The sequence below is a fragment of the Hyla sarda genome, chromosome 12 (genome assembly GCF_029499605.1).
Source record: "Hyla sarda isolate aHylSar1 chromosome 12, aHylSar1.hap1, whole genome shotgun sequence".
Lineage (NCBI taxonomy): Eukaryota > Metazoa > Chordata > Amphibia > Anura > Hylidae > Hyla > Hyla sarda.
The window spans coordinates 32,714,017-32,858,195 of NC_079200.1; the positions used below are offsets into that span (position 1 = coordinate 32,714,017).

Genomic DNA, 144,179 nt, shown 5'->3' on the forward strand with positions numbered 1-144,179 from the left:
ATTGGTCATCGTGGGCCAATTGAATGGCCCCCAAGGTCTCCCGATCTGACCCCCTTAGACTTTTATCTTTGGGGTCATCTGAAGGCAATTGTCTATGCTGTGAAGATACGAGATGTGCAGCACCTGAAACTACGGATACTGGAAGCCTGTGCTAGCATTTCTCCTGCGGTGTATATAGTAGTATATAGCAGTGTATACGGATACTGGAAGCCTGTGCTAGCATTTCTCCTGCGGTGTATATAGTAGTATATAGCAGTGTATACGGATACCGGAAGCCTGTGCTAGCATTTCTCCTGTGGTGTATATAGTAGTATATAGCAGTGTATACGGATACTGGAAGCCTGTGCTAGCATTTCTCCTGCGGTGTATATAGTAGTATATAGCAGTGTATACGGATACTGGAAGCCTGTGCTAGCATTTCTCCTGCGGTGCATATAGTAGTATATAGCAGTGTATGCGGATACTGGAAGCCTGTGCTAGTACTTCTCCTGCGGTGTATATAGTAGTATATAGCAGTGTATACGGATACTGGAAGCCTGTGCTAGCATTTCTCCTGCGGTGTATATAGTAGTATATAGCAGTGTATACGGATACTGGAAGCCTGTGCTAGCATTTCTCCTGCGGTGTATATAGTAGTATATAGCAGTGTATACGGATACTGGAAGCCTGTGCTAGCATTTCTCCTGCGGTGTATATAGTAGTATATAGCAGTGTATACGGATACTGGAAGCCTGTGCTAGCATTTCTCCTGCGGTGTATATAGTAGTATATAGCAGTGTATATGGATACTGGAAGCCTGTGCTAGCATTTCTCCTGCGGTGTATATAGTAGTATATAGCAGTGTATATGGATACTGGAAGCCTGTGCTAGCATTTCTCCTGCGGTGTATATAGTAGTATATAGCAGTGTATACGGATACTGGAAGCCTGTGCTAGCATTTCTCCTGCGGTGTATATAGTAGTATATAGAGAAGAGGGTTGCATTGACAATCCAACACAATGGGCAGCACATCGAACACATTTTATAAGTGGTCAGAAACTTGTAAATAACTCATGAAAGAATAAAGTTATGTTAACCAAGCACATCATTGTTTTTCTTGTGAAATTCCCATTAGGTTTGATGTGTCACATGACCCTCTTCCTATTGAAAAAACAAAAGTTGGATTTCCAAATGGCCGACTTCAAAATGGCCGCCATGGTCACCACTCATCTTGAAAAGTTCCCCCCTCACATTTACTAATGTGCCACAAACAGGAAGTTAATATCACCAACCATTCCCACTTTATTAAGGTGTATCCATAGAAATGGCTTGATTGATCTAGATTTGATCTAGATTTCTGTTTGTTTCAATTTCAAGAAGTCTCATAGACTTTCATTGTAATTCTGTATAACTCTCTCTCTCTCACCTTAGGTACCTGAAGTGGCCAGAGTGGAGATAAAGGGTGGGTAACACTGATGTAACCTGACAGAGATATATGGGATAAACAGCTGCAAATCTGCTGCTTAGGAACCTAGCAACAGGGACCTGGTGGGACCATTGGTCCCAGGCGGCACTTTTCAAGGGCGGAACTTTGCTCTCCCCTCCCCCCTTTTTTTTTCTTCTGTGCCACCTAGGTCCATGGTTGGGCCAGCCCTGCCGCTGCACCACTGCTGCTCACTGTTTAAAAGTGGCCACAGTCCGGGTTGCTTAATGGCGCATAGGCCACCTTAGCACAGTGAGCCTGCAGCCAGCCGGCCTGGGTCTGACGAGGGACGTCACACAAGTGACGTTCCTCCGCAGACTGGCGCAGGAAGACGTCAGTGATGTCACAAGTTAGTCCCCGCCGGAGAGAAGAAGCGCTGCGCAGGCAGCCATGTGAGTGTGTCTGTCTGTGTCTGTCTGTGTGTGTATCTGTCTGCGTGTGTGTGGGTGTCTGTGTGATGGGGGGGGGACTATGCTACATAATGTGGAGAATCTATGCTACCTAATGTGGGGAAACTGCTACCTAATGTGGCCAAACTACGCTACCTAATGTGGCCAAACTATGCTACCTAATGTGCCCAAACTATGCTACCTAATGTGGGGAAACTGCTACCTAATGTGGCCAAACTATGCTACCTAATATGGCCAAACTATGCTGCCTACCTAATGTGGGGGAACTGCTGCCTACCTAATGCTTTTTTTTTCTTTTGGGGGGGCAGCATTTCACTCGTGGACCCAGGCAGCACAATGTTTTGGTAGCTGTAATGGCGGATAGATTGATTGTTAGGCCCTTTTCACACCAAAATGGGAAATCTGGAGTATACCGAAAATATAGCCATAGATCCTCAGTCATCTAACCAAAGCCAAAAGAGTGCCACCTTGGCCTTTTTTGGCTTTCATCAGTTGGTTTCCACGTAATTGCTGGATGGAATAGCACAAACCCTCGTGGAGACCCTAAAGGTATACAGGGCGCCAGACACTGCAAAAATGCAATGTAAAAGAGCCTTTTCTATACAGAACTACAAAACGGTAGAAATGGTTTATCACCTCATAGAAGATGACAGCTGGGGGAGGATAATGCTCTTTTCAGACTATAATAACATGACATGATAAAGAAATATAAATGCAAGTTAACTCGAGACGTGACCTTATATATACTGTTATAAAGTGTCGCTGAGATTATTTCATGTGTTGCTTGGTGCGTAGTACCATTTATTATGTGTTGAAGGCTGGCGGCATTTAAACTTTGCATAGTGTATAGGTATCTGTTCACACTCTGCATTGGTTCTAATGTATGTGGGTTTGTTTGTTTAGTTTTTTCTTTACCTGTTTTTGTAACATATATACAAATAAATAAATAAATAAATAAAAAACAAAATAATTATAGCTACAGCATGACAAAATAAAAGAATCCCTTACTCTTATCTGACCTCCATATAGATATGTACGGAAGTATATACAGTATAGTATACAGTTCCATAGAATATTTTTTTTTTCTTCCTATTACGTAGAGGAAATCCCAAGGAAGAAGAAATGAAGGAATTTAAAGGGCTATTCCGGCTTTATACACCTTTTCCCCTATCTAACACCTTATCTTTATTCTGTAGGTCCATAGGGTTAAAATGATACCCTACTTATATAGGTTTGATTTTGTCGTACTTCTGGAGGCCTTTTCAAAAATAAAAAAAAGCGATCTGATTGATTGCTATGGGCAACTGGTCGACTTTTCCTCTGCACAGGTTTTGATTAATCTCCCCCAATATCACTGATATATATATATATATATATATACATACATTTTTTAATACTGTCATTGAGATATAAATAATGAAATAATTAATATTATTGTTGTTGCAGGGTCATGTACCCTTGTTTCTACACATGCACTGATCCACGGCTTGATAAATCCCAGGTGCCAGGTTGTTGTGGCGCCTAGGTTTTTGTCAGTCTTTTCCAAAGGGTGTCCATCGTTTAAAAAACAAAAAACTTACCTGACGCCTTTCCCGCACTGATCTCCCGTTCTGCCTCCGGTTGATGCTACATTGTTACCTGAGGAGCAGACGTCAGGTGACCACCGCAGCCAATCAGCGGCTACAGTGGTCACGCTCCGTACTCAGGAGTACGGAACGTGACACCAAGGCTGCTAATTGGCTGTGGCAGTCACGTGACATCTGCAGCTCATTAAGCACTGGAGTGTGACAGGAGGCAGAACAGGAGATCAGTGTGAGGGGGACTCTAAATATCCTGACACATGAGGATAATGAGGGGGACTCTAATGATCCTGACACATGAGGGGGAGTCTAATGATCCTGACACATGAGGGGGAGTCTAATGATCCTGACACATGAGGGGGAGTCTAATGATCCAGACACATGATGGTGATGAGGTGGACACTAATGATCCAGACACATGAGGATGATGAGGGGACACAAATGACTGTGACAAAGGTTGAAATGAGGGGACACTAATGACTGTGACACAGAGGGAGATGAGGGGACACTAATGACTGTGACACAGAGGGAGATGAGGGGACACAAATGACTGACACCGGGGGAGATGAGGGGACACTAATGACTGTGACATGGGGGAGATGAGGGGACACTAATGACTGTGACACAGAGGGAGATGAGGGGACACTAATGACTGTGACACAGAGGGAAATGAAGGGACACTAATGACTGAAACCGGGGGAGATTAGGGGACACTGATGACTGTGACACAGTGGGAGATAAGGGGACACTAATGACTGTGACACAGAGGGAGATGGGGACACTAATGACTGTAACACAAGGGGAGATGAGGGGACACTAATGACTGTAACATGGGGGAGATGAGGGGACACTAATGACTGTGACCCAGAGGGAGATGAGGGGACACTAATGACTGTGACACAGAGGGAGATAAGGAGACACTAATGACTGTCACACCGGGGGAGATGAGGGGACACTAATGACTGTGACATGGGGGAGATGAGGGGACACTAATGACTGTGACACAAGGGAGATGAGGGGACTCTAATGACTGACACAGGGGGGCATACGACACTAATGACTGTGATACAGAGGGAGATGGGGGACACTAATGACTGTGACACAAGGGGAGATGAGGGGACACTAATGACTGTAACATGGGGGAGATGACGGGACACTAATGACTGTGACCCAGAGGGAGATGAGGGGACACTAATGACTGTGACACAGAGGAAGATGAGGGGACACTAATGACTGTGACACAGAGTGAGATGAGGGGACACTAATGACTGTGACACAGAGGGAGATGAGGGGACACTAATGACTGTGACACCGGGGGAGATGAGGGGACACTAATGACTGTGACATGGGGGAGATGAGGGGACACTAATGACTGTGACATGGGGGAGGTGAGGGGACACTAATGACTGACACAGAAGGAGATGAAGGGACAATAATGACTGTGACACAGAGGGAGATGAGGGGACACTAATTACTGACACCGGGGGAAATGAGGGGACACTAATGACTGACACCGGGGGAGATGAGGGGACACCAATGACTGTGACACAGAGGGAAATAAAGGGACACTAATGACTGAAACCGGGGGAGATTAGGGGACACTAATGACTGTGACACGGGGAGATAAGGGGACACTAATGACTGTGACACAGAGGGAGATGAGGGGACACTTATGACTGTGACAAAGAGGGAGATGAAGGGACAATAATGACTGTGACACAGAGGGAGATGAGGGGACACTAATGACTGTGACACAAGGGAGATGAAGGGACTCTAATGACTGACACAGGGGGAGATGAGGGGACATTAATGACTGACACCAGGGGGCATACGATACTATTGACTGTGATACAGAGGGAGATGAGGGGACATTGATGACTGTGACACAGGGGGAGAGGGGACATTAATGACTGTGACACAGAGGGAGATGAGGGGACACTAATGACTGATCATATAACGAGCAGTATCCTTCTCCTAACTTCTTTTGCTGGCTTCTAGATTTATAACAAATTTGTCAAGCCCTGGACTCATCAGTGTTGCCTGGAAATGGTAAGAAACTCAGGCTCTGTCCATACAACAGGACCTTGATGGACTAACGCTTCCATGGGGCACTATTGGTATATTTGGGACATCTGATCTGACAAAGTGTCATGGCTTCTGTTAAACAGAGACTGTACACAAAAGCTTCATGTAATTGTATATATAGAACGCAAAAAACTCTGACATCACCTGCACTGAGCCACAAATTGTGAAGATCTGATCAGGGGCATTTGTGGCTGTATAGATATTATTCAGTATTATTATATGGCATCTCTTTATAAAGGCTGCAGTCACACTAAGTATTCCTATAGGTGTACCGATACATGATTGCTCCCTGGGCTACTGAATGTCCTAAATAGCATTTAGGTCTGTCTCCTATTAGGCCTCTCTGTGCCCCATATATATCTGTAGATCCCTCTCTGTGCCCCATATATATTTGTAGATCCCTCTGTGCCCCATATATATTTGTAGATCCCTCACTGTGCCCCATATATATTTGTAAATCCCTCACTGTGCCCCATATATATTTGTAAACCCCTCTCTGTGCCCCATATATATTTGTAAATCCCTCTCTGTGCCCCATATATATTTGTAGATCCCTCTGTGCCCCATATATATTTGTAGATCCCTCTGTGCCCCATATATATTTGTAAATCCCTCTCTGTGCCCCATATATATTTGTAAATCCCTCTCTGTGCCCCATATATATTTGTAGATCCCTCTGTGCCCCATATATATTTGTAGATCCCTCTGTGCCCCATATATATTTGTAAATCCCTCCCTGTGCCCCATATATATTTGTAGATCCCTCTGTGCCCCATATATATTTGTAAATCCCTCTCTGTGCCCCATATATATTTGTAGATCCCTCTCTGTGCCCCATATATATGTAGATCCCTCTATGCCCCATATATATTTGTAGATCCCTCTGTGCCCAGAGGCGTAGCGTGGGGAGTGCAGGGGGGGCCGGCCGCACCGGGCGCAACATCTGGGGGGGCACGCTCTCCGGTATAGGAATACTTCTTTTTATGTGCCCAGGCCGGCTCCCGTGTGTGGCTGCAGGCGGGGGCCGGCAAGAGCATATAAAAACTAATACTGCACACTAAAAACCAGGGGGCCTCCAGCTGTTGTGAAACTACAAGTCCCTGCATGCCCGGACCGGCAAAGGCTGTCCGAGCATGCTGGGAGTTGTAGTTTCACAACAGCCCCCTGGTTTTTAGTATACAGTATTAGGTTTTATATGCTCTGGTCGGCCCCCGCCTGCAGCCACACACGGGAGCCGACCCGGGCACATAAAAAGAAGTATTCCTATACCGGACATCCCTGTGTGCCGAAAAATCTTTTCGGGACATAAGGATGTCCCCCGGTCACTCACCATTCCCCGGCCAGCGCACGTCCTCCTTCGGTCCTTCGCTTCTCCGCCTCTATGGTTGACGTCCCGTGCGTACAACCATAGAGACGCAGGAGGACCGCAGGATCATCGCAGGAGGACGCGCGCTGGCCGGGGCCTGGTAAGTGACCACGTCATCTTCTTCAGTGTTCCGGTCACCGCTCCCCCGGTCCCGGCACCTACTGCTATGGTCCATAGGCCATAGCAGTAGATGTGACCCCGGGCGGGAGGAGCGGTGACCGGATCACTGTGGGGGCAGCAGTACAGACATACAGCCTCCAGCCGTACACTGTATATGGCTGGAAGCTGTATGTCTGTGGGGTGGGGGGAAGCTGCCTACTATTGTGGGGGAACTGCTGACCTAGTGTGGGGGGAGCTGCCTACAAATGTGGGGGGAGCTGCCTAATATTGTGGGGGGAGCTGCCTAATATTGTGGGGGGAGCTGCCTAATATTGTGGGGGGAAGCTGCCTAATATTGTGGGGGAACTGCCTACTATTGTGGGGAACCTGCCTACTATTGTGGGGGAAATGCTGACCTAATGTGGGGGAGCTGCCTACTATTGTGGGCTAAAATCCACAGGTTAGGGGGCGCAAATAACTTGCCTTGCCCCGGGTGCTGACAACCCACGCTACGCCACTGTCCGTGCCCCCTGAGGAAGCTCAACGGAGCGAAACATATGTAGGGGTATTGCATGTTTATTTGGTAAGACTCATCATATATTTGTGTATTATTTACGGTGTGTCTATTTCCCTTTCTGCCTATGTACTCCCATTGTTAGGATTGTTACAGGTTACATGGTAGAATATAGGGTGTGATACCTTCCTTGTTCATAATTTTTTACTGGCCTACCTTTTTGCATGTATTCCGTGATCTATTTCCTGTGAGTGTCATTTTAATACAATTTATACTGTGTGTACTTCAATAAAGTTGGTTTATATTTTCATTATAATTTTGGAGTGTTTCCCTATTTCTTTGGAGTATATGGTGCTAGTTGGGACACTGTTTTCTACTACCCTGATGGACGGTTCTAGTCCTCAGGAGGATTTATTTGGACCCCATATATATTTGTAAACCCCCTCTCTGTGCCCCCATATATATTTGTAGATCCCTCTCTCTGTGCCCCATATATTATATATGTAGATCCCTCTGTGTCCCATATATTTGTGTAGATCCCTCTCTGTGCCCCATATATATATATATATATATATATATATATATATATATGTAGATCCCTCTGTGCCCCGTATATATTTGTAGATTCCTCTCTGTGCCCCATATATATATTTGTAGATCCCTCTGTGCCCCATATATATCTGTAGATCCCTCTGTGCCCCATATATATCTGTAGACCCCTCTGTGCCCCATATATATTTGTAGACCCCTCTGTGCCCCATATATATTTGTAGACCCCTCTCTGTGCCCCATATATATACACACATATATATATAGACCCCTCTCTGTGCCCCATATATATTTGTAAACCCCTCTCTGTGCCCCCATATATATTTGTAGATCCCTCTGTGCCCTCATTTATAATTATAGACTCCTCTGTGACCAATATATTTATTGGCTGCTATCTCTATGGAATCAGGATATATAGTAGTTATACCCTCCATTCCAGCCCTATCTGTATACTGCTGCTATATCTATAGTATTAGAATATATAGTAGTTCTACCCTCCCCCCTCCAACTCTATCTGTATACTGCTGTTATCTCTATGGAATCAGGATTTATAGTAGTTATACACCTCCTCTCTCAGCTCTATCTGTATACTGCTGTTATCTCTATGGAATCAGGATTCATAGTAGTTATACACCTCCTCTCTCAGCTCTATCTGTATACTGCTGCTATCTCTATAGAACCAGGGTATATAGTACTTATACACGTCTCCTGCGGCTCCATCGGTATACTGCTGCTATCTCTATGGAATCAGGATTTATAGTAGTTATACTCCTCCCCTCCCAGATCTATCTGTATACTGCTGTTATCTCTTTGGAAGCATTTCCCAGCCAATTTGCCTCCAGCTGTTGCAAAACTACAACTCTCAGAATGCCCGGACAGCCTCAAGCTCTCCGGGAATGCTGAGAGTTGTAGTTTTGCAACAGCTGGAGGCACCCTGGTTGGGAAACCCTAATTCAGGGCATTCGCACTGCACCCATGTGTGTCTTTAGCTTGCCCTCTCACCCCATCATCTTTCTCATTGATTTCGGATCTGTCCTGCTACTTTCCTTTACCAATAATCAATATCAATAATCATCTATTTAGCAGCGTCCTTCATGTTATCTGATGCTTTATATTCCCTCTGTGACCTCTCTTGACTATTTGCAGAATTCCTGTGTGTTACCGATATGATCCCTAATCACATAGGGGGAGATTTATCAAAACCTGTGCAGAGGAAAAGTTCCTGAGTTGCCCATAGCAACCAATCAGATCACTGCTTTCATTTTGCAGAGGCCTTTTGCAAAAATGAAAGAAGAAATGTGATTGGTTGCTATGGGCAACTGCTCAGCTTTTTCTCTGCACTGGTTTTGATAAATCTCCCCCATAATGTTCATATGTGTTCATAAGGGAACATGTGACACTAGAAACATATAATATACCAGGTGATTTATTATGACTTTTAATTATCTTTTTTTTGTACAATTAATATTACTGATCAGCATCGCCTATACGTGTCCTTTACCATATATCAGGAGCGGTGACGGAGAATAGGGGAGATTTATCAACACCTGTCTAGAGGTAAAGTTGCTGAGTTGCCCATAGCAACCAATCAGATCGCTGCTTTCATTTTATAGAGTCCTTTTCAAAAATGAAAGTAGCGATCTGATTGGTTGCTATGGGCAACTCGGCAACTTTTCCTCTGCAGAGGTTTTGATAAATCTCCCACAAGAAGAGATCATGAATCGATTGTTGTTTTTCCTTCTTTTAGATTCTCGTCCCAAACCTGTGGTTCTCCAGCTGTTGCAAGACTACATTTCCCATCATGCCCTGACAGCTGAAGGCTGTCCGGGCATGATGGGAGTTGTAGTCTTGCAACAGCTGGAGAAACGCAGGTTGGAGAATAGTGTCTCAGAGAATGCACCTGAACGCTTGTGTTATGCTGGGAGTTGTAGTTTTGCAGCAGCTGGGGTGTCACAGATTGGAGAATAGTGTTTAAAGCGTACCCGTCAGATCCAACAAATTATTATTATTTTTTTATATATCACTCAATACCTAATCCTGACCATGTACATCTAATTATTATGTGTCTAGCACCTTTATTTATTATTTATTACACTTTTAATTTAGCTCACTAGTCTGAATTCCTCTCAAAGGGAGGGGGCGTGGCCTCACCGTGCAGGTCTCCGCCCCCTCCCTCAGTATACTGTCTGCTCACATCTCCCCTAGCATTAGCAAAACTACAACTCCCAGCTTGTCCAAAGATGTCCAAAAATGCAGAAAAACACCAAAGATGAGTGAATAAAAAAAAAGTGCCAAATAGGTTTGGGGCTTTATAAACCACTATTGCAGTGTTTCCCAACCAGGGTGCCTCCAGCTGTTACAAAACTACAACTCCCAGCATGCCTGGACAGCCGAAGGTTGTCCAGGCATGCTGGGAGTTGTAGCTTGGCAACAGCTGGAGGCACCATGGTTGGGAAACACTGCACTATTGACTTTTAGCTAACATCTGGCTATGGTATTTATTTATTAAATTTTTCATAAAAAAAAAAAACCAAAAACGCCATGTGGCATTTATGCTCTTTTGGGGAGTTTTTGAAAAAAAAAAAAAAAAGTGGAAACTTAGCCTTATAGCGGCGGTCTCCAAACTGTGGTCCTACGGATGTTGCGAGACTACATCTCCCATCATGCCCTGACAGCCTTTGGCTGGGAGTTGTAGTCTTGCAACAGCTAGAGAGCCTATGTAGGGTGCATTGAAAATACGGTCTATTATACGCTACATTTGGGCTCGTTAACACGGACGGATCCGCAGCGTATTTTACGCCGATGATGGACCCCACAGTGCTGCATCCATCTGTGCCTGCTCATAGCGGCAATCCCCTGTGATGTGCTAGTCGCCATGCGCATGCGCAGTATACTCGCACACATCGCGGCCGCTCCCCCTGCTCCCTGAGCTAGGCCGAGAGCAGCCCCGATGTGTACGAGTATACTGCACATGCGCACTGCAATTAGCACATCACAACGGATTGCCGCTATGAGCAGGCACAGATGGATTCAGCACTGTAGGGTCCATCGGCGGCGGACCTGCAGCGTAAAATACGCGTCGGATCCGTCCGTGTGGTCAAGGCCTCTACGTGTTATCTGTGCCAAGGATTGAGTGTATTCTATCACTCCGCCTGATGAAGGGTCCGGTATGGACCAGAAACGCATTGCTTGTGTATATGCTTAATAAATCAGTTTTAAAGGAATATACCAGATTTTCTAGTCTTTCACTGTCCAGAAACGGCCAAGTTTTCCACTTTCTTCAATTGTTTCGAACTGGGACAGCGAGACTGCTACCAGAAGACCATGTCTGCGGGTCTGGAACTTTTGAATATGCAAGATTAGGTGTTGTGCTCTGAGCACAACCCGACTTGGTGAGTGTATCTCTATTTACCACTCTTATCACTCCTAAAATGACCTTCACTAGGGGCGCAAATTCCCCTTTTTTTGTGTTTTTTTTATTTTGTGGCCTTATAAGATCAAGGCTATTATAATATACAGATGTTAAATTATAACATTGATATGATGGGGGGCAATTACATATGAAAACTTGTGTATTATATTAGCCCTCTTTTATTTTTATATTCCATTTTTAACAATGGGTAAGAAAAGAAAATACTTCTACAATATTTTTTTTTTGTACGTGAAGGTATGCCACTTAGAATAACACTTTTAAAGAAAAGAAAAACAAGAACAGTCCGACTCATTATCTTATCAATATAGAATATACACATCACATCATATTTGATACATGAGGGATTATATTTCAAGTTATAACATTGATAAGATGAAGGGCAATTAAAGGTTGTTCTTTTCTGTCTAAGTGCTCTCTGATAACACGTGTCTCGGGAACCGCTCAGTTTAGAAGAGGGTTGCTATGGGGATTTGCTTCTAAACTGGGCGGTTCCCGAGACACGTGTCATCAGAGAGGACTTAGACAGAAAAGAACAACTCAACTTCAGAAGCTCATAAGTACTGAAAGGATTAAGATTTTTTTAATAGAAGTCATTTACAAATCTGTTTAACTTTCTGGAGCCAGTTGATATTTAAAAAAAAAAAATTTCCCTGGATAATCCCTTTAAATATGTTACATAATCCCTCCTCGGGTATCAAATGTGATGTGATCTCTTATATATATATATATATGGCATGGGCTGGTTCACATTACATTTGTACTATTTGTCGAGTGTATATGTTGGATGAAAATTGCATTGAAACCTCTGACGTACCTATAGACTTTGGTTGGTGAGACATGGTGCAGAAGTGCATGCCATCCGTTTGACTACACTTTTCCTTGTTAATGTTGGTATATATATGTATATATATATATATATGTGTGTATATATATATATATATAAATATATATATATATATATATATATATATATATATATATATAGCCAGAAAGGCAAAAACATGTGGTTCCATATGTTAAAGGGGTACTGCGCCCCTAGACATCTTATCCCCTATTCAAAGGATAGGGGATAAGATGTCAGATCGCCGGGGTCCCGCTTCTGGGGACCCCGGGGATCGCTGCTGCAGCACCGCGCTATCATTACTGCGCAGAGCGAGATCGCTCTGCACGTAATGACGGGCAATACAGGGGCCGGAGCATCGTTACGTCACGGCTCCGCCCCTCGTGACGTCACGGCCCGCCCCCATCAATACAAGTCTATGGGAAGGGGGCGTGGCAGTCGTCACGCCCCCTGCCATAGACTTGCATTAAGGGGACAGGCCGTGATGTCATGATGGGCGGAGCCATGACGTCACGCTGCTCCGTCCTCTGTATCGCCCGTCATTACGCACAGAGCGAACTCGCTCTGCGCAGTAATGATAGCGGGGTGCCGCAGCAGCGATCCCCGGGGTCCCCAGAAGCGGGACCCCGGCGATCTGACATCTTATCCCCTATCCTTTGGATAGGGGATAAGATGCCAGGGCCGGAGTACCCCTTTAAACAAATCTGCTATTTGTTTTCGGACATTGAATTCTTCAACTTTAAGAAAATTATTATCACTTTGTTTTTAGGTTATGTTAACGTGTAAATGTCTAAAAAGTTAGGCATGTGCATAAAGTAATGTGCATTATAAAAGTGATGCGGCCCCAGCCTTACAAGATGGAGGAGTAATGTGATAAAATACATTGGTGGTATACACAAGACTTATACAGTATTAACTCATCTTATAAGGATCTTGCACAGGTTGTAAAGATATGTTACATCCTTATCTTGTATAATACGGGAAGTGATTTCAGAACATATACCATGGAAGATATCACTGATTTTATCACATAACTTCTAGAGCAGGGATTTCCAGCTTGTGGCTCTTCAACTGTTGCAGAACTACAACTCCCAGCATGCTCAAATAGCCACCAGGAGTTGTAGTTTTGCAACTGCTGGAGAGCCACAAGTTGAAAGCCACTGATCTAGAGCAGCGGTCTTCAACCTGCGGACCTCCAGATGTTGCAAAACTACAACTCCCAGCATGCCCGGACAGCCGTTGGCTGTCCGGGCATGCTGGGAGTTGTAGTTTTGCAACATCTGGAGGTCCGCAGGTTGGAGACCACTGATCTAGAGTATATATATGATGCTTCAACTTTATGATATACCTGTTATCTCTGTATGTCTTCTAATGGCCTTGGTTGTACAGGCATGCTGGGAGTTGTAGTTTTGCAACATCTGGAGGTCCGCAGGTTGAAGACCACTGATCTAGAGTATATATCTGATGCTACAGCTGTGTGATATACCTGTTATCTTATGTCTTCTAACAGTGGTGTCTGTACTGTGCACCTTGGCTGTCTGGTCATGCTGGGAGTTGTAGTTTTGCAACATCTGGAGGCCCACAGTTTGGAGACCACTGTCTTTTTACATGATTCTTCACCATCTATCTGTCATGTATGTCCCCAGCGAGGCTTTCACTATATTTCACTATCCTTTACACCAGTGTGTCTCCAGCTGTTGCAAAACTACAACTCCCAGCATTGCCCTTGGCTGTTATCTCCGCATGCCTTATAACAGTGGTGTCCGAACTGTGGACCTTGGCTGTCCGGTCATGCTGGGAGTTGTAGTTTTGCAACATCTGGAGGCCCACAGTCTGGAGCCCACTGTCTTATTATGTGATCCTTCACCATCTATATGTTGTTTATGTCCCACAGCGAGGCTTGCACTATATTACACTATCCTTTACACCAGTGTTTTCCAAACAGTGTGTCTCCAGCTGTTGCAGAACTACAATTCCCAGCACACCAGGACAGCCCTTGGCTGTTATCTCTACATGCATTTTAACAGTGGTGTCCGAACTCTGGACCTTGGCTGTCCGGGAATGCTGGGAGTTGCAGTTTTGCAACAGTTTGGAGACCACTGTCTTTTTACATGATCCTCCACCATCATGGCTTGCACTATATTACACTATCCTGTTTTCCTAACAGTGTGCCTCCAGCTGTTCCACAACTACAAATCCCATCATGCCCGGACAGCCTTTGGCTGTCCGGGCGTGATGGGATTTGTAGTTTTGCAACAGCTGGAGGCACACTGTTTGGAACACACTGCTTTATACTTACATGACCTCTACACTGAGTTCTAGACTCAGCTTGTGCCTCTTTACATGGCAGCAGTGGGTGAGAAGCTGGCAGTGCCCACCTTGATTTCATAGACTTTGAGTTTCCTGCGCAGGGTGGCATTCTCCCTCTCCAGGGTACTGAGCCGCTCCTTGATGTCACCATATGCGGTTATTAAAGCAAAGTGTGAAGCGGAGCACATGTCCCCGGACTGGTCAGTGTTGGGACTGTCCACCCAGTCGTCGTCCTCCTCCTCCTCGTCCTCTTGCGCCAATGTCTCCTGGGCAATGATGCTGATGTCATCACCGAACACTGAGTCCATGTCCAGGTGCAGTGGGAGAAGCCAAGCGGCGCGGAGCCCTCTGCACTCGGCGTCCTGTGAGGACGGCAGCGTTACTCTGGACGGGTCCCACACACAAGGGGCGTCCACTGTCGCAGGAAGTTATGGACGCCGCCGTCCGGTGTCTTGGGCACAGCAGATGAGGAGTAGTCACGGCAACTTGTGGGCACGCATTGGGCAGCACGCCATATCCTAGAAAGATCTGCAGAATAGCCAAAAGGGGTCAACTCCTCTATGGTGCCTTATTGCACATGTAAAATCCGGGGGGCCTGATGTGGACTGGAAAAGAGACATGGAAGGATGTGGAGCAAATGAGGAGCTGAACACTGCATGTCGTACATTGCCCACTAGCAGCGATGCCCAGGAAGGTGCCCTGTCTGGCCGTGCTGGTCCATCCGGCTTGTTATGATCAGGTCTGTCTGGTATTGTCCTGCTGTATCACCATGCTCCCTCCTCCTCTTCCCAGAGACCTCCTCTTCTCCTCTCCATTCAGGCTGCATACCCCGTGACACAATGACATCAGTTCCTCTGAATCACAGGCTCCGGGATCCTGGAAGACACAGATCTCCTCACATCCCAGAGATGCTGACACCATATACATCCCATATACATCCCATATCCAGCCCATATACAGCCCATATACATCCCAGAGATGCTGACACCATATACATCTCATATACAGCCCATATACATCCCATATCCAGCCCATATACAGCCCATATACAGCCCATATACAACTCATATACATCCCATATACAGCTCATATACATCCCATATACAGCCTATATACAGCCCATATCCAGCCCATATACAACTCATATAAATCCCATATAGAGCCCATATACATTCGATATACATCTCATACTTCCCAAATACATCCCATATACATCCCATATAGAGCCCACATACATTCCATATAGAGCCCATATACATCCCATATACAGCCCATATACATCTCATACATCCCATATACATCTCATACATCCCATATACATCCCATATACAGTCCATATACAGTCCATATACAGCCCACATACATACCATATGCATCCCATATACATCTCATATATATACCATATACATCCCATATACATCTCATATACAGCCCATCTACATCCCGACTACATTGTGGTCTATGATGCTGAACAGAGCATCAGTGCCCAAAACAGATGTGTTGTCAGGGCACAGATTTATACTGATAGAGCTCTACTATATCCAGTGTATATACTATATACAGAACATGTGGGATGTCATCTATCTATCTCCTATCTATTTCATATCTATCTATCTCATATCTATCTATCTATCTATCTAATATCTCTCATACAACCAAAGGATAAATTGGCCAGCGCTATTGATCCAAACTATTGTGAAAACCTGGCTTGCAGGTGCAAGCGGCTGGGCTAAATATACAGCAACAGGAGAATACAGCAGCACACTGCTAGCACAAAGATATAGATGAAACATTAGTATATAGATAAAACATGAGTATATAGAAAGAACATGAAAAGCTATACAGCTGTAATGCAATAAATGAAGATATGAAACTATGAAAATATGAGGTACTTAGCTTGCAAATTTGGTGCCAAATAGCGTGGACCGTCCCACCACAGTAAGGTGACCTCATTCTGGGACGGACCCTACACTGTGTATATGCCTCTGTGTGAATAGCACAGCAGGCTGCTGTATTCTCCTGTTGCTGTAATATCTCTCATATCTATCTATCTATCTCATATATATATATATATATATATATATATATATATCTAATATCTCTCATATCTATCTAATATATCTCATATCTATCTTACATAGTTACATAGTTAGTACGGTCGAAAAAAGACATATTTCCATCAAGTTCAACCAGGGAATTAAGGGGTAGGGGTGTGGCGCGATATTGGGGAAGGGATGGGATTTTATATTTCTTCATAAGCATTAATGTTATTTTGTTCCAGGAATGTATCTAATCCTGTTTTAAAGCTGTTAATTGTTCCTGCTGTGACCAGTTCCTGAGGTAGACCGTTCCATAAATTCACAGTCCTCACGGTAAAGAAGGCGTGTCGCCCCTTTAGACTAAACCTTTTCTTCTCCAGACGGAGGGAGTGCCCCCTCGTCCTTTGGGGGGGTTTAACCTGGAACAGTTTTTCTCCATATTTTTTGTATGGGCCATTAATATACTTATATACGTTTATCATATCCCCCCTTAAACGTCTCTTCTCAAGACTAAACAATTGTAACTCCTTTAATCGCTCCTCATAGCTAAGATGTTCCATGCCCCATATTAGTTTAGTCGCGCGTCTCTGCACCCTTTCCAACTCCGCAGTGTCCCTTTTATGGACAGGTGCCCAAAACTGAACAGCATATTCCAGGTGAGGCCGTACCAATGCTTTATAAAGGGGGAGTATTATGTCCCTGTCCCTTGAGTCCATGCCTCTTTTGATACATGACAATATCCTGCTGGCTTTGGAAGCAGCAGCCTGACATTGCATGCTATTCTGTAGTCTGTGATCTACAAGTACACCCAGATCCTTCTCTACCAGTGACTCTGCCAGTTTAATCCCCCCTAAGACATACGATGCTGCAGGTTATTAGTACCCAGATGCATAACTTTACATTTATCCACATTGAACCTCATTTGCCAAGTGGATGCCCAGACATTTAGTCTATCCAAGTCATCTTGTAACTTATGCACATCCTCTATAGACTGTACCGTGCTACAAAGCTTGGTGTCATCTGCAAAGATAGAAACAGAGCTGTTAATACCATCCTCTATATCATTGATAAATAAATTAAACAACAGCGGGCCCAGTACTGAACCTTGGGGTACACCACTAATAACCGGGGACCAATCAGAGTACGAATCATTGACCATCCCTCTCTGGGTACGATCCATGAGTCAGTGTTCAATCCAGTTACAAATGAAAATTTCCAAACCCAAAGACCTTAACTTACCTGTCAGACGTCTATGAGGGACAGTATCAAACGCTTTGGAAAAATCCAGAAACACTATATCCACAGCCATTCCTCTATATACACAACCCCCCCTCTATATACACAGCCCCCCCTCTATATACACAGCCCCCCTCTATATCCACAGCCATTCCTCTGTCAAGGCTTCTACTCACCTCTTCATAAAAGCAAATTAGATTGGTTTGACAACTTCTATCCTTAGTAAACCCATGCTGGCTATCACTTATAATACTATTATCCCCTATGTATTCCTGTATGTAATCCCTTATAAGTCCTTCAAACAATTTACCCACAATGCACGTTAGACTTACCGGTCTATAGTTTCCTGGGGAAGACCTAGAGCCCTTTTTGAAGATTGGCACCACATTCGCCTTGCGCCAGTCCCTTGGCACAATACCTGACACCAGAGAATCTCTAAATATCATGAACAAGGGTACAGATATTACTGAACTTACCTCTCTAAGAACTCTTGGGTGTAGTCCATCCGGCCCTGGGGATTTGCTTACATTTATATCACTTAACTTACCTTGTACCATCTCTACATTAAGCCAGTTCAGTACATTACATGATGTGTTATCAGCACTGACCTGTACATGATGTGTTACCAGCACTGACCTGGCCAATGTCAGCTCCTTTTTCCATACAGAACTAAAGAACCCATTCAGTAGCTCCGCCTTCTCTTGATCGCCTGTGACAACCTCCCCATTATCATTATTAAGGGGTCCTACATGCTCTGTCCTTGGTTTTTTTGCATTTATATATCTAAAAAAATATTTAGGATTAGTTTTGTTTTCTTTGGCCACCTGTCTCTGGTTTTGAATTTTTGCCGTTTTAATAAAATTTTTACAGATTTTATCAAGCTCTTTGTACTGTTTAAATGTTATCGCTGACCCAACAGTTTTGTATTTTTTGAAGGCTATTTTTTTTGTTGTTCATTGCTCTTTTAACATCATTTGTCAGTCATGTAGGATTTAGTTTTAATCATTTATATTTGTTCCCCTTTGGTATATACCGTATATACTCGAGTATAAGCCGAGTTTTTCAGCACGATTTTTCGTGCTGAAAACACCCCCCTCGGCTTATACTCGAGTGAACTCTCGACCCGCAGTGGTCTTCAACTTGCGGACCTCCAGAGATTTCAAAACTACAACTCCCAGCAAGCCCGGGCAGCCATCGGCTGTCCGGGTTTGCTGGGAGTTGTAGTTTTGAAACCTCCGGAGGTCCGCAGGTTGAAGACCACTGCGGCCTTCGACATCATCCAGCCCCCTCTCACCCCCCTTTAGTTCTGTACAGTACTCACCTCCGCTCGGCGCTGGTCCTGTGCTGCAGGACTGTCCGGAGAGGAGGTCGTCCGGTGGGATAGTGGTTCCGGGCTGCTATCTTCACCGGGGAGGCCTCTTCTAAGCGCTTCGGGCCCGGCCCCAGAATAGTCACGTTGCCTTGACAACGACGCAGAGGTACGTTCATTACCAACGTACTTCTGCGTCATTGTCAAGGCAACGCCTCTATTCCGGGCCGGAAGCGCGGAGAAGAGGCGCCCCCAGTGAAGATAGCAGCCCGGAACCACTATCCCACCGGACGACCTACTCACCGGACAGTCCTGCAGCACCGGACCAGCGCCGAGCGGAGGTGAGTACTGTACAGAACTAAAGGGGGTGAGAGGGGGCTGGATGATGTCGAAGGCCGCAGTGGTCTTCAACCTGCGGACCTCCGGAGGTTTCAAAACTACAACTCCCAGCAAGCCCGGACAGCCGGGTGGCTGCCCGGGCTTGCTGGGAGTTGTAGTTTTGAAATCTCTGGAGGTCCGCAGGTAGAAGACCACTGAGGGCGGATGATGAGAAGAGGATGATGAAGGGGGGGGGGGGGATGATGAAGGGGGGTGGGGATGATGACAAGGGGATGATGAAGGGGGTGTGTGGGATGATGACAAGAGGATGATGAAGGGGGGGTGTGGGATGATGACAAGAGGATGATGAAGGGGGGGTGTGGGATGATGAAGGGGGGGGGATGATGACAAGGGGATGATGAAGGGGGGGTGTGGGATGATTACAAGGGGATGATGAAGGGAGGTGGGGATGATGACAAGGGGATGATGAAGGGGGGTGGGGATGATGACAAGGGGATGATGAAGGGGGGATGTGTGGGATGATGACAGGTGATGATGATGAGGGTCTGGATGATGACAGGCGGTGATGATGATGAGGATGTTAATGACGGGTCTGGATGATGACAGGGGGGATGATGTATTTCCCACCCTAGGCTTATACTCGAGTCAATAACTTTTCCTGGGATTTTGGGTTGAAATTAGGGGTCTCGGCTTATACTCGGGTCGGCTTATACTCGAGTATATACGATATTTAGCTGTATAGTTATTTAGAGTTGATTTAAAGATGTCCCATTTACCTTCTGTATCAATATTTGACAACACCTCCCCCCAGTCTATGTCCTGTAGTGCAGCCCTCAGCCCAGGGAAGTTTGCCTTTTTAAAGTTATATGTTTTTGCCTTCCCCGCCTGTCTTTGTTTTCTACATTTTAAGTCAAAAGTAACTATATTGTGGTCGCTATTACCAAGGTTTTCCCTCACAGTTACATTACCAACCAGCTCTGCGTTGTTGGAAATGATCAGATCCAACAAGGCATCACTTCTTGTTGGGTCCTTCACAAACTGGCCCATAAAATTATCCTGCAATAAATTTAGGAATTGTCGCCCCTTTGTAGTTTTAGCCAACCCCGGACCCCAATCTATATCTGGATAGTTAAAATCTCCCATTATTACCACTGTACCTGCCCGGGCGGCCCTCTCTATTTGTTTATGAAGCCGAACTTCTATCTCTTCAGTGATATTAGGGGGTCTGTAGATTACCCCAAATATTATTTTTTCTGTATTTCCCTCCTTTTGTAATTCTACCCACAGTGATTCCACCTCCTCAGAATCATCACACACTATGGCATCGTTCACACTGACTTTCATACCACTTCTTACATACAGACAGACTCCACCACCTTTTCTGTTCATTCTATCCTTGCGAAACAATGTAAACCCCTGCAGATTGACAGCCCAGTCATGCGAGGAGTCCAGCCATGTCTCAGTGACCCCAACTATATCAATATGTTCCTCCAGTATCAAGGCCTCAAGCTCCCCCATTTTATTTGCTAGGCTTCTGGCATTTGTGAACATACACTTTTTCATTTCCATCCTTTATGTTATTGGGGTTAATGGGATTCAAGGGTGTAAGTTTTATTTTCCTATGAAGCCTATTCCTATTAACTATTCTAACCCCTCCCTCCGCTCCACCCCCAGGTACATTTATAATTCCCACCTCTCTATCTACACTATCTTCCCCCTCTTTGCTGTGGGTTCCCTCGCCCCAAGTCCCTAGTTTAAACACTCCTCCACCCTTCTAGCCATCTTCTCCCCAAGCAAAGCTGCACCCTCCCCATTGAGGTGCAGCCCGTCCCTACGGTAGAGCCGGTAACCGACAGTGAAGTTGGCCCAGTTCTCCATGAACCCAAACCCTTCCTTCCTACACCAGCTTCTGAGCCACTTGTTTACCTCCCTAATCTCCCGCTGCCTCTCTGGTGCGGCTCGTGGTACTGGTAGTATTTCAGAAAATACTACCTTGGAGGTCCTTGCCTTAAGCTTGCGGCCTAAGTCCCTGAAATCATTTTTAAGGACACTCCACCTACCTCTTACTTTGTCATTGGTGCCAATATGTACCATGAGTGCTGGGTCCTCTCCAGCCCCGCCCAGCAACCTGTCAAGCCGATCCGCGATGTGCCGAACTCGTGCGCCAGGCAGACAACACACTGTTCGGCGATCCCGGTCTTTGTGACAGATTGCCCTGTCTGTCCCCCTAATAATTGAGTCCCCCACCACTAGTACCTGTCTGGCCTGCCCTGTACTCCTCCCTCCCTCCTTACTGGAGCAGACACCCCCCTGGCGGTCAGAGGTGGTATCCTGCTGCAGTACTGCTAGCTCTGAAATGGCATCCCCTTCATCTGCCAAGCGGGCAAACTTGTTGGGGTGTGCCAGATCAGGACTAGCCTCCCTGACACTTTTTCCCCTACCCCTCTTTCTAACTGTAACCCAGCTAACTGCCTGACTGTCCTGCAACTCCGTCCCACTGTCCTCCCCCACCTCTATTCCCGAGAGTACCTGCTCAGTGAGCACGAGACTCCTCTCCATGTTGTTAATGCTTCTCATTGTTGCCAGTCGCCCCTCTAGATGCAGGATCTGGGCTTCTAAATGAGCAACTCGCACACATCTCGCACAACAATATGCACCCTCAAACTGTTGTTCAAGGATAAACTGTTGTATCTCATATATATCTATCTCATAATATGTATTCATCTATTTATATAACTATCTATGTAGATATTTTGTACAAAACACAAATCTTTCCCCAGCCCCCCCCCCCCCCCAATCTGATTGGTTGCTATGGGCAACTCAGCAACTTTTCTTCTGGACAGGTTTTGATAGATCTCCCCTAATAGTTTAGTCCTCATAAACTTTACTGGAATGCAAAACACTGGAGCATATTCTGTGCACTGTGACAGCAGGGAATGCTGGGAGATTTCATCCCTAAAGTCAGAAGAACAAAAAATGCAGTCCTGGTATAGAATACAAGCTGCAAAGTATATAAGTAAGAATATACACAATACATAAGTACTGTAAATAAGTAATACAAGTTTCTTGGTTTTTATGCAGAATTATTTGAAGAGAATCTGACACCCTGACACCCAGCTTTACAAAGAGGGGTCACTTACCTAAATTCGTTGTTTGGTTGCCCAGTACGGGAGATGTTGCCCCGTACCCTTGCTGTCCTGTCAGGCAGCCTCCTTCAGTGTCCCCAGGGCCCCTTGCACCTGTTTCCACCCTGTACATATGTTCTGCAGTATATTGTATTATAAAATGTGTTGTATCTTTAAGAGTTATGTCATGTGATTGTTACCCAGGAGGTACCAGTGACCAGGTGATCCCAAGAGTGACCTATGGGCTCCCTGCTAGTCTCCCCTATATAAGTCCTGGGTCGAGCTTCTCTCTCTTCTCTCTTAGCTCTTGCTTCCTGCTGAGGTCCAGTGCAGTCCTGTCTAGTCTGTGTGTCCAGAGTGTTGTAGACCTCAAAGTCAAGTCCTGCAGCCACCATCAATTCAAGTAAGATACAGTCACAGCTTTATGAGCCAAGTCAAGTCAGTCCCTGTCATCTGTCAAGTCAGCGTGGTCTGCATTCAATTGTCCAGTCCTTCTACAAGTCCCAGCAAGCCCTTAAGGTCTCTGTGTCACCGGTCACCTCTTTGGGTCGTGGCTGAACTGTATAGACTTTACCAACTGTCTATCCTCAGTAAAGCTACTGTTGTCCGAGTCTTTATTGCCCCCCGTGCATTGTAGAGGGGTTGAGGGCACAAAGAATGGAAAGATATGGGCCGAAGCTGCTGCCATATGAGGTGCAACAAGCACAGCAGCAGGACACAAAAGAATTGGAGGCCCTGTACATTAGGAAGCTAGAGAGGGAGAGCCACCCCTGGAACGTCGCAGAGCAACGGTCATAAAATTTGACAGAGTGCGGGGGTTTGGCACCCTCATGGAGTGTCATCATGGTGGGACCATCTTGGTTAATTGTCGGGCAGTGCAGAGAGACTATCTCCCCCCCCCCCCCCCCCCATCATTGCATTCTCTAGAGAGCGGGGAGGTCGTGGAGTATACTCCTCTACAGAGCTTGAGAGGAGAGTGGGCGGCTGCGGTGACCTGTCCGAAGAATCCAACCCAGATTCCGTTTTCCTACTTCCCATTGGACAACTGGGACGCCAATCCCTCTGGGCTGCTGCCACCCAAAGTCAGAGGTGCTGTCCAGGAGGAGGAGGTCTACATGCCCAAAGTACCTGTCATGGCACCAAAGTATCTACCCCAGTCTTCTGTGAATGTGCCAGGCCTACTCCTGTGGTCGAGGAGGCTTGGCCTAACCAGCGGACACCAACTGAAGTGCCTCGGCCTACTCCCACAGAGGAGGTTTGGCCGGCCCAACAGGCACCAACTGCTGCTCCCCCAGTGGCGCAAGCTGCTGCAGTGCAAATGGTGGTAACCATCAGCCCCACCATTACAAAATCCACGTTGTCCCGGATGAACTGGAACACCCGAGTGAGTCCATTAGAGGAGGCACAGTCCCGTGGACCCGGTTACATGTCCCTGCCTTGGAAGCAGTTCGACCAGTGAGGCTGGGATGGCAAGTTCCCAAGTTAACCCCTTAAGGACTCAGGGTTTTTCCGTTTTTGCACTTTCGTTTTTTCCTCCTTACCTTTTAAAAATCATAACCCTTTCAATTTTCCACCTAAAAATCCATATTATGGCTTATTTTTTGCGTCGCCAATTCTACTTTGCAGTGACATTAGTCATTTTACCCAAAAATGCACGACGAAACGGAAAAAAAAATCATTGTGCGACAAAATCGAAAAAAAAACGCCATTTTGTAACTTTTGGGGGCTTTCGTTTCTACGCAGTGCATATTTCGGTAAAAATTACACCTTATCATTATTCTGTAGGTCCATACGGTTAAAATGATACCCTACTTATATAGGTTTGATTTTGTCGCACTTCTGGAAAAAATCATAACTACATGCAGGAAAATTTATACGTTTAAAAATGTCATCTTCTGACCCCTATAACTTTTTTATTTTTCCACGTACAGGACGGTATGAGGACTCATTTTTTGCGCCGTGATCTGAAGTTTTTATCGGTATGATTTTTGTTTTGATCGGACTTTTTGATCACTTTTTTTTCATTTTTTAATGATATAAAAAGTGACCAAAATACGCTTTTTTGGACTTTGGAATTTTTTTGCGCGTACGCCATTGACCGTACGGCTTAATTAATGATATATTTTTATAGTTCGGACATTTACGCACGCGGCGATACCACATATGTTTATTTTTTTTACACTGTTTTATTTTTTTTATGGGAAAAGGGGGGTGATTCAAACTTTTATTAGGGAAGGGGTTAAATGACCTTTATTAACACTTTTTTTTTACATTTTTTTTGCAGTGTTATAGGTCCCATAGGGACCTATAACACTGCACACACTGATCTCTAATGCTGATCACTGGCGTGCATTAACACGCCTGTGATCAGCATTATCGGCGCTTGACTGCTCCTGCCTGTATCTCAGGCACGGAGCAGTCATTCGTCGATCGGACACCGAGGAGGCAGGTAAGAGCCCTCCCGGTGTCCGATCAGCTGTTCGGGACGCCGCGATTTCACCGCGGCGGTCCCGAACAGCCCGACTGAGCAGCCGGGTCACTTTCACTTTCACTTTAGAAGCGGCGGTCAGCTTTGACCGCCGCTTCTAAAGGGTTAATACCGCACATCGCCGCGATCGGCGATGTGTGGTATTAGCCGCGGGTCCCGGCCGTTGATTAGCGCCGGGACCGACGCGATATGATGCGGGATCGCGGCGCGATCCCGCTTCATATCGCGGGAGCCGGCGCAGGACGTAAATATACGTCCTGCATCGTTAAGGGGTTAAAGGAGTCTACCTGTGATAATTCTACTGTATATCACTAACTTTCCTTGTGAAGTACTTTTGTTCTCCATAGGTTATGCAACGTTTAAGAAGAAGTGCCTGACGAACTTGTCAAGAAGTTTATTTGTAACCATTTGCGTAAGTGTATGTGCCCGGCTTTTAGTCATGATTCCTTTCTAAGAACTCCCAATGTACCAGGACTGTGGAGCGGTACAATGAAAATATGTATATACCGTTAGAGTAATATATTTTTGCTCATTCTTTTTGCGCAAGTAAATACTTATGCTGGTGTACTATAATGGTTATTGTGTATTGTAATAAAATGTATATAATGTGTTTGTACAAAATGTCAAGGTGTACAATGTCTGTTGTTCATTGGAATTTATATAGGAGGTATCCTGACCCGGTCAGTAAAAGCGTAGCCACTACCTCAATGCAAGGACAAATCCCCACAAGGTGCAAAGATTAGCTCACAATATAGTGTACACATTTATGTACCACACATAGTCAGTTCATATGTAAACACTTAAGTTAGGACTGTAACATTACTTGTAGTCCCAGTCCACCAATGTCCAATGTATATATATCTTTCTAACATTTTTCTGTCCTCGTGTACAGGGTACTCTATTGGCCAGAGGGTTCCCCTGACACTAAAAGTAAGATATGTGTAGCGGCAGAGTATATTATGCAGAGGTAAAATGGTTATATAGTATCACACTACTTGTTGAGTTCTGGGGAGAAGTGTTAAGAACCGAAGGGGCCCCAGCAGCCAAAGCATTGGGTAGATAGCCTCCGACAGCCCAATCTGCAAACTTGTGTGTATTATGGTCTAAAATGTGTTCCTAGAGCAGTTACAAAGCTCGTTAATCCCACGTTTACCAAACCAAAGAGCATGTATGGACAGGGCAACATGGACTAATTTCTACCTTGTTCTATATCCAGATCTGTGAAGGACATTTTGCATAATGCCCCAGAAACTGTCATTAGGCCCCAGTGGCCACTTCAGTCCTCCGCCCTACAGGACTGGGCGTCGAGGATGACTGTATTTAAGAGGGGGAGTTTGTGGTAGCCCAGTTTGGGAGATGTTACCCCGTACCCTTGCTGCCTTGTCATACAGCCTCCTCCAGTGTCCTCAGGGCCCCTTGCACCTGTTTCCCCCCTGTACCTGCAGTGTATTGTATTATAAAATGTGTTGTATCTTTAACCTCTTGAGGACCAAGGGCGTATGAGTATGTCCTTGGTCCCGCTCCCGTGATATAACGCGGGGTCCCACAGTGACCCCACATCATATCACGGCGGGCCCGGCATCATAGTGAAGCGGTGCCGCGCGCTATTAACCCTTTAGCAGCGCGCTCAAAGCTGAGCCACGCAGCTAAAAGTGAACAGTGAGCTGTTCGGGACAGCCGTGGCGAAATCGCGCCATCCCGAACAGCTTACAGGACAGCCGGAGGGTCCCTACCTGCCTCCTCGCTGTCCGATCGCGGAATGACTGCTCAGTGCCTGAAATCCAGGCATGAGCAGTCAAGCGGCAGAATCATCGATCACTGGTTTCCTATGAGAAACCAGTGATCAATGTGAAAGATCAGTGTGTGCAGTGTTATAGGTCCCTATGGGATAACAATGATCAGTGTGTGCAGTGTTATAGGTCCCTATGGGAACTATAACACTGCAAAAAAAATTTTTTTTTAAAGTGAATAAAGATCATTTAACTCCTCCCCTATTAAAAGTTTGAATCACCCCCCCCCCCCCCCCTTTTCCCATAAAAAAAAAACACAGTGTAAATAAAAATAAAAATAAACATATATGGTATTGCCGTGTGCGGAAATGTCCGAATTATAAAAATATATAATTAATTAAGCCGCACGGTCAATGGCGTACGCGCAAAAAAATTCCAAAGTCCAAAATAGTGCATTTTTGGTCACTTTTTATATCATGAAAAAATTATCAAAAAAATGACCAATAAGTCCTATCAATGCAAAAATGGTACCGTTAAAAACTTCAGATCACGGCGCAAAAAATTAGCCCTCATACCGCCCCATACGCGAAAAAATAAAAAAATTATAGGGGTCAGAAGATGACAATTTTAAACGTATTCATTTTCCTGCATGAAGCTATGATTTTTTCCAGAAGTACGACAAAATCAAACCTATATAAGTAGGGTATCATATTAATTGTATGAACCTACAGAATAAAGATAAGGTGTCATTCTTACCGAAAAATGTACTATGTAGAAACGGAAGCCCCTAAAAGTTACAAAACGGCATTTTTTTTTTCCAATTTTGTCTCACAATGATTTTTTTTTCTGTTTCACCGTAGATTTTTGGGCAAAATGACTGACATCATTACAAAGTAGAATTGGTGGCGCAAAAAATAAGCAATCATATGGATTTTTAGGTGCAAAATTAAAAGAGTTATGATTTTTTAAAGGCAAGGAGCAAAAAACGAAAGTGCAAAAACGGAAAACCCCCCGGTCCTTAAGGGGTTAAGATTTATGTCATGTGATTGATACCCAGCAGGTATGAGTGCCCAGGTGATCCCAAGAGAGACCTATAGTCTCCCCCATATAAGCCCTGGGTGGAGCTAGCTTCTCTCTTCTCTCTTGCTGCCTGCTGAGCTCCAAAAGTCCAGTCCTGCAGCCACCATCAATTCAAGTAAGCTAAAGTCACAGCTTTATGTGTCAAGTCAAGTCAGTCCCTGTCGTCTGTCAAGTCAGCGTGGTCTGCATTCAATTGTCCAGTCCTACTACAAGTCCCAGCAAGCACTTAAGGTCTCTGTGTCACAGGTCACCTCCTTGGGCCCTGGCTGAACTGTATAGACTTTACCAACTGTCAGTAAAGCTACTAGAGATGTCGCAAATTGTTCGCCGGCGAACACTTCCCGGCAAACTTAGCATGGTCGCGTTCGCATCGCCGGGCGAACATATGAGAGGGTCGATTCGCCCCTATACTTTAACATTGCGGTAAACTCTGACCCTGTGAGTCAGAGTCAGCAGACACATTACAGCCAATCAGCAGCAGTCCTTCCCTTCCAGACCCTCCTACCTCCTGCACGGACGCCATTTTACCTTCATTCGGCATGCTGCAGGCTTAGAAAGTGGAGGGACAGAGAAGCTGCTCATGCTGTAATAGGGAAAGCGATAGCTAGGTTGCTGCTAGGTGGTGTATTCAGGGTCCACTTTACTCCGAAAGCACTAGTCTAACAGCTGCTTTGAGGACAGCACCCAAAAAAGCCCTTTTTAGGGCTCAAATATCAGTCCATGTGTCTTGCAACTGCTGGAGGCACCCTGGTTGGGAGGGAACCTCTGGTTAAAAGGGGTACTCCAGTGTAAAACTTAATTTCCTTCAAGCAACTAACTACAGTATTAAAAGGGCTATAAGTTCAGTCCGTGTGTCTTGCAACTGCTGGAGGCACCCTGGTTAGGGACCTCTGCTTAAAAGGGGAACTCCGCTGGCAACCTTTTTTGCTCATTGTCACACTAGTGCAATTCACATTTGGTGTGACAGTTGTTCAAATAAAAAAAAATAAAAAACCTTTTTTGACTGTGAAATAAAACCAGTGCTGCCTAAAGGGGGCATCTAACTATGTGCTGCTTAATATGGGGGAATCTATGTGCTGCCTAAAAGGGGCGATCTAAATATGTGCTGCCTAAAGGGGGCTCTATGTGCTGCCTAAAGGGAGGCTCTAACTATGTGCTGCCTAATATGGGGGAATCTATGTGCTGCCTAAAGGGGGGCTCTATGTGCTGCATAAAGGGGGGCTCTAACTATGTGCTGCCTAACATGGGGGAATCTATGTGCTGCCTAAAGGGGGATCTAACTATGTGATGCCTAAAAGGGGGATCTAACTATGTGCTGCCTAATATGGGGGAATCTATGTGCTGCCTAAAGGGGGGATCTAACTATGTGATGCCTAAAGGGGGGCTCTATGTGCTGCCTAAAGGGGGCTAAAGCACGTTATTCCAAAGAATTTAGGAATAATAGGTGATTTATGCCCTTTATGGATTAAAACCAGACTTTGCATCAACTATGTAATTTTCCATGGGAGTTTTGCCATGGATCCCCCTCCTGCACGCCACAGTCCAGGTATTAGTCCCCTTGAAACAACTTTTAAATCACTATTGTGGCCAGAAAGAGTCCCTGTGGGTTTTAAAATTCGCCTACCCATTGAAGTCAATAGCGGTTCGCCCAGTTCGCGAAAGTTCGCCGTCTGAAAATGTTATGTTCGCGACATCACTAAAAGCTACTGTTGTCCGTAACTTGGCATTACAGTCTTTATTGTCCCCGTGCCTAGCCCAGGATCCAGCGGTATACCTTCGGGTGGTTTTAGGCTAAACCATGCCCTGGCGTCATGAATACAAGGGGTTAATGCCTATGGTAACTTCTGCCCTCATCACAACCCGCTACCACAGTTGCGTATATGCAGAGTTCTGGTACTGTAATCTTCCTGCTGTACTGCTATCCAGTGCGCAATGGTGGCAGGGAGGCGGCTCACCCAGCTCCCCTGCCTCCTCCATATTTTCCACCTGCCCTTCATTAATATGCTAATGAATGTCACGGGTATACTCAACCGATTTAGGTAAGTGACCCCTCTTTGTAAAGCTGTTCACCCGCACTATAACCCAGTACATTGAGATTAGTGTCGCTGAACAGGTTGTCAGATTCTCTTTAATATGTAAATTGTAAGATTATGACAGAAAATATGATTTTTAACCCAGTGATTTCCAACTCAAGGCTGTCCAGATGTGTAAAACTATAACTCCCAGCATGTCCTGACATATGAAGTAAACATATGTTCTAACGAACCTAGTGGACTGAAACCTTGTTGCTCTCCAGCTGTTGCAAAACTACAACTCCCAGCATGTCCTAGCATATGGAGTAAACCTGTGCTAGAACCTAGTGGCTCTCCAGCTGAAGAATACCTACAACTCTCAGCATGCCCTAACACAGTGTTTTCCAAACAGTATATCTCAAGCTGTTGCAAAACTACAACTCCCAGCATGCCCGGACAGCCGACAGCTGTCCGGGCATGCTGGGAGTTGTAGTTTTGCAACAGCTAGAGCCACACTGCCCTAATAGCTAAAGGCTGTTGCACAACTACAGGGCTGGCTCTGCCTATAGGCAAAATAGGCAGCCGCCTAGAGTGCCCTCTTGATGGGGGCGCCAGTCTACCTGCCGCAAGGAAGTTAGATAACCAGCATCGGAATCACTCACTCCAGCAGCATGAGGAGGAGGTTTGTTACAGTGTGTCACTCCAGTAGTAAGCTAATTACATGAGGAGGGGGCTTGTTCCAGTGTGTTACCCCAGTAGTAAGGTGGGGCGTGTCAAAGGGCAGTATCAAGGGGCAGCAAAATCAGCTTTTGCCTCGGGTGGCGAAAATCCTTGCACCAGCCCTGCACAACTACATCACACAGCATGCTGGGAGTTTTAGTTGTGCAACAGCTGGAGTCACAGGTTGGAGATCATTACTATATCCTATGCGGGATGATACTGACATGAAGATGGGGACACCAGGCAAACTCTATGCACACGTTGCCCTGTTTAGATTAGAAACCGATACTCCGTGCTGCAAGGCGACAGGTTTAACAGCAGAGCCGCTGTACTGCCCATAAATCACTTTCGCTGTCATAATATTGCTTAAAATCAATAGGAGCATAAAAACAGTTCTAGTATCTGTCCGTATGCAGAATACTAATAAGGGGAAGGGAGAAAGTATGATTTATGTGCAGTCGGAGGAGTAAATCAAATGGAATACCACGCGCGACTTTGATGTGTCCTTCTTTACCTTTTACACCTATTACTTTACAATTGGTCCCCAGGCTGCCTAATAACATAATAAAAGCTATTACTCACCTTCCTCCGCTCCCTCATAGTCTGCTCTCCTCCGCACTGTAATGTGTAGCGTCTACAGCCAGAGGGAACTGACAGTGCCACTAGCCAATCACTCGCTGAGGTAGGACACCGCTGCGGGTAGCGCTTGGCTAAGCTTGGTTGTGAGCGAGGGAGGCGGGGCATCCAGATAGTAGCTCCCTTGTAGCTCTGATGAGGACGATTGTAAAATAATAAATTCCACCGGACAACCTTTATGCTTATACATGTTACTCACTAGGTCATGCACATACTTTACATGTCTTTTTTATGAGTCTAGCATCTGTGTTTGGCTCAAAAATCCCTCTGTTTTGCTGCTCACTCATTATGACATCCAGGAAAGGGTGTATCCGAGGCAAGCACTTTAGCCACCCTCACTCACCATGCATTCACTTCCTCCATGAGTCTGCTGTGCTGTACTGGGTCTCTTCATCCAATCACTGCAGGCTGATCTCTAACCCCCTCCTCTCTGTTTTCATGCTGCAGTCTGATAGGACAGGAGTGAGCACAGAGGAGTACAAGTCCTATGCTCACTAAATGGACTTTGTCCCAGCCTTTGCTTTAGCTGAGACAAAGATGATGCTGCAGCCAGACAGGATTATATTCTGGATGGTACGGGGACCCCTAGTGGTCTTTTTTTTTTAATATATAATTCATAATTTCAATAAAAAGGATATAACCTTTCTAATATAGTTCCTAAAAATGTTTTAATGTTTTGCCAAGATGTACAACATATAGAAAGTTTTTTTATTCTGACAGTGTCCATTTAAAGGTGTACTCCGCCCCTAGACATCTTATCCCCTATCCAAAGCATAGGGGATTAGACATCTGATTGCAGGGGTCCCGCGCGATCTCTCCTGCAGAACCCCTGTTTCTCAGCTGCACAGAGCGAGGATCACTCTGTGGCTGATGACGGGCAATGCAGGGGATGGAGTATCGTGATGACACGGCCCCGTCCCCTCAATGCAAGTCTATGGGAGGGGGCAATCCTTGCTCTGTGCAGCTGAGAAACGGGGGTGCTGCAGGAGAGAGCGTGGGGGTCCCCAGTGGCAGAACCCCCGCAATCAGACATCTTATTTCCTATCCTTTGGAAAGGGGATAAGATGTCTAGGGGTGGAGTACCCCTTTAAGGATGCGTAGACAGTAGATAGAAGTTGGTTAAACAACAGTTGGGCAATTTTTCATCTATTTTGGCTATTAAAGTCGTACAGAGTGGTGATACGTGTTCAATGAGGCTGCATTCACATCTCGTTTTTGCAATACGGTTCCCATATCCGGTTCAGTGAAAAAACCATATGGAACCGTATTGCAAACCGTATGTATAGATATATCATAGAAAACCGTACGCCAACCGTAGCATCCGATTGTGTACATTTTGCATCATTTACGGTTTTATCAGTTTTTTTCCCGTCTCCAAAACCGTAGTCTACTACGGTTTTATGTCCGGGTTAAAAAACGGATACAACCCGTATACTTTTTTTTTTTTTTTTTAAATGGTGGTCTATAGGAACTGTATGTGCGTACGGTTCCATCCGGATTGCACAATACGGTTTAGCAGTTTGCACATGCGCAGTGCACGCCTAAAGTTCTTCCCACAAATAGAACAAGAACTTTAAGGACAAACATAAAACGGTATCAGTTTTTTTTTTTTTTAAACGTATTAAATCGTATGCAACCGGACATCCGTTTTCAAACCATATACGGTTTAAAAGAGGTCTACACGGTTGTACACGGTTCGGTCCGGTTTTGAGACATACGTTTCTGTTTTGTTTTTACAAAGAACCTGATACGGGAACCTTATTGCAAAAACGAGATGTGAGTGCAGCCTGACCCAGGGCGAAGAACCAATGGTGATACGTGTTCAATGACACAGGGCGAAGAACCAATGATTTTTCTGGTATTATACTTTGTCAAAAGATCTTTCCAGAATGAAAGTTCCTCTGTCTATTGGCCAATCATTTCATACAATGGAGGGCAGAGGATCAAACAGGAAGCTGGAGATCACCCTGTGGAAGGAGCCAGGTAAGATGTGTGAACAACAGGTTACTTTATTAATGTACAGAACATGCAACGCGTTTCAAGACCAACCCAGACTTTTCATCAGGCGTGATAACAACTAGCCTTTGATACAATTTATACAGAATACAATCAAAACGTCACAAACGGAAATGACGTACAATAAAACAATCAAAACATAGTAAAAAGCGATGGTATCCAACTCATTAATAACATATAAAACACAACTCCGACTCTATACGTGACTAAAATGCGTTTTTTTTTTCCAATCATTTAATTTAACCCTTCAGGCCATAAAGAGTTTAAATTAAAAATCCAGAAAGATTCTCGGTCAATAAGTTTCTGATATCTATTATGGATCCCTTCCGGAATGGATTCAATTATGTATACTGATACACACTCCGGATCACTAGCATGGATCATAGTAATTTCTCTACAGGGGAGATTTACTTCTTTAAAGGGATTCTCCACAGCCCTGCATTCCGGGGCTCCGCTCACAGCGTCCAGAAGTTTATTACTCCGAATGCTGTGTGCGGGCTTCCGTGTTTGAGCCCGCCCCCTCAACGAAAGTTGTTATCACGCCTGATGAAAAGACTGGATTGGTCTTGAAACGCGTTGCATGTTCTGTACATTAATAAAGTAACCTGTTCACACATCTTACCTGGACTTACCTGGCTCCTTAGACAGTGCGATCTCCAGCTTCCATCTTCCTGTTTGAACCTCTGCCCTCCATTGTCTTCACGCTTGTGAGTCAGCGCGGGAAGCCGCTGCAGTCAAATCTTTTCTTACACACGCGCCTCCTCAGCACAACACGAACAGGTGAGCGAGCACTTTACCAGTCTTCTGCCCACCCTGTTATGCCTATGATTCCACACAGGGAGCGCTCCGTGTTTGTTTGTCTTAATAATTTCATACAGGCAGTCACCGCTTGGCTTATACAAATTGTTCGTGTATGGGCACCTTTACTCATAGACATTTAAAGGGGTACTCCGGCGCTGAGACATCTTATCCCCTATCCAAAGGATAGGGGATAAGATGCCTGATCGCGGGGGAACCCCGTGATCTTGCACGCAGCACACTAGTTAAAATCAGTCCCCGAAGCATGTTCGCTCCGGGTCTGATTACCAGCGACCACGGGGCAGGCGGTGTGAGACGTCACGCCCCCTCCCATAGGCTTGCATTGAAGGGCAGAAGCGTGACATCACACGCCACCTGCCCCGGTAATCAGACCCGGAGCGAACACGCTCCGGGGACTGATTTTAACTGGGGTGCTGCGTGCAAGATCACGGGGGTCCTCAGCGGCAGGACCCCCGCGATCAGGCATCTTATCCCCTATCCTTTGGATAGGGGAAAAGATGTCTAAGCGCCGGAGTACCCCTTTAAGAGCCAAGGTACATGCTCTCAAGTCCATCACAAGGATGCGGTCCATCAGCAGAACTTATCCCAAAGGGGAGCGGCCCCCCAATAAACTAAACCCTTCACCTCTGACTTTGCAAGAGTTTAGCTGTACCTGCCTATTTTGGCAAGACTATAAATTGGATGTATTTAGGGGCCTCCCGACTCTCCCTTCCCAGATGATGTTGAGAAGTATCAGACATGTTGGATTTTCACTGCCCAACCCTTTCTCTTTGAGGCCATTTTCAGACGGCAGAATTTTCACAATTCCCCACATTTTTTGGTACGCAAAGAATGCTGAACGAAATTGAAAAATTACAGCAGAAAGTCATTGAAACATTGGATTTCGCTGAAATTCAAAGCTCCATCGACTTCAATGGAATTCCACAAAACGTTTATGTGTTTGGGAGCTGGGATCGGAAAAGAAAGCTGTTGGCCAAACAAACGTTAATCTGACAGCTAACTCATATGTATGGGTACCATAAAGAAGCATTCCAGGATTTTTATTTTGCTTATATAGTGAAGTGTAGGCTTATGCATATGCAATTTTTTTTTTTAAATAAACCCCAGAAAGAAAATATTTTTTTGCTTTCACCGTACATTTTATGGTAAAATGAAAGCTATTATTTAAAAAGTACAGGGTGGGCCATTTATATGGATACAGCTTAATAAAATGGGAATGGTTGGTGATATTAACTTCCTGTTTGTGGCACATTGGTATATGTGAGGGGGGAAACTTTTCAACATGGGTGGTGACCATGACCATGGCGACCATTTTGAAGTCAGCCATTTTGAATCCAACTTTTGTTTTTTCAATAGGAAGAGGGTCATGTGACACATCAAACTTATTGGGAATTTCACAAGAAAAACAATGATGTGCTTGGTTTTAAGGTAACTTTATTCTTTCATGAGTTCACCGCAGGAGAAATGCTAGCACAGGCTTCCAGTATCCGTATATATACTGCTATATACTACTATATACACCGCAGGAGAAATGCTAGCACAGGCTTCCAGTATCCATATACTGCTATATACACCGCAGGAGAAATGCTAGTACAGGCTTCCAGTATCCGTATACACTGCTATATACTACTATATACACCGCAGGAGAAATGCTAGCACAGGCTTCCAGTATCCGTATACACTGCTATATACTACTATATACACCGCAGGAGAAATGCTAGCACAGGCTTCCAGTATCCGTATACACTGCTATATACACCGCAGGAGAAATGCTAGTACAGGCTTCCAGTATCCATATGCACTGCTATATACACCGCAGGAGAAATGCAAGTACAGGCTTCCAGTATCCAGAGTTTCAGGTGCTGCACATCTCATATCTTCACAGCATAGACAATTGCCTTCAGATGACCCCAAAGATAAAAGTCTAAGGGGGTCAGATCGGGAGACCTTGGGGGCCATTCAACTGGCCCACGACGATCAATCCACTTGATGCGTTTCCCTCTTTATGCACTGAAGCTGGCATGCTCCCTGAGTTTTTCCAGCAAGATGGTGCACCACCACATTATGGGTGTCAGTAGAGATGAGCGAACTTACAGTAAATTCGATTCGTCACGAACTTCTTGGCTCGGCAGTTGATGACTTATCCTGCATAAATTAGTTCAGCCTTCAGGTGCTCCGGAAAAGGTGGATACATTCCTAGGAAAGAGTCTCCTAGGACTGTATCCACCTTTTCCAGCCCATGGGAGCACCTGAAAGCTGAACTAATTTATGCAGGAAAAGTCATCAACTGCCGAGGCGTGAAGTTCGTGACGAATCGAATTTACTGTAAGTTCGCTCATCTCTAGGTGTCAGGTCCGAGCATTCCTAGATGAAGTTTCCTGGAAAGTGGATTGGTCATCGTGGGCCAGTTGAATGGCCCCCAAGGTCTCCCGATCTGACCCCCTTAGACTTTTATCTTTGGGGTCATCTGAAGGCAATTGTCTATGCTGTGAAGATACGAGATGTGCAGCACCTGAAACTACGGATACTGGAAGCCTGTGCTATCATTTCTCCTGTGGTGTATATAGTAGTATATAGCAGTGTATACGGATACTGGAAGCCTGTGCTAGCATTTCTCTTGCGGTGTATATAGTAGTATATAGCAGTGTATACGGATACTGGAAGCCTTTGCTAGCATTTCTCCTGCAGTGTATATAGTAGTATATAGCAGTGTATACGGATACTGGAAGCCTGTGCTAGCATTTCTCCTGCGGTGTATATAGTAGTATATAGCAGTGTATACGGATACTGGAAGCCTGTGCTAGCATTTCTCTTGCGGTGTATATAGTAGTATATAGCAGTGTATACGGATACTGGAAGCCTTTGCTAGCATTTCTCCTGCAGTGTATATAGTAGTATATAGCAGTGTATACGGATACTGGAAGCCTGTGCTAGCATTTCTCCTGCGGTGTATATAGTAGTATATAGCAGTGTATACGGATACTGGAAGCCTGTGCTAGCATTTCTCCTGCGGTGTATATAGTAATATATAGCAGTGTATACGAATGCTGGAAGCCTGTGCTAGCATTTCTCCTGCGGTGTATATAGTTGTATATAGCAGTGTATACGGATCCTGGAAGCCTGTGCTAGCATTTCTCCTGCGGTGTATATAGCAGTGTATACGGATACTGGAAGCCTGTGCTAGCATTTCTCCTGCGGTGTATATAGTAGTATATAGCAGTATATAGAGAAGAGGGTTGCATTGACAATCCAACACAATGGGCAGCACATTGAACACATTTTATAAGTGGTCGGAAACTTGTAAATAACTCATGAAAGAATAAAGTTACATTAAAACCAAGCACATCATTGTTTTTCTTGTGAAATTCCCAATAAGTTTGATGTGTCACATGACCCTCTTCCTATTGAAAAAAACAAGTTGGATTCAAAATGGCCAACTTAAAAATGGCCACCATGGTCACCAGCCATGTTGAAAAGTTTCCCCCCTCACATATACTAATGTGCCACAAACAGGAAGTTAATATCACCAACCATTCCCATTTTATTAAGGGGTATCCATATAAATGGCCCACCCAGTATAATTGATCGTGAAAAAATAATAAGAATAAGCCCTTACATTGCTTTGTAGATGGAAAACATCATGCAGCCTGCATCACAGAAGCCCCACGCGGCCGGGCAAGGAGCAGAGTGTTCCCTTACTCCGGGCCACGGCTATTCATTTGTATCAGTGTCTTAGAGACAACTTTACAAATGAATGAGGGGAGAACCGGTGGGCAGTCCGGATGACTGGCAGCTGCGGACCAGATCGGGACCACGGTCCGCCAGTTCAGTACTGCTGCACTAGACAATTGGGGAGATATAGTATCATTCAAACCCCTCTCTAACTCAGGACTACTGGAAGTACTACTGTAATGTCTGTAAAGACTGGCTGCTAATATCATCCCAGAAGAGAGAAAAACTTGTTGGGTCGTAGACAGCGATTCTCAAATGCTTGTTGTGGATTGTTAGGACAGGTATATATGGGAAAACATTTGAATTTCTATAAAATTCTCTGTATTTTGGCAAGAATTTATATTGGACACAACAGACACTTTGTGGTATTCTCTTCCTGGTACTCTATTTCACATAAATGACTCCACCCCTCACTTATATACAGTATCTCCCATAATTGAGTCCACCCCTCACATTATATACAGTATCTCCCATAAGTGACTCCACCCCTAACATTATATATACAGTATCTCCCATAAGTGAGTCCACCCCTCACATTATATATACAGTATATCCCATAAGTGAGTCCACCCCTCACATTATATATACAGTATCTCCCATAAGTGAGTCCACCCCTCACATTATATATACAGTATCTCCCATAAGTGACTCCACCCCTCACATTATATATACAGTATATCCCATAAGTGACTCCACCCCTCACATTATATATACAGTATATCCCATAAGTGAGTCCACCCCTCAGATTATATACAGTATCTCCCATAAGTGACTCCACCCCTCACATTATATATACAGTATCTCCCATAAGTGACTCCACCACTCACATTATATATACAGTATCTCCCATAAGTGAGTCCACCCCTCACATTATATATACAGTATCTCCCATAAGTGACTCCACCCCTCACATTATATATACAGTATCTCCTATAAGCGAGTCCACCCCTCAGATTATATACAGTATCTCCCATGAGCGAGTCCACCCCTCACATTATATATACAGTATCTCCCATAAGCGAGTCCACCCCTCACATTATATATACAGTATCTCCCATAAGTGACTCCACCACTCACATTATATATACAGTATCTCCCATAAGTGAGTCCACCCCTCACATTATATATACAGTATCTCCCATAAGTGACTCCACCCCTCACATTATATATACAGTATCTCCCATAAGTGACTCCACCCCTCACATTATATACAGTATATCCCATAAGTGACTCCACCACTCACATTATATATACAGTATCTCCCATAAGTGAGTCCACCCCTCACATTACCGTATATACTCGAGTATAAGCCGAGTTTTTCAGCACGATTTTTCGTGCTGAAAACACCCCCCTCGGCTTATACTCGAGTGAACTCCCCCACCCGCAGTGGTCTTCAACCTGCGGACTTCCAGAGGTTTCAAAACTACAACTCCCAGCAAGCCAGGGCAGCCATCGGCTGTCCGGGCTTGCTGGGAGTTGTAGTTTTGAAACCTCCGGAGGTCCGCAGGTTGAAGACCACTGCGGCCTTCAACATCATCCAGCCCCCTCTCACCCCCTTTAGTTCTGAGTACTCACCTCCGCTCGGCGCTGGTCCGGTCCTGCAGGGCTGTCCGGTAAGGAGGTGGTCCGGTGAGGAGGTGGTCCGGGCTGCTATCTTCACCGGGGAGGCCTCTTCTAAGCGCTTCGGGCCCGGCCTCAGAATAGTCACGTTGCCTTGACAACGACGCAGATGCGTCGTTGTCAAGGCAACGGCTCTATTCCGGGCCGGAAGCGCGGAGAAGAGGCGCCCCCGGTGAAGATAGCAGCCCGGACCACCTCCTCACCGGACCACCTCCTCACCGGACAGCCCTGCAGGACCGGACCAGCGCCGAGCGGAGGTGAGTACTCAGAACTAAAGGGGGTGAGAGGGGGCTGGATGATGTTGAAGGCCGCAGTGGTCTTCAACCTGCGGACCTCCGGAGGTTTCAAAACTACAACTCCCAGCAAGCCCGGACAGCCGATGGCTGCCCGGGCTTGCTGGGAGTTGTAGTTTTGAAACCTCTGGAGGTCCGCATGTTGAAGGCCGCAGTGGTTTTCAACCTGCGGACCTCCGGAGGTTTCAAAACTACAACTCCCAGCAAGCCCGGACAGCCGATGGCTGCCCGGGCTTGCTTGGAGTTGTAGTTTTGAAACCTCTGGAGGTCCGCAGGTTGAAGACCACTGAGGGCGAATGATGAGAAGAGGATGATGAAGGGGGGGGGGGGTGTGGGGATGATGAAGGGGGGTGGGGATGATTACAAGGGGATGATGAAGGGGGGATGTGTGGGATGATAAGGGGATGTGTGGGATGATGACAAGGGGATGATGAAGGGGGGATGTGTGGGATGATAAGGGGATGTGTGGGATGATGACAAGGGGATGATGAAGGGGGGATGTGTGGGATAAGGGGATGTGTGGGATGATGACAAGGGGATGATGAAGGGGGGATGTGTGGGATAAGGGGATGTGTGGGATGATGACAAGGGGATGATGAAGGGGGGATGTGTGGGATGATGACAAGGGGATGATGAAGGGGGGATGTGTGGGATGATAAGGGGATGTGTGGGATGATGACAAGGGGATGATGAGGATGTTAATGACGGGTCTGGATGATGACAGGGGGGGATGAGGTATTTCCCACCCTAGGCTTATACTCGAGTCAATAACTTTTCCTGGGATTTTGGGTTGAAATTAGGGGTCTCGGCTTATACTCGGGTCGGCTTATACTCGAGTATATACGGTATATATCTATTATTGCTCTAAAGATGGCCTAGGCTATAAGAAAATTGCCAAGACCCTGAAACTGAGCAAGACCATACAGCGGTTTCACAGGACAGGATCCATTCAGAAGATGCCATTGTCATTCAAAAAAGCTGAATGCACATGCTCAGCGTCATATCCAGAGGTTGACTTTGGGAAATAGACATACAAGAGCTGCCAGCATTGCTGAAGAGGTAGGGTTCAGCCTCTCAGTACTTCTGCATGGCTGTCATCCCAGAAGGAAGCCTCTTCTAAAGACGATGCACATTAAAGCCTGGAAACAGTTTGCTGAAGACAAGCAGACTAAGGACATAGATTACTGGAACCATGTACTGTGTCCAATGATCCCAAGAGAAAGTTATTTGGTTCAGTTAATGTCAAGCATGTGTAGTGACAACCAGGTGAGAACAAAGACAAGTGTGTCCTACCTACAGTCAAGCATGGTGGTGGAGTGTCATGGTCTGGGGCTGTATGAGGGCTGCTGGTACTGGAAGCTAAAGATCATTGAGGGAACCATGAATGCCAACATGTGACATACTGAAGGAGAACATGATCCCTTCTGAGACTGGGCCACAGGGCAGTTTGCCAACAAGTTGCAGACCCCAAAAACACATCCTAGACAACTACAGACTTAGTAAAGAAGCTGGACTGGCCAAGCATCTGTGGAGTATCCAAACAGAAGGTGGGAGAACGCAAGTTCTACATCCACCAGCTCCGTAAAGTCGTCATGTGAAAGAGGACTCTAGTGACAACCTGTGAAATTCTGGTGATCTCCACGCCCAAGAGGCTTAAATGTGCACTGTCCGATATAAAAACTTTTTATATGTTGTACATCCTGGCAAAACAATAGTTTCCCTTACGTCCTAACCAGCAGCACAAGTGGGGTGTTCTACCCCTGTGAAGCTGGCAGGACGGTGGAATTTTTAATTCCGCCCAAGCAATTTAAATTAATTAGCCCCCCCCATAAAAGGCCTCCTCCCCTAGGCCATCTCGCTTTTTTTCTGTCCTGTGTAAGGACAGCAGGACGGTGCAGGCTCCTTTGGAGCCTGCCTGGATGTCTCCCCTGTATTTTGGGGAGATATTTTTGGGGCGCAGTACCTTTTCCAACTGCCCCCTGTTTTTTCTCTTTATATTATCTGGGCCTCCGGCCTGGTTTATCTTAAAACAATTTGTTTTGACTATTTTATGTTGCTAGAGGGATCCGGTGATCCCTCATAGCATTAGGGATGCCGCCGCAGGTTTTTTCTTACCCGCCCGGCGTCCCACATGTCTCGGCGCTTTGCGCTGCCTTTAAAGTTTATATTTAGGTGAAAATTCAGGCGTGAGCCCTTTCCTACTTAGGGAAGGGCTCAGTGGATAATTTTTATTAAAATTCCCTTCCGGGTGTTTCAGCCTATTGCAGGCTGGTCTTTCTCTAAGGGGGCGGGGCTTCCGGGGCCCCTTCCCATATAAAGACAGCTGAGACCTTCATTCAGTCTCTGCTGCCATCATAGCTAGTCCTATTTACAAGCCTAGCATTAGTGGTTAGAGCTCCTATCTGCATTATAGGTATCTCTCCCTCTCTATTTGGCGTTAGGGCGATAATAATTTTATTTATTATCCCTAACTTATTTTCTTTTCTTTCCAGAGTCATGTCTACTCCTTCCTCTAGTGACCCACACTCTGGTGGTCGTAAGGCTAGCGCCAAAAAACGCCATCTAACTTGCGCCAATTGCGGCACTCCGCTTCCGGATGCTTACGAATATAACAGGTGTCCCGGTTGCCGTCCACCCTCTAATCCAGCTGAACCTACTGTCCAGGACATGTTCATCTGGATGAAGGAGTTTATGGGAAATTCCATATCTGAAATTAAGAGTGCTCTTGTTCCCAAAAGAGCTAGAACTGAATCCACTCCTCCTTCTGTGGTGGAAGAATCCGTAATGTCGGTCGATGTATTGGACCAGAGGTCATCTGTACAGTCTGAACAGCCTGTTGAGGTGAAGATGTTTCCGCCTCTTTTCCCTGCGGAAAAGACGCAGAGATTACTTAGGTCCATCCGGTCAAGGGACCAGGATGTTGACCAAGGGGAAGCCTCTGCATCCACCTCTAGAGAACCTTGGGTTTTCAAGGTGAATGATGCACGCAAAAAGATGATAAAGGCTGAGTGGAAGCACCCAGATAAACCTGCGCTTGTCACTCGTACCTTCAAGTTGATGTACCCTCTCTCGGACGCGGAATCTGATTCCTGGATGCCACCTCCTAAGGTTGATATGGCAGTAAATAAACTGTCCAAGAGAGTCTTGGTTCCCTCGGATGATGGAAGCAACCTCCAGGACCCGCTTGATAGGAAGGTGGATTCCCTTCTCAGACGCACATATTCAGCAGCATCAGCGTCTGCCTCTGTGGCTATTGCCTCGGGAGAAGTGTCTGACTTCGTGAAGGAGCGCGTGGAGCGCATACAAACCGAGATTGACAACAATGTCCCCAGGGAAGACATCTTGGACAGCTTCAAGACACTCCTCCTTGGTATAGACTTCCTCTGCGAGGCCTCCCAGCAACACCTTAAGCTAGCTGCCAAGTCCATGGCACTCGCTTCTGCTAGCAGACGTCCCTTGTGGTTACGCCCTTGGGTAGCGGACAACACCTCCAAGTTTAACTTGTGTGGGATGCCTTTCGAGCCTACTTGGCTATTTGGCTCTGAACTGGATCGCATAATGGAAGGTTATGCTGACAAAAAAGGCAGGTGCCTTCCTGTTCAGGCCTTTCGGGGTAAAGGTAGAGCAAGAGGGGGGAAGTCCCAGGGCCCTCCTAGATCCCAGAGACGTCAGTCCTTTCAAAAACGTGGTGGAGGTCGCGGCCGCGGTAAAGACCGGAAGGCCGAGCTATGACTCTCCACTGACATCCACCAACGTTTTCCCTCTCCCTTCCCCTCAAGTGTTTGTTGCAGAGAATCTATCTGCCCATCCTCCTCCAGTAGGAGGACGTTTAAGTTTATTCCTTACACCCTGGATGCAAGAAATCCAGGATCCCTGGATTCTGAAAGTTATTCAGTCGGGGTACAGGATAGAATTTACCTCCCCTCCCCTTAGGAAGTTTGTCTTAAAGTTACTTCCTCAGCCAAAACAGGCTGTCATAGAAACCTCAGTTCTCCAATACTTGGAAAAGCAAGCTTTGGAAGAAGTTCCCCCAGATCAAAGAGGATCTGGCGTCTACTCTCCGATATTTTTGGTTCCCAAACCAAATGGCGACTGGCGCATGATAATAGACCTGCGCTACCTAAACCGATTTATAAGGAAAAGGCAGTTCAGAATGGAAACCATTCGTTCAGTGGTCAGTATCCTGAACCCACAAGATCTCATGGTCACTATAGACTTGAAGGATGCATACCTTCATGTCCCTATATTTCCTGCCCACAGGAAGTTCTTAAGAATCGCCGTCACCATAAAAGGTATGGTAAGGCATTTCCAATTTGCTGTTCTACCGTTCGGCATTACCTCCGCTCCCCACACCTTCACAAAGGTGGTGGCTCCAGTTGTCTCTGCTCTAAGACTAAAAGGCCTAGAGATTGTTCCTTATCTAGACGACTGGCTTTTAAAAGCCGCGGCATTCTTCAAGCTCATCTTCAACTGACCCTGGATTTTCTTCAACACCTAGGGTGGCTCATAAAACCTACCTCAAGAAGGTTCCTGGGGTTTGTCCTAGACTCCTCTCGGATGACGCTGTCTCTCACCCCAGAAAGGAGAGAGCGCGTCATAAGAGCCACAGAGTTTTTGTCCGCACCTCGCAGAGTGCCCATCAGAACTCTAATGAAGATGTTGGGCCACATGTCAGCATCTGCAGAAGCAGTCCCCTGGGCCCTGTGGCACCTCCGACCTCTCCAAGATCAGGTCTTGACTGCCTGGAATCGCAACCCCAGTGGGTTGGACAAAAAATGCACCCTGTCGTCCGAAGTCCGTGCCTCTCTCAGGTGGTGGACGAACCTGACAGATGGGAAGTCCTTGATTCAACCTCTGTGGATCACTCTGACCACGGACACCTCCCTTCTAGGGTGGGGAGCCCATCTGGACGACCATCCCGTTCAGGGTACCTGGACCCCTCAGGAAAGGTTATGCTCATCCAACATGAGAGAACTAAGAGCAGTTCGTCTTGCGCTCCTTCACTTTGCTCCCCATATCTTAGGGAAAGCAATAAGAGTCCGGTCAGACAACACCACCGTAGTGGCTTATATCAACAGACAGGGTGGCACAAAGTCCCAAGTGCTCCTCAAGGAGACCGGACTTATTCTATCGTGGGCAGAGCTCAACCTATCCCACCTTGTTGCAGTCCACATCAAGGGGGATCTCAACGTAGTGGCAGATCGTCTAAGTCACGGGCTTGCAGTCCAGGGAGAATGGTCTCTCAACGAGAAGATCTTCAGGAGGATAACCCTGAAGTGGGGTACACCAGAAATAGACCTCATGGCAACCCGGCTGAATGCCAAAGTGAGCAAGTTTTGTTCCCTTTACAAAGGAGGACAATCCGGTGGCGATAGACGCTCTGTCCATCCCATGGAGGTTCAGGCTGGCCTACATATTCCCTCCACTTTCCATGATACCCAGGGTATTGATGAAAGTCAGGCAAGAACAGACCTCAGTGATTGCCATCATCCCATTCTGGCCGAAGAGGTCTTGGTTCACCCAACTCATGAGGATGAGTCAGGGGTGTTATTGGAGGCTTCCCCACGTGCAGAACCTTGTGTCTCACAACACAGGCTCCTGCCTAGATCTGAGGAGACTCAATCTGACAGCCTGGAGATTGACAGGACCCTACTATGGAGTGGGCTTCCTATGGAGGTCTTGAGAACTATTGCACACTCTAGAGCAGAGTCTACAAACAAGGTTTACTCCAGGATAAAGAAGATTTTCCTTCAATGGTGTGCAACGAAAGAGGTAGTTACCTCAGATCCTCCTCTTTCTGCAATACTGCGTTTTCTCCAGGATGGCCTTGACAAGGGTCTTAGCCCATCCACCTTAAAGGTTCAGGTCGCAGCACTCTGCCTTCCTAGGCAGGTCTCTATCACAAGAATCCCTGGTTAGAAGATTCCTCAAAGGGGCTGAAAGACTTAAACCTACAGTTCTCAGACCTATTCCGAGTTGGGATTTAACCACTGTTCTCAGGGGGTTATGTGTTCCCCCCTTTGAACCTCTGGAAGAAGTAGACTTTAGGTATTTGTCCCTTAAAGTCACTTTTTTATTGGCCATAATCTCAGCCAAGAGAGTGGGTGAGCTTCAGGCCCTTTCGGCTTTCGAGCCTTATACTGTTTTTCTACAGGACAGAGTCCTGTTGAGGTTTTTACCTACCTTCCTTCCTAAGGGTCCGACTTTCTCCAATACCAACCAGGTTATTTCCCTTCCAGTTCTACTCCCTAATCCATCCTCTCCTGAAGAAGCGGTTGACCACACTCTGGACATCTCCAGAGCTCTCAGAGTCTATATATCAAGAACTGGAGAATTCAGGAAGTCGGAACACCTCCTTGTTTCTTTTTCTGGAAAGAACAAGGGCTTGAAAGCCTCTAAACCTACCCTAAGTAGGTGGATTAAGGAGGCAATCCGAGAGACCTTCATAGTCCAGGAGCTAACTCCTCCTGCCTTTGTCTCTGACCATTCCACTAGGGCAGTCTCTACTTCCTTTGCTGAGAAAAGGTCTGTTCCTCTGGAACAGATTTGTGCTGCTGCTTCTTGGAGCACCCACAATACTTTTTTGAGTCATTACAGGGTTAATGCCAAACGATCGGAAGAGTTGGCCTTTGGGCAGTCAATCCTAAGTGCCACTCTGCCGTAGTCCCTCCCTATTTGTGTTTGTTACTTGCTAAGTCCCCACTTGTGCTGCTGGTTAGGACGTAAAGGAAGCGTTAATTTTTAACGTAAATTTGTTTTCCCTTAGTCCTAACAGCAGCACACAAATTTCCCGCCCTAACCTTTTTAGTTACTTGTTATTAAGCGAGATGGCCTAGGGGAGGAGGCCTTTTATGGGGGGGGCTAATTAATTTAAATTGCTTGGGCGGAATTAAAAATTCCACCGTCCTGCCAGCTTCACAGGGGCAGAACACCCCACTTGTGCTGCTGTTAGGACTAAGGGAAAACAAATTTACGTTAAAAATTAACGCTTTTCTAATATACTACTTTAAAAAATAAATAAATCCCATTTTATTAAAGAAAACTGCCTTTGAAAGTCCCACCACTAGGGGTCCCCAAACCTCCTGGGACACTGACGAGTCCCACAGCAGCAGGAGTGTGTCCAAAGGTCATGGACACGAGATGGCTGATTGACAAGGCTGCAGGAGGAACACAGCCTGCAGCAACACTGCTGTAACACCAATCAGGTGCCTCAAGCTGTTGCAAAACTACAACTCCAAGCATGCCTGGACAGTGAAAGGATGTCTGGGCATGCTGGGAGTTGTAATTTTGCAAAAGCTGGAGGCAGAGTAAGGGAGGGGGAGGAGTCATCACGCTGCAGGCAAGAGGGACATGCCTGCTGACTTTGTCAAGATGGAAACAGCTGTAATAATCGGTGATAGAGACATAAATTACATGTACATGACCAGGATGAGGTAACTTATTTTTTTTGTGGGATCTGACAGGTACGCTTTAAGGCAGGGCTGTGAAATAATGGTGGCTACACAAAATAGTGACACATTGCAGCAGTTCACCCAGGAATACACATTTTAACCAATGTATATTACACAGAGATACATAAATTATCTTCTATATTGTATAAAGAATTTCTGCAAACGACAAGATCAGCAGCTTTATGCTACTCAAATCAGGTTGGAGATTTATCAAAATCTGTGTAGTGGAAGAGCGGTGCAGTTGCCTATAGCAACCAATCCAAACACTTTCATTTTTAAAGAGGCCTATGAAAAATGAAAGGGATCTGATTGGTTTCTATGAGCAACTGCACCACTCTTCCTCTACACAGGTTTTGACAAATCTTCCCCTCTGAAGTGCCTAAGAGGCCGTGTGCCCCCCCAAATTTATGTATGGGAAGACATGTTAAAAAGGAGCCATCAAGGAAGAGAAACATAGCACAACCATCAGGGTTGTTCCTAAGGGCCTTTACATGTCCTGCCAGACCTGCCTCTTCCCTTTTCCAATACCCAAACCAATAGAGATTAAAGAAGTATTCCAGGCAAAAACTTTTTTTTTTTTATATATATATCAACTGGCTCCAGAAAGTTAAACAGATTTGTAAATTACTTCTATTAAAAAAAAATATCTTCATTCTTCCAATAGTTATTAGCTTCTGAAGTTTTCTGTCTAACTGCTCAATGGATGATGTCACGTCCCGGGAGCTGTGCATGATGGGAAAATATCCCCACAGGAACTGCACAGCTCCCGGGACGCGAGTCAGAAGAGAGCAGTTAGACAGAAAAGAAAAAAAACTCAACTTCAGAAGCTAATAACTATTGCAAGGATGAAGATTTTTTTAATCAAAGTAATTTACAAATCTGTTTAACTTTCCGGAGCCAGTGGATACATAAAACGTTTTGGCCTGGAATACCCCTATAATCATGGGCAATGGTGCATTGGGGAAGCCCCTAAGGACTGCCCCAATGACTTGTGGTTCTGGTAGCATGAGCGATAACAGGTTCACTTTAAATAGTTGAGAGGCAGAAGGGGGGGGGGGGTGCAATACAAATATGGTGGTAGTCCGCTCACCTAGTCTCACTATACGGCCCAATCTCTAAATGGAACAGGAATAAAGAAAATGGAGGGCCAGCAGATGAAAGAGTCTTCAGGTTATTTGAAAACCATATAAAAAGTCACAGGCAAGTGATAGCAGCAGATAATCCATAGAGCATGGAGAAGCCAGAATGACGCGTTTCAGGTCAGATACCAGAATTCTGACAAAGGGTCATCTGACCTGAATCATCATTCTGGCTTCTCTATGGATTGTTCTTATCTGCTGCCATCACAATGGTTGGGTTCCCACCACGTCTTTGCAATACAGTTCCCATATACTTCTTCAATTTGAAACCCGTACGCCAAACGATACATTTTGCATACCCAAAACCATAAAGTTTTTTTTGTCCAGGTGAAAAACCGTATAGTTTTTTTTTTTACATGGGAATCCATGGGAACCATACAGAAGCATATGTGCGTACTGTTCCATCCAGTTTTTCACTTTGCACATGCCGAAAGTTCCCAAAACAAGTGAAACTTTATTTATAATGGAGTGAAACGTTAAACGTATACATTATGTTAAAAAACAGATGCAACTGGACATCATTTTTCAAACCGTAGATGGGTTGAAGTTTGTACACACGTTTTGATACAGTTTAGTCCAGTTTTAAAGAATCCATTTTTTCATCAAAAACCTGAAACGGAAATTGTATTGCAATAATGTAGTGTGAACCCAGCCTTACCTGTGACTTCTATGGGTTTCCAGTTAAATCTGAAGACAATCTCATCTGTTGCCCCCACCATTTGCCTTTATTTGGGGGGTTCATTTTTTATTTTTTTTTTATAACTGGGCAGGACTAGGTAAGGCTCGGTTTTACACCTGTATCTCAGGCTCCATTCAGGGCCACTCTCCCAGAATCCATTTAAATAACGAGACCAGTTGTTCGCTCTCATCAGTGATTTGTCTGACCCCATTAAAGTCAATGGAGTCAGTTGTGCAGCAAACCAGCAGCTCAATTTACTGGTACTCAACATAATCTGTGAGGAAAGCCACAACGCACATGTGATCCTAACCTTATACACATTTAAAGAAAAAAAGCCAGTCATGAGATTTTCCCATATCTAATGTGGGACAATGAGTTATACATGGTAATATCTTCCTCATCATCCAATGGGGAGCTATACTCAACTAGTCCCACTGGTTTGGCTGTAGTCCCACTGGTTTGGCTGTAGTCCCACTGGTTTGTACTACTTACAGCAGTGTTTCCCAACCAGGCTGCCTCCATCTGTTACAAAACTACAACTCCCAGCATGCCCGGACAGCCTTTGGCTGTCCAGGCATGCTGAGAGTTGTAGTTTTGTAACAGATGGAGGCAGCCTGGTTGGGAAACACTGACTTATGGGGCCAGCTGAGAACATATCCTCAACTTCCTTGTAGGCAGGAACTAGAGATGAGTGAACTTAGAGTAAATTCGATTCGTCACGAACTTCTTGGCTCGGCAGTTGATGACTTTTCCTGCATAAATTAGTTCAGCTTTCAGGTGCTCCAGTGGGCTGGAAAAGGTGGATACAGTCCTAGGAAAGAGTCTCCAGCCCACCGGAGCACCTGAAAGCTGAACTAATTTATGCAGGAAAAGTCATCAACTGCCGAGCCGAGAAGTTCGTGACGAATCGAATTTACTGTAATTTCGCTCATCTCTAGCAGGAACGTCCCCCCAGGGGATGGTGAGGATGAAGATATTTACTAGGGATCAACAGAAATATTTTTTTGGGGGCCGATACCGATGTGAACTTTGAGGCTGATAACCACCGCCACCAGCTTCTCTCCCCCTACCTGTCCTGGGGTCCTCCCTAGTCCAACCACCACCACTGCCCCATTGTCTCCCCCATTCCCGGTTTTATAAATTACCTGTTCCTGGGGTCCGCGCTACTTCTGGCTCCAGCAGCATCCTGAGCTGTCACTGTGCGCACTGACTGACATCGCGTTGAGGAAGTCACTCGTCATTGCGGAGCACAGCAATAGCGCAGGACGCCACAGGAGCCAGAAGTAGCGCAGATCCCAGGAACAGGCAATTATAAAACTGGGGATGGGGGAGGCAATGGGGCAGTAGCAGCAGTCTCTGGCCAGGGCATTATCGGCAAGGCAATTGCCGATACCAATAATTGTCAAAAATCTTGAATATTGGCCAATATCGGCCAAGATGATAATAGGTCGACCCCTAATATTTACCATATATAACATGTCATAATGCCACATAAATATTGTAATACCTCATAATTGGTTCCCATTATAAATAGATGGCCTATCTTCCTGGCACCAAACCAAGTGCGCGAGTTTCAAAGCCACTCCAAAAACCGCACTGGACCGTTCTGCACATAGTTGATCAGGTGTGTAGACAGTCCACCCACCACCGATTAGATACGAAAAACCTTTCCTAATAGGCCATCGGTATTACAAATACCTGGATAACCCCTTAAGGCTTCACAAGCACTAGGCATTCCCAGATAACACATCCCAAACGTCAGGTTAGAAAAATTATGCCATTCACAGATACAGACACACACGTTTCATTTCTGCCACTGTGTCATTGTTTATTCTCCTTGCAATCTAGAAATGGCACAGTCTAGGAAGGGTTAATGACAGAAACCTCAGAGTTTGCAATTTCCCCATAACCCTAAGGGAAAAAGAAAAAAGTTCCACTTCAGCCAAGTCTGCCCTTTAGTACAGACCACCACCTATTGCCATATGTAAACATTTATTGCCATATGACTAGTAATCTTCAAGGGTGTACCCATGTCCACACCAGCACTTCAGTCCTGTGCTGTCGTTTTCGGAGAAATGCATTTGCATAGGACACAAGCACAGCAGGATCTTCATATCGGAATCTGTCTGAAGGTTGGACACCACTTTGCTTCCATCTTCACAGTCCGGGAATGAAACATCAGTAACACAAATGCTACCAATGTATGCACTGAAGAGCGGCTACCTAGGCTCCAAGTAGGTCGCTACAGACTTAAGTAAAAAAAAAATGTGTGAATGCCATCAGAGGATCGGTGCGAAGTGCATTATACATGGGCTTAGGGGGGTAAAAAAAAAAAGTGCTCAAATTAAACAAAAACCACAAGCTGGAGGGCAGGGGATGTTTGACACCATTTTATTAATATTTAACTGCAGTGAAAAAATAGAACCTTGTACAAGTGCCATGGTCCAACGTACATCCAGTCCGTTTCTATAATATACTTTTTTTCATTTTAACTATTTTTTTCAATGTTTTCTTTTTTTGTTTAAGTGCAGGAAATTGAATATCACATTAGACTCTGAAATAAAAGTTAGCATTGCCCGCTCTATAGCATGACTTTAGTTCTTAGAAGTACCCATTGCCTATACACTATAGAGGCAGCGATTGTGTGAGCTGAGGAATTCAGGAGAACGCAGCTCAATGAATTGGGGGCTCTGCAACATTGTTCAATCCATTCTCGTGAACACTGCTTCCACCCACAAAATGGCTGGATCTGCCGTACAAGCAATAGCCTTGTTAAATTGTGTAGATTAAGCCATTTCACTGCTAGATGGATAGAAAAAAAGCAAACACAGGGAGAACGCAGTGTGTAGGACTGATCACAGCCCCCCCTGGCTGCAGGAAAAGGTCATTTCACATTCTGAACATTAAGGATTTGATTCTTTGGCACATTTGAGGGCTCTTTTCTTTACAAAGAATGACACTGTGAGGGGCGAATAGATCCCCCAAAAGCCTTGCACCCTTCAGTTGAGTTTCTATATATGAAGCAGGGCACTTTTCCCTGTTATGGAATTTTCATACATTTGTTATTCTTACACATCCCTGCTCCCCTGTAACCCATTCACAGATTGACAAAAGCAAGTTAAACGGCGCAGGACGCCGCCTGCTTACTACAGGACTAGAGAATAAACCAAGCCAGTGTTTCCCTTAACTACTTCCCTGCCAGGAGATCCCAACTAAGCAGGACAAACCCCTGGAAAGGAAACAGTTAAAAAAAAAAAAAAGTGATTCATAATTATTAAAACAACCTAGAGAAACAGACCTTAATTTTGTAATCTAGAATGCTTGTGTCGTGCATCAGGTAACAACGGCGTTACTCCTTCAGGTGAATCCAGAAGCATATTCAACATGAACACCTCCTCAGAATAAACAGTAAATGAAGTTCAGACTGTAGACTGCTATACCTCCGCACTCACACACTTGCTCTTGAGAATATATATCCGTACAGATCCCACCCCTGCTTTAGAGATGTTATATGCAGCCATGAAGAAGTATGGTCTGCTTTATCACAGGGGGCTTTGAGGGGAAAAAAGGGAGGAAAAAAAAAAAAAAAAGCCAGATGTAACAACGGACTGAAAAGAAAAGGGGGAAGAAGGAAAAAAAAAATTAAGAAAAAAAAAAAAAAACATTACTCCAGTCACTCCTGCTCTGCCCTGGCCACAAGGCAATGAAAGCAGACACCTAATTTGTGAAGGCCCACAGGCCTTTGCTCCTCTCAGCTGGTGGGCGGATAATGTTACAGCCCTCACCCCTCTCTCCCAGGAAGTCTGCTCCTCTCACAGCACTGCTGCGGTCGAGTTATCCATGTGGTATGTTTGAAGCCTCACTCAATCACTCTCTCTCACTCTCAAACATTCAGTACCCCGCTCATACGTCTCGCTTCCGGGATATAATTTTTTTAGTTTTCGAAAAGTTTGGAGATTTCCAGTGGGTTATCAGCTTCACCCGGCCGCTGTGGTCTGAAGACAGAAAAGAAGAGGTCACCATAAGAAAACAAAGTAAGAAAAAAACAAAAAAAAAAAAAACAAAGCTTTACATAAAAAAAAAAGGGGCCGTCTTGCTAAATTTAAAAAAGGGGTACTCCACTGGCCAGCGTGGTACTAAATTTTCTGGACTCCGTTTTCACATTGTGGGGGTCAGCCATGCCCCCTCAATGAAAATCTATGGGAGGGGCCGTGGCCAGCCCCAGAAAACAACATTCGGAACATTTAGTTCCGCATTGGCCAGTGGAGTACCCCTTTAAAGAGACATGCTCAGGCTGCCTAATAAAAAAAAAACTTAAAAAAAAAAAAACTAGCCTCCACTATCGGATGACCAAGGGAGGTATGAGCAGTTTTCTTTTGTTTAGCTCGAAGTTCACACAGCCTGAGCCCATTTTAAAAATGTTACTTATTATGTTACTTATTATATATAAATTAGCAGGACAACTCCCTTAAGTTTAAACAAAACATTTCAGGCCACATACCAAGCTTGGTTTTTTAACTTTCTTAGCTCCTTTGTTGCCCAGGTGGCAAGTGTTTTAGTCCTGTTTGTCTTTGATCGCCTGCCTTCTGTCAGCAGCTCATGGATCATCGGCCGAGTCTCCACCAGTTTGACAACATCCTTCCCAAATGCTGTACAGAGATCTCTGTAGGAACAACAGCTTATTGTAAATTAATATTGTGAAACAAGGCGGAGAAGTTTTTCTGACAAATATACTAGGATTTTTGCAAGACACGTCAAATGTTTTGATTGGTCTGGGTGTTTTTAAATGATCATAACTATAAAGGAGAAGGTGGGCTGGCACAGTAACCATCTCCTATTGCAGGCAGTAAAGGATGCTTGTGTTCTCAAAGATTTCAGCGCAGTAGTCTGCAGGACTGATATATACTGCACTATTACGTTTGATGTCATTACAAAGTAAAATTGGCCTGGTCCTCAAGGAACACCTATCATTTCACCACAAAATCTATGCCAAAACCAGAAAAAAAAATTTGTGGGGCAAAAAAAGTATTTTTTGATTACCGTAAAATCTCAGAGGATCCACTGGGGGACACAGACCGTGGATTTATCTTGCTGCCACTAGGCATACAAAAAAGAAAAATCCTGGCAGTATATCCGCCTACTAACCCTGAGCTAATCAGTTTATTCCCAAAGCAGTAGGAGAGGACAGACAGAAAGAAATCAGCAGGTGTCCAAGGGAATCCGACAAAAAAAAAAAAAAAAAAAAAAAAGGAACCAAAACAACCCCCTTGGACAGAAAACCAAACCATAGCAACAAACACAATGGGTGGGTGCTGTATCCTCCTAAAAAGATTTTACAGTAAGCATTAAAAAAAAGGAAAAAAATAATAATTCTACCTCTGTCTGCTCCGTGGGACGTACCAAAGCAGTCCCCAGGGGTGGAAAAAAAATACCCAACTTAGAAAAAGGCAGAAGACTGAGCCACTACCACCTGCAACACTTTGCGACCCAAACGTGTGCACCTGGTAGAATTTGGTGAAAGTGTGCATGGACGACCAGGTGGCCGCCTTAGACTTGCAAGGCTGAAGCCCTATTTCCGTGCACCCAAGAATTCCCAACAGAACGTGTGTAATGCACAGTTACCCGAAAAGGTGGGACCTTCCCCCTTACTATGGTACCATTCTGAGGTGGCAGAACGGATCCACCATGAAATGGTCGCCTTGGAAGCCGGAAGACCTTTGCGACCACCCTCCGGAATCAAAGAAGAAGTCACCCTGCCAAAAGGAGGTGACAAAGATAGATCCGGACAGCTCGAACGTCCAGACTATGTAGGGAATGCTCCTTAGCGTTCGATGGAGCCGAACAAACGGAAGGAAGAACGATCTCCTGGTGAAAGGGGGAAGCCACCTTGGGCAAGGAGGGGGGCGGACGAAAAACCACCTTGTCCTGATGAAGGACCAAGAAGGGAGAGCGACGAGAGCCGCCAGATCGGAGACCCTCCTAATGGATGTAACAGCTATGAGGAAGGCGACCTTCCACAAAAGGATACAGAGGTGTCCCGAACAGGTTCGAACGGAGCCTCCCTCAAAGCACTAAGCACCAGGTTGAGATTCCAAGGAGGAGTGGATGTGAAAATTGGAAGCCAACGGCAGCTGAAACAGAAAGGGCTGACACTTTACCTTTATGAGCTGAGTGCCAAGCACTGATCCAGACCGGATTGCAAAAAAAATAAGCCCACCAAGTGCTAGCGGAGGAAGACTTCCGAGCCCAAAGCATGGTGCAAATCACCCCGGAAGAAAACCCCAGAAGCTCTCAAAACCGTGGTTTCAACCGCCATGCCGTCAAATGCAGAGACAGTATACTGGGGTGGCAGAGAGGACCCTGGGAGAGAGGATCAGGGCAAACTGGAGGACTCTGTAGTACGTCGGCATACGATGTTCCTGGGCCAGTCTGGAGCCACCAGAATGGCGGGAACGCCCTCCGCCTTGAGTTTCCTCAGAACCCTGGGCAGGAGAGTGAGAGGCGGAAAGCGGTAAGGAAGACAGAAGGATGACAAGTGCGCCCACCGCCAGAGGGACTCTCGACACAGCAACAAAGCAAGGAACTTTTCTGTTGCGGTAGGACGCAAAGAGATCCATGGCCGGGGTCCCCCAAAGATCGCAGATCCACACAAATGCCTCCGGATGGAGAGACCACTCCCCCGTATCTGCGGAGGAGTGGCTGAGTGTTCGCTTCCCAATGCTCCACAACCGGAATGTGGATCGCAGAGAGGGCGGGAATTCTAGTCTCTGCCCAGAGCAGAATCTTTGAGACATCCTTAATCGCCTGCCACCCTGCGATTGATATATGCCACAGCCGGACAACCATGTAGGAGGATCTCCAGCGGAGGAGGCAAAGAAAGATGGCATGGAGCTCCAGAAGATTGATGGGAAGGTGAGCATCCTGAGGGGACCAGCAACCCTGGACCGTCAGGGTCCTGAAACACCTCCCAACCCTGGAGAATCGCATTGGTCATGACAATCTGCTAGTGGAGGGAAAGAAACGACCGACCCTGGAGAAAGGAGCGGGGAGGGAAATTGAGCCACCACAGAAGAGACCAAACGTATAGAGGGGGCAGAACCACCCAGCAATCCAGAGTAGACAGCAACTTGTCCCACCGGGCCAAGATGGCCAGCTGGCTGGGAGGGAGACAGGTTGGACTTTTCCTGGTTGATCAGAGGAAGGCAATCACCGCCGCCATGACTTTGGTGAATACCCTGGGAGCCGTAGCTAGGCCAAAAGGAAGAGCCACGAACCAAAAGTGACTCACAGGGACAGAAAAGCAGAGGAAATGCCGATTGGCTGGGCAGAGCACGCCTTCTTGGGGATGACAAAGTAGAACCCCGAAAAACCCTGCCCTGGAGGAACTGGCACAATCCCTCCCTGAGCAAGAAGGGTACTTAAAAAGTGACCTGAAAGGCCACCGCCAAAGAAGGGAAACGAGGATGGCAAGATCGAAAAAAAAAAAACGATCCCGGGAAAGGGAAGCAAACTCTGGAAACCATCAGAGATTACGTCCAGGACACAGGAGTCCTGAACCTCCACTAACCAAACGTCCCGGAAAAGAGACAGACGCCCTCCCACCCGAGAAGAGGACACGGGTGGGGGCGTCCCTTCAGGAGGAGGGAGGCTTACGGTTAATGGACTTGGCCACCAAACTGCCAGAATGGTTGTCTGACTTCCAGGAAGGACATGCCTTGAAAGATGGGGCTATCCGAGATTGGGAAGGCGACCCGATGCAAAGGGCCGAAAGGAATGGGATCGGCAAGGTTTGTTCTGTGGCAGCAGAACTTTTACCTCCAGTAGCTTCGGAATAAATTTCATCTAGATGTTTCCCAAAGAACGGAGCACCTGAAAAAGGTAACTGTTAAGAGATTTCTTTGAAGCAGCATCTGTATCCCACGCCTTCAGGCACATGGAGTGACGAATCTCAACCAAATTACCTGAGGCAAAGGCCGTGCATTGGGCGGACTCCCAAGGCCGCTGAACAGAGGAAGTCTACGGCCTGAGAAAGTTGGAGAGAGAGATCCGCCAAGTCTTCCTGAGAAGTGCCTGATTAGGATGCCCTGCCATAGCTGAGAAGCCCGAACCGAAACTGCCTTGGCCATCCCATCGGATGCGAAGGTGGGTAGCAAGGACAAACCTGCCGCTTCAAATTTCACCAAGTTCTTGATCTTCTTGTCCACAGGATCCTTAATGGATGCTGCGTCCGCCCAAGGCAGTGTAGTAGATTTGGACAGACGAGAAACTGGAGGATCAACTGCAGGTGGCACCATCCACTTAGAAACCAGATCTGGAGGAAAGGGAAACAGCTTGAATCTTCTTGGTTACTGGAATAATTAGTCTGGATGCTTCCAATTCAGCATGAGAACTGAAAGCCTTGGTGGAACGCCGAGAGCAGCGGAAAAAATAAAACTGCCGGATCAGGATCCAAAGTTTTGGGGTCCTCCAGATGAAGTGTCCCTGATGGCTGACACCAAGCTGCCCACCATATCAGACAAGGCAGAGTAGTCCTTATCATCTGGAGTGTGGGAGCGTGCAGTGGCAGCCTTAGACAGAGTTGTGTTAGACCTAGAACAAGGAGTCGGGGACCTGGGATGGTCACCGGGGGAGCGGCCCCTACAGTGGGGGTGCTGCCAGCGAGTGGGGAAGAGCAGCGAGATCTATGGGATGATTGTCTATCCCGATTACGCGACTCTGAAGAGCCTGACGAAATCACTTTAGGGCGCTTGTGAGAGTGCTGGAAGCGGGGTCATGAGAGAGAGCAGGACTCCCTGTAGGTCGTGCGCAGGGAAGACCGCTCCAAGGCAGAGGCCACTGATCTTGATACCCTAGCCAGGTCAGAAATAGACTGAGAAAGGGAAGAAACCCACTCTGGGGAGGGGAGGACATTGTGTGTTCCAGGGGGACAGCCTGAGAGAGGCTTATGAGGGATGGTGCGTGTGGTGGAGCAGGCAGATACAGTGGAACAACCGGGCATTTTGGTCTTGCAGCCCATGCAAGAGTAGGTTAGGTGGTGACTAATGCTGTGGCCACCTGTGGGGGGGGGGGTTGTTCAGGTCTGGAGTCGGACATAAAAGTGCTAGTAAGGAAACAGTTAGCAATTAAAGTAGAGCAATCTCACCCAGGTCCTGTAGCTGGAGCTGAGAAGCAGGCTGCAGTTGTCCTGTGTCCAGAGATGAAGAGGCAGGCAGCCACTGAGGTGATATGGGAGGAAGGAGAGAAGCAGGCTGCACCAGAGGGAGTGGACTCCGCACCCAAATGGAACCCATTGGAGGAGGAGAGGTAGTACAGAAGCTGATGCAACCGAAATGTTGACCCTTTGTGCGCACGCCGATTGACTACTGGCCAGAAGCAGGAGGCTGGGAGCCCAGCAAGCGCGGCCGAATGAGAGAAGTTGACAGAGTTAAGTCCCAGGCCGCAGCCTCAATTAGTTTCCTGCCCACCACGCGATTTGCCCGAGAAGCGGGCAAAAATGAAAGTAAAAAACTGAAGAGCCGGCTGCGCAACCACAGCCCAGTTGACAGGCACTACGTTTGGCACGCAGGAGCAGATGAAAGTGAAGTAAGCAGTGTCCGGTATGGCGAAGGGGAGGAGAGCTGCCACGCAGTCCCTGGAGCCCCAACACTGCATATAAAAAGACCAGAGCATGTATCTATGCCCTCTATAAGAATAAAAATGAATTAAAAAAAAAATAAAAATCCCCCTGGGGCCCCAGGTATAAGGGACCCCCTAAAGCAAGGAAGGCCCTTATACCTGGGGCCCCAGGGGGATTTTTCATTCATATTTATTCTCATAGGGGGCAGGGATACAGGAGAGTGAGCGGCACATACTCCCCTAAGATGTCTTCAGCCAGCTATGTGTCACCTGTGTCATGTCAGGCTGAGACAGTGATCCAAGCAGGGAAGGTTGGGGGGGGGGGGGGGGGATCAGGACCCAAGTTGCAACCCCAGACGCTGGCAGGAAGGAGAAAAGAACCTACAACAGGCCCTAACTATAAAATAAAAAAAGACCAGGTCTGGAGAACTCCCGACCTGTGTCCGCCTCCTACTGACACTAAGCCAAAACTGATCAGCTTAGGGTCAGTAGGAGGGGCCTACTTTTTTGTATGCCTAGTGGCAGTAAGATATACCCACAGTCTGTGTCCCCAATGGAGCCAAATAAAAAAAAAAAAAAAAAAAAAAAAAAAAAAAACAACTTGTGGGCTTTCAATTCCACGCAGTGCACTTTTCGGAAAAAAATGACACCTTATATTTATTCTGTAGGTTCATATGATTAAAAGGGATACTGAACTACTATAGGTTTGATTTTTTTTCACTTTAAAAAAAAAAATGAGATTGAGAGAGATGAGAGAGATGAGAGAGAGATAGAGAGAGATAGAGATATCTATCTGCACGAAAATTAGCATGTTTAAAAATGTTCTTTTCTGACCCCTATAAACGTATTTTTCCATATATGGGGGATGTGCGAGGGCTCGTTTTTTTTGCTCTGTGAGCTCTAGTTTTTGTCGGTATCATTTGTTTTGATGGGACTTTTTGATCACTTTTTATAAAAATATTTTTAGAGTATACAAAGTGACCAAAATACCCAATTCTGGACTTTGATATTTTTTTTTACATATATGTCATTGACGTGCGGTTAAAGTAATGTTACATTATTTTAGTTCAGAAATGTATGCACATGGCGATACCACAGGTTTACTTTTTTTATATAATCAATTTTATAGTTGCCATAATCTCCAGATTGCATACACACTGTATAAGGCTATGCCATAGCATAGCATTAATTAGTGCTCTGCTGGACCAGACTACCATGGCTGGCACAGATCATCGATTTGATGGTGAGGAGGCAGGTAAATACCCTACCGCCGTCCTCAGCTGATTGGGACAACGTGGTGGTCCCGATCAGCCAAGAAGTGGTTTTTTAACATTTTAGATGCCATAGTCAACTTTGATCGTGGCATCTTAGGTGTTAATGCTGGGCATCTCCGTGATCGGTTGTCTGGCATTATCCATTATCTGCCAGATATGACCGGCACCTATGCATGCATCAAAGAAGGGGAGTGGGATAAGGGCGAACAGGTACGTCCTTTGTCCTCAAGAGGTTAAAATGAATTTTATACACGTCACAAATTTACTGGCTACTATATATGAACCTTTTGTCTCTGGGTATCCGAGGACACATCATGGTAGTTAACCTTCAGGTATTTGAATATATGACAGTGCTTGCACAAAGACTCACCCAATAAGCCCCGCACCACACGCCACCACATTGTCTGTGTGATCCTCATCTCCAGCAATATGATCGATGAACGACAGGATGAATTCCACACGTGGCTGCACCAGCATCACGTCGGCTATAGGAAGAGAATTGCAAGGGTAAATACTCCATCCAGATTAGACTAAAAATAACCGTAGACATTTAACCCCTAAAAACACTTCTTGAATGTTTAAAGTAAACCTCTAGTAGTTTAGTGGCCCAAAGTCTAGAGACATCTCCTTTGCAGCTGGAGTTCTGTCTCAGTGCTGTCTATCAATTCCAGCCACATGTGAATGTTTAACATTAAGTGCACACATGTTTAAAAAGGGCATTCAAAAATACAGATATATAACATTCCAAAGAATGGAGGCCACAAGATATTTGCATAACGAGTCAAAGTTGTGAGCCCAGTAGGCATCTATCGGGTTCTACTCACGGTGAACATTTTCTTGGTCTCCTTTCAGACCCTGGATAATGCCGGTGTATGCTTCCAGACAGCCTTCACGCAGGTCATTGAGGTAATCCACCATATCATAGTCAGTCTACAAACAAAGATTATAAAGTAAATGCTTCAGAAGCCAATGAAACCATTTGACGCTTACAGATAAGGAAAATCCATAAAACAAATCTGCTACTAACCTTGTCCACCTGAGCTTGAGAGGCTTGCTGCAGAGTATTCAGGACTACTTCCAAGTATTTCTTGAACTCCCCACCAATGGCCAAAGCAATATCCCCAAACACAGAAAGGATTTGTGGTTTTACTGAGCGATGAACATTCTCATTCTGAAACATCATTAAGGCCTTAGGAATCGTATCAACCAACTAAATCTTCGAGCTTACAGCTTTGCCTAAGAGGATTTTACTCACCCCTAGGTTCTCCAACAAGAGTTGCATTATCTCATCACAGAACGGCAAGATATTGGTCTGCAAAGCTCGACAAAGGTCCCCTACAAGTCCAACAGCGGCCAAGCAAACCTACATCAGAAGGGTAAGAAGAGATCAGTCAAGGTGTGACCAGAGCAGCAACCACAGTTTGGATATATTCACACAGCATTTGGTCCAGATTTTTGACTCCTCTCAGAAAAAGGTAAAGAGGACCTGCAGGTTCTTGCAGGTGTGTGCAACATCCTGCTGCTTGAGATCACACTGCTGGCTCCAGCATACCCCATATGCAGGTCACAGCCCTAACTGCAGCCTCTGAAGAGATGGGTACGTTCACATCGGTCAGACCCCCGTCGTGATCAGACAGACACTTTTCCCTTATCCTGTAGATAAGAGGTTATCCCAGGAAATAAACGTATCCCCCAAGGATCAAGACCATTTTAGATTTAAGGACCCGGACAATTCTTGCTCTTTCGTTTTTACCTCCTCCCCTTCTAAAAATCATAACACTTTGTTTTCCAGACCCATATAAGGGATTGTTTGTGTCACCAATTTTACTTTGTAATGACCTCAATCAGGTCATAAAATCTACAGCAAAACCATAATAAAATTTGTGGGGTGAAATTGAAAAAAAAATATAAATAAAAAAAAAAAAAAAACAACAACTCCATTTTGTAACTTTTGGGGGCTCTCGTTTCAATGCTGTGCCCTTTGAAAAAAAATAAAAAATAAAAACAAACCTCTTCATTCTGTAGATCCATATGGTTACAAACAATTTTTATAATAAAAAAAAAAAAAAATGGATAACTACATGCACCAAAATTAGCTTCAAGTAGTCCTCTTCGGACCCCTATAACTTTATATTTTTCCACATATGGGGCTCATTATGCTAATTTTTTGTGCTGTGGTCCGTAGTTTTTATCGGTACCATTTTTACTTATTGATCACTTTATTTTTATGGTATATGAAGGGACCAAAAAAGGAGATTATGCTTACCGTAAAATCTCTCTTGAAGCATCCATTGGGGGACACAGACCATGGGTATATGCTGCTGTCTCTAGGAGGTTCGACACTATGGCAACAAGAAACGTTGGCTCCTCCCAGCAGGGTATACCCGCCCACAGGCACCTGAGGTAATCATTTTAAGTTCCAGAGTAAGGAGAAGACCAACAGGTCCAGAGAAAAACCAGACTGTCCGAGCAATCAGAAGAAAAAGGTAACTGAACACACCATCTGACAGATTACTGAAATAGAAACACCAGAACGGGGTGGGAGCTGTGTCCCCCAATGGATCCTTAGAGAAAGATTACGGTAAGCATAAAAATCTTCTCTATCGGCTCCATTGGGGGGACACAGACCATGGGACGTATCAAAGCCGTCCCTTGGGTGGGTAAGGAATCTGACAGGTGGACGGTTGGACCATCACCCGTAACGTCTTACGGCCCAGCGTAGCATCAGCTGATGCGAGGGCATGAATCTGGTAGCACCTTGAGAAAGTGTGCAAAGACGACCACGCGGACGCCTCACAGAACTGCAAGGCCAAAGCCACATAGCAGAGGCCCAGGATGCCCTGAAAAACGGATGGAATGAGCCAAAACCCTGAAGGGTGGATCTTCCCCTTGCAGCGGTAAGCTCCCAAAATGGTTGTCTTGTCCAACGACCACAACAGTTTGTGGAACAAACACTTCCAGGGATGAGAAGGGGCCGGACAAAAGGACGATGTCCTCATTGAGATGAAAAAGTCAAAACCATATTAGGTACGAAGGACAGACCTGGAAGGAAAACAAAGCAACTTGTCCTGGTATACAACCAGGAAAGGAGAATTGCAGGAGAGAGCTGCCAGCTCTGACACCCTCCTAACAGAGGGAAGAGCAATAAGGAACACCACCTTCCGGGGAAGGAGGCGAAGAGAAATGTCCCCGAGAGGTTCAAAAGGGGGGCCTTGTAGGGCCTCTAAGACCAAGCGCAAGTCCCAAGGGAAAAAAGGAGACCGATAAGGGAGGGGCAGCTTGTTCCACTCCCTGAACTAGTTTCGGACATGATAATTGAACGCCAGAGAACGTTGGAAAAGAATGGAAACGGCCGAACCTTTGACTCCTAAGTGAGCTGAGGCCAACCACGACCGAAGAAAAAGGCTGAGTGTCACAACAACAGAAATAAGACTGCCAGGTATGGTGGTAAATCTTTGTAGGGGAAGGCTTGTGAGCTCTCAGCATGGTGAAAACTTGGGAAGAGAAACCGCAGGTCCTCAGAACCGCTGTTTCAACCGCCACGCTGTAAAAAGCAGAGACTGTAAATAGAGGTTGCCCAGGAGACCAGATACAGGAGGTCTGGACGATAGGGTAGGTTCAGCGGTAAGTCGTTCAGGAGTCTGACCAAGATGACATACCACGCCCGCCGGGGCCAGTGTGGGCCACGGGAAAGGCGGGAACACCCTCTGCTGAGAGATGCCTCAGGACCCCAAAAAGGAGAGGAAGGGCAGGAAACAGATAAGGGCAAGGCCTGAACAATAGAAGGGAACGGTTTGGTTGTGGCGGAACGTGCAGAGGTCGACGCCTGGAGCGCCCCAGAGGTTGCAGGTCACTGCAAACACCTCCGTATGTAGGGACCACTTCCCTTGGACAGCTGAGGACTGTCTGAGAAAGACCACATCCCAGAAAAGTCCGGAATGAAGATCGCTGAGATGCAGGAACCAGAGTTCCGCCCTGAAGAGAATTTCCCAAGAAGCCAGCCAAGAAAGAATTGCCCTAGGCCCAAACATGTTGAAGGGGAAAAAAGGGCTTCTCGGGGGACCAAGGCCCCGAGAACGATCTTGCGGTCGAGAGACAATGGAGACCTGTCCCACTAGAAGAGAATCACCAGTTGAAGAGGTCGGTGATGAAACTGGGCAAATGGCAAGGCCTCCATGGCCGCCACTATCCGATCCAGGACATCCATGCAAAAGAGAATGGAAACTGGAGCAGGGTGCCGAAGTCATCGGACTCTTGATAAGAGTCAGCCGACTGGTCAGCGGAAACGAAAGCGGGTAGAGGCTGCGTCGAACTGGAGCCCCAGGAGAGCAGTTGGACTTGTCCCGATTGAACATCCAACCGAAGTGAGACAAGGTCTGGAGGTTGAGACCAAGACTCAAGGATCTGGGCCCTGACTGGAGCTCTGATCAGGAGGTCGTCCAAGTAAGGAATCACGGAAACAACTGTTGTCCATAAAAGGGGCTATCACAGGCCCCAGGACTTTGTGAAAGGTCCGCGGAGAAGTGGTCAGACCAAAATGGAGAGCCACAATAGGAAATGACTGTCCAGAACTGGAAAGCGGAGCTACCGCTGATGACCGGGAAACAATGAAATGTGGAGGCAGGAATCCTTGATGTCTAACGAGGAACGAAAACTCCCCGTGAACCATGGATGCTGGCACCGAACGGAGAGACAACATTCGGGATGGAAGGCAGAAGATGCTGGCTGAGATACTCGAGAACCAAGAGTGGACGAACAGAAACGCCTTTCTTGGGGACCACAAAGAGGTTGGAATAAACTTCGAAAACATTCCCCTGAAGGAACCGGGACAATTATTCCCTGGATAAAAAAGGAGCTGGGGCACGACCCGAACTGCTTTCGCTAGAGAGGGGAACCGGAGGGTCCAGGAAAGAAAAAGGCAATCCCAAGGAAGGGATGCAAATTCGATCCTGTATCCGTTGACTACCACATCCCTGACCTAGGAGTCCTGAATGTGTGTAGTCCAGGCGTCCCGGAAGAGTAAGAGGAAGGCCTACGGGTGCATGATGGTGCCGGAAAGGATAGCCGACCTCCGGGATAGGTCTGGAAGGAGTGAGCCCTCTTCCCGTGAAAGCGCCTGGCTGGACCCTTTGTTGGTACCCCTTGATGGTACCAAGGGTCCGCAGAACCAGAAGGAGGACTTACAACAGAAAGCGGTTCTGTGAGCCTTATCCAGAGGAGATAAAGAACTCTTCCCCGCTCGTCAGCTCACTTTCTGAAGGCGGTGTCCATATTCCAGGCTTTAAGCCATATGGAGGAACGGTGGCTACCAGGTAGCTTGTGGCAAAAGGCAGCACAGTGGCTGCGCATGGAAGCAGAACACAGAAAATCTCCAGCTGCGGAGCAACAGAGAGCTAGATTAAACAAATCCTCTAGAGGGATCTTGAAGACTACCCTGGCGGAGTTGGGAGACCATACTGAAAGGGCCTTTGACACGCAGGCTGAAGCAAAAGCAGGAAGAACCTGCTGTCTCAAAGGCAAGGTTTGCCAAAGTCTCCACTTTCATGTCCGCTGGATCCTTAAAGGCAGCCGCATCAGGCTAAAGCCGGGTAGGCTCCTTAGAAAGGCAGGAGACCGGTAGATCCACAGTTGGAGAGGCGGTCCACCGAGCAATGAGGTCCATGGCGAAGGGATACCTTCTTGACAGGGTGCCTCCAAGCGGATACCAGCAGGGCGTAAAATTCAGCGTGAGAGCAGAAAGTCTTAGGTGCCAATCGGGCACGAAGAAAAGACTTCTGGAGCCACGTCCGAAGTTCCTGGGTCCTTTAGATGGAAGGTGTGTCTTATGGCCGAAAGCAATGAGTACACCAGATCAGGCATCCGTGCGTTCCTTTGAGTCAGAGGCCGAATCAGAAACCTCATCCACAAGTCCTCCAGTTGAATGGGAACGAGGTGAGGCAGCCCTGGAAGAGGTCGGGCACGATGAGAGGAAACTTCTGGACAACGTCCGAAGTTCCTGGGTCCTTCAGCTGGAAGGTGTCTCTTATGGCCGAAACCAATGAGTACACGCCATCAGGATTATCCGTGCGGTCCTCTATGAAAGGAAACTTCTGGAGCCACGTCCGAAGATCCTGATGAGAGAAAACTTCTGGACCGCGTCCGAAGTTCCTGAGTCCTTTTGGTGGAAGGTGTCTCTTATGGCCGAAACCAATGAGAACACCACATCAGGCATATCCGTGCTGTGATCTGTGAAAGGAAACTTGTGGAGCCACATCCGAAGTTCCTGGGTCCTCTAGATGGAAGGTGTCTCTTATGGCCGAAACCAATGAGTGCACCATGTCAGATGTATCCAATCGGAAACTCCATCCACAAGTTGTCCAGGTGAATGGGAACAAGGAGACTGATGAAACACCTTTATGACGCTTGTGAGAGCGGTTAGGATAGGGGGATAGTGGGTCCCTCTGGAGGGCCGGCGTAAGGCGAAACTCTTCAGTCGGCATTTTGTCACCTGCATCACGCCGGGCTTGAAAAGCAAGACGAACAGGGAAAGATGGGGGACCCGGACCCATGAGGTACAACCCCAGGCGCTGTCGGTTGGCGAGAGGGGGTTGACAGAACATCCAAGATGCCTGCCACCTCAATCGCAATGGGGAAACAGTGAACGCTATGTTCCCAAGTCCCCACCTGAAAACAGGAAAGAAAAAAAGGAATAATAAATAAAAAAAACTAGCACATTCCCTAACTAGGAAAATATGAGACCTGGTCTGGAGAGAACTCCAGACCGTGTCTACCTCCTTAGACACCAAGCTAAAACTGATTACCTCAGGTGCCTGTGGGCAGGTATACCCTGCTGGGAGGAGCAGACTTTTCTTGTTGCCATAGTGTCGAACCTCCTAGAGACAGCAGCATATACCCATGGTCTGTGTATCCCAATGGGGGCTTTGATTATATTTTACATGTACACCATTGAACGTGCAATTTAATTAGCAATATAATGTTCTAGTTCTGGCATTTACGCACGCGGCAGTTCCACATTTTATATATTTTTTTTTTATTTTTTTTATTTGGCAATTCAAACTTATTAGGGGAGAGGCTTATTCACATTTATAACTTGGCTTAGCATTAGGGATGTCCCGATACCGATACTAGTATCAGTATCTGGGCCGATACTAGCCATTTACATGGTATCGAGGACTCGTTTAATGTCCCCGATACCATGTCCGATACCTGCTGACCCGTTCTCCCGTCCGCTTCATTAGTCTTCCACGGAGGAGCATGTGACAATGTCACTCCGCCTCCTCCCCTGCGCCAAGCGTAACGCTACGGAGGAAGCGGAGTGACATGTATGTTACATGTTCCTGCATAGGACGCCATGACGCGGGCCGTGAGGACGGAAGAAGGGGGCAGTGGAGCGGTAGCACCCGACGGAGGACAGCCGCAGGTGAGCTGTGTGCTGCTCCTAATGTCTAAAGGGAGGCCCTCCTCCTGCTGCTAATGTCTAAAGGGGGGGCCTTCCTGCTGCTAATGTCTAAACGGGAAGCCCCTGTCCATAGGGGGGCTGCTGTCTACGGGGGCCTGCAGTCTATTAGGGGGGGCTGCTGCTGCTGCTGTCTGTAAGGGGATACTACCTACTATTAAAGACAATCTTACAGCAGAGTCACCTGCACCAACTTGAATTTATATGTAGATAGTGCAGGTGCCCCGTTTTCTACCGCTGCTCACCATGTGGTCATCGGTCTCACTACCAATGCAAATTCCCTGTTGTGCCCAATGGAGAAGAGAAATCTTGGCTCATACTACAGCAGCCGCCTCCATTGTACACAACAAGGACCCACATATATATGGTAAACAGCACCAGAAGCCGCGTCACCCTGCTGTCAGATTCCCTTTAAAATATAAATACTCGTACTTGGTATCGGCGAGTACTAGAATTAAAGTATAGCTACTCGTACGCTGTCTTAAAAGAAAATTGTATCGGGACATCCCTACTTAGCATTGATCAGTGTTATCGGCGCTCTGCTGCTCTAGCCTGCATCGATCAGACGGTGGGAATGCAAGAGCCCTCTCGCCACTCAATTAGCTCATCGGGAAGCACAATTTTGCTACAGGTGTCCTGATCAGCTCGCTGTGGGAGCAGGACACAGGATGTTCCAACGTACATTGATGTGGGGCCTGCCCTCCAGTGTTTTATACCAGCTTGGAGAATAGGTTTGTAAACCTATTCACACGACATGTCCTTCAGTAAGTCTATTTGCATTAAGCACTGTGTGGCTGTGTAGTTATCTCCTCTCTTGGCAATAGGAAAGTCTTAAGCTGTCAACTTCCATCAGAATTTGTTTAAATGCCTGTAGCTTCTTTGTCGCTTAAGCTAGATAAACGTACAAACACAAACTTGATAAATATGAGCGAACTTACAGTAAATTCGATTAGTCACAAACTTCTCGGCTCGGCGGTTGCTGACTTTTCCTGCATAAATTAGTTCAGCTTTCAGGTGCTCCGGTGGGCTGGGTAAGGTGGATACAGTCCTAGGAGACTCTTTCCTAGGAATGTATCCACCTTTTCCAGCCCACCGGAAAGCTGAACTAATTTATGCAGGAAAAGTCATCAACTGCCGAGCCGAGAAGTTCGTGACGAAGCGAATTTACTGTAAGTTTGCTCATCTCTAATGAGAAGGCCAAGAAAACCTCGAGCAAGTACAAGTTGCAGTTTCAGAACTCCAGCATGTCTCAATTTTCATGTGCGCAGTGTATTTCTGCGAGCAATTCCTTACAGATTTTATTTAGGATATAAAACAGCCTATATAATCTCACCTGATACTCTGCAAAGTTCTTGAGTCCAATGCCAAGGAAAGGTTTAAATGCCTCCATGTACTTCAAAAACTCTGCTCCAAGTACTAGAATGGGAGAAAAAAAAAAAAAAAAGTCACAACATGGACAGTGTTTATAACCACACTAAGAAAACACAAGATAAAAAGGCAAATGCCCCTGAAATCAAAGTACTTCAGAAAGTCATAATCAACACAGCAAATTCTGTGTGGTGCATGAACTTGTCATCCTCAGATTCTGGAGTGTGACCGGGAGTCTAGGACCAGATACTCATTTCATATACCAGATAACAGTAATAAAAAGGCTCAACTCTACAATGTAACTTCAATCTCATCGGCCACTCACCTTCAACTAAAGTGCTCACAGCCATAAGGGCATCTTCCTGTACACCGCCCGAGCCTGCTGTGCTCTGGAACATACGCAGCAGAGAGGCCATTACCACATCTGATATCTGCAGGGCGTCTTGGGGCTGCACCTTGCGAAGTACGTTCTTTAAAGATAGAGGGAAGATACATTATAGTATTGTGGGGACCAAAAGGAAAAAAAATGAAAATTAAATATATATTTTTTTTCATACACTACAGATTAGAGATGAGCGAACTTCCAGTAAATTTGATTCGTCACAAACTTCTCGGCTCGGCAGTTGATGAATTATCCTGCATAAATGAGTTCAACTTTCAGGAAAGAGTCTCCTAGGAATGCATCCACCTTTTCCAGCCCACGGGAGCACCTGAAAGCTGAACTAATTTATGCAGGATAAGACATCAACTGCCGAGCCGAGAAGTTCGTGACGAATCGAATTTACTGTAAGTTCGCTCATCTCTACAGATGATCACCAAATAAAGATAGTGGTTGATTATTGCAGACTAAGTGCAAAATAAAATAGAATACATTTATGTTGCACTTTGGGAATGTGTAAAGACTTTTAATTGCACATTAATTTCTCAAACATTTAGGGTATGTTCACACTGAGCAATCTCTGCTTGCGGAATTCCACAAGTGGAGAAGTGGAGATTCCGCCAGGTGGCCACAGCAGAAAATACTTCGGCGGTAGGACCGTGGGGCACTGCGCCGTCACCATTGACAGCTATGCCGTACTCGCGGAATTTCCCGCAAAGAATGTACTTTCTTTTCGCGGAACAATTTCCACAACGAAATTGTCCGCCGCTGAAATTCCAGTGTGAACAGGTCTCGCGGAAGCCCTATTCACACTGATTGTAACGTTCACTGCATGGAATTCAACTTGCGGAATTCTGCAGTGTGAACATACCCTTCGTATTACAGGAAAAATCTACACTTCTCCGAGACTAAAAAAAATAAAATAAAAAACAGTCAGGTGGTGCAGTATGAGGAGGCGTTATTTTGCTGTAAAGTTCTATTAGTACATAAAGAATTAGGTGGTGCAGTATGAGGAGGCGTTATTTTGCTGTAAAGTTCTATTAGTACATAAAGAATTACATTAAGTACATAAAAACCATGTCCACCAAGAACATAAGTGTAACGTAAAAAGCATGCTGCATACTACAAGTAGGGATAGACCAATATCGGTTTTTCAGGGCCGATACAGATAATCGGTGGAGGTTAGGGCCGATAGCCGATAACTTATACCGATATTCCGGTATAAGTTATCTGCTATTTATCCCCCCGCGACACCGCTGCAGATCATTGATTTAAAGGGGGCGCTTTAAATCAATGAACTGCAGTGGCTTTTGCAGTGGCATAGGCTGCCGCCGCCGCCCCCCGCTTCTCTCCCCCTGCCTGTCTGGGGGTCCTGAGACCTATCACCGCCACCGCACCCCCTGCCGCACCGCGCCTAGGGGTGCCTCCAGCTGTTGCAAAACTACTACTCCCAGCATGCCCGGACAGCCGTTGGCTGTCCGGGCATGCTGGGAGATGTAGTTTTGCAACAGCTGGAGGGCCTACTGTAGGTATAGTATATTATACAGACCCCTGTCCATCCCAGAACCTTGACTCACCTTCCCAGTTGCTGCAGGGACCGTCCGGGGAGGGTGGTCCGGGCCATCCATCCTTCCTGTAGTGTCCGGCGGCATTCCGGGTGAACCGGTCCGGGCTGTCCTTCTCCGGGGGTCCTCTTCTCCACTCCGGGCAGGCTCCGGCCTAGTAACTCTGCATAGATGCCGCTGTGCAGTGACGCACCTGACGTCACAGAGTCTACGCAGCGTACTAGGCCGGAGCGGAGAAGAGGACCCCCGGAGAAGGACAGCCCGGACCGGTTCACCCTCAACCCGGAATGCCGCCGGACCACCCCCATTACGGGTAAGTTAAAAAAAATTTATTGACTCTGAGGGTGGGGGAGGGGCCCGACCGGTATAGCAGTATATGCAAAAAATCCACACTGGGAGAAAAAAAAAAAAAAAAAAAAAAACGGTATCCGGTTCATACCGGTATACCGCCCAGCACTACGGTGGGGGCGGTCCCGGTGCAGTGCATTATCGGCAAGGTAATTGCCGATACCGATAATGCCCAAAATAGTGATCAGCAGATATCGGCCATACCGATAATCGGTCGATCCCTAACTACAAGTATAAAAAAAAAAAAAAAAGTTTTTCTTCTTGCTGTTAACTTCAGACTATGTGGTACTAAGCGGGTATTTATCAAATTATTTATGTGTCTTTAACGTAACTTTGGCGCAGTGTCTTTTGCGCCAAAGTTTGACGCAACTTCTCCACTGTCATTTTTACAACTTTCTCAAAATCACACGGTCCTGTGTGCGATTTCAACTTTAGTCAGTAATTCATCATTTGCGCCAATCGATCTTTGGAGCAAATCACCACCAAGGAATTTTGCACTTGGAAAACACACTTCGCAATGTAAGAAAATGTAAAGGCGTCAAAATACATTAAAAAGGGCTGCCCGGGCATGCTGGGAATTGTAGTTTTGCCACATCTGGAGGTCCGCAGGTTGGAGACCACTGTACTAAAGTAACCAAAAAAAAAAAAAAAAAAAAAAAAAAAAAAAAAAAGACTACCCAAGTTGAAAATAAAATCCATTTCACATGGCGGCTATAAACCCCACAAAAGAAAATAACTCATGTCGCTTGCTGATATACTGCAGGAGGGACTCCGAAATGGCTGCACAAGGGGTAAAATACGCGTCCTCTGTGGGGGGGTAAGTTCTGTGTAAAAGGCGCTGTGAACAGCTGATTTCAACATTTGAGCCAAACTTACTAACAACTTGCACCAAATGATAAATCTGGTGCATGTCCACGAAAACCAAAGAAAAAAAATAAATAAAAAAAAAAAAAAAAAAAGGTAAAAATAAACTGTCAACAGGCAAAATTGATAAATACCCCCCTATTGATCTGGTTTGTTGTGAAGTGATTAAATGTGTGAACTACTGGAAATAATTAACTAGTTCAGTGTTTCTAAACCAGTTTGCCAGCTGTTACTGGAGCCAAAGGCTGTCTGTTAATGCTGGGTAGTGCTGGGCGGTATACCAGTATGAACCGGATACAGTTTTTTTTTTTTTCTCCCACGGTATGGATTTTTGCCCATACCGCTATACCGGTCGGGCCCCTCCCCCACCCTCAGAGTCAATAAAAAAATAATTAAACTTACCCGTAATGGGGGTGGTCCGGGCCATCCATCCTTCCTGTAGTGTCCGGCGGCATTCCGGGTGGAGAGTGAACCGGTCCGGGCTGTCCTTCTCCGGGGTCCTCTTCTCCACTCCAGGCAGGTGCGTCGCTGCTCACGTATGTCACTGCGCAGCGGCGTCTATGCAGAGTTACTAGGCCGGAGCGGAGAAGAGGACCCCCGGAGAAGGACAGCCCGGACCGGTTCACCCTCCACCCGGAATGCCGCCGGACACTACAGGAAGGATGGATGGCCCGGACCACCCTCCCCGGACGGTCCCTGCAGCAACTGGGAAGGTGAGTCAGGGTTCTGGGATGGACAGGGGTCTGTATAATATACTATACCTACAGTAGGCGCTCCAGCTGTTGAAAAACTACAACTCCCAGCATGCCCGGACAGCCAACGGCTGTCCGGGCATGCTGGGAGTAGTAGTTTTGCAACAGCTGGAGGCACCCCTAGTTGGAAAACACTGACCTATACTATACACTACTATATATAGTCCAACATGCTGGGAGTTGTAGTTTTGCAATAGCTGGAGGCTGTAGGGTTGTTTGTTACATCTATTTAAAAGGGTACTCCACTGCCCCAGTGTTCAGATAATTTAGTTCCAAGAGCCCATTTAGTTCCGCTACGTCACCTCCATGCAAGTCTCAATGTAAAAAAAATAAAATAAAAACACTGCGATACTCATTTTTGGTCATATCGCCACTAATGCTGGGAGTCGTAGTTTTGCAACAGCTAAAGGAACCCCGATTGGGAAACACTGAAATAGGTTACGCACAAATAAATAAAGTCTTCAGAAAGTCATAATCAACACAGTAAGATCTGCGTGGTGCATGAACTTGTCATCCTCAGACTCTGGCTCCCTTTGTGATTATCAGAACACCAAGCTAGTTAGCCCCTAAATGTAAGAGGACACTTACCTGGAGTGTAGCACAGAGGAGGGACTGCAGATCATTAAACTGTATCCTGTCTGAAGTGCTCTGTATGTGGGACTGCAGAAACAAAGAGGTGGAATGCATAACATTAAGCTGGCTCCAAATCATTACGTCTCACGCAACAGATGCTCCCCACTCCTACCTCCATCTGAAGCACTTGCTGTAGTCGCTCCATGATCACTAAAGTCGTTTTTTGCACAGCCGGGTAGCAGTCCTTGGCACTGTTCTTTACTATCTCCATTAGGGCTTCGTAGGCAGAGCTCCGTAGGTTGTTCTGGTGCCCATCAGGTCTGAAAATTGAAAGGAAAACCAGACTATTCAGTTGCCAGTTCCAATATCAACCATCATCCCACAAGTGTTTTTTACAAAGGCATTTCAAAAAAGGAGAATACAGGGGAGGAGAAGAGGTACTACCTTTCAGGCTATGTTCACAGGGAAGAATTTCCGTGCGGATTCTGTATTGGAACTCTGTCCGGAGATTCTGCAACCTCAGAATCCCATTGATTTCACATAGAATTTCCACGCTGGAAACATCTGGTCTGGAAAAGGAGATTTTTTTTTTTTGTACTCCCAGTAAGATCTCGTAGCCTTCATTGGGGACACCTATACTGATGTGGCAAGAGCATATACCCCACGGGAAAAAAATAAAATAAAAGGGGAAAAAAAAGTTCTCCCTGGCAGGATATACCCGCCTACTGGGAGTGAGGTAATCTGTTTTTTCACCAAGCAGTAGGAGAAGCCAAGAAATATGTCCGAAGGACCCCAGAAAGGAATCCCGGATTTAAAAAAATAAAAAAATAAATAAATATAAAAACACAAGAGCCGGAAAAGAAAATCCTGACAAAGTAAAGGAATGGGTGGGTGTGGTGTCCCCCAATGAAGGCTACGAGAAAGATTTTACGGCGAGTACAAAAAGAACTGTCGCTCTTTATTGGGGGACACCTATACTGATGGGATGTACCAAAGTAGTCCCCTAGGGAGGGAAAGACCACCAACAGCAAGGGGGGAATCAGTCCAGAGACCGAACCAAGTCGACTAAATCCTGCGGACGAGATACAGGGCAGAGACCACCGAGGCCCACAAACTGAGCTCCCGGAAGAACCCCCATCCATGGAGAAGGCCTAGAATGCCAAGGAAGAGACCGTCCGATGTAGAGACTCCAAAGCTAAGGTCCAGAAAGGGACAACAGACTAGAAAGCCAGACCCATTCTGGGAGGAGGTAGGAATCAACGCCAAGGAACGCAGAACCAGACAGAGGGTTAACCCGGCTGAGAAACAAAAATGGAAAAGGGCACAAACAAGAGAACCCCACATCCGGAGTCAAGACAAGAGAACATGGCGGAAAAAATGCCAGGGAGAGCAGCGCATGCCTGAGCAGAAGGTGAAGACCAGAAAAACACTGTAAAAGAAAGGATGGAGACTGGCTGTGGAGAGGCCTGGTTCAGAAAATTGATGACCAGAACAGCTTCAGACCAAAAACCTCCTTCCCAGGGGCCCACCGCAAGCACCTGGGAGGCTAAAGAAGCTCTAGTAGAGTAATCTGGATGACCGGAATGCCCACTGCTCCGGGAGTACATTGACAAACAAAGGGGGAGACAAAGGAACATCCGCAAAATGCTCCGGGTGACAAACTTCTATGTCTAGACAAGAAGAAATTCGGTAGAGAAAGACCACCCCACAAACGGGACTGCGGAGAAGTCTGGGCAGGAGAGCTAACCTGCCCGAGACCACAACCATCCCTAAGGCCCAAAGAACCAGACGTGCTGACCTAGAAAAGAAGACACGCCACAGCATAATAGGGAAGTGTCCAAAACACCGAGATTAACCAGACATGAACCCCAGTGGTCTAAGTGGACTGAAGCAACATCCCATCAGGACGGGAATAGAGAGGGAAACAAAAAGGGAAACATGAACCCCCCCCCCCCCCCCCCCAAGCCAGGTACCCCACCTATATAGACAGGAAACAAGGGGTGGTCGCTATGAAACTTAGGCCGAGACCATGCCAAGCTCCCTGACCCCCACACCCCCTGTGGAAAGGGGATGATCATAGTGCACCAGGCACTATAGGAGCATTGAAATGCCACCCGAAGGAAAGGGGGCAAAGGACTGGGTGGACGTAGTCCCCAGGAACCCTGTAACAACATATCAAGGAATGGAGGCGCTTAGAGTCCTGACTACAAGAATGGAAGAAGCACACACCCCAAAAGCGTTGAGAGGAACCCTGGACAAGAATGGCGTCAACTGAGCTATTCTGGTCATTTCCAAAAACAGCTGGTGTCTGAACCACCCTGCACAGGAACCCAGGACAGATACCTGGAGGCATGAGAGGGGGGCGCTGAACCGACTGTCGCCCCATCATGCCCAATGCGAGGGCAGAGAAGTTTGACTGCCTAAACCTGTGGCAACAAGATCACAGGAAGACCCAAGGCACAACCCACAAAAAAAGGGAAGTGGACTCTACACGTGTAAAGTGGCCTAGCATATGTAGGGACACACAACAAACAATAGGGGGGTACCAAGACTGCAGACGCATAAAAAATAAAGTCCACATTAAAGAGCCCGGCAGCTTGGTGTCACAACCATGCCCCTAGCAGACCAACGTTGCACCCTTACAAAGGGGAACAGAGTGCGGCTCTTTCTGTGAAAGTCCATGGAAGCTGCAGGAAACGCCCACACCCCAGCTCCAAATGGCACCACACCCCAGGACTGCTGTCGCAGACGCATGGGGATGAAGTATGTACGTGGAGCAGGAAACATGCAGACAGTCTGACCGGCAAGTATAAAAGATCCAATGAAACCACCGAGACACTTTGCAACTTAACCTGGAAAATGAGTCACCAGACTGTAACCGTGGGAGCGGCAAGAATGGGGAAGGTGACCTGGTGGAGTAGAAAACAATGCAGACAGTCTGGCTATCTAGCATAGGGACCATGGCCACACCGGGTGCTGTAGACAGAATCACACACAGTGGGTTACCAGCTTTCAGCCTAGAGAACGGAGGCATGTAGGGAGGAACCCGATTTAGGAAGGAACCCGCTAACCAGTATGTGGTGTATTGTATAGGGCCCATGGACCAGCACTGGGAAGTGTATGGTAGTGAACTCAACATAGTAGCAGATCATGCAGACAGCCTTTGGGCTGACTGGTATAGGATTCCTGAATGCTCAGGGTAACACCAACCCCCCCCCCCCCCCCCCACAAACACAAAGTGGGGTATTGGAGTACGACCGAACTAACAAGCGACCTGGTTGTGTAAGAGAGCCAGCAGACAAAAGTCTGGTTGACTCATCAGTCCCGAGTACCTGCAGGGACCCTCATCCAGAGTCCTTATACCAGCAGAGAGGTACGGGAAACCTGACCAAGCCCACAGCAGCCCAGAGACTGTGGAGACAGAGCGATGGAGACCATGCAGACAGTCTGGCTGAACAAGTACACTCCCAGGTGCTGGATAAAAGGAGACAGCCAGATAGGCGATCACTGTGCCCCACTGCTGCATGTGGAAAGGAGGGGAGGCCTAGGAGCCATAAGCTAGTATCCCCGCCACCTTGGGAGATAGGAGGAGGCTGAGGAGCCACAGAAAGCATCCCTGTACCCAATCTTGGGTCCATAGGACACATCTTCATACACCATGCAAAGCAGTGGGGTACCAGAACTCCAGCCGCAGATATGTGATTAGTTGCAGGCGGTGGAGGAAACCACGCAGACCACTGTGGCTTACTGGTATGGGTCCATAATAGAGAACAGGTCACTCCGTCATACACCTTGCATCAGCAGTGGGGTACCAGAGTGCCAGCCGCAGATGCTGCAGCTGAGCTATGAGCCACAGACGAGACTGTCCAGCATATCGACATCAGAACTAATCCATACCCACACAGGGACACTTCCACGGAGACCTCGCACTAGATGGGAAGACCCAGAGCCCTAGCCGCGGCAGCCTGTAGAGGAGGGACCCGCCAGAAAACCCTCAAGATGGGTGACTGGCAGACCCGATAGTGTCCTTAGCATCCGCCAGGAATACAAAAAATATATATAAAGAGGGGGGAGGGGTGTTGGACATACTCCCCCACCGCTCCATCTTCTTATACTCGCCATGAAGTCTTCAACCAGCTTATGGCCACACTGCATCATATCAGGCTAAGATAGCGGGGAGAGCAGGGGCAAGTGGGGGACCCGGACCCCAGGTACAACCTCCAGTCGCTGGCGATAAGGGGTTGACGGCCCATACTCATGTCCCGTGCCCCTTTGTTGCATATGGGGGAACAGGTAGCACCATGCTCCTGAACCCCCACCTGAAAAAGGGAGACAAAAGTGGAGATAAAAACCTAAACAGCCCTTACTATAAAAAGACCTGTGTCTTGCCTCCTACTGACACTAGCTAAAACTGATTACCTCACTTCCAGTGGGCGGGTATATCCTGCAAAGGGAGGAGCCGACTTTCCTAGTGTCAGCGCCTCCTAGTGGCAAGAGCATATACCTATCAGAATGGGTGTCCCCCAATGAAGGGTGACTGAGAAATTCAAATTCCAGTGTCTGCAAAAAAACCAGACATGTCTAGTCTTTCTGCAGACTCTGCACAGAATTGCAGAAGTGGCACATTTCCAAGCGGTCCTAACGCTGGCATGTTATGCCGGTGTAATGAACTATGCTGTGACACCGGCACTCCGTTGTCAGGGGAATGTCCGCATGAAGCTTTTCCGTATGAACATAGCCTCACTGCTCTCCAATACCCAACTTCCAGAATTGTCCCGTCTTGGCAGCATAAAACTTTCTCCTGCTTGAAGGGGTATCACAGATGCCAATAAAACCACATCCACATGTTGACCAATTCCTGCAACATCAACTTTGCCTGGCCATTGGCAGACACATGCAGGCATGGTTATGATCACATTACCTGCCTCAGCTCTCCCCCTTCAAGCAGTTAGGAGGTTACACTGCCAAGATGGGACCAAGCTGAAAGAAAAGAATCGGGGAGCAAATCCAAAATGAATACATTTTCTCCTCCCTAGGTAGCTCCCCTTTAAGAGGTCTTCAGAGAGTCATAATCAACACAGTGATACATCTGCGTGGTGCATGAACACTTCATCCTCAGACATGATCCGGTTACTATATTGAAATGCTAAGTCACTAGTGATGTTGTGGAACTGTATCCCTGCAGGTCACTTAATGGGCTTCTTTGTAAAGTGTCTCTTGCACATACAGTTCACACGTTCTATTAAGGGGGTACTCCACCCCTAGACATTTTATCCCCTATCCAAAGGATAGGGGATAAGATGTCAGATCGTGGGGGTCCCACTGCTGAGGACCCCCAGGATCTCGGCTGCAGCACCCCACTTTCATTACTGCAGAGAGCAAACTTGCGACGTCATGGCTCCGCCCCCTTGTGCCATCTTGGCCCGTCCCCTTAATTCAAGTCTATGGGAAGGGGCGTGATGGCAGCCATGTCCCCTCCCATAGACTTGTATTGAGGGGGCGGGCCAAGATGGCACGAGGGGGAGGAGCCATAAAAATCACGATTCTCCAGCCACTATCGCCCGTCATTACGTACAGAGCTACTTGACACATCTGGACGAGTTTCTATAAAGTGACAAAGCATTAAAACTACATCTCCACAAGTGTCAAGACATGAGAAAAGTGACAGCAATGCTTACCTGTCAGTCGTTTCAAGCAGTTTCTGTACAATCACCTCAAATGAGCTAGACAAACAATATGAGGCTGGCTCCACCTGGTCATCTGTCACATCTGCAGCTTCATAGGCAGCCTCAGCCAAACTGGAGAAAGCCTAGAAGCAAACAAAGTACTATAAGGCAAAGTACTGAAAGGCAGAATCATGGTACAAAAAACTCACACTGAAATGGATTCCTCATACAGGAGGACTATTACTTACCCAGCAGACATTTGTAGCCACTCTTGGCTCAGCCCCTAGGCCCTCTATGAGGCACTGCAATAGTGGAACGAGGTAGACATCATTGATGGCCGCCTCTGGGAGAAGCTCACATATCCTTCCTACAGTCCAAGCGGTTGTGTCCCTGACAACCACACTGGGATCCTTCATCAGCTCAATTAGAGTGGGCATTGCCTAGGGTCAACCAAAGAAAAGTGAGAAGTGTAAAGCGGGAAGACCACCTAAATGTGGGATAATTTAATCATCAAGATGTTGTTTGATAATAAGATGCAATAAAAGTAGTCACTGTACATCTATTTTCTAACTTTCTTATACATAACTCACGCATGATTTGGCTAAACATTTGCTTATCAAAAAGAGGCATTGCTGCCAAAAGGACCTAAACATGCAGTTTTTTTAAAGTTCTATTGCGGATATAAATTATAAAAAAAAACTTTATACCTGCATCAGCTCAGTGGCATAAAATGTAGGGCTGAAGTATTAAGACTGTTCAGACTTAGTCATCAGCTGCGGAAATGTCTTCAGAAAGTCATAATCAACACAGTCTGTTCTGTGTGGTGCATGAACTTGTCATCTTCAGACAAAGAAATGTCACGTAAAGTCAATGAAACTACCAACCTGGATGACTAGCGGCTTCAGCTGGCAGGCTTCTGGACCCTCCAGTATGCTTCCAAATGCCATGACTGCTGCATCCCTGTAGCGCCAATCTGGGTTCTTAATGTGTTCTTTGATGAATGGCAGCACATGGGGGACTATGTCATCTTCACAGCAGGTAGCAAGGAGCATTAGGCATACCCCAGCAGCCTTACAGGGGTTCCAGTCGTCGTCATCATCATTCTCATCCTAGTAGCATAGATAAGGAGGTTTGATTTGACTAACTCTGCTAGGACACCAAGTACGGTAGGAAAGGTGCAGCACCGTGCAAAGGCTACAGGCTGTTTCACATACTGTGACACTTACAGCCCTAAGAGTCACAGTACGTCCAACAGCCTGTAGCCTCTGTTACGCCCCTGCACCTCCCCTCGCTGGCATTCTGGCAGAGATAGCCTATTGTCGTAACCAGTACGGCTCTACAATAAAAGTTTAATGTACTACGAAAGTAAAGATTAGGCATGTGACAAAGGTTTACCTGTTTTGTCAGTGTCTGTGTTAGTATAGGAACAAGGTACTGCAGGGCTCCCTTAGCATAAAACTTGCTGGTGTGTTCTGGTGGTCTCCCCTGTTCAGCAGCCTGGAAAGAACAATTAACATTTTTATTTTAATGGCTACCATAAAGCTACGATGCTGAAGAGACCTTAATAGTGAAACTAAAACCAATAGTTTAGTAATCAAAATTAAAAACATTTTGTTAACAGTGAAGTTTAAAAAAAAAAAAAAAAAAAAGGGAACCTGTCATCACTTTCATGCTGCTGGAAATAAAACTCATGGTGGTGCCCGATGGCCTCTCCCAGAATGAAGTCACCCCCCTCCCCCCCAGCCTTGATTGATCTCCCTTTACCCAAACAAGGAGTCCTCTATCAAAGTCTGCAGGACAGGCAGAAGCCATGGGCGACCATCACAATGACATGTGGTTTAGGGTTCAAGAAAGTGAGGTCAGGTTCACTTTAAGAGATGAATTATGGCAGAAACATGTGCACAATGTTAAAACAAAAAAGATAAAAGCATATAAACTGCCTATCTTGGTCAGAGCTCTAGTTCACAGTCTTCAGAAAGTCATAATCAACACAATCTTTTATGCGTGGTGCATGAACTTGTCATCCTCAGACGTAGAAAGGAGCATGACCAAAGAAAAAATTATCCAAATTGCAGGTGGATGATAGGGGGTGCTACTAGTGGATGATGAGGGGCATTTTATGTGAGGGCCGCATGCGGCCCAGCCTCACCCAGCTGCTACCTCCAGTGGCCCCCAGATAATTTGAGTCTGAGACCCCTGGGTTTATATCTAAATAAATCCCTGCTATAATAAAAATTGAAACCCCATTCTTTTATCCTCAAGGAGGATGTAGATTATAAATATTTCCCATATGTAGATGGCGTAAATAAAAACACCCATCCACCCTTAGTTTGAAAAAACGCCATCCGTAAAGTTATAGGGGTCAGAAAAGCATTTTCTTTACCTATACAAATTACTGTGTTGTGATCATATTGACCTGACTAATACAGAAAGTGTCAATCTTACAGCAGTGAAAGGTGTAGAAACAAATTGTACGGTTACATGAAAAATGTTTTTACAAAAGGACAATTGGCACCCCCAAAACACAAGCCCTCCTATGGCTCTGCGTGTGGAAAAATAAAGAGTGTTACGTCTTAGGACAGAAGGCAAAAAATGTAAAATGCTAAAAAAAAAAAATTATGGGTTTAATATTTTCTTGGTGGTCCCAGATTGTTACCTCAGATGCTTCAATTGCTAGGTCCATCTCCTCATCACAGACGTTGGACCAGAATTCTATTCCCTGAAGAGCCACCTCATCTATTTCATTCTTCATCGCCTCCACGGTGATCTGCAAAATAATAGGTCACAAAATGCTTCATAGGAGAACAAAAATAGTTACTTTCAGTCACATTTAGGGAAGCTGGAGAAGTGGATTAAAAAAAAAAAAATAAATGCAAAATTTTAAAAGGTGTAATTTTCACATTAAAATTATCACCTACCCAAACGATAGGTAATAACTAGCTTAACAGAGGGGGTCTTATTGCATATCCCCCCCCCCCCCCCCAACTGATCATGAAAACAGATGTCTCGACCCCTGGATAAGTGGTAGTGCTCCTGCCAAATGCAACTTCATTTACTTTCTATTTTCCTGATCACGGCATCTATGGTGTTGACATGTAGAAGGGTCCTCCTGTTCACCAACTGTGGCGCTGCAATACGCAGGATATTGCAGGATGCCGCTGGTTGCTATGGCAGCAGGAGGTCAGATCATGGATCGCACAGGCTGGATTGTATAAATCACCAATTTTGGTACAAATAGCGGGGTAAACAAAAAACAAAAAAAATAAATCCAAAAAAGGTAGCATGTATTGCAAAAATTATACCAATAAAAAGTACAGCTCATCCCACAAAAAAAAAAAAAAAATTAATAAAAAAAAAAAAAAAAAAAAAAAAAAGCTCTTCAGGCGGGTGCATTTTGTGGGTTAAGCGTTAAATTTTTCTGGTATTTTGTGTGGGGGTCTGTACGTGCCGCCAGCCACTGAACTGGGCTGAGTGGTCGGACCCCCACTGACTTCTGTGCCCCCTGCTGCCACAAAACGCTAATCAGTGCAAAAAAAATAAAATAAATAAAAAAAAAAACTCATTACGTAAATGCTTTTCTCTATCGGCTCCATTGGGGGACACGGACCATGGGGTGTATGCTGCCGTCTCTAGGAGGTGTGACACTATGGCAACAAGAAAGTCGGCTCCTCCCAGCAGGATATACCCGCCTCCAGGCCCTGAGCTAATCAGTTTAAGCCATTATCGGCCGTATGTACTTTGACTGCGGGCCCTGTACAGACTTAGCTCCGGCCACCCGTGGCCGGCGGGCATTCCCCAGAGGGAGTTATCAGTACTGTGTGCGCGCAGAGGGGTTTCAGGGCTAATCAGGATGCCTTTGCTGGGCGAGACTTGTATCCATGCCCAGACAGATTCCTCCCTCTAAACAGCTTGGGAGGTTACTTTTTACACATTTAGGGGATGTATCGCTGGAATGTATGGTTCTGCTGAACCCGTTGGTTCTACCTACACACTGCTTCCCCAGACTCCCCTGTGACAGGCTCCAGTTTTGTGGGGATTGCCTTTGGAGGGATCCTCCCTACTCCGGCCCTCCAGAGGGTCCCGCTCTCACCTATACTGACGCTCTTGCAGCATCATAAGGATGTTTAATCTGACTCATCTCCTCTCTCCCATTCCCCCCCCCCTCGGACATGGTGCACTCATTGGAGTCAACCATAAGACACCTTCCATCTAGAGGACCCAGGAACTTCAGAAGTGGCTACAGAAGTTACCTTTCATTGTGCCCGACCTTTTCCAGGGCTGCCTCACCTCGTTCCCATTCACCTGGAGAACTTGTGGATGAGGTTTTGGCTTCGGCCTCCGACTCAGAGGACCGCATGGATATGCCTGATGTGGTGTACTCATTGGTTTCAGCCATAAGAGACACCTTCCAGTTAAAGGACCCAGGAACTTCCATCAGAAGTCCTCCTCCTTCCGGTCCTGCAGACCTTTGGTTCCAACAAAGGGTCCAGCCTGGCGCCTTCACGGGTATAGGATTCCCCCCTTCCGGACCCATCCCACCCATAGGCCTTCCTCAGCCTGACGGGTCGCCCCACCCACCGACCTTTTCTTGAGTGGTTGGTCGTCTTACTCTTCCGGGATGCCTGGACCACGCACATTCAGGATCCCTTGGTCAGGGATGTGGTAGTCAACGGATACAGGATCGAATTTGCTTCCCTTCCTTGGGATTGCCTTTTTCTTTCCTGGACCCTCTGTTTCAGTCTAGTGAAGGTACTTCGGGTCGCGCTCCAGGTTTTTTTTTTTTTTATTTGGAGAGTAATTGTTCCGGTTCCTTCAGAGGGAGGTTTGAGGTTTATTCCAACCTCTTTGTGGTCCCCAAGAAAAGGAGTTTCTGTTCGCCCAATATTGGTTCTCGAGTATCTCAGCCAGCATCTTCTGCTTTCTCATTCCGAACGGAGTCTCTCCAATCTGTGCTGGCGCCCATGGTTCAAGTGGATTTTTCGCTTCTCGGTGGACATCAAAGATGCCTGCCTCCACGTCTCATTATTTCCCGGTCATCAGCGGTACCTCCGCTTTGCAGTTCCAGACAGTCATTTCCTTTGTGGCCCTCCATTTCGGTCTGGCCACTTCTCCGCAGACCCTTTCCAAGTCCTGGCGCCTGTGATAGCCCTTTAATACGGACATCAATTGTTTCCGTGATCTCAGACTTGGATGGCCCCCAGATCAGAGCTCCAGCCAGGGCCCAGATCCTGGAGAATCTTGGTCTCAACCTCCAGTCCTTGTCTCACTTCGGTTGGATAGTCTATCGGGACAAGGCCAACCATCTCCTGGGGCTCCAGTTCGACGCAGCCTCTGCCTGCTTTTGACTCCGCCGAATAATCGCCCGGTGACTTTAGCACCCTACTCCAGTTTTTTTTATTCACTTTTATATGGATGTCCTGGGTCGGTTGGTGGAGGCCGTGCCATTTACCCACTTTCATCACCGACTTTTTTCCCACCTGCTGATTCTCTTCCGGTGGGACAGGTCTCCATTGACTCTTGACAGTCTTGTCAGTCCCTTCTATGGTGGCTTTGTTTCCCCCCAATTTTTCAGGGGTGTTCCTTTCTGCCCCTCCCTGCCAGTCTGTCGGGCTGGGGAGGCGTTTTCCAGGGACCGGCCGGTCTGGGACCTTGGTCCCCTGAGAAGCCCCCCCCCCCCCCCCCCCTTCAACATGTTGGGGTCTAGGGCAATTTTCTTTGCTTGATTCTCGGGCATTTCCTTTCTGGGCAGAACTCCGGTTTCCGGCCATCTCAGCTATCTTATTTCCGGCCGTCCCTGGGATGTGGTCTTCTCGGTTGGTCCTCAGTTATCCAAGACGAGTTGTCCCCCACATCCGGGGGTGTTTGCAGTGATCTTCAACCCCTGGGTCGCTCCTGGCGTGGACCTCTGCTTGTTCCGCCACAACCGAAGCGTTCCTCTCTTGGTCGGGCTGTGCCCTACTTTGTTTAGTGGTCGGGCGTTGCCCTACCTTGTCTGTTTTTCCTCCCCTTCCTCTCTTTTCGGAGTTCTGAGGAAACTCATAGTAGGGCGTTCCCGCCATTCTCGTGGCCCAGCCGTGGTTCGGCATCATGGTCAGACTCCTGAACGACTTAACGCTGTGCTTTCCCCATTGTCCAGACCTCCTAGTTCAGGTCTCCTGTGCCACCCTATTTACCGTCTCGTCTTTTGCCGGTGTGGCGGTTGAGACAGCGGTTCTGGGGACCCACGGTTTCTCTTCCCAAGTGGTTCGCACCATGCTGAGGCTCACAAGCCTTCTTCTGCAAGACTTACCACCATACCTGGCGGTCTTGTTTCAGTTGGTGCTGTTTTCCTTCCCGACCCCTTTCCCTTTCCAGTCGGGGCTCGCCCAAGGGTTGGCTTTCAGCTTCCTTAAGGGTCAAGGTTCAGTCTTTTCCATTCGACGTCCTCTGACATTCAATTCTCATGTCCGAACCTGGTTCAGGGAGTGGCACAAACTACCCCTCCTTCTCAGTCCCCTTCTTTTCCCTTGAGACTTACATTTGGTCTTAGGTGCACTGACCCTCAGGGACATTTTTTTTCTTCGCCTCCTTCCCTGGAAGGTGGCATTCCTTATTGCCTTATTGCTCTTACCTCTGTTAGGAGGGTGTCAGAGCTGGTAGTTTTCTCCTTCCGTTCTTCCTTCCTGGTTGTGTACCAGGACAAGTTGTTTTCCGTCCTACTTACCTGAGATGGTTTTTGACTTTGTCATCTCAATGAGAACATCGCCCTACCGTCCTTTTGTCCGGTCTCTTATCTCTGGGAGCGTTTGTTCCACAACCTGGTTGTGGTGAGGGCTGTTCGGACTTCTCTCCTTTTGTGTTTCCGGAAGGTCGTTGTACAGGACAACTTGCTTCTACGACCACCTTTTTTTTCGGTGGATCCGGTCTGCTCTTTTTTTTGAGAGCTTACCGCTGCAAGTGGAAGATCCCTCCCTTCAGGGGTTTGGCTCATTCCACCCGTTTTTCGGGGCAACCTGGGCCCTCTGCTACGTGGCTTCGGCCTTGCAGTTCTGTAAGACGTCCGCGCGGTCTTACCACTCTTCTCAAGGTGCTTGCAGATTCTTACCTTCGCATCAGTTGATGCTACTCTGGGCTGTAGGATGTTGCAGACGGCGGTGGTCCCACCGTACACCTGTGTTTCCTTACCCACCCAAGGGACGGCTTTGGTACATCCCACGGTCTGTGTCCCCCAATGGAGCCGATAGAGAAAAGGAGATTTTATAACACTGTAAAATCTCTTTCTTGAAGGATCCATTAGGGGACACAGCTCCCGCCCTTTTGGGTTTCTCTTTGGTTCTGTCAGAGGGTGGGTTCAGTTATATATTTTCTTCTGGTTCTCGGATAGTTCGTGTTTTTTTCCCTTGACCTGTCGGTCCTCTCCTATTGCTCTGGTACTAAAACTGATTAGCTCAGGCACGGATCCACGGTCTGTGCCCCCCCAATGGATCCTTAGAGAAAGATTTTACGGTAAGTGTTAAATCTTTTTTTGGCTCTAGAAGTCAGTTTTTTTTTACTTTTTTAGTTTATATTTTTTCTGTTAGGGTGGGTTTAGTTAGGGAGGTAGTCACACCACACACTAATAACGGGTACTTGAACAGCTGCAAAAGAGGCAATCATGGCATGGGCTTCCGGCCAGGACAATGGCAGACACCATAAAGTGGTCACTGCTGCTGAAGGTGGAACATTGCACCTGGAGGGACAGTCATTGGACACCTCCCCCATTGTACATCGGCCTGCTCTCACTCCTAGTGGAGTACTGGAACTGTAGCTGTGGGAGATTACATGCTCACCATTTTACACTGGACACGGCAGCGATTCTGTCGCCCACGACATGGCACCCAGTTCAATTACCTCACACAGAGGAGATTGGAACTTCAGGCACAGCAGACTTTGCACTGGTGAGCGGTGGAGATTGAAACCGACAGGGTGCTGTCAGGTTTTCTGGAATTCCCCAAGGAATGATAGGGGTAGCATGGCGAGCCAAGCCGATGACTATCCCAAATTCTAGACCACTGTCAAGATACCATAACCAAGTAAAATGACCAATAAGGTCACTCTGGAAAACCTCCCATGGCCCGAAACTATAGCTCAGAAAACAGGGGCTAGGAAGCACATGGTTGCAGGCTGCAGTTATGTAGGCAAAATGGTACAGTGCAAGGTTAAGTGCTGCAAACACGCAGGCCAAGGACATAATATTTTGACAGATCGTAAAGAGTAGTGGGAGATGCACTGTACCCAAAGATACTGCCAAATCGGGTCAATGCATAGTGATGGAAGCAAGCTTTGAACCTGCCCCAGTTCTCAAAAATCCATTTAATATATGGTCCCCAGATAGGGGTCGTATCAGATCATAAACTGATAAGAACAGATACTACACCTGATCTTAGCCAAAGGGCCGGAAAGGGATTTTTTTTGGGGGGGGGCTAGATGTGAGGCACCATGCAACCCCAGGCCACGGAACTGAACAGGGGGTCTGAGGGAGATACTCCAAACGACAGAAGCGATAGGAGCAGGGGAAGGGCCATAGGGGGATGGGAAATGCAACTGTAATAACCATGTGTGGCCACTAGAGGGGGCCTAACACAGGGGAGCAAACATTTAGCCACTGGAGGGCGCAGCGTGCCCATGGGAAGTGTTTTTTTTTTTATAATATATTTCTCCTCAGGAGAAAGGGCGCGCTGGTGAAAACACATCCCCATGTGCTGCCGAAGACAGCCTACAGTAAGGAGAGGCCGGGGGGGTTAAATTTATGGAACCCCGGCAGCCGTCCCAGTGACCGGGCCGGGGACCGCACGGAGTCTCAGCTGCATGATCGGGGCGCTGGCATGCCGAAGAAAAGGGTGTGAAGCTATAGTTAGGCCCATACTGCGGGCTCAATTAGAGGGCTGTCTGTAGCACTGGCTGAAAAAAGAAAAAACAAAACAACTGCCCTTGTGGGTGCAAGCGGGGCACGCAGTGCATCGCAAGAGCCGGGGGCTTTTTCTCCTACCACTTATAAAAATAAAAAATGGGACTACAAGAACATGTTTATGCAAAAAAAGGCTGATTTTGATTTTTCTCCTCCACTTTGCTGCTTTACTTGTTAAACACCTAAAGGGTTAAACGTTCTGAATGTAATTTTGACTACTTTGAGGGGTGCAGTTTCCATAATGAGGTCACTTATGGGGTATTTCTTACAGAAAGTCCCCTCAAATCCACTTCAAACTTAACTGGTCCCTGAAAAATTCAGATTTTGAAATTCTTAATTTTGAAAAAATTGCTGCTATACGGTGTCCATATTAGGACATCAGGCGTCACACAAACCTCAGTCACACCTCAGACAAACCTACCTCAGCTCTCAGCCAAACCTCCGTCATACCTCAGACGTCAGCCGGACAGCAGTTAGAATTTTCCAGCCTCCCTACGTTAACTGCATAGCGGCGGAAAGCAGAGCATGCGCTCTGAGCAGTACGGACAACTGCGCAGTGTTTAGGGCTACGCTCCTAACGCTGCCTACTTTAGCCCTACGCTGTCAGCGGAGGGCTGCGCATGCGCTCAGTTTTCTATGAATCGAGGGAAACTTTACATCAGCTGACGTCTGAGGTATGACGGAGGTTTGGCTGAGAGCTGAGGGAGGTTTGTCTGAGGTATGACGGAGGTTTGTCAGAGCGAAGGGAGATTCGTCTGAGGCGTGACGGAGGTTTGTCTGAGAGCTGAGGGCGGTTTAGTCAGGTGTGACAGAGGTTTGTATGACGCCTGATTATGTCCTAATATGGACACTGTACTGCTATACTTTGAAGCCCTCTGATTTCTTCAAAAAAAGTAAAAACATGTCAACTTTATGATGCCAACATAAAAGTAGACACATTGTATATGTGAATCAATATGTAATTTGGAATATCCATTTTCCTTACAACCACAGAGTATCAACATTCGAAAAATGCAACATTTTCTAATTTTTCATGAAATTTGGGGGATTTTTCACCAAGAAAGGATGCAAGTAAGGTTGAAAATTTACCACTATGTTAAAGTAGAATGTGTCATGAAAAAAACTCTCTGAATCAGAATACAAAGGTGAAAGCATCCAAGAGTTATTAATGCAGAAAGTGACTGGTCAGATTTGCAAAAAAGGGCTGTGTCCTTAAGGGGTTAAACTATTGATCTTATAAAAAAAAAATAAAGTAAATAGAGCAACAGGGGCATCCAGATAGTCTGTAGAAGTTTAACCTTACCAATAACTGATAGGGACAGCTTAAAGGGGTACTCCGCCCCAAGACATCTTATCCACTATCCAAATGATTGTGGATAAGATGTCTGATCGATGGGGGTACTGCTGCTACAAACCCCTGCGCGCTCTCCTGCAGCACCCCGTCATCTGCTGCATGGAGTGAACTTCGCTCCGTGCCTGATGACGAACGATACAGGGGCCGGAGTATCGTGACATCACGGCCCCGCCCCTCATGATATCACAGTCCGCCCCCGCAATACAAGTTTATGGGAGTGGTGGCTGTCACCCCTTTAACCCATGCCCCTAACTTCCCCTGAAACTGACAAAGGCCGAATCTGAGCCCACTACTGTCTGACACCCTGGTCGAAACTAAAAACACCCAGATACCTAAATTCCTGAACCACCTCCAACCCCATCTCAGCCAACAAGGGTCCATCTACAGACACCGGAAGCAGGGCCGACTTGGACCAATTAACGGTCCAACCAGAGAACGGACCAAACTCTAATTACGGACATAGCCACAGGCAATGAGGTAGACGTGGAGCCCAGGAACAATAGAGCATCTTCAGCATAGAGAGCAATCTTCTCCGACTCCCCCCTCCTAAACCCACAGACACCAGGGTGGGCACACAGCGCCATCGCCAACAGCTCTATTGGGAGCACAAATATCGGGGGAGGGTATCCCTGTCTGGTCCCTCTGCAGGTATAGCCTTTTTATCCTGGGATGTCCCATAGGAACGTGAATAGAATGGAAGCATTGCCACTACATTTACCCAAGGAGACAGATCTGTTCTTCATCGATACGTGTCCCAGCAGTTGGACCCCCACTGATCAGCTAGTTATCCCCAATACTATGGATAGGCAATACCTTTTAATCTAGGTGTAAACCCTCATGTGGTTAAATTTGAGGTTGTGCACTTGGGCTGAGGAAACTAAATTTGTACCAAGTAGTAAAACACTGGCTAAAAATGTCTGGTAAAAGATAATCGGATATTGGTGGACAAGAAACTAACAACTAGCATCAAGTCCTTGTAAGTAAGACCATGAGCTGTGCAGCATAAATTCTTTACGAGATATTTAGACACTCACTGTTAGATACCTGGCAGTAGAATTTTCTTTATTCCATTTTCATCAAATTCAGAGCTGTAACATTCAAAGCTAGTAGATAAAATTCGGCATACAACCGTCTCAGCAGAGATGGTATTCGCTAGCCGGGAGCCATCAGGGTCTGACGCGACGTTTTAAACCCTGATGGCTCCCGACTAGCGAATACCATCTCTGCTGGGACGGTTGTATGCCGAATTTTACATCTACTAGCTTTGAATGTTACAGCTCTGAATTTGATGAAAATGGAATAAAGAAAATACTATTGCCAGGTATCTAACAGTGAGTGTCTAAATATCTCGTAAAGAATTTATGCTGCAAAGTTTATGGTCTTACTTACAAGTACTTGCACTGGGGGATTGGTGAATATTAGAAGTCTACACAGGACTCTTTCAACTAGCATTAAGTATTGTGTATAGTTTCGGGCACACATATACGCAAAAAAAAAAAAAAAAAAAATTTTTATATATATATATATACACACACACACACACACACACGGAAACTGCTGCAGTGTGTGCAAAGGAAGACGACCAAGATAACAGGGAATTTGTATCCACATCATAGGGATGGCGCCATCCTCTGGTTTAGCACTAACTTAACAGGATTACTTGTACTTAATGACCCGTATCCTTTTTCAAACTTTTCAATTAGGTCACAAAACTCACAGCAAAAAGTGCAGGTCCCATGTAGGTCTCCATATACTGGTAGTAGAGGGACATGATCTTCACCAGGTTCTGCAGAGCAGCTACTCGCACCTACAAAAAAATAAAAAAATAAAGACATTATCAAAAAAATAAATAAAAAAATTTAAAAAATGCAGAGATGTTACACAAAACAATGTAGCCAGTACGGCAACAACTCACCCTTGTATCCGGACACTGTGTTGCTTCGCAGACCACTTGCATAATATAATGTCTTTCAGACTTGAGGGTAGAAAAAGTAGGGATATTAAATTAACATTCGCAAAACATCAATCGGAGGAAGGCATCAAGTAAACAGTGGACTCCTAATATACAGTATTTGTAGTACGTTCATGTTTGTTGTATATTCTAACAATGAGACTGAGGGGGTTACCACGTAATGTAAATTGTCTTATCTTTATTTTATACTTAAAGGGGCAGCAATACATATACTATATATAACTCAGAACACCTTGCCTTCTGGAAAAAGTGCTCTGTGGTTTCTGTGCCCCCCAATGACTGAAGTCACATCCTAAGTCAGCAGAGTTATCCATCAGACAAGCTCTGTTCTAACAATAGCTGGTTCAAGCACAGGGACAGACGGCTGCTAGTTCAGCAATTCCAGGCATTTTCTATGGTCACATGATGGTACTAGGTCCAGCTGGGTATAGGCCAGCTGACAACGGTTGGGGGTACGCACCAACATCACAGGTAGAATTACCATATAAAACCAACGACTAACCTCTTTATCAAAGTTAGATTTAGTGAACTCCAGAGAGTTGAGCAGAGCATTTGTGGCTGCGAGTCTAACATTGTTGCTTGGCTCCTCTTTCCTCATACCCTGGATGATCGCAGTCAGGATTTCATTTGATTTATGTTGAAGTTGTTCGGGGTCCTAACGGAGAAAAAAATAAATAAAAAAAAATAAAAAATTAAAAAAACACCATCAAGATTCACCATGTTACAGTACACTTTTTTTATTTTTTTGCATATTTTGACATTACAGGGCCAAGCCATTGTTCTGTGCACATTTGTCAAGGAACAGTTAGAAATGCAGGATGCCGATTAACCACATTGAATTGAGCTAATGTGTGTACAGTGACCCCCCTGACCCCGACATATGATGAAAGCGATCACTTACCTGTCCTCTGTGCTCCAGCGCGTCCTCTTCGGGATCCCCTGCATCGTCGGCGCTCTCCATAGACGTCATCACATCGCTGCGCACGCCGTCCCGTCATCCAATAGGAGCGGCGTGCGTAGCGACGTGATGGCGGCGACGGAGAGCGAGGATGCCGGGGAAGCAGAGGCCTTGCCGGAGCGGCGGGCACAGCGACATCCAGGGCAGCGGTGACGAGCGGCGGGGACACTTGAGTACAACTTCCTCTAACAGTGGTCTACAACCTGCGGACCTCCAGATGTAGCAAAACTACAACACCCAGCATGCCCGGACAGCCGTCGGCTGTCCGGGCATGCAGGGTGTTGTAGTTTTGCAACATCTGGAGGTGCGCAGGTTGTAGACCACTGTCCTATACTTTACATTGCACGGATCCCTCAACAAGCGATGGTTTCAACAAACGATGGTCCGTTTGGAACAGATCACCATTGTATGTTGAGGGACCACTGTATAGTGTAAACATAGGGAGTGCACATTGTTTCCTACACGGCTGGTTAGAGGGGTGCTTACTGAGTATTCCCATTGTTACATGGAAATCAACAAGTTGCTGTAGACAAATCTGTTAGATAACAGTGAGACTGGCAATAAGCAGTGGAGACCCCTAATGAATACTGAAAGCCAACAATTTTCTTAACAGGCTGCCTAAATTTATATAGTTTGTCACTGCAAGCTTTTGAAAACCAAAAAGACCTGTGAAATCCATTTCTAACTTCCCTCATAGGAAACAGTTAACTTTGGGTATAGGATGATGCCACCAGGAGTTCACAATAGGCAACAGTTTTGTTTGTCGCCTCCTAGTGGCACAGGATATACCCCACTGCGCTGATCTGCTTATAAATAAGCATTAGCAACAGGAGACTTCAACACCAGGAGAAAAAACCCTGGATGGATAAGCACCAAGGAACAGCAAAAGGACCCAGAGATCCACAACGAATGATATAAGAAATTGGTTTTACAGCTAAGCAGCAAAAACGCAACATCATTCGTTGCGGATCTCTGGGTCCTTTTGCTGTTCCTTGGTGCTCATCCATCCAGGGTTTTTCTCCTGGTGTTGAAGTCTGCTGTTTCCACTGCTTATGTATAAACTGATCCGTGCAGTGTTTGCAGGAGGGGTATATCCTGTGCCACTATGCTTTTGTTATTAGGGAACAAAGACAACAGGTTGTCCTGAAGCCATCATCAAGGCAGAGAATACATAGGATAACCGGTCGTCACCACTGCTTGCAGAAGCCCCCTACCTGATGAGAGCAGATCCCTCATGAGCCTCCATGCCGAGGGGTTGGGGGCTTCTGCTCAGGAAGGGTCTAGAACCTCCATAAGAGACATAACCCAGGAATAACAGGTGAAGCTTGAGAGATAGATATATATATATATATATATATATATATATATATATATATATATATATATATATATATATATATATATATATATATATATATATATATATATATATATATATATATATATATATATATATATATATATATATATATATATATATATATATATATATATATATATATATATATACATACATACATACATACACATATACACATATATATCCGCTGCTATGAACAGACACTGCGGGCTACCTGGCTGCAGCAGGAAACTCACTCTAGTGACTGGTATTGGCGCATTTGCAGTATATTTCACAAGAGAGCACGCTACGCAAGACCCTACCCTTAAAGGGGTTCTCTGGCCCTAAGACAGAACGCTGCATTCAGCTCAAACTGTTGGGTGCTGCATGAGAGATTTAGGGGGTCCCCAGCAGTGGATAGGGGATAAGATGTCTTAGGGCCAGAGTACCCCTTTAATGTACATCTCTTAAGGGGGTGGGGAGTCTACAGCAGCTTGCCTGCTAATAGATTGTTTAGGGTACCTGCAGGGGCCCTGATCATCCAGTATTCCTGTGCAGAGAACACAGAACATACACTGGGGGAAATCTAGTCCTCTAGTGCATTCTATGAGCTCAGCTAAGATCTGTCGGAAAATAAGCTTGCAGCAGAGTTGTGAAAATCATTCTGAACCATAAAAGGCAAGGCAGTAGATTACATGAGCGCAACAAAACATTCTGAGTTCCCATTAGGTTTTCCCGCATACGGCAGGGGAGAGCTAAAAACTCGCGCTCCCGTATGCCTTTCTATGCGCTCCCGAATGTAATTCATTTCAATGAGCCGACCACAGAGAAACGTTCAGTCGGCTCATTTTTACCCCGTATGCGCTTTCTCCCCGCAACTAGAAGCGTGGTCCACCACGGTTTTAGGTCCGGTTGTAAAAGCGCATACGGGGCAAAAATGAGCCGACCAAACGTTTCACTGCAGTCGGCTCATAGAAATGAATTACATAAGGGAGCGCATAGAAAGGCATACGGGAGCGCAAGTTTTTAGCTCTCCCCCGCCGTATGCGCCCACGTTTGGGGAAAACATAATGGGAACCCAGCCTTAGACAATAAGATTTCAGTTGACATTCTTGGTAACTTACGATATCCTGGCAGATGTAGCCAATGGCTTCCAGCGTAGATTCCTTCATGTGTTCTGTACTGTTTGGGTCTGTAACATTGGCCACAAGCTGTGGGATCAGCTGAGGCCATTGGTTGACCGTTATTTCCGCACATGCTATTCCTGCCACGCACTGCGATGCTGAACTAGGCCTGTAACTCTCTGTACCCAATGTTCTCAGCACCTGAGAAGAAATAAAAGGAGAGTTTATTTTATATAGCTTGGCATTAGTCATTTATATGGGGGAAAACTAAATGATCAGAACTTACCAAAGCTTTTATTTCTCTACGGATGTTAGCGTCAATTGCTAGCCAGCGCTGTTGGTGCTGGGCCTTGACATCTGAATCTTTCGAGGTCAATGAGTTTTTAATCTGCAAACCAGAGGCAACTCTAGCCACCTGACTGTTTCCAGGATTTGCAAGGACTTTTGAGAGTTCCAACAAGAAGGTTGCCTGTAGGGGGAGAAAATAATAAATAAAAAAGGGTATTAGTCTAGTAAAAGATAAACGTTCTATACACAATAGAACACTTGTGGAGTTGGTGCAGAGAATTAAAAATTTATTATAATTTAAAAAAATATATATTTTTTTTGTGATTTGTATCAGATGTCACTACATAGTGGCATGGAATTCAGAATAAGAGGTCAGGGCTTAAAATGCACCAAAAAACATTTTTGGTGTTAACCAAGTAACCAATAGGAGGTGAAGATGTAAACCAAGTAATGTGAACCAGATATTGACGACCAATTCTGAGGCCACCAATCGCAGTGTCTTGGAAAAACCTTTAATCCTGTCATCACTGATCAGCAGGAACTAAATCCTAAAGCAGCGTTTCCCAACCAGGGTGCCTCCAGCTGTTTCAAAACTACAAGTCCCAGCATACCCGGACAGCCAAAGGCTGTCCGGGCATGCTGGGACTTGCAGTTTTGCAACAGCTGGAGGCACCCTGGTTGGGAAACGCTGTCCTAAAGGCTCATTCACATTATAGAATCCTCAAAGATATTGCCGTCGGAGATTCCATCTGTAGTGGGTGCCGGCAGAAGCAGATGGCGGACCGCTCAGAAATGCACCGTCTCCATTGACGGCAGTGTTAAGAATATAACCCCATAATTGCACTATGCGCCAAAGTGATTTCCCTGACTTTTGTAGGGAAGGATGACCAGTTAGGAGGCAACCGCCGAGCCGTGAGGTTCGTGACGAATCGAATCACTGTAACTTCGCTCATCTCTAATCAGAACTGAAGTCCTGCGCCCACAATTTCCCGCCAATCTTCAAATTCACATAATGCGTCCGTTTAGACCCATTTATATTTCATGGTAAAACCCCTGTAAGGCTGGGTTCACATCACGTTTTGCTAAATACGGTTCGGAGTAGGGGGGCGGGGCTTAATTGTGGCGCCCGCACTCAGCCGTATTCGGGAACCGTATTTAATGTATGTCTATGAGCCGACCGGAGTGAACCGCAGCCTCCGACCAGCTTCGTTTTAGGCCATATGCGGTTTCCCGACCGCAGGCAAAAACGTGGTCGACCTGGACGCTGGACTTGATCTCGCCAACATACTACAAAGTTCCGTGAAAAGTTTTAATTAGACTTTCTAACAATGGAAGTCAACAGATGACGTCACTTTATGGCTACATGGGAACATTAGGCTGGTTCGCGCCTGCGTCATAGTCATCAGGCGTCCCCGCAACAAGGTCAAAGGGCAGACAAGACAGTGCAAGATGCTGCGCAATTTTGTCCAGTATAAGGGTGCCTTCACATGGGCGGATCTGCAGCAAACTTTGAATGGGGCAGGCTCTACGCGGCACATTTTTCAATAGCAGAATTGCCGCTGCAGAAGATCTGCCGGAAACCCCATAGAAGTCAATAGGGTCTGCAGCAGATTTACGCCATTCTGTTGTCGAAAAACAACATAAAGATGTCCAGAGGTAAGAAATGTATGACCTATCGGCAGGATTGGGGATAAAATGTCTGATCGCGGAGGGTGCGACAACTGGGACCACCCGCTCTCTCCCGTACGGGACTCCGACTCTGCACTGCCCAGGTCAGCTGGTCAAAACACGTCCCCTCCATTCATCTCTATGAGAGAGGCAAACACAGCAGCTCTGCCCCCCAGGACTACTACTTTAACCCCTTAAGGACTCAGCATTTCAGTTTTTGCATTTTTTGTTTTTTCCTCCTTACCTTTTAAAAATCAGAACCCTTTCAATTTTCCACCTAAAAATCCATATGATGGCTTATTTTTTGTGCCACCAATTCTACTTTGTAATGAAGTCAGTCATTTTACCTAAAAATGTACGGCGAAACAAAATTGAAAAAAAATAAATGACATTTTGTAACTTTTGGGGGCTTCCGTTTCTACACAGTACATTTTTTTGGTAAAACTGACACCTTCGCTTTATTCTGTAGGTCCAAGCGATTAAAATGATTCCCTACTTATATAGGTTGGATTTTGTCGTACTTCTGGAAAAAAAATCATAATTACATGCAGGAAAATTTATACGTTTAAAATTGTCATCTTCTGACCCCTATAACTTTTTTTTTATTTTTCTGTGTATGGGGCGGTATGATGGCTCATTTTTTGTGCCGTGATCTGAAGTTTTTATCGGTACCATTTTTGCTTTGATCAGACTTTTTAGTCGCTTTTTATGGTATAAAATGGGAACAAAAATACGCTATTTTGGACTTTGGAATTTTTTTTTACGTGTACCCCATTGACCGTGCGGTTTAATTAAAGATATATTTCTATCGTTCGGACATTTACGCACGCGGCGATACCACATATGTTTATTTACATAATTTGTTTTTAAGGGAAAAGGGGGATGATTCAGACTTATTAGAGAAGGGGTTAAATCACATTAACACTTTATTTTCACATTTTTTTGCAATGTTATAGCTCCCATAGGGGCCTATAACATTGCACACACTGATTTCCTACACTGATCACTGCCATGCAACAGCATAACATTGATCAGTGTTATCGCCGCTCGACAGCACCTGCCTGGCTCTCAGGCACAGAGCAGTCATTCGGCGATCAGGCAGCAAGGAGGCAGGTAGGGTGGAGAAATAGCCGATAACTAGAGATGAGCGAACTTACAGTAAATTCGATTTGTCACGAACTTCTCGGCTCGGCAGTTGATGACTTATCCTGCATAAATTAGTTCAGCTTTCAGGTGCTCCGGTGAGCTGGAAAAGGTGGATACAGTCCTAGGAAAGAGTCTCCTAGGACTGTATCCACCTTTTCCAGCCCACGGGAGCACCTGAAAGCTGAACTAATTTATGCAGGATAAGTCATCAACTGCCGAGCCGAGAAGTTTGCGACCAATTGAATTTACTGTAAATTCGCTCATCTCTACCGATAATTTTATACTGATATTCCGTATAAGTTATCGGCCTCAAAGTGCACAGATTATTGGTATCAGCCCTAAAAAAAGAAAAAATCAATATCAGTCGATCCCTAATATACATCCTACGTCGTTACAGGGGTCCTCCAGTGGACAATTTTTTTTTCCTCTTAACAACTGGTGCCTAAAAGTTAAAGATTTGTAAATTACTTGTATTTAAAAATCTTAATCCTTCCAGTACTTAGCTGCTGTATGCTCCACAGGAAGTGCTTTTCTTTTTTAATTTGCTTTCTGTCTGACCACAGTGCTCTCTGCTGACACCTCTGTCCAGATCAGCATAGGTTTACTATGGGAATTTCCTGACATGGACAGAGGTGAAGAAATTCAAAAAAGAAGAACTTCCTGTGCAACATACAGCAGCTGATAAGTCCGGGAAGGTTAAGATTTTTAAATCGAAGTAATTTACAAATCTGTTTTACTTTTAGGCACCAGTTGATTTTAAAAAAAATAAATAAACTATTGTTTCCCTCTCAAGTACCCCTTTAAGGCTAGGTTCACACAACGGAATCTCCAGGCAGATCTTCCAAGTGCAGCCAGCACAGTCTGAATCAGTACATTGCCGTCCCCATAGGCAGCAATAGCTTTAGGAAGATTCTGCCGAAACGAGCAAGATCACTCATCCCGCGGCGGCACGTCTGCCGCAGAAATTTGCGCTGCACAGCAGAATCCCATTGCGAGTGATTGGATTCTCCTGCATCGGAATTTGCAAGTGAAATTTCAAAGCAGAATTCCACTCGGAAACACCAGTGTGATAACCCAGCCTGAAAAAGCGGCCTTCAAACTATGGACCACTAGATGTTGCAGAACTAGTTCCCAGCATGCCCAGATGGCCTAGCTTTGCAACAGCTGGAGGTCTACAGTTTGGAGACCACAGCTCTAAAGTAGGGATCGACCGATAGTTTTTTTTTTTTTTAGGGCCGATACCCTGTGGAGGTTAGGGCTGATAACTTATACCGATATTCTGGTGTAAGTTAATGGCTATTTATCTCCCCCCCCCCTCCAGATTATCGATTTAAAGCGTTAAACCGGGCGCTTTAAATCAATGAATTGCAGCGGTTTTGCGGTGCCAGAGACCGCCGCCACCACCTGCTTCTCTCCCCCTGCCTGTCCTGGGGTCCCGAGTCCCATCACCACCAACGCCCCCCCTCACCCACTACCGCACCGGCGAGAAACCGCCGCCGTGGCATTGCCTCCCCCATCCCCGGTTTTATAATTACCTGTTCCCGGGGTCCGCGCTATTTCTGGCTCCTGCGGCGTCCTGAGCCGTTACTGTGCACACTAACAGTGACGTTGCGTTGAGGATGTAACTTGTCATTGCGCTGCACAGCGTTAACACAGGACGCCGCAGGAGCCAGAAATAGCGCGGACCCCCAGAACAGGTAATTATAAAACCGGAGATGGGGGAGGCAATGAGGCAGCAGCGGAGGCAGTCTCTGGCCGGGGTGGTGGTGGGGAGTACGGTGCGGCGCATTATTGACAAGGTAATTGCCGTTAACGTCCAAAATCGTATATATCGGCCAAATTGATAGTCGGTCGATCCCTACTCTAAAGGGAAGCAGTCACTTACATGCTGCCTCAACCATGTGTCATTGAGGCGGTCCCCATGGCTTCTCCCCCCCCCCCCCCCCCCACTCCATCAGCTTGGTCAATGGATCTCCCCACCTTAGTATGGGGGGGGGGGGAGAGATCTATCAAGGCCACCAGGAAGCAGCTCCTAGGGACCATCCCTGATTTCCAGGACTTAGGCAGCATGAAAGGACAAGTTTATGGTATTCTCTGTGTCAGTAGTTTGTTGGCAGTGCCTCTCCGAGCACCAGGAGCCCCATAGAGATGCAGGCGCTTCCTATAACCATTAGACCATGCTATGAGACAGCTGCCCGACATGTGGCTACCCGGCTGTTGCAGAACTACAACTCCCAGCACGTTCAGACAGCCTTTTACCATGACCTACAATACTGAAGACTGTGCGGGCACGCTGGGAGTTGTAGTTCCACAGCGGCTGGAAGAACACTGCTGAGGTTCCTGCGTTCCCCAAAAATATAAATAGAACTATAGCCAAGTGACACATAGAACAAGGATAAGTCCTTTAAAGGCTTAGAGCGAGGTTCTCAAAGTTGTGGACCTCCAGATGTTGCAAAACTACAACTCCCAGCATGCCCGGACAGCCTACGGCTGTCCGGGCATGCTGGGAGTTGTAGTTTTGCAACATCTGGAGGTCCACAGTTTGGAGACCACTGGTCTAAAGTGATAAGTGATGTAACAATGTAGAACAGTGACAGGAGCCGTTCACACAGTGCGGCATCCATCACGCGGCACTCTGTTCCCCCCACATGGGCTCTGGCACATTAGAACTAGGCCGCTCCTCAACCCAACGTGCTGAGCCACCGCGCCGCTCCCTCAGCCTCGCCTTCCCATTGGACGGCCGCCACCCGGCTTCGTCTCTTCCAGCCATCCCATTGGCTGATAGCTTGTGGCGGGCAGGTTAGGCTGCGCTTGTATTGGCGGTTAGGAGGAGGCCCAAGCACGGCCCTATCCTAGCACACCGTAACCGGCAACCGCTCCCCGTCACCGAGGAGAGCCGCCCACCCGCCGGTACCCCCCGGGACACGGGCCTAGAGCTCAGTGGCTACACACGTCCGCTCACACACGTTCTCCAGGTTTATTTTTTTTACCTGGTTCTCGATTGCCGCCTGCTCCAGGAACTTCTGCGCCGCCTCCAACTCATTGCGGTCTATGGGAGACACAGAGCGAGACAGAATCAGCCCGGGCCCTAACTGCTGTCACACCCGGCCAGCCCGCCACCCCCTACTACACCCCAACCCGGCCTGCCCCGACCACTCACCGGGAGATACGGTCTTCTCGAGGATAGTGATGAGCTCCATGCGGGCGGTACCGGGTCACAGCTCGGGCGGTGCCGGGCGGTCTGCCGGAGGGAGGGAGCGTGGAGCGGAGGGATTCAGGCGCGCTGTGCAAGAGGGGAGGAGCCCGATCGCGCACTGATATCGGCTGGATCTCACTCTACGCACGGCACGCTGATTGGTGGAGGGCACGCTGCGGCGCTAGTCATGGCCGCGGAGGATTGTGGGATGGCAGGGGGCGGGGACTCGGCTGAGAAGGAGGGCGGGACTGAGCAGGGTCATGTGACAGCTGTCATTGCCTTCTGTTCGGGCAACTAAACTTTTACTTTTACTCCTGGTTATTAGAACTATTACTGGCGGAGAAGCAACAATGAACGCTGTTAACCTTATATCTCGGCCTAATAATTTTACCTTATGTCCAGTCCTAATATCTCTACCTCATATCCTGTCCTCATATCCCTACTAATATCTCTACCTCATATCCTGTCCTCATATCCCTACTAATATCTCTACCTCATATCCTGTCCTCATATCCCTACTAATATCTCTACCTCATATCCTGTCCTCATATCCCTACTAATATCTCTACCTCATATCCTGTCCTCATATCCCTACTAATATCTCTACCTCATATCCTGTCCTCATATCCCTACTAATATCTGTACCTCATATCCTGTCCTCATATCCCTAATATCTCTACCGCATATCCTATCCTCATATCCTGTCCTCATATCCCTACTAATATCTCTACCTCATATCCTGTCCTCATATCCCTAATATCTCTACCGCATATCCTATCCTCATATCCTGTCCTCATATCCCTACTAATATCTCTACCGCATATCCTGTCCTCATATCCCTACTAATATCTCTACCGCATATCCTGTCCTCATATCCTGTCCTCATATCCCTACTAATATCTCTACCGCATATCCTGTCCTCATATCCCTACTAATATCTCTACCTCATATCCTGTCCTCATATCCCTACTAATATCTCTACCTCATATCCTGTCCTCATATCCCTACTAATATCTCTACCGCATATCCTGTCCTCATATCCCTACTAATATCTCTACCGCATATCCTGTCCTCATATCCCTACTAATATCTCTTCTTCATATCCCTACTAATATCTCTACCGCATATCCTGTCCTCATATCCCTACTAATATCTCTTCTTCATATCCCTACTAATATCTCTACCTCATATCCTGTCCTCATATCCTTACTAATATCTCTACCTCATATCCTGTCCTCATATCCCTACTAATATCTCTACCTCATATCCTGTCCTCATATCCCTACTAATATCTCTACCGCATATCCTGTCCTCACATACCTACTAATATCTCTACCGCATATCCTGTCCTCATATCCCTACTAATATCTCTACCTCATATCCTGTCCTCATATCCCTACTAATATCTCTTCTTCATATCCCTACTAATATCTCTACCGCATATCCTGTCCTCATATCCCTACTAATATCTGTACCTCATATCCTGTCCTCATATCCCTACTAATATATCTACCGCATATCCTGTCCTCATATCCCTACTAATATCTCTACCTCATATCCTGTCCTCATATCCCTACTAATATCTCTACCGCATATCCTGTCCTCATATCCCTACTAATATCTCTACCGCATATCCTGTCCTCATATCCCTACTAATATCTCTACCTCATATCCTGTCCTCATATCCCTACTAATATCTCTACCGCATATCCTGTCCTCATATCCCTACTAATATCTTTACCGCATATCCTGTCCTCATATCCCTACTAATATCTCTACCTCATATCCTGTCCTCATATCCTTACTAATATCTCTACCGCATATCCTGTCCTCATATCCCTACTAATATCTCTACCTCATATCCTGTCCTCATAACCCTACTAATATCTCTTCTTCATATCCCTACTAATATCTCTACCGCATATCCTGTCCTCATATCCCTACTAATATCTCTACCGCATATCCTGTCCTCATATCCCTACTAATATCTCTACCTCATATCCTGTCCTCATATCCCTACTAATATCTCTACCGCATATCCTGTCCTCATATCCCTACTAATATCTCTAGCTCATATCCTGTCCTCATATCCCTACTAATATCTGTACCTCATATCCTGTCCTCATATCCCTACTAATATCTCTTCTTCATATCCCTACTAATATCTCTACCGCATATCCTGTCCTCATATCCCTACTAATATCTGTACCTCATATCCTGTCCTCATATCCCTACTAATATATCTACCGCATATCCTGTCCTCATATCCCTACTAATATCTCTACCTCATATCCTGTCCTCATATCCCTACTATTATCTCTACCTCATATCCTGTCCTCATATCCCTACTAATATCTCTACCGCATATCCTGTCCTCATATCCCTACTAATATCTATACCGCATATCCTGTCCTCATATCCCTACTAATATCTCTACCGCATATCCTGTCCTCATATCCCTACTAATATCTCTACCTCATATCCTGTCCTCATATCCCTACTAATATCTCTACCTCATATCCTGTCCTCATATCCCTACTAATATCTCTTCTTCATATCCCTACTAATATCTCTACCGCATATCCTGTCCTCATATCCCTAATAATATCTCTTCTTCATATCCCTACTAATATCTCTACCGCATATCCTGTCCTCATATCCCTACTAATATCTCTTCTTCATATCCCTACTAATATCTCTACCTCATATCCTGTCCTCATATCCCTACTAATATCTCTACCTCATATCCTGTCCTCATATCCCTACTAATATCTCTACCTCATATCCTATCCTCATATCCCTACTAATATCTGTACCTCATATCCTGTCCTCATATCCCTACTAATATCTCTACCGCATATCCTGTCCTCATATCCCTACTAATATCTCTACCGCATATCCTGTCCTCATATCCCTACTAATATCTCTACTGCATATCCTGTCCTCATATACCTACTAATATCTCTACCGCATATCCTGTCCTCATATCCCTACTAATATCTCTACCTCATATCCTGTCCTCATATCTCTACTAATATCTCTACCTCATATCCTGTCCTCATATCCCTACTAATATCTCTACCTCATATCCTGTCCTCATATCCCTACTAATATCTCTTCTTCATATCCCTACTAATATCTCTACCGCATATCCTGTCCTCATATCCCTACTAATATCTGTACCTCATATCCTGTCCTCATATCCCTACTAATATATCTACCGCATATCCTGTCCTCATATCCCTACTAATATCTCTACCTCATATCCTGTCCTCATATCCCTACTAATATCTCTACCGCATATCCTGTCCTCATATCCCTACTAATATCTCTACCTCATATCCTGTCCTCATATCCCTACTAATATCTCTACCGCATATCCTGTCCTCATATCCCTACTAATATCTCTACCGCATATCCTGTCCTCATATCCCTACTAATATCTCTACCGCATATCCTGTCCTCATATCCCTACTAATATCTCTACCTCATATCCTGTCCTCATATCCCTACTAATATCTCTACCGCATATCCTGTCCTCATATCCCTACTAATATCTCTACCTCATATCCTGTCCTCATAACCCTATTAATATCTCTTCTTCATATCCCTACTAATATCTCTACCGCATATCCTGTCCTCATATCCCTACTAATATCTCTACCGCATATCCTGTCCTCATATCCCTACTAATATCTCTACCTCATATCCTGTCCTCATATCCCTACTAATATCTCTACCACATATCCTGTCCTCATATCCCTACTAATATCTTTACCGCATATCCTGTCCTCATATCCCTACTAATATCTCTACCTCATATCCTGTCCTCATATCCTTACTAATATCTCTACCGCATATCCTGTCCTCATATCCCTACTAATATCTCTACCTCATATCCTGTCCTCATAACCCTACTAATATCTCTTCTTCATATCCCTACTAATATCTCTACCGCATATCCTGTCCTCATATCCCTACTAATATCTCTACCGCATATCCTGTCCTCATATCCCTACTAATATCTCTACCTCATATCCTGTCCTCATATCCCTACTAATATCTCTACCGCATATCCTGTCCTCATATCCCTACTAATATCTCTAGCTCATATCCTGTCCTCATATCCCTACTAATATCTGTACCTCATATCCTGTCCTCATATCCCTACTAATATCTCTTCTTCATATCCCTACTAATATCTCTACCGCATATCCTGTCCTCATATCCCTACTAATATCTGTACCTCATATCCTGTCCTCATATCCCTACTAATATATCTACCGCATATCCTGTCCTCATATCCCTACTAATATCTCTACCTCATATCCTGTCCTCATATCCCTACTATTATCTCTACCTCATATCCTGTCCTCATATCCCTACTAATATCTCTACCGCATATCCTGTCCTCATATCCCTACTAATATCTCTACCGCATATCCTGTCCTCATATCCCTACTAATATCTCTACCGCATATCCTGTCCTCATATCCCTACTAATATCTCTACCTCATATCCTGTCCTCATATCCCTACTAATATCTCTACCTCATATCCTGTCCTCATATCCCTACTAATATCTCTTCTTCATATCCCTACTAATATCTCTACCGCATATCCTGTCCTCATATCCCTACTAATATCTCTTCTTCATATCCCTACTAATATCTCTACCGCATATCCTGTCCTCATATCCCTACTAATATCTCTTCTTCATATCCCTACTAATATCTCTACCTCATATCCTGTCCTCATATCCCTACTAATATCTCTACCTCATATCCTGTCCTCATATCCCTACTAATATCTCTACCTCATATCCTATCCTCATATCCCTACTAATATCTGTACCTCATATCCTGTCCTCATATCCCTACTAATATCTCTACCGCATATCCTGTCCTCATATCCCTACTAATATCTCTACCGCATATCCTGTCCTCATATCCCTACTAATATCTCTACCGCATATCCTGTCCTCATATACCTACTAATATCTCTACCGCATATCCTGTCCTCATATCCCTACTAATATCTCTACCTCATATCCTGTCCTCATATCTCTACTAATATCTCTACCTCATATCCTGTCCTCATATCCCTACTAATATCTCTACCTCATATCCTGTCCTCATATCCCTACTAATATCTCTTCTTCATATCCCTACTAATATCTCTACCGCATATCCTGTCCTCATATCCCTACTAATATCTGTACCTCATATCCTGTCCTCATATCCCTACTAATATATCTACCGCATATCCTGTCCTCATATCCCTACTAATATCTCTACCTCATATCCTGTCCTCATATCCCTACTAATATCTCTACCGCATATCCTGTCCTCATATCCCTACTAATATCTCTACCTCATATCCTGTCCTCATATCCCTACTAATATCTCTACCGCATATCCTGTCCTCATATCCCTACTAATATCTCTACCGCATATCCTGTCCTCATATCCCTACTAATATCTCTACCGCATATCCTGTCCTCATATCCCTACTAATATCTCTACCTCATATCCTGTCCTCATATCCCTACTAATATCTCTACCGCATATCCTGTCCTCATATCCCTACTAATATCTCTACCTCATATCCTGTCCTCATAACCCTATTAATATCTCTTCTTCATATCCCTACTAATATCTCTACCGCATATCCTGTCCTCATATCCCTACTAATATCTCTACCGCATATCCTGTCCTCATATCCCTACTAATATCTCTACCTCATATCCTGTCCTCATATCCCTACTAATATCTCTACCGCATATCCTGTCCTCATATCCCTACTAATATCTCTACCTCATATCCTGTCCTCATATCCCTACTAATATCTCTACCTCATATCCTGTCCTCATATCCCTACTAATATCTCTTCTTCATATCCCTACTAATATCTCTACCGCATATCCTGTCCTCGTATCCCTACTAATATCTGTACCTCATATCCTGTCCTCATATCCCTACTAATATATCTACCGCATATCCTGTCCTCATATCCCTACTAATATCTCTACCTCATATCCTGTCCTCATATCCCTACTAATATCTCTACCTCATATCCTGTCCTCATATCCCTACTAATATCTCTACCGCATATCCTGTCCTCATATCCCTACTAATATCTCTACCGCATATCCTGTCCTCATATCCCTACTAATATCTCTACCTCATATCCTGTCTTCATATCCCTACTAATATCTCTACCGCATATCCTGTCCTCATATCCCTACTAATATCTCTACCTCATATCCTGTCCTCATATCCCTACTAATATCTCTACCGCATATCCTGTCCTCATATCCCTACTAATATCTCTACCGCATATCCTGTCCTCATATCCCTACTAATATCTCTTCCTCATATCCCTACTAATATCTCTACCTCATATCCCTACTAATATCTCTACCGCATATCCTGTCCTCATATCCCTACTAATATCTGTACCACATATCCTGTCCTCATATCCCTACTAATATCTCTACCGCATATCCTGTCCTCATATCCCTACTAATATCTGTACCTCATATCCTGTCCTCATATCCCTACTAATATATCTACCGCATATCCTGTCCTCATATCCCTACTAATATCTCTACCTCATATCCTGTCCTCATATCCCTACTAATATCTCTACCTCATATCCTGTCCTCATATCCCTACTAATATCTCTACCGCATATCCTGTCCTCATATCCCTACTAATATCTCTACCGCATATCCTGTCCTCATATCCCTACTAATATATCTACCGCATATCCTGTCCTCATATCCCTACTAATATCTCTACCGCATATCCTGTCCTCATATCCCTACTAATATCTCTACCGCATATCCTGTCCTCATATCCCTACTAATATATCTACCGCATATCCTGTCCTCATATCCCAACTAATATCTCTACCTCATATCCTGTCCTCATATCCCTACTAATATCTCTACCTCATATCCTGTCCTCATATCCTGTCCTCATATCCCTACTAATATCTCTACCTCATATCCCATCCTTATATCTCTACCTCATATCCTGTCCTCATATCCCTACTATCTCTACCTCATATCCTGTCCTCATATCCCTACTAATATCTCTACCGCATATCCTGTCCTCATATCCCTACTAATATCTCTACCTCATATCCTGTCCTCATATCCCTACTAATATCTCTACCGCATATCCTGTCCTCATATCCCTACTAATATCTCTACAGCATATCCTGTCCTCATATCCCTACTAATATCTCTACCGCATATCCTGTCCTCATATCCCTACTAATATATCTACCGCATATCCTGTCCTCATATCCCTACTAATATATCTACCGCATATCCCTACTAATATATCTACTGCATATCCTGTCCTCATATCCCTACTAATATCTCTACCGCATATCCTGTCCTCATATCCCTACTAATATATCTACCGCATATCCTGTCCTTATATCCCTACCCAGCACAGCAGACTCAGGGAGGAAGTTAAAGGGGTACTCCGGTGAAAACCTTTTTTCTTTTAAATCAACTGGTGGCAGAAAGTTAAACTTATTTGTAAATTACTTCTATTAAAAAATCTTAATCCTTCCTGTACTTATTAGCTGCTGAATACTACAGAGGAAATTCTTTTCTTTTTGGAATGCTCTCTGATGGCATCACAAGCACAGTTCTCTCTGCTGATGTTATTATAATAATAATAACACATTATTTATTGTTGTCCTTAGTGGGATTTGAACCCAAGTCCCCAAGCACTGCAAGGCAGCAGTGCTAACCACTGAGCCACCATGCTGCCCTTAGCATACATCTGCTCTGCATGGTTGCTAAAATGGACAGAGATGTCAGCAGAGAGCACTGTGCTTGTGATGTCATCAGTGTTCCAAAAAGAAAGGAATTTCCTCTGTAGCATTCAGCAGCTAATAAGTACTGGAAGGATTAAGATTTTTTAATAGAAGTAATTTACAAATATGTTTAACTTTCTGCCACCAGTTGATAAAAAAAAAAAAGGTTTTCACCGGAGTACCCCCTTAACAACGCAGGACGTATATTTACGTCCTGCGCCGGCTCCCGCGATATGAAGCGGGATCGCGCCGCGATCCCGCATCATATCGCGTCGGTCCCGGCGCTAATCAACGGCCGGGACCCGCGGCTAATACCACACATCGCCGATCGCGGCGATGTGCGGTATTAACCCTTTAGAAGCGGCGGTCAGCTTTGAAAGTTTTGCTTCTAAAGTGAAACTGAAAGTATCCCGGCTGCTCAGTCGGGCGGTTCGGGACCGCCGCGGTGAAATCGCGGCGTGCCGAACAGCTGATCCGACACCGGGAGGGCTCTTACCTGCCTCCTCGGTGTCCGATCAACGAATGACTGCTCTGTGCCTGAGATCCAGGCAGGAGCAGTCAAGCGCCGATAATGCTGATCACAGGCGTGTTAATACACGCCTGTGATCAGGATGAGAGATCAGTGTGTGCAGTGTTATAGGTCCCTATGGGACCCCCCTTTTTCCATAAAAAAAAAAGTGTAAAAAAATATCCTGTCCTCAGTGTAAAAAAGTGTAAAAAAAAAAATATATAAACATATGTGGTATCACCGCGTGCGTAAATGTCTGAACTATAAAAATATATCATTAATTAAGCCATACGGTCAATGGCGTACGCGCAAAAAAATTCCAAAGTCCAAAAAAGCGTATTTTGGTCACTTTTTATAACATTAAAAAATGAATAAAAAGTGATCAAAAAGTCCGATCAAAACAAAAATCATGCCGATAAAAACTTCAGATAACGGCGCAAAAAATGAGTCCTCATACCGCCCCGTTCGTGGAAAAATAAAAAAGTTATAGGGGTCAGAAGATGACATTTTTTAACGTATAAATTTTCCTGCATGTAGTTATGATTTTTTCCAGAAGTGCGACAAAATCAAACCTATATAAGTAGGGTATCATTTTAACCGTATGGACCTACAGAATAATTATAAGGTGTAATTTTTACCGAAATATGCACTGCGTAGAAACGGAAGCCCCCAAAAGTTACAAAATGGCGTTATTTTTTTCGATTTTGTCGCACAATGATTTTTTTTTCCGTTTCGCCGTGCATTTTTGGGTAAAAGGACTAATGTCACTGCAAAGTAGAATTGGCGACGCAAAAAATAAGCCATAATATGGATTTTTAGGTGGAAAATTGAAAGGGTTATGATTTTTAAAAGGTAAGGAGGAAAAAACAAAAGTGCAAAAACGGAAAAACCCTGAGTCCTTAAGGGGTTAAGGAGAGAAAGATAGTATACTTAGCCACAGAGAGCAGGGACGCAGTGAAGGTGGGGATCCTTGGTGCAGGGATGAGGAGGAGGAAGCATGGCTTTTTGTCAGCAGAGGTCTTGTGCTGGTCTGTCTTAGGGGCCAGGTCCCTCCCTGGTCTGTCTTAGGGGCCAGGTCCCTCCCTGGTCTGTCTTAGGGGCCGGGTCCCTCCCTGGTCTGTCTTAGGGGCCGGGTCCCTCCCTGGTCTGTCTTAGGGGCCGGGTCCCTCCCTGGTCTGTCTTAGGGGCCAGGTCCCTCCCTGGTCTGTCTTAGGGGCTGGGTCCCTCCTCAGCGCTTCTCTCTGCTGCCCCATTGTAGGGTTTAAAGAGCTTATGCTGCAGCTCTGAGAATGCCCACTTACACTGAAAGATGTGACTTACCACCATGTGGTAGACATATCACCAGGCAAAGGGGGGTTACGTGGTGTGAACATCTTGGGCTGTTTGGATAAAGACCAAAATATACCTCTAGCCAAATGGCCTAACTGCAGACCCCCTGACCACAAACCCCCAGAGCATCAACAGACTACAACTGTATAAACAGAATGGAACAATTGGCTCCACTATCATTTCTATTATCCGAAAAACATGCCAAATAGGTCAAGACTTTTTACAGATAGATAAAAGAGAAAAATTGATATACAAATGCACATAAACAATAAAAGAGTGTGTTTTATCATGACATCACTGGCCCGCTGCCTGGTACTCCCTTTCACTCACTTTCCCCAGCATGACTCTCCTCTCATTCCTTGTCCCCAGCATCGCTGACAATCTGATTCACAGTCCGCAGCAAACACAGATCTCATTCCCGATCCTCAGCCTGGCTCCCTATATCATTTTTTGTCAGTGACATAGCTCCCCATCTCGTTCCTAGCCCAAAGCACAGCATCCCTCTAATTCCTAGTCCCTAGCTTGACACTACATATGATTCCTAGTCCCCATATAATTTCCCATCTTATTCCTTGTCCCCAAATGGTTTTCTCAATTTCATTACAGAATCCCATCTGAATTCTGTTCCCCAGTATGGCTCCTCATCTTATTCTAGTTCTAAGCATAGTACTCCATCTGTTTACTGTTGGTCAGGATAGCTCTTAACTAATTCTTAGACCCCCAGCATAGCTTCCCATTTCATTTTGAGTCCAGCATTGCTTCCTATTTCAGCCCTGGTCCCTTACATAATAACAATAATAATAATTCTTTATTTATATAGCATATTGATCAACCTTTAAGGGGTTGCCCCCTCTCGGGGATAAGCCCTTACTAGATACCCTCCCCTAAAAACCAACTTTTATTGAATTCGTATAAAATCTCATAACCCCTACACACGTTTTAAAATTATCAGCAATGCAGTGCTGTACTTCAGAGGGGGTATTATTTTGACCCCCTACTGTGTCCGGTATCACTGGAGCTATGGTACTTGATTATTGTATATAATTGGTGTGCTGAGTATCTGCATCAACTAACCATGAACTACCAGTCCTCTTATAATTCAACCTGCCGCTGGTTAAAACTCATTCAGAACCTCCCCGACGTTTCGCGGAAGAATCCGCTTTGTCAAGGGTTGCGAGGCTACTGAGCTCCGGACGCCAATCACTAGTTTATATGACCTCGGATCCTCCTCACTTCCGTCCCGTCCCCCTCCAATAGGGTAGTGCCACGTCATAATCTCCCTTATCGCGTGATTAGTGGTCCAATCCGGTTCACCTTTTTCTCTTTGTTGTTATCATGTGACCAGATAACGTATCTGATCGCATGTCTCGCGCGATCTCCTTCGCTGGTCATCTCGCGCATGTCACAGGACTTAGATTTCTTCAGCTTCTCTGACTTGCGCATAAACCGGGTCCGATCTGGGTATGTTTATTTGGCGCATGTCACTGCACTTAGAAATAATTCCGGTCTCACACCAGCACATATGTGCCTATCGTGCACATCTTTGTGCTTAGGGAATTAATTCCCTTTGCAACATGTGTTGGTGTAGGGGTATGTTTAGGCATATAGTCCTGTTGGCATTCTTCTTTAGCAGTGCAGCACAGTGTAATTGTGAAGTCTGTATCACTATTCTCGGGGGGGGGGGAGCCCGACCAATCATATTTTAGTATGATTGGTTACCATTTACCCATCTATATATTCAAAGTGTCCCTGTAGATGTTCACTGAAGTGATTATACCGTAGCTGTTTAATAAAATTAGTCTCTTTCATGCTGGCTGTTCTTGCATTTAACTTTAGATAACTCAAATATATACTAGATTTTCTGGGGACTTCTGATTATGTGTTACCAGAAGTACATAGTTGCTTATTCTCATTGTAATTTTTATTTATATTTTTGTTTTTTAGAACATCTTGTGGATCGTTATTTTCCCGGTGAAACCTGGGGTAAGTAGTTGTTCTCTATTGTCCGTATTAGGTATTGTTGAGTATATGGGTGTCCGAAGTGATCTGTACAGGGTTTTTATGGTGTCTTACAGTGTGTTGTCTTTATAATTGTTCATTCTAGGAACGCTACATAGGTAAAGTCCTCGTTTAGACCGAATGGACTTCTACTTTTGAGGCGGTAGATCCATCTTGTCTCCTCTTGTAGTAGTAGCTTGTCAATGTTCCCTTTCCTAGGGCCTAGTTTCATTTGACAAAGGCCCCAGAACTTTACAATGTCGGCTCTATTCTCATGTCTCATCCGTATGTGTCTCGCTAGGGGGGTGTCCACCCCTGTCCTAATCGTGCTGATATGTTTTCCAATCCTCTTCCTCAGTTCTTGTGTGGTTTTGCCCACATAAATCATTGGGCATGTACATGTTGCAATGTAAATTACATTGCGACTGCTACAATTCAAAAATTGTCTAATGTCATATTCTTTTCCATCTGTTGGATTCCTGAATTTCTTTATCCTTGGCATGTGTTTACACATAGTGCAGTGCCCGCATGGGTAAGAACCAACTGGAGGTCTGGGGATCCATGTCTCTCCCCCTTCTTCCTCCTTCTTCCTATGGTGGCTATGTACCAAAATATCTCTGATGTTGGCTCCTCTTCGATAAGTAATGCTAGGTCTATGAGTAGTCACATCTGTTAGATCAGAATCTAGTTTTAGGACATGCCAATGTCGATTAAGAATGCGTGTAATCTGTGTGGCATAGCCATCAAAATTACCTATGCATCTGATCAGTTTGGGTTTGGGATCTGTTGCTATTTTTGGGCCCAGTAGGTCCTTCCTTTCCAGGGGCTTCACCCGATTGTAGGCCCTTCTCATATGTTTTTTCGGGTAGCCTCTCTCTACAAAACGTCGCATCAAATTCTGACTCTCTAGATGGAAGTTCTCCTCTTCCGAGCAGTTCCTCTTTGCTCGGAGGTATTGCCCATATGGTATACTCTTTTTCAGTGGGCCAGGGTGCCAACTGTCCCACTGAAGGAAGCTGTTGGTCGCAGTTGGTTTCCTAAAGATATTTGTTTGTATCTTCTGGTTGTCATCTATGTATATTGTTATGTCCAGGAAGTTAATGCTTCTACCACCCTCCTCCAGTGTAAATCGCATACCTATTCTGTTATCATTAAGATGAGAAACAAATTCTCTAAAAAGTGTCGAATCCCCATCCCAAAAGATCAAAATGTCATCAATATACCTCCCCCAAAATAAAATGTGCTCAGTGTAGTGTGAGGTGTTTTCCCCAAAAACTATAGTGTTTTCCCACCACCCTAAAAATAAATTTGCAAAAGAAGGTGCACACGTGGTTCCCATAGCGGTACCCTTTATCTGTTTATAAAGGGTGCCGCCAAAAAGAAAAAAATTGTGAGTGAGTATAAAGTCCAAGAGTGTGGTGACGAAATCATTGTGCCTCTGAAAGTGCATACTCCGTGTGGCTAGAAAAGTGCTCGCTGCCGTGATTCCCAGTGTATGTTCGATGTTGCTATAAAGACTTTCTACATCGAGGCTCATCAGTCTAGTGTTAGGTGTCACTACCAAGTCGTGTATTTTTGTCACCGTGTCTTTGGTGTCTTTTAAATAAGAAGGGAGGGAGGTAACAAATGGGGCCAAGATACGGTCTACATAGACACTGGCTCCCTGTGTTATATTGTTATTGCCTGATACTATCGGGCGCCCTTTGATCGGGTTGATGGTCTTGTGGGTTTTGGGGAGTGCATAAAAGGTTGATATCACTGGGTGTGGGTTGTAGATGTATTTTAGTTCTTTTTCTGTTATGAGTCCTTCTTCCTTAGCTATGTCTAATATAGACTTTAATTCCAGGAGATACTTATTAGTTGGGTCACTCGGTAGGATTTCATAGGTTTCTCGATCATTTAGTAGCTTATATACCATATCTTCATATCCTGATTTGTCTAGCAGTACGACGTTCCCACCTTTGTCCGAAGGTTTTATTACTAAGTCTTCGTTCTTTTGTAGGTCTTTCAGTGCGGTTTGCTCCTCCAAGGTGAGATTTGAATGGATAAGATGATTCTGTGGTTTTATTTTTTGAATATCTTTAGTTACAAGGTCTACAAATGTTGGGAAACTGTGACAGTGGAGGCGTCATCACCGATCTCGGTTTCAAATCCGTGAAGGGTGCATTCACAGTGACTTCTCCCCCCTCATTCTCAGTTAACAGATCAAATAGGGTCTCCACTGTCATCGAGTCCCTGTAGTTACTTTCTCCCCTGGCGTTCTCGTTATGCAGATGCCACTTATGTAGTGCTAGCTTCCTAGCAAATAGGTTAATGTCCTTCACCCACCCGAACTCATCAAATCTGGGTGTAGGGGTGAAGGACAAGCCTCTTAACAGAAGCTTTTTTTCCCCATCTGTAAGTATATGTGATGAGAGGTTGAAGATTTGCATGTTATCCTTATGTTGTGAGCGACTTGCCATGGGCTGATCACCCTCAGTATCGTTTTCCATCACCATTACATCATTTGTGGTTGTGTTATGGGCAGGTTCATCGTTGGTAGTGGAGTGGGTGGAATGCTGTTCCGTATCTGTGGCTGAGCCCCTAGAAGAGGGGTCCCGCCTCCACCACCCGTTGCCTGACCTAAAAAATGGTGATGATGGGAGGGGGGAGGAAGTTGGGGGGTCAGCATTGTTGTCTGTAATGACGGACGCGGCATGGTCGGATTTGCTCCATACGTGCCCTTCCCTGGGTGAGGGGTTTGAGGTCTCATATTGTTCCCTACTTGTATATGTGCTCTTGGTCCCTGTCCATTCATTTGTGGGTATTGGTTCGGGGTAATATTGGTCCCCATACCATATGTGACAGAGATAGCAGAGCCAGAGCCATGTCCATAATTTGGTTCCCATGTTGGATTGTTAGGGCTAGGTCGTATATGAGGTCCCCTCTGGTATGGAGTTTTTTTCTTTCCTTGGTAGTTATTGTTGCTCTTCCTAGACTTCCTCTTAGTACCCCCACCTCTGTTACTGGAGTCCGAGAGGTACTCGTCTGTCCCAGATGTTTCTGTCTCTGAGTAGTCCCTGGTTTCCCCAAAACCTGTATTAGAGGGTGTGTTCCTGGCTCTATATTTATTCTCTTTGTAAATGTAGACTTTGCCTGTAGAAAAGTCCGTGTAGTCACGGATGTATTTTTTGTGTTTTCGCTCCTTTATTTCGTTTTTATAGGTTTCTAGGTGATTGGCGTTTTTATAGGTTTCTAGTGATTGGCGTCCGGAGCTCAGTAGCCTCGCAACCCTTGACAAAGCGGATTCTTCCGCGAAACGTCGGGGAGGTTCTGAATGAGTTTTAACCAGCGGCAGGTTGAATTATAAGAGGACTGGTAGTTCATGGTTAGGTGATGCAGATACTCAGCACACCAATTATATACAATAATCAAGTACCATAGCTCCAGTGATACCGGACACAGTAGGGGGTCAAAATAATACCCCCTCTGAAGTACAGCACTGCATTGCTGATAATTTTAAAACGTGTGTAGGGGTTATGAGATTTTATACGAATTCAATAAAAGTTGGTTTTTAGGGGAGGGTATCTAGTAAGGGCTTATCCCCGAGAGGGGGCAACCCCTTAAAGGTTGATCAATACACAATTACCCTGAGACCCTCAGGGACTTTTTCTTGTTTGTTTTTTATTTATATAGCACACACAGATTCTGCAGCCCTTTACATGCAAATTGGTCCTTGTCTCCATTGGGGCTCACAATCTAAACCTGTCAGTATTAGAGATGAGTGAACTTACAGTAAATTCGATTCGTCACAAACTTCTCGGCTCGGCAGTTGATGACTTTTCCTGCATAAATTAGTTCAGCTTTCCGGTGCTCCAGTGGGCTGGAAAGGGTGGATACAGCCCTAGGAGACTCTTTCCTAGGAATGTATCCACCTTTTCCAGCCCACGTGAGCACCTGAAGGCTGAACTAATTTACGCAGGAAAAGTCATCAACTGCCGAGCCGCGAAGTTTGTGACGAATCAAATTTACTGTAAGTTCGCTCATCTCTAGTCAGTATGTTTGGAAGCGTGGGAGGAAACCAGAGTACACCATGCAAACACAGAGAGAACATACAAACTCTTTGCAGATGTTGTGCTTGGTGAGATTTGAACCCAGAATCCCAGCTGTAAGGCAACTTGGCTAACCACTGAGCCACCGTGCTGCCCATATCCATTGTCATTCCTGGTATTCAGCTTGGCTCTCCATCTCACTTCTAGCCCACAACGTGATTGCCCTCTACTTCCTAGTCATCAGTATGGCTCCCATCTCATTCCTGATCCCAGCATGGTTCCCATCTTAAAGGAGATATCCAATGGTGAACAACTTTTCCCCTATTCTAAGGATAGGGGATAAATTGAAGATCGCGGGGGGTCCGACCGCTGGGGCCCCCTGCGATCTCCTGTACGGGGCCCCGACAGCCTGTGGAAAGGGGGCGTGTCGACCTCCGCACAAAGCGGCGGCCGACACACCCCTTCAATACAACTCTATGGCAGAGCCGGAGCGCTGCTTTCGGCAATCTCAGACTCTGCCATAGAGATGTATTGAGGGGGCGTGTCGGCCGCCGCTTCGTGCGGAGGTGGACACCCGCTATCTGGCCCCCGTACAGAGAGATCTCAGGGGGCCCCAGAGGTTGGACCCCCGCGATCCCAAACTTATCCCCTTTCCTTAGGATAGGGGATACGTTTTTCACCACTGGACTACCCCTTTAATCATAATCCCAGCATTCCTGGTCCCCCGCATAGATACCCCCCTCATTCCTGATCCCAACATGGCTCCTCTTGTCATTCCTGATCCTTGACCTGATACAGGCCCGCTGGCATGACCCCCTTTCTTATCCCTGTTCCCCAGCATGGTTGCTCTCCTCAATGCAGAATGACGTGGGCTGCACCGTTCCCACCACTTAGCCCCTCTCCTCCTCTTGCCTCTTATCCACTTACAATGGCTGGTCCTGAAAAAAATCTCCTTTTTCTTACTTCATCAGCTACAATGGTGCGCACAATGCTGGCAGCATTTCTCCCTTGATGTTCATTCCAAGTCGTAGTTTGGTGATGCAGTGTGGATCTGCAACTAATGCGTGTTCTTTTTGAAAGGATTCCAGCTAAAAAATCTGTTCAAAAGTGTGGTCATTGTTCAGATAAGGGGGTGGTCTTTCTAGGAGCAGCTTTCATAGACTATAATGGAAGAAAATCTGTGACAGATTGGGGGTGGTCTTCTTGGGAGGTTTAACTGTTTTTGGTTAACTATAAATCATACTCACAAAATAATGGAAACTTTCAAAATCTTATAGGGAAAAAGGTTCCATTAAAGTCTCAAGCACTACAAAGGTCTAAAACAGACAAAGGATTGGGGGCTTGGAAGACAATGGCCCTCATTTACTAAGAAAATCGGGTTGTAAGTCTATGTTGCTTTCTTACCCGACTGCTTTTTTCCCCTGGTATTTATTATTATTATGTCGCATCCTGTTTGTCGCACGTGGGTTTTGTAGGTTTTGGTTTCCAACTCCTCTGAGCTGTCGGGGAAAAAATCCACAACAATTCAACAAATTCGGGTTGGAAACCTTAATAAATACGTGGGAAAGCTCAGAAATGTCGGGTTACGCCCCTTTTTCGGGTTTGGGATAATCCACATCGGGTCCGTCGGGAAAAAATGTCGCATAGTGTCGCAGACTGGCGCACGATGTATGCGACATGGCGCAGACAAAGATGCGACTAAAAAACCCGACAAAAGAGGTCGGGTTTAGAATAGTAAATGAGGGCCAATGAGTCCTGATATAACTGTATGTCAGGATACTTCAGTTGAAATGACAGATCTCATGGCAGTTTTGGAGAGGGAAAAATGTATTAAAGGGGTTATCCAGGAAAAAACTTTATATATATATATATATATATATATATATATATATATATATATATTCAACTTGCTCCAGAAAGTTAAACAGATTTGTAAATTAGGAAAAAAAGGGGGGGTACCAAATGCCTCTAGACTAATACCATAAAATGGTACATGATGATGAAATTACAGAAAAAATAAATGATAAATCGGACTGTGCTTCACTTTAAATGATGTACAAATTTAATATAAAAAATACAGATAGGACATAAAATAAATAATACAAATGTAATACAAAAATGCCTCCTACCACAGGGCCCTTGTGGGGAGGTGAAATAATTAAATACAAAACATATATTAAAAATATTTTTGTAAAAATTATAGCATGTGAATTACGTTCTACCGCTATCTCAATATATTGTAAACCGACATAGTATACTTTTGTGCGGTATACTCCGTTCCCATGTGATTTAGAACAGTTCACAAAGTGATATAGTTACCAACTCCTCAGGGTGGTTTTGGCTGGACGTCCGAGAGATAAATATATGAGAACTGTATTCAGCGCTAGCGTGCGCTTACGGTGACGGGCCCGGATGCCACAGGCCAAAAAGGTCACCGGTCACGAAGTAATGGCAGGCTCGATGGCAGATGCAATGGAGGCTTTATCCAGCGCTGGCAGGCGCTTGCGATGACGGGCCCGGTTGCCGCAGGCCAAGGAGAAGTCACCGATCACGGAGTGGCTCCGGAGATGTAGATATACTCGGAGATATATGGATCTTGCTCCGGAAACAGGGAAAGAGGGAAAGGAAAGCCTCGTGGAAGATCTCTCGGCGTCTGGTGGAATGGCGGATAAGTTGTAGCCAGGTGTACAATCAGCAGGTGATGGAGTTGTATCGGAGATAGATGATGGCGGTTTGTAGATTGCGGTAGTCATGCAATAAGTATTTCTTTCTCTAGACGCGTTTCAGGGTACTTTATATATGACCCTTTCCTCTACTGAGGAAAGGGTCATATATAAAGTACCCTGAAACGCGTCTAGAGAAAGAAATACTTATTGCATGACTACCGCAATCTACAAACCGCCATCATCTATCTCCGATACAACTCCATCACCTGCTGATTGTACACCTGGCTACAACTTATCCGCCATTCCACCAGACGCCGAGAGATCTTCCACGAGGCTTTCCTTTCCCTCTTTCCCTGTTTCCGGAGCAAGATCCATATATCTCCGAGTATATCTACATCTCCGGAGCCACTCCGTGATCGGTGACTTCTCCTTGGCCTGCGGCAACCGGGCCCGTCATCGCAAGCGCCTGCCAGCGCTGGATAAAGCCTCCATTGCATCTGCCATCGAGCCTGCCATTACTTCGTGACCGGTGACCTTTTTGGCCTGTGGCATCCGGGCCCGTCACCGTAAGCGCACGCTAGCGCTGAATACAGTTCTCATATATTTATCTCTCGGACGTCCAGCCAAAACCACCCTGAGGAGTTGGTAACTATATCACTTTGTGAACTGTTCTAAATCACATGGGAACGGAGTATACCGCACAAAAGTATACTATGTCGGTTTACAATATATTGAGATAGCGGTAGAACGTAATTCACATGCTATAATTTTTACAAAAATATTTTTAATATATGTTTTGTATTTAATTATTTCACCTCCCCACAAGGGCCCTGTGGTAGGAGGCATTTTTGTATTACATTTGTATTATTTATTTTATGTCCTATCTGTATTTTTTATATTAAATTTGTACATCATTTAAAGTGAAGCACAGTCCGATTTATCATTTATTTTTTCTGTAATTTCATCATCATGTACCATTTTATGGTATTAGTCTAGAGGCATTTGGTACCCCCCCTTTTTTTCCTTATATATTATTTTGTACTAGTATTTTTTGGTGTAAATACTTTCCATTTAGCCTCGATTAATTTATATTGTGAGCTGCACATACCCCATTTTTTTAGATTTGTAAATTACTTCTATTAAAAAAATCTTAATCCTTTCAGTACTTATAAGCTGCTGAAGTTAAGGTTGTTCTTTTCTGTCTAAGTGCTCTCTGATGACACCTGTCTCGGGAGCCGCCCAGTTTCCGAGACAAGCAGAGATGTCAGCAAAGAGCACTGTTGCCAGACAGAAAAGAACAACTCAACTTCAGCAGCTGATAAATATTGAAAGGATTAAGATTTTTTAATAGAAGTAATTTACAAATCTAAAAAAAAAAAAAAAGAAGGGGAGAGAGAGCACTCATAGGAGCAGTATCACCTTAACATATGTATGAAGCAGTCCTCAGCGACCTCTGACAATGTCTCCTGCGGGGTGCACGTACAACAGTATAAAGTATACAATTTGAATGCAAAAAGAAGCACACACGTGCACTCACCGCAAAGCAGGGACAATCGAGCCTGGAGGTCCAGTAGCTGTGACGGGATGCCGGCGCTGGTGTGTGGTGCTCACAGGCTCTGCCGGCTGTTTCGCAAACTAGTGGGTGCTTCTTCCGGCCTCTGAGAGGCCGGAAGAAGCACCCACTAGTTTGCGAAACAGCCGGTGTAGCCGCTGAGCACCACACACCAGTGCCGAGACCTGTCATCCCGTCACAGCCACCGGACCTCCAGGCTCGATTGTCCCTGCTTTGCGGTGAGTGCACATATGTGCTTCTTTTTGCATTCTAATTTACAAATCTGTTTAACTTTTTGGAGCCAGTTGATATATAAAAAAAACTTTTTTTCCTGGATAACCCCTTTAAGGACAGACTCCTCTTTTATTTTTAAAAACCTGGCTTAAGATAAAAATAATAATAAATCTTTATTTACATAGCGCACACAGAATCCCCAGCGCTGTACACTCAAATTAATCAAACAAATGAGAGGAGTGGCGGGTTTTACCTTATTTTCTCATTTATGGGACAATCTGAGATTACCTGAATTTTTTTAACTGCAAAGCTTGATTCTTAGAAGGTGTGGGGTATTACTAGATTCTTGGATATTTGGATGACATTACATCAGAAAAACACATGGTAAAATTCTTATTGCCCATAGATTGATCGCCCAGTATTGGATTCACACATCTGTTCTATCATAACAAGAATTTGTTTATAGGTTTAAATGGGGCACTCTGGTGTTCCAGCGTTCTGAACATTTTGTTCAGAATGCTCGGAGCCAGAGGCCGGTCGTAACGTCATGGCCACGCCCCTCATGACATCACACCACACCCCCTCCATTCATGTCTATGGGAGGGGGCATTTTGGCCGACATGTCCCGTCCCATAGACATGAACGGATGGGGCGTGACAAGATGTCACAAGTTGGCATCATGTTGGAAACAAGTTGGAAATCATGACCCCGGCCACAGGAACCGGCATTTGTTTAGATTGCGGGGTGCTGTGGGAGATCGCAGGGGGCCCAGCAGCGGGACCCCCGCGATCAGACATCTTATCCTTTGGATAGGGGATAAGATGTCTAGCAGCAGAGTACCCCTTTAATGTTTCATTGACTTAGGAAAGGATCTATCAGAAAAGGAAAGCCCCAGCTTAATTCCAATTCCAACTTTAGGCACCCTGGTTGGACTTTCCAAGCCTATCAGGCTGTCATCTTTTGTATTTAAAGGGGTACTCCGGTGAAAACCTATTTTCTTTTAAATCAACTGGTGGCAGAAAGTTAAACATATTTGTAAATTACTTCTTTTAAAAAAATCTTAATCATTCCAGTACTTATTAGCTGCTGAATGCTACAGAGGAAATTCCTTTCTTTTTGGAACACTGATGACATCACAAGCACAGTGCTCTCTGCTGACATCTCTGTCCATTTTAGCAACCATCCATAGCAGATGCATAGCAGATGCATAGCAGATGTATACTAAGGGCAGCATGGTGGCTCAGTGGTTAGTACTGCTCCCTTGCAGTGCTGGGGACTTGGGTTCAAATACCACTAAGGACAACAATAAATAAATTATAATAACGTCAGCAGAGAGAACTGTGCTCGTGATGTCATCAGAGAGCATTCCAAAAAGAAAAGAATTTCCTCTGTAGTAATTAGCAGCTAATAAATACAGGAAGGATTAAGATTTTTTTAATAGAAGTCATTTACAAATATGTTTAACTTTCTGCAACCAGTTGATTAAAAAAAAAAAGTGCATCAATATCAGATGACTTTAAGATGTTAGCAGGGAGGGACGTATAGTTTTTATTTTCTTATCTGTCCTATTAAGTGGTATGCAAAAGTTTAGTCCCCCCCTGACAATTTCCTTGATTTTTATTTATAAATAATTGGGTGTTTGGATCAGTCGCTTGAGGTATGCTGTAACAGGACACGGCAGGTGGTGGATCCTCTGGGCCTGTGTGGATGATGACGTGAGCCGTGCCAGGGAGCAGAGTCTAAGGTGCCGCTGGTTTTCACCAGAGCCTGCCGCAAAGCGGGATGGTCTTGCTGCGGCAGGCGGCACACAGGTCGCTAACCCTGGCACGACTCGTCCACACAGGTAGCTGGGAGGTGGTGTGGCACAGAAGGAGACTGGCAGGACGTGGCAAGATGGCAGTAGGTCAGGGCAGCTAACACAGGTGCAGGGGAGGTAAGGTAGCAAGAAATAGGTACACAGTAACAGGAACACAGGAGTTTCACTATGGCACAAGGTAACCAAAGGGAGGAGCTGATATTTAAGGACAGGGTGCAGGTGTAGACACTTGATTAAATGAGCACTGGCCCTCTAAGCGAAAAGCTCCACCACGCGCACGTGCCCTAGGAGGCGGAGGCATGTGTGCCAGGGCTGCGAGGAGACGGAGAGGCGGAAGATGAGGGAGGTGAGTGTCGGGCTGGGATTCGCATGCGAGCGCGTCCTGCGATGCGAATCCCAGCCCCGCCGGCAGCTGGGACATAAGCAGAGAGCGCTCACGGCCGGCCTGTCCGGCTGGAGCGCAGGTGTTACATATGCGAACGTACATTTGGACAAGCCAACCTTATTTTGGAAGGAGGTGCTGTGGACTGATGCAGCAAAATTGGGAGTTATTTGGTCATAACAAGGGGCAGTGTCATGGTGTCAAAAGAACACAGCGTTTCAAGACAAACAATTGCTACCCACAGTAAAATTTGGTGGCGGTTCCATCATGCTGTGGGGCTGTGTGGCCAGTGCTGGTACTGGGAGTCTTGTTAAAGTTGAGGGTCTCATGGATTCCACTCAATATCAGAAGATCCTTGAGAATAATGTAGAGGAATCAGTCACAAAGCTGGATACAAGGCAACAACCCAAAACACAAAAATCTGTGCCTCTAAATTAACGGAGCATATCACACGTGCATGGCCAATGCTCCATCTATTCTCTATGGGGTTTTCCCAATATTGCTAAGCATTGAATGCTTGGGAGCCCTACAGAGAATGAATGAAACACTGGCTGTCCATGCCGACTACCGCTCCATTCATTCATTGGATCTTTAATTTCAGTTTTTGAAATCAGCAGTATCTCAGAGGTCAGACCACCAGCCATCTGCTAGATATCCCCTAACATGTGAGTAAGGCTAGGATTCCACTTGGTTTTTTTCTTCTGCCGTTTTTTGGATTTCTGCCACTGCAGTTTTTGAGCCAAAGCCAGAAGTGTACTCAAAAGGAATAGGACATATAAAGGAAGGACTTATACTTCTCCTCCCTTATGGATCCACTTCTAACTTTGGCTCAAAAACTGCAGTGGCAGATATCCAAAAACTGCCTGAAAAAAAACCCAAGTGGAAACTATGCCTTAAAAACCAGATAATTAGGGTTTCAGGCCGATTGATAAATCTGGGCCATAATCTTCATTTCTCATGATGCCATCTATTTTGTGAAAAGCACCAGTCCCTCCTGCAGCAAAATAACCCCACAACATGATGCTGCCAGTGAAGCTTCTCCATTGTTCCCCAAACATAACAATGGTCATTATGGCCAAACAGTTCAATTGTAGTTTTGTCAGACTACAGGACATGTCTCCAGAAATGTAGGTCTTTGTTCCTGTGTGCATTTGCAAACATTAATCTGGCTTTAATATGTTTCTTTTAGAGTAATGGCTTCTTCCTGGCAGAGTGGCCTTTCAGCCCATCTTGATACAGTACTCATTTCACTGTAGATAATGGCACAATCTTTCCAGCTTCCACCAGCATCTTCACAAAGTCTGTTGCTTTTGTTCTTAGGTTGATATGCACATGTCTCAACGCTCACGAGACCAATACATGGCGGGTACAATCACAATCTAAACCTATAGGTCACCTAAAAATACCCTATTTCCCACATATATCAAAATTATCTTTATTATTGTTAATTTTAACACACCTAACAAAAGATTAAAATTCCAGTGAGTTTCACTCCATGTAGTTGTGTGATTCTATCACTTGAAAAGATGCCAGACTGGCCACTCTGTCTAAGATATTAGATTCCCTGTGCACCTGCAGAATGCACTAGGGATTTTGGAGTGATCACTGCATTAAAATAATCACTCAGCCCCCCTTCAACATGTTTCGCTGCTAAATGCAGCTTTGTCAAGAGGATAGCAGGCTCTATCCTCTTGACAAAGCTGCGCGTAGCAGCGAAACATGTTGAAGGGGGGCTGAGTGATTATTTTAATGCAGTGATCACTCCAAAATCCCTAGTGCATTCTGCAGGTGCACAGGGAATCTAATATCTTAGACAGAGTGACCAGTCTGGCATCTTTTCAAGTGATAGAATCACACAACTACATGGAGTGAAACTCACTGGAATTTTAATCTTTTGTTAGGTGTGTTAAAATTAACAATAATAAAGATAATTTTGATATATGTGGGAAATAGGGTATTTTTGGGTCACCCAGGTGACCTATAGATATGCCCATGTCAGACCAAACACGTTCATCTCTGAACGACCACGTTTTTGCTTGCGTTCGGGAAACCGCATACGGACGAAAAAGCAGCCGACCGGAGGCTGCAGTTCACTCCGGTTGGCTCATAGAAATACACCCCTCCTCCCAGCCGTATACGGGAACCGTAATGACAAACCATAGTGTGAACCCAGCCTAACTCAGATGTTGCCAATAAACATATCAGAAGCTTCCAAAGACATGACATCATCGTATGGGCTGTCCCAAATTGTGTAAAGGCATAGTAATCCTAGTGTATGTAAACATTTGACTTTGCAGGAAGTAAAAAAAGTGCCTTCAAAAATTCTCTAATTATTCTGCCATTTGGCAAATATAAATAATTTTGGTAATACTAATTAACTTAAAACAGGTAAGGTTTATTCTGATTTCATTTCAGATAGTGAGAAAAACATGCATATGTGTATTTTTATATAGTGTATTTAACCCCTTAAGGACACAGGACGTAAATGTATGTCCTGGTGCGGTGGTACTTAACGCACCAGGACGTACATTTACGTCCTGTGCATAACCGCGGGCATCGGAGCGATGCCCGTGTCATGCGCGGCTGATCCCGGCTGCTGATCGCAGCCAGGGACCCGCCGGCAATGGCCGACGCCCGCGATCTCGCGGGCGTCCGCCATTAACCCCTCAGGTGCCGGGATCAATACAGATCCCGGCATCTGCGGCAGTGCACGATTTGAATGAAAGCGCTGCTGCGGGGATCCGATCATTCATAACGCCGCACGGAGGTCCCCTCTCCTTCTTCCGTGCGGCTCCCGGTGTCTCCTGCTCTGGTCTGTGATCGAGCAGACCAGAGCAGGAGATGACCGATAATACTGATCTGTTCTATGTCCTATACATAGAACAGATCAGTATTAGCAATCATGGTATTGCTATGAATAGTCCCCTATGGGGACTATTCAAGTGTAAAAAAAAATGTAAAAAAAATGTAACTGTAAAAAAAAAGTGAAAAATCCCCTCCCCCAATAAAAAGTAAAACGTCAGTTTTTTCCTATTTTACCCCCAAAAAGTGTAAAAAATTAATTTTATAGACATATTTGGTATCGCCGCGTGCGTAAATGTCCGAAATATTAAAATAAAATGTTAATGATCCCGTACGGTGAACAGCGTGAACGAAAAAAAAAAAGTCCAAAATTGCTACTTTTTTAATACATTTTAATAAAAAAAAATTATGAAAAATGTATTAAAAGTTTTTTATATGCAAATGTGGTATCAAAAAATGTACAGATCATGGCGCAAAAAATGAGCCCCCATACCGCCGCTTATACGGAAAAATAGAAAAGTTAGAGGTCATCAAAATAAAGGGATTATAAACGTACTAATTTGGTTAAAAAGTTTGTGATTTTTTTTAAGCGCAACAATAATATAAAAGTATGTAATAATGGGTATCATTTTAATCGTATTGACCCTCAGAATAAAGAACACATGTCATTTTTACCATAAATTGTACGGCGTGAAAACGAAACCTTCCAAAATAAGCAAAATTGCGTTTTTCTTTTAATTTCCCCACAAAAATAGTGTTTTTTTGGTTGCGCCATACATTTTATGATATAATGAGTGATGTCATTACAAAGGACAACTGGTCGCGCAAAAAACAAGCCCTCATACTAGTCTGTGGAGGAAAATATAAAAGAGTTATGATTTTTAGAAGGCGAGGAGGAAAAAATGAAAACGTAAAAATTAAATTGTCTGAGTCCTTAACCTCTTACCCTGGGCCTTAAGGACCCAGGGCGTATCCATACGCCCTGGCGTTTTCCGGTCTCTGCCGCGTGCCGGGCAGAGATCGGTACTGGATGCCTGCTGAAATCCTTCAGCAGGCATCCAGGGCAAACGCTGAGGGGGGCCATGTAGGCAAATCGCAAGGGAAATCGCTCTTGCGATCTGCGGCGATACCGGGCTGATCGGGTCTCTGGGACCCGACCGCCCGGTAATTTTGCATGATCCCGGCTGTCACAGACAGCCAGGACCATGCTAACGTATAGGAGCGAGATTGCAAGCCTGCCACCTCCTCCTATACCCTGCGATCTGTCGGTTAACTAACCGACCAATTGCAGGAGGGGGGGGCGGTTACTTCCTCCCGCCCTGCCCGGCCCCTGAAAGTCCGGAGAGGACGGGAGGAAGACTGGAGGACGCGGTGGGGGACGGGGGAGTGCTGGGGCCTGGCCCCGGTACTTACCTCGTCCCTGAAGACCCGGATCCCGGCGATGAAGACGGCGGCGCCGTGGCGACAGGTGAGTTGATCTTCAGCCGTAAAGCGACATGCATTGCTGTAATGGGACCCTGTAAACTACAACTCCCAGCATGCCCAGACAGCCCTTGGCGTCTGGGCATGCTGGGAGTTGCAGTTTTGCAACATCTGGAGGTCCACAGTTTGGACACCACTGTGCCCTTCCACATGTTGCAAAACTACACATCCTCAGCATGCCCTTACTGTCCAGGCATGCTGGGAGTTGTAGTTCTGTAACATCTGGCCCTTCAGATGTTGCAGAACTACAACTCCCAGCATGCCTGGACAGTTTTGGCATACTGGGAGTTGTAGTTTTGCAACATCTGGAAGGGCACAGATTGGGAACCACTGTATTAGTGGTCTGCAAACTGTAGTCCTCCAGATGTTGCAAAACTACAACTCCAAGCATGCTGGGAGTTGTAGTTCGGCAACATCTGGCTCTAAAGATGTTGCCGAACTACTACTCCCAGCATGCTTGAGAATGCTGAGAGTTGTGGTTTTGCAACAACTGGAGGCACACTGGTTGGGAAACATTGTCTGTTTCCTAACTCAGTGTTTCCCAACCCGTGTGCCTCCAGCTGTTGCAAAACTATAACTACCAGCATGCACTGATAGACTGTGCATGCTGGGAGTTGTAGTTTTGCAACAGCTGGAGGTCCCCCCCCCTGTGAATGTACAGGATACATTCACATGGGCAGGGGGCTTACAGTGAGTATCAGGCTGCAAGTTTGCGATGCAGCAAATTTTGCGCGGCAGCTCAAACTCGCTGTAACCCCCCCGCCCATGTGACTGTACCCTAAAAACACTACACTACACTAACACAAAATAAAATAAAAAGTAAAAAACACTACATATACACATACCCCTACACAGCCCCCCTCCCCAATAAAAATGAAAAACGTCTGGTACGCCACTGTTTCCAAAATGGAGCCTCCAGCTGTTGCAAAACAACAACTCCCAGTATTGCCGGACAGCCGTTGACTGTCCAAGCATGCTGGGAGTTTTGCAACAGCTGGAGGCACCCTGTTTGGGAATCACTGGCGTAGAATACCCCTATGTCCACCCCTATGCAAATCCCTAATTTAGGCCTCAAATGCACATGGCGCTCTCACTTTGGAGCCCTGTCGTATTTCAAGGCAACAGTTTAGGGCCACATATGGGGTATCGCCGTACTCGGGAGAAATTGCCTAACAAATTTTGGGGGGCTTTTTCTCCTTTCACCCCTTATGAAAATGTGAAGTTGGGGTCTACACAAGCATGTTAGTGTAAAAAAATAAATTGTTTACACTAACATGCTGGTGTTGCCCTATACTTTTCATTTTGACAAGAGGTAAAAGGGAAAAAAGCCCCCCAAAATTTGTAATGCAATTTCTCCCGACTACGGAGATACCCCATATGTGGGCGCAAAGTGCTCTGGGGGCGCACAACAAGGCCCAGAAGGGAGAGTGCACCATGTACATTTGAGGTGATTTGCACAGGGGTGGCTGATTGTTACAGCGGTTTTGACAAACGCAAAAAAAACTAAACCCCACATGTGACCCCATTTCGGAAACTACACCCCTCACGGAATGTAATGAGGGGTATAGTGAGAATTTACACCCCACTGGTGTCTGACAGATCTTTGGAACAGTGGGCTGTGCAAATTAAAAATGTTGTACAGACCACTGTTCCAAAGATCTGACAGACACCAGTGGGGGTAAATGCTCACTGTACCCCTTGTTACGTTCCTCAAGGGGTCTAGTTTCCAAACTGTTATGCCATGTTGGGGTTATTTTGCTGTCCTGGCACCATAGGAGCTTCCTAAATGCGACATGCCCCCCGAGCAAAATTTGCTCTCAAAAAGCCAAATATGACTCCTTCTCTTCTGAGCATTGTAGTGCGCTCGTAGTGCACTTCAGGTCAACTTATGGGGTACCTCCATACTCAGAAGAGATGGGGTTTCAAATTTTGGGGGGTATTTTTTGCTATTAACCCTTGCAAAAATGTGAAATTTGGGGGGAAACACCCATTTTAATGACATTTTTTTTTTTTACGTATGCAAAAGTCGTGAAACCCGTGTGGGGTATTAAGGCTCACTTTATTCCTTGTTACGTTCCTCAAGGGGTCTAGTTTCCAAAATGGTATGCCATGTGGGTATTTTTTGCTTTCCTGGCACCATAGGGGCTTCCTATATGGGACATGCCCCCGAGCAAAATTTGCTCTCAAAAAGCCAAATATGACTCCTTCTCTTCTGAGCATTGTAGTTCGCCCGTAGTGCACTTCAGGTCAACTTATGGGGTACCTCCATACTCAGAAGAGATGGGGTTACAAATTTTGGGGGTATTTTCTGCTATTAACCCTTGCAAAAATGTGAAATTTGGGGGGGAAATCACACATTTTTGTGAAATTTTATTTTATTTTTTTACATATGCAAAAGTCGTGAAACACATGTGGGGTATTAAGGCTCACTTAATTCCTTGTTACGTTCCTCAAGGGGTCTTGTTTCCAAAATGGTATGGCATGTGTTTTTTTTTTTTTTTTTGCTGTTCTGGCACCATAGGGGCTTCCTAAATGCAACATGCCCCCCAAAAACCATTTCAGAAAAACGTACTCTCCAAAATCCCCTTGTCACTCCTTCGGTTCTGAGCCCTCTACTGCGCCCACCGAACACTTTACATAGACATATGAGGTATGTGCTTACTCGAGAGAAATTGGGCTACAAATATAATTATACATTTTCTCCTTTTACCCCTCGTAAAAATTCAAAAATTGGGTCTACAAGAACATGCGAGTGTAAAAAATGAAGATTGTGAATTTTCTCCTTCACTTTCCTGCTATTCCTGTGAAACACCTAAAGGGTTAAAAGGCTGACCGAATATAATTTTGTATACTTTGGGGGGAGCAGTTTTTATAATGGGGTCATTTGTGGGGTATTTCTAAGATGAAGACCCTTCAAATCCACTTCAAACCTGAACTGGTCCCTGAAAAATAGTGAGTTTGGAAATTTTGTGAAAAATTGGAAAATTGCTGCTGAACTTTGAAGCCCTCTGGTGTCTTCCAAAAGTAAAAACTTGTCAATTTTATGATGCAAACATAAAGTAGACATATTGTATATGTAAAAAAAAAATTTAAAATATTTTGAATATCCATTTTCCTTACAAGCAGAGAGCTTCAAAGTTAGAAAAATGCAAAATTTTCAAATTTTTCATAAGATTTTCAAATTTTTCACCAAGAAAGGATGCAAGTTATAATTTTTTTTTACCACTATGTTAAAGTAGAATATGTCACGAAAAAACAATCTCGGAATCAGAATAACTAAAAGCATTCCAGAGTTATTAATGTTTAAAGTGACAGTGGTCAGATGTTCAAAAAATGGCCGGGTCCTAAGGTGTAAAATGGCCTGGTCCTTAAGAGGTTAAGGCCAAAATGGGCTGAGTCCTTAAGGGGTTAAACTTCTGGTTACAACTGTATAAGGCTGGGTTCACACTACGTTTTGTCCCATACGGGAGCGCATACGGCAGGAGGGAGCTAAAACCTTGCGCTCCCGTATGTGACCGTATGCGCTCCCGTATGCCATTCACTTCAATGAGCCGACCGGAGTGAAACGTTCGGTCCGGTCGGCTCATTTTTGCGCCGTATGCGCTTTTACAACCGGACCTAAAACCGTGGTTGACCACGGTTTTAGGTCCGGTTGTAAAAGCGCATACGGCGCAAAAATGAGCCGACCGGACCGAACGTTTCACTCCGGTCGGCTCATTGAAGTGAATGGCATACGGGAGCGCATACGGTCACATACGGGAGCGCGAGGTTTTAGCTCCCTCCTGCCGTATGCGCTCCCGTATGGGACAAAATGTAGTGTGGACCCAGCCTTAGACTGAGTTCATAGCAGCATGAGGGTGCATTCCCATTATGTTTCAGCTATACAGCAATCGGATCCAGGAGGGAAATTTTAAAACTGTCCGCAGCCATATCTCTTCCAGACTGTGCCACATCACCTCCCATTCATTTAAATGAGCCGGCCGAGGTCAGAATGTGATCCTGGTCGGCTCATTCATGCACAGATTGGGGTGTCATGCCAGAGATCGCTGGATGTGGGTCCCAGCGGCCTATGGATAGGGGTACTCCGCCACCAAACATCTTATCCACAATCCTTTGATCCTGCAAAAAACAAGCCCTTATATAGGTGTGTAGATGAAAAAATAAGACAGTTATGGCTATTAAAGGGTGAGAAGAAAAAAAAAAGGTGCAACAGCAATAACTGTCCCAACGAAAGTTCACAATACTACATGTGATTTGGCCCTTAAAGGTCAGTCCATTTTTAACTGTTTTCCACTCTGGCTAGGTAAACTATATATACTATCAATTTAATTTGTTATCCTTTTGTTTAGTTTTTTTACACTTAGAATATTGCTTTTTATGTGTACACATTTTATTTTTTTTACGCACCAAGATGTACAGTTATGAACGTTAAAGGGGTACTCCACACCTAGACATCCCCTATCCAAAACCGAGGAAAAGATGTCTGACCCATTTAATTGATTCATACTGTAGTTTTGCTCATCTATGGACATGGGGGTGCACTAAAGACCTTATGGATCAACTGTTAACAGAATTGTAATCAGCAAGATTCCTTCCCCCTTTCAGTGTCAATGACTCATCTGAAGGAAATGGTTCAGTTCGTAAAGTGTAACTGTTGTTAAGAACTACTGCACAGAGCCCTGCCTGTCCTCGGTGCACAGGGCCCCGCTTTTCCTCGGTGGGAATGAAAGTGAAAGTAAAGTGATCTTTACTGTGGCAACCACTAGGAAGGCCAAAACTGCAACTCCCAGCATGCCCATGCATCTGGAGGGTCACAGTTTGGAGACCACTGTTACAGTGGTGCACTTCAGATTTTGCAATTTTCATGACATTTTTAAAAATTGCTGCTCTACTTTGAAGCCCTCTAATTTTTTAAAAAAGCAAAAATATGTCCATTTTATGATGCCAACATAAAGTAGACAAATTGTATTTGTATAATTGTATAAAAAAAAACATTATTTGGAACATCCATTTTCCTTACAGAGAGCTTCAAAGTTAGAAAAATGCTAAATTTTCTAAATTTTCATGAAATTTTGGGAATTTTCACCAAAAAAGGATGCAAGTGACGCCGAAAATTTACCACCAAAATAAAGTAGAATATGTCACGAAAAAAACTCTCAGAATCAGAATATTCGGTAAAAGCGTTTTCGAGTTATTAATTCGTAAAGTGACAGTGGTCAGAATTGCAAAAAAGGGCTGCGTCCTTAAGGTGAAAAAGGGCTGCATCTTTAAAGGGTTATTCCAGGAAAAAACTTTTTTTTTATATATCAACTGGTTCCAGAAAGTTAAACAGATTTGTAAATTACTTCTATTAAAAAATCTAAATCCTTTTAGTACTTATGAGCTTCTGAAGTTAAGGTTGTTTTTTTCTGTCTAAGTGCTCTCTGATGACATCTCTGCTTGTCTCGGGAAACGCCCAGTTTAGAAAAGGTTTGCCATGGGTTTGCTTCTAAACTGGGCGGTTCCCGAGACACGTGTCATCAGAGAGCACTTAGACATAAAATAACAACCTTAACTTCAGAAGCTCAAAAGTACTGAAAGGATTAAGATTTTTTTAATAGAAGTAATTTACAAATCTGTTTAAATTTCCCTGACGAAGCACAGGCGAAACGTACGTTGGGGTAGGAGGAGGTAGGTGTGTGGCTGCATGGCAGGAGGACTTTATGGTGTCTCATTCATTTCTCCCTTGGCTACTCTCTGTTTATTGTACCCTTTCCCATTTAGGACATTCTTTGATGTGTCACTGTTACATTATTTGTTACCCATATGTTTATAGACATTTTTCAATAATATCCAGTGACCTCTTCCATGTTTACATTTGTACTTTCTATGGTACACCAGTTATTCCCTGTACTCCATGTAGGGCTACACCACTTGCCTGCTCCCATCTTCTGTGACTGCTATTGTAGTGCCTTATTTTATCCTCTTTTTATTATTTTTATTGTATGTATTTTTTGCATATGGGTTAATAAAAGTCATTTTACATGATCTGGTTCTATTTTGTTGGTAGTGTTAACTTTCTGGAACCAGTTGATATTAAAAAAAAAGTTTTTTCCTGGATAACCCCTTTAAGGGGTTAAAGGAGTACTCGGCTGCTTCAAATGTTTCAAACGCTTGGAACAGCATCAATGCAAGTCTATGGGAGGTGGCACGACGGCCGTCACGCCCCCTTTCCAGAGGCTTGCATTGAGGGGGCGGAGCACTGAGAGGGACCCCCGCGATCAGACATCTTATCTCCTATCCTTTGAATAGGGGATAAGATGTCTTAGGGCCAGAGTACCCCTTCAAGCTTCCAAAAAGGTCCAAGCTTTATGTGAAGCAGATTTGGCATAATCTCTTCCTGTATTGCAACAAAGAGAAGACTGCGGCCGATATCAGATTACTGCTCCATCCATTGACAAACATGGTTCTCCTCCAGAACAAACACCTCCATGTAGATCCGCAACACAATGACAGAATCTATAAAGTGGTGATGGTGAATCAAGCAGCTTTCATCCTTCCATGGCACAAGGCAACGCTTTGAACTCTAACAGTATGACCCACATTAGGGCTGAAACATTGTAATGTGGCATGTTGGGATAAAAGCTGACTGATTCACCATTACCGCCTTATTTTTGCCCATTTGAACTGCATGTGCTTCACTGATTAGGAAGTGCTGAGGAATATCCTTAAAGGGGTACTCCCGTGGAAACCTTTTTTTTTTTGCCAGAAAGTTAAACAGATTTGTAAATGACTTCTATTAAAAAAAAATCTTAATTCTTCCAGTACAGTGATCCCTCAACTTACAATGGCCTCAACATACAATAGTTTCAACATACAATGGTCTTTTCTGGACCATTGTAAGTTGAAACCAGACTCAACATACAATGCTACAGACAGTCCAGATCTGGGACACGTGTCAATGGCTGGAAGAACCGACCAATCAGAATGGGCATTTTACTAGTAAAACCCCTGTATTCCTGAAGCGTATGCACTGACTGGTGTCTGGTAGCGCCTCCTACAGTACAGGGAGGTATTACATGTTCTGTACCAGGGTTAGCTTCTCCTTTGGACACCAGGTGAGGGCGGCTCCATGTTACTTTTTTAGGACACTGTGTACTGTACAGGACCCCGAAGAAGCTCCTGTCCTCTAAATAGACCAGTGTTTCCCAAGCAGGGTGCCCCCAGCTGTTGCAAAACTACAAGTCCCATCATGCCCGGACAGCCTTTGGCTGTCCGGGCATGCTGGGAGTTGTAGTTTTGCAATAGCTGGAGGCTCCCTGCTTGGGAAACACTGACATAGACAGTGATTACAGCTCCCAGCAGATCTTTATTACTTTTCTATGTAAGGATTTGCTTTATCTATTTAGTTATCTACTTATTTTTCTTTAATCCTCACTTTTTCCTATTTTTGGAGGACATTTTGGTGCCTTTAGAACCAATTACCAGGTTTCCATAGAGTTATGGTCTCAACATACAATGGTTTCAACATACAATGGTCGTCCCAGAACCAATTAATATTGCAACTTTAGGGACCACTGTACTTATTAGCTGTTGAATACTACAGAGGAAATTATTATTATTTTTTTATGGTACACAGTGCTCTCTGCTGACATTTTAAGAACTGTCCAGAGTAGGAGAAAATCCCCATAGCATAACATATGCTGCTCAGGACAGTTACTAAAATGGACAGAGATGTCAGCAGAGACCTCTGTGTTTCAAAAAGAAAAAACATTTCCTCTGTAGTATACAGATCCTAAAAAGTACAGGAAAGATTAAGATTTTTTAATAGAAGTAATTTACAAATCTGTTTAAACTTTCTGGCACCAGTTCATTTAAAACAAAAAAGTTTTCCACAGGAGTACCCCTTTAAGTTGTAATGGAGCAGTCTGTCTCTCTGCTTCATTTCTTACAGATTAACTATACATTGCCTGCTTAAAGGAAAACTCCAGACCATAAAAATTGTCCCCCATACTGCCGGCAGTAAAAAAAATAAAATAAAGATGTACATACCTTCCTCCGCTCCCCCGGGGATTCCGGTAACCGGCTCCGGTCTCTGCCGCAATCCACTTCCTGGTTGCTGGTGGTCGGATGAATCAGCCAATCACCAGCCGCAGCGCAGTCCGACTCGGCCGGCAATAGTCTGAGCGGCAGTGTGAAAACGTTTCAGGACACAAAATTCTTCACTACACGGCACCTGCGGCTGGGGCCGAAAACGTCACACTGCCGCTCAGCCTATCGCCGGCCGAGTCGTACTGCGCTGCGGCTGGTGATTGGCTGATTCATCCGACCACCGGCAACCAGGAAGTGGATTGCGGCGGAGACTGGAGCCGGTTACCGGAATCCCCGGGGGAGCGGAGGAAGATATGTGCATCTTTTTTTTTTTTTACTGCCGGCACTATGGGGGACAATTTTTGTGGTCTGGAGTTCTCTTTTAAGTTTTACATATATGGTCCTTCTATGATGAGTACATAAGCCCACTAGATGTAAAAGGGGTTGTCTAGTGAAAAAGTACTGAGACCACTATGACCCCCTGCAATCTCCAGAACGGTGCCCTGGCTCTCAGATCGCATGCTGCAGCCGCCACATCCTCCATTAATTTCTCTGGGAGCACCGCAGATACCCAAGTGCCGTATTCTAGTATCTTCTATAGAAATAAATTGTGTCATTTGCTTCTTACACTTTCTCTGAGAGGCAGGGCGCTGAAGATTATAGGGGTTCCTGCAGATGGACCCCACGTGATTAGACACAAAAGGGGGAGACTTATCAAAACCTGTGCAAAGGAAAAGTTGTCCAGTTGCCCATAGCAACCAATCAGATCGCTTCTTTCATTTTGCAGAGGCCTTGATAAAAATGAAAGCGGCAAGCTGATTGGTTGCTATGGGCAACTGTTCCTCCTGACAGGTTTTGCTAAATCTCCACCATAGTGATAAATGTTTTTTTTTCAGTGGACAGCACCATGCTTTTACTTGCTACATGTAGGTTTTTGAAAAGCGAACCTGACATTGTCCACATATCTGTAGCACCCTAGACTGTTTCACCATGTGGAAAACCTGTGCAAAAAAAAAAAAGCCGAAGTTTGCAAAAAAATAAATAAAATTAAAAAAAGGCCAAAGTTGCCCATAGCGACTCGTTTTGCACCAAAATAAAAATTTTGGGGGGAAAAACAAAAAACAAAACTGCATTGCCTCATCCACTTTTTTTAATCAAGTTTTTGCAGCTAACCAAAATGACTAATTATTAGTCAGCTGCAGAGCAGTGGCCTGTTTCTAGGCATGCTGGGAGATGTACTAGTTGTGGATCTGCTGCAAAGTCATAGGCTGTATCAGGGCATGCTGGGAGTTGTAGTTATGGTTTGGGTTCAGCTGTACAACCATAGGCTGTGTCAGGGCATGTTGGGAGTTGCACTTCGTTACTTACTGCAACTCCCTGACAGCCTGTGACTCTGCAGCTGAACCAAACCTACATCTCCCAGCATGTTGTAGTATACTATAGAGCAGTGGTCTTTAACCTACGGACCTCCAGATGTTGCAAAACTACAACTCCCAGCATGCCCGGACAGCCAACGGCTGTCCGGGCATGCTGGGAGTTGTAGTTTTGCAACATCCGGAGGTCCGCAGGTTAAAGACCACTGTTCTAGAGCAACATGCTGGGAGTTGTAGTTCTGGTTTGGGACAGCCAACTCTCTGACTTATGCTTTATGGCTTATAGGGAGGCACCCTATTACTGACACAAGGAAGCTGCCTGCTTATACAGCAGTGTTTCTCAAGTGCGGTCCGAGTACCCACAACAGGCCATGTTTTCAGGATTTCCTTAGTCTTTTCCAGGTGATATAATTCTGGTCAGTGAATCAGGCATCACCTGTGAAAGACTAAGGAAATCCTGAAAACATGACCTGTTGGGGGGGTCTTGAGGACCGCGCTTGATAAACACTGTTATACAGCATCCATACAGGCCTAGGTACAGGTGGCACAGATGGAAAGTGCCACACACTGTACACTATATACCTCCAGATCACATGGGCTGCCTCCTGGGATCATTTCCGACTAGAGATGAGCGAACTTACAGTAAATTCAATTCGTCACGAACTTCTCGGCTCGGCAGTCGATGACTTATCCTGCGTAAATTAGTTCAGCTTTCAGGTGCTCCGGTGGGCTGGAAAAGGTGGATACAGTCCTAGAAGACTCTTTCCTAGGACTGTATCCACCTTTTCCAGCCCACGGGAGCACCTGAAGGCTGAACTACTTTACGCAGGATAAGTCATCAACTGCCGAGCCGAGAAGTTTGTGACGAATCGAATTTACTGTAAGTTCGCTCATCTCCATTTCCGACCCATGAGTGGTAGAGATGCCCCATAGAGACATGACAGGAGGCTAAAGTGTACCCACCGGTGACAAGTACTGATGGTGGAGTCAGAGATTTCAGCTGGAGACGCTCTGCCGACACGTGGTACACACCAATTCCTCCCGCTCTGGTTACTTGCTGCTTCCGCTGTACACTTACCGGTTTCCCCTTTGGTCATGCTCTCGTCCCTCTGGTTACCCTATGTGCTACTGCGATGGATGTGTTGGGATTCCCTGGGTTACTTCGTTCCTCTGCCTCCACAGATCCAGGTCACTTCCTGCCCTGTTGGTCAAGGCAAAGTAAACAAAAGCGGCAGTCGGAGCCACGAAAGGAGGGGGAAGACTGTGGCCATGTCCTGCCAGGTAGAACCCAGTTTTTTTTAATCCTGCCCGATGCCCAGAAGGTGTGTTGCTCTTCTGCCCGATCCCACAAAAAGTGTGTCCAAAAATGTTGTCACAGCTTTTAGAGCTAATACCTTCCATGCTATTTTATTACCAACTTGTGCCATTTCAGAGGTTTGCGGGACTGCATTTGATTTTGAGGCCGCTCACCCATTCCCGCAACAACCTCATTACTACCCGCAAGTTTCTTTTATTGGGTCCCAGCTCCTAACGCGACTGATTGTCAAAACTAAACGACACCCAGCCTGCCTCATCCGAAATTTCCTTTAGGCAAAATCCTATAAGCAGCATTTCAGTCAGAATTCAATGAGATTGGTTGTTATGGGCAACTGGTCCACTTTTCCTCTGCACAGATAGTGATAAATCTCCCCCCCATGTGTTCAGTAAACCATATCCAATGAAAACTGATATGTGCATAAAGTAAATGCGATAACTAGAGATGAGCGAACTTACAGTAAATTCGATTCGTCACAAACTTCTCAGCTCGGCGGCTGCTGACTTTTCCTGCATAAATTAGTTCAGCTTTCCGGTGCTCCGGTAGGCTGGAAAAGGTGGATACAGTCCTACAAAAGAGTCTCCTTGGACTGTATCCACCTTTATCAGCCCACCGGAGCACCTGAAAGCTGAAATAATTTATGCAGGAAAAGTAAGCAACCGCCGAGCCGAGAAGTTCGTGACGAATCGAATTTACTGTAAGTTTCCTCATCTCTACTGAGAACGTGCACAAAATAGTTCAACTATGACAAAGTCACCACCACAATTATTACACACTCACAGTTTGTCTTTATTAACGCCAACTTTTTTTTTTTGTTTTTATCATTTTTCAGTTTTTTATTACTCCTTTTTTGTTTTAAAACAATAGCACAAAAGAAGACTCAGGTAAGCAAATCTCAGAACCAAGGCCCACGGCCCTGCCACTATGCCATTAGACTGAACAAACCCAGAATGTGGGTATAACCTAGAAATTAACTAGGGACTGGGGGGAGGAAAAAGGGGAAGAAAACGTCAAGAACGCGAGTACAGCACCTGCACCTTATTCTTTCTAGCACAGGTAAGAAGTCTACAGTATAGATATGCTTATCAAGTACAGTACTAGACAGACCTCCACAATGCAAGCCTCTCCAGTACTGCACCCAGGCCACAGAAGGACAGGGTGCTGGGCAGGAGATTAGTGTGAGGGCACACAACCCCTGATTAAATACTCCTTCCAGTACAAGGGGTATATGTTAGAACAGACAACAGGCAGCCAACAAGTACAACTTTCTGATGTGGGAAAATACACGAGGTAATATAGGACCAAACATGAAGTGAAAAGCCCTCACCAGAAAATAAAGGAGATAAAAAAAAAAAAAAAAGTTCCATCTAAACCCAGCCACCTTCCGTTAATGGCCTTGGCTAATGCACGCTCTGTAATAACTCGTCAGGTTGCGGCCCCCTTAAAGATAACCCTCTACACTGGTGTTTGGTACCTCTACCTCACAGGAGGCAATAGTAACATTCTTTTCCCCTGTCTACTCTCGGGCAGAATAGCCACAGAAAGGGCATCTGGGAGATTCACTGATAGCAGCTTGACGCTACTTCTATCATATATACAGATTTGACTGAGCAATTGAATAAAATCCCTAAGGAATTGTTTGGGGACTGAGCAAGGATCATATGGGAGCTTTCTTTTTCTTGTTTTGCACCAGCTTCCCAATGGGTGGAAAGGGTGTTGAGGGATGAGGGAGGACGGGTACATAGCCTCCCATAGCAGGGGGCCTAGGGTTTAGCCTGTTGGGGCAGTGAGAGAGCAGGCAGATGGGAACCACTGCGCACAATCACACCGTAGAGGAAGGTGACTTGCGCAGCAGTAGATACTGATGCATGGCATCTGCGTCCCTCTTCAGCCAAGCAGCATTCAGTAGGATATTTTCACAGCACTGTTGCACTGTACGTTCAGCAGAGGGCGCTGGGTGAGCATCAAAGAATGCCTGATGAGGAGAGATGAAAAATGAAATCGCATGAGAAACATTAAAACACAGAAAGGTATACATAATCGTGTTGGAGTACTGCTTAAAAGGGAATCAATCTGTTAGCAGTTTAAAACTGGTGCTCTATTGCCCCAGCATTCGGAATGTTTTGTTCCGAACACTGTGTGCGGGCTGCGGTGATCGCGACGTCACGGGGCACACCCCTCGTGATGCCATGCCCCCTCAAAGCAAGTCTATGGGAGGGGGCGTGGCGGATGCCACGCCCCCTCCCATAGACTTGCATTGAGGGGGCGCGGCATCACAAGGGGCATGGCCCTGACGTCACCACCCCCGCATCCAGCATTCGGAACCCCTTTAAGGGAACAAAACACGGATGACTGAGAAGACTGCTGTTTAATACCTGGAATCTAGAAGTTTGAGTAGTCTTTTTCAATGCAGAGAGCTCACTGTCCCAGATTTACTACTGCAAATGCGCCAGAATTTTGGTGCATTTGCACCTCAACCGACCGGATTTGACTTCCGCCACATTTACTACGCCTTATTGACACTTTTGATATCACTTTTTTGCTGGGCCCGAAAAGGGGGCCAGGCCTTAGTTAAAAGGGGTGTGGGGTGGAGGTGCGGCTTTATTTATGAGGCAAGTTTAAGCCAACTTATAGATGGTATAAACAAACTAGATAGTTTTCAGATACAGCAGATTTATCAGCCTCGTACACTGCGATAACTGGCACATTTGAAGCCTAAGTCTGCACTGTTAAAAGAAAAACAAAAAAAAATTTTTTTACAGTTTACGTTAATCTGGGTCCCTGTATTAGGAGCATTTCCGGCCCGTCCAATTAGATGTGATTCGATGGCTCCTATGGCAATTCGGAAGACAGCAAGAGTGGTCAATCACGGATAAGGGGAGGGACCAGGACAGCTCTATGCACTGCAGTTTTCTGAGCAAAAACCAGAAGTGAATACAGGTGGAAAGAAGTAACAATCCTTCCTTTATACACTGCTCAAAAAAGTAAAGGGAACACTAAGATAACACATCCTGAATGCGCTGACAACAAAATCACAAAAATCAATGGAAATCAAATGTATCAACCCATGGAGGTCTGGATATGGAGTCACACTCAAAATCAAAGTGGAAAACCCCACTACAGGCTGATCCAAATTTATATAATGTCCTTAAAACAAGTCACAATGAGGCTCAGTAGTGTGTGTGGCCTCCACGTGCCCGTATGACCTCCCTACAATGCCTGGGCATGATCCTGATGAGTGGCAGATGGTCTCCTGAGGGATGTCCTCCCAGACCTGGAATAAAGCATCCGCCAACTCCTGGAAAGTCTGTGGTGGATGGAGCGAGACATGATGTCCCAGATGTGCTCAATCGGATTCAGGTCTGGGGAACGGGCGACCAGTCCATAGCATCAATGCCTTCCTCTTGCAGGAACTGCTGACACACTCCAGCCACATGAGGTCTAGCATTGTCTTGCATTAGGAGGAACCCAGGGCCAACCGCACCAGCATATTGTCTCACAAGGGGTCTGAGGATCTCATCTCGGTACCTAATGGCCGTCAGGATACCTCTGGCAAGCACATGTAGGGCTGTGCTGCCCCCCCCCCCCAAAGAAATGCCACCCAACACCATTACTGACCCACCGTCAAACCGGTCATGCTGGAGGATGTTGCAGGCAGAACGTTCTCCACGGCGTCTCAAGACTGTCACATCTGTCACATGTGCTGTGTGAACCTGCTTTCATCTGTGAAGAGCACAGGGCACTAGTGACGAATTTGCCAATCTTGGTGTTCTCTGGCAAATGCCAAACGTCCTGCACAGTGTTGGGCTGTAAGCACAACCCCCACCTGTGGATGTCGGGCCCTCATACCACCCTCATGGAGTCTGTTTCTGACCATTTGAGTGGACACATGCACATTGTGACCTGTTGGAGGTCATTTTGCAGGGCTCTGGCAGTGCTCCTACTGCTCCTCCTTGCACAAAGGCGGAGGCAGCGGTCCTGCTGCTGGGTTGTTGCCCTCCTACGGCCTCCTCCACGTCTCCTGATGTACTGACCTGTCTCCTGGTTGCGCCTCCATGCTCTGGACACTACACTGACAGACACAGCAAACCTTCTTGCCACAGCTCGCATTAATGTGCCATCCTGGATGAGCTGCACTACCTGAGCCACTTGTGTGGGTTGTAGACTGTCTCATGCTACCACTAGAGTGAAAGCACCGCCAGCATTCAAAAGTGACCAAAACATCAGCCAGGAAGCATAGGAACTGAGAAGTGGTCTGTGATCACCACCTGCAGAGCCACTCCTTTATTGGGGTGTCTTGCTAATTGCCTATAATTTCCACCTGTTGTCTGTTCCATTTGCACAACAGCATGTGAAATTGATTGTCAATCAGTGTTGGTTCCTGAGTGGACAGTGTGATTTCACAGAAGTGTCATTGACTTGGAGTTACATTGTGTTGTTTAAGTGTTCCCTTTATTCTTTTTGAGCAGTGAATAACCTGTAAAAAGTGGGGGAAAAACAGTTTGTCAATAAAAGTATGAAGTAAAAAATAAAATTGCCCCTTTCCCAATAAAAGCCCTGTATTATAAAAAAAATATATATATATTAATCATATACATATTAGGTATTACCACGTCTGTAATTATGTGTACTATAAAGCTATAATGTAAATTATCCTACACGGTGATCGCCGTAAAAAAAAAAAAAAAAAAAAGTGCAAAATCCACCAATTTTAATACAAATAGCGGAATAAAAAGATCAAAAGGTAGAATGTATTGCATAAATGATACCAATAGAAAGTACAGCTTGTCCCGCAAAAAATAAGCTCAAAGAAACGATACCAATTGCTTACCTTGATTTCTGCAGCCATCTTATCACTAGCAAACCCATCCACAGAAAGCTTAAGGACAAAAGCAAGAATAATGTTAGCCACAGAAAGCTGCCAATGCCATCATCATGTTAACAAACACCACACTAAAAGCAAAAGTCGCCTTACTTTTATAAGTCGTGAGATAAGGAAGCCGCCTTGGTACCGGTTATACAATTCCTCCCAGTTGTCCTTCACAAAGTTCCATGCAGACTTTCTTCCTTGCTTGCTGGCTCCAGCGACTCCTCCGATTACAGACACTGTGTCCTGTGGACGTACATCATCCTAGAGATCAAGGAAGAAAATCATCACTACAAAAGGACTTGTTGGTCACAATTATCTTGTTCTTCACAAGCTGCAGTCTCTTGACAAGGAAACTAGGGTTAATAGTTGTATTCTGTTCAGAGAAACACAGAAGCAGCCACAGTGGGGAATGGGAGCTACAATAAGACTTACCGAAAGCGAGAAGGTTAACACCTTCTGGATCAACTCTGTGGGAGAAATGGCTCCAAGAACCCTCTCAATTCGATTCTTTTCCTCCTGCATGTCGGCTTGCTTGTGTAGCTAAAAGTTGTAATGTGGAAGATCGTAATAAGTATGAGAGCAGGTGCTGAATAGTCCTGCAATATTTCTAAATACATTTTAGAAGTCACATGATGTTGCAAACATTCTCAGTATTCTAAAGTTCTGAGGTACTATGAGCTATGATTGGATAAGGTTGCTACCCCCCCCCCCCCCCCTTTCAGCATTTCCTGATTTTGGACTTCTGCCAGGCCAGCAGGAGTCCAAAGTCTGTACAAGAGATGGGGGGGAAATGTCCTCTGGACAAGTAGTGGAATGAGAGAGCCCATTTAAACGACTCCATCAGCATAAGAATTTATACACCAATAGGAAATGACTTAGAGACTTAATAAAATGTGGCTTTCATAGATATTACTGTTCGTGTGACACTCATCAGGCTAATCGGAGTGTCTGAGCCCTTCTCTATCCGACT

The 144,179-nt window shown here is 45.5% G+C and overlaps 3 protein-coding genes and 1 non-coding gene across 5 annotated transcripts in view; all 4 read right to left on the bottom strand.

Annotated features, from left to right (window-relative positions):
- TBKBP1 (TBK1 binding protein 1) overlaps window positions 1-15,623 on the bottom strand; it is an 82,601-nt gene extending 66,978 nt beyond the window's left edge. The window contains exon 1 of one of the 2 annotated variants that reach the window (XM_056548086.1): window positions 14,718-15,623. In XM_056548086.1, coding sequence (XP_056404061.1) covers window positions 14,718-14,957 — 240 coding nt within the window. In that variant the 5' untranslated portion in view covers window positions 14,958-15,623. Of the gene's footprint in view, window positions 1-14,638 lie in introns of both variants that reach the window. The other variant, XM_056548087.1, reaches the window with a different exon arrangement.
- A 35,864-nt stretch (window positions 15,624-51,487) lies between these two features.
- KPNB1 (karyopherin subunit beta 1) lies at window positions 51,488-101,088 on the bottom strand. The gene is made up of 22 exons (XM_056548388.1): window positions 100,908-101,088; window positions 100,738-100,796; window positions 94,932-95,114; window positions 94,646-94,846; window positions 91,727-91,879; window positions 91,168-91,227; window positions 90,970-91,059; window positions 81,629-81,739; window positions 80,368-80,469; window positions 79,857-80,081; window positions 79,221-79,412; window positions 78,985-79,115; window positions 73,479-73,626; window positions 73,322-73,393; window positions 69,151-69,295; window positions 68,791-68,873; window positions 61,257-61,364; window positions 61,029-61,172; window positions 60,826-60,931; window positions 60,372-60,486; window positions 53,614-53,775; window positions 51,488-53,107 (listed from the first exon to the last, which is right to left on the bottom strand). Coding segments are annotated over exons 1-22 (2,631 nt in total). The 5' UTR covers window positions 100,948-101,088; the 3' UTR covers window positions 51,488-53,106.
- LOC130297134 (U2 spliceosomal RNA) lies at window positions 87,210-87,397 on the bottom strand. The gene has a single exon (XR_008849414.1). It is a non-coding gene; the product is annotated as a U2 spliceosomal RNA (small nuclear RNA).
- A 38,016-nt stretch (window positions 101,089-139,104) lies between the features above and the next one.
- NPEPPS (aminopeptidase puromycin sensitive) overlaps window positions 139,105-144,179 on the bottom strand; it is a 71,112-nt gene continuing 66,037 nt past the window's right edge. Inside the window, exons 20-23 of the mRNA XM_056547571.1 lie at window positions 143,642-143,749; window positions 143,315-143,470; window positions 143,171-143,218; window positions 139,105-140,314 (exon numbers count right to left, since the gene is read on the bottom strand). Of these exons, the coding sequence (XP_056403546.1) occupies window positions 140,162-140,314; window positions 143,171-143,218; window positions 143,315-143,470; window positions 143,642-143,749 (465 nt within the window). The 3' untranslated portion in view covers window positions 139,105-140,161. The remainder of the gene's footprint in view (window positions 140,315-143,170; window positions 143,219-143,314; window positions 143,471-143,641; window positions 143,750-144,179) is intronic.

Excerpts from the sequence above, each read along its gene's own strand:
- KPNB1 (XM_056548388.1), bottom strand. The coding sequence starts at position 100,947 with ATGGAGCTCATCACTATCCTCGAGAAGACCGTATCTCCCG. Across the intron at positions 91,880-94,645 it reads GCTACATCTGCCAGGATATC|GACCCCGAACAACTTCAACA; the intron begins GTAAGTTACCAA and ends TTTCTCCGTTAG. Across the intron at positions 68,874-69,150 it reads TGTGAGCACTTTAGTTGAAG|TACTTGGAGCAGAGTTTTTG; the intron begins GTGAGTGGCCGA and ends CTCCCATTCTAG.